Consider the following 144,179-nt stretch of genomic DNA (forward strand, 5'->3'; position numbering starts at 1 on the left):
ATCTTACAAATTGAGATACAATAGTCACAAGTTCACTAAAAGGGCTGATTTTTCTTCTGTTAAGAGAATTACAGACACAAATAAAAAAGAATGCATATCTTAAATCATAACTGGAATGGAAGTCCTGCATGGTACCTCTATGGTTAATTTTCTTACATAATCTAAAGTGCAATAACATTGCGTTGTCTCAATAAAAAACCCTGGTCTGGTTTCTAGGTTTAATCAGCAAGGTAAGACTGGGAAATATGCAGATGATTAAAAAAAAATCCTCATACACTGACTGGATTGCTTTTAGTGCTTTTTAAAAAATATTTACGTTCGTCAGAGCCACAGACCAGTGGAACAGATTAGAGACTCCAGAAATTAACCCAAACATATATGGTCAATTAATATTTGATAAAGGAGCCATGGACATACAATGGCAAAATGACAGTCTCTTCAACACATGGTGCTCGCAAAACTGGACAGCTACATAACTGGAACTTTGTCTAACCCCATATACAAAGGTAAACTCAAAATGGATCAAAGACCTGAATGTAAGTCATGAAACCATTAAACTCTTGGAAAAAAACATAGGCAAAAACCTCTTAGACATAAACATGAGTGACCTCTTCTTGAACATATCTCCCCAGGCAAGGAAAACAACAGCAAAAATGAGCAAGTGGGACTACATTAAGCTGAAAAGCTTCTGTACAGCGAAGGACACCATCAATAGAACAAAAAGGAACCCTACAGTATGGGAGAATATATTTGAAAATGACAGATCTGATAAAGGCTTGACATCCAGAATATATAAAGAGCTCACATGCCTCAACAAACAAAAAACAAATAACCCAATTAAAAAATGGGCAGAGGAACTGAACAGACAGTTCTCTAAAAAAGAAATACAGATGGCCAACAGACACATGAAAAGATGCTCCACATTGCTAATTATCAGAGAAATGCAAATTAAAACTACAATGAGGTATCACCTCACACCAGTAAGGATAGCTGCCATCCAAAAGACAAACAACAACAAATGTTGGCGAGGCTGTGGAGAAAGGGGAACCCTCCTACACTGCTGGTGGGAATGTAAATTAGTTCAACCATTGTGGAAAGCAGTATGGAGGTTCATCAAAATGCTCAAAACAGACCTACCATTTGACCCAGGAATTCCACTCCTAGGAATTTACCCTAAGAACGCAGCAATCAAGTTTGAGAAAGACAGATGCACCCCTATGTTTATCGCAGCGCTATTTACAACAGCCAAGAATTGGAAGCAACCTAAATGTCCATCAGTAGATGAATGGATAAAGAAGATGTGGTACATATATACAATGGAATACTACTCAGCCATAAGAAGAGAAAAAATCCTACCATTTGCAGCAACATGGATGGAGCTAGAAGGTATTATGCTCAGTGAAATAAGCCAAGTGGAGAAAGAGAAATACCAAATGATTTCACTCATCTGAGGAGTATAAGAACAAAGGAAAAACTGAAGGAACAAAACAGCAGTGAAATTACAGAACCCAAAAATGGACTAACAGGTACCAAAGGGAAAGGAACTGGGGAGGATGGGTGGGAAGGGGTGGATAAGGGGGGGAAGAAGAAGGGGGGTATTAAGATTAGCATGCATAGTGGGGGGAGGGAGGGCTGTACAACACAGAGAGGACAAGTAGTGATTCTACATTTTGCTATGCTAACGGACAGTGACTATAATGTGATTTTTAGGGGGGACCTGATATAGGGGAGAGCATAGTAAACATAGTATTCTTCATGTAAGTGTAGATTAAAGATTAAAAAAAAATCAGTTCCTGTGTGCTGACCTCCAATGAGTTCTACACAGTGGTATAGAGGGCATGTCTAAGTGTGGGCAAAGGGTCTGTTTGTTTCTATGCAGAAGATCAAGGCCTAGCTTGGATACCCAGAAAATGAACTAAGATATGATATGAGGAGGAGCTTCCAGCATCAGCACTCTCTGGAGGACTCGCGCCGGGGGATGATCATCAAAAAGCCTCCACAGGGATCCGGGCGATGCTGCGGTTGTGGCTGCGTCCACCTCACCGTTTCCTGGACTTGCCATTGGAATGAGGAGGGAGATGTCTAGGCTGGCATGTGCATACAGTGAGACAACAAATTTGACCGGATCTGTACTGCTGGAACTCAGTCAGGAGTTGGGAGGGGTGAAAGTTGTAGTGCTCCAAAATCTTACGACTATAGACTATCTACGGTTAAAAGAACATATGGGATGTGAACAGATCCCAGAAATGGGTTGCTTTAATTTGTCTGACTTCTCTCAGACTGTTCAAGTACAGTTGGACAATATCCATCATATCATAGACTAATTTTCACAAATGCCTAGGGTGCCTAAATGGTTTTCTTGGCTTCACTGGAGATTGCCGGTAATTATAGACTTGCTTTGTTTATGTCACCGTATTCCTATTATGTTAATATGTGTGCGCAAGTTAGTTAGTAGTTTAAAACCTATACATGCTATGTTACTCTACAAGAAGATATGTCAAAGAAATAATCAATTCTCCCATGTTTTCTTTCATATGTTACCTCTATAGCTTTTCTTCTTCCTTCCTAATTACAACCCTTAAATAGAATTCGTGCCTCATATCGAATTTACCAAGTATCATAATTCCTCCAGGTGGTAAAGATACCTCGAGACAAGTGCTGGGCATAGAAGCCACAGGGCATAAATCTGCAAAGAAGTAAAAAGCTAACCTTTTCAAACAATATGGCTTCTCTCTCATTTACCAACTTTACATTTCCCTGTATGGCCCCGGAAGATGACTGGTTAGCCAGAGACGGGTAAGATTCCTCAAGGGAGGAACAACCTAAGACAGGCACAGTCGCAGGGGGGCCATCAGGTGAGAAATTGGGGAACAACAGTGGTGAGGCTTAGAACCTCTCCCCTCCCCCCTGTGTTGAGAGAAAGCTTCTGCATCCGTGGATGTTTTATTGCCCTTGTCTAGCTTGGATTAGCACATAGTCTACAGGCACATACCTGATCATCTACAATTGCTCTCTTACAACACTAAACTATGTTTTCTACCTTTATCTTGCATCTACCTACCACTTCAGCATTTTATTAAAAATAAAAATAATAATAATAATAAAGGGAGAAATGTGGGATCCACATATAAATCAAGTATAAAAATCAAACGAATATTCATATTTGATCTGATTGTTTATAGTTCATAATGTGTGATCAAAACTGAAAGTTTCTGTGATGACTGCCCTTGTACTGTTCACCATGTAAGAACTTATTCACTATGTAAGAATTCGTTCACCATGTAAGAACTTGTTCGTTATGCTTCAGAAGACTGGAGACTGAAGATAACTAGGCTTGAGATGGATTAATGACTGTGCATTGAGCATTGACCCCCCTATACAGAATTTTATTGTTGTTAACAACCATTTGATCAATAAATATGAGAGATGCCCTCTCAAAAAATAAAAAATTTACGTTCTTCTCTTTTTAGGCACAGGGTAAATGTGCCTCCACAATGCTTCTGTTATGTAGAAACATGTAACTTATTTGGCCAAAAACATGAGGAAAAGTACTGCATGTTACTTCCAAATTTACGTGTCACTGGTCAATTTTCCAGATTCCCTTCTTCTGCCATAAAGATTTTTGAAGCACGTATAGAAACTGAGCCTCTTTCAGTTTGGGTCTCTGAGTGCACCTCCTCCATGATGGACATGTAGTATGAGCAAGAAATAAACTATTATGCAAATCCACTTATTTTAGAGGTTGTTACTGAAACATCATGTGTCCCAAAAGGATATATTTTCTCTTCTCAAATGAGTATTATGGTATGGAAATTATCTTTCAAGTGTTGTCAAAACTATAATAGGAATTTTTATTTAAAAAATTAAGAAAGTAATTGTGACCTGTTCTTTATAAGCAATAGGTAACGTGAAAAAAAAATTTAAATAGCCTAGGAGGTAGACTTTATATTCATCACACATTTTACTTTATGAAAATATGAAGCATTAGCATCAGCAAGAACAGTTAACAAATTCTTATTCTAATAAATCCCAAATGATTTGGCTGGCAAGGATCAGCATAAAAGACTTGTTTCAGCCACAATTTAGAATTGATCGACAGACCAGCTGCGCTCAGAAATGACCCATTTGAAAATAATTTCCTATGCTGATGCGATTTGCTTTTCTTACCAGCAATATTGGCTTATATACTGATTCAATAAATGCATACTGGGTGGCGCCTCAAGCCCTCTTTTAGAACAGAAAAATAAAGTCGAATAAGACAGGTCTGGTCTTCAGGGAGTCCACCAACAAGTTGAAAAACACACACAAACGTTTGCAATTTGCAAAGAAAATGAATTTGGTATTATACATTATATGAAAAAAGTTATTTATGAGTTGATAGAAGAACATCACTATTTAGACAATATAGTGAACTTCATGGAAGAGAAGACATTTAAGGAGAATTATGAGGTACTAAACCCCTTTTTCTTATATACACTGTACTTTGCTTTTATTTATCATATACAAATTGGGCTCTGGAAAATGAATGAAATATTAATGGCCAAAGTCTAGACAAGAGGAAGAAGTTCCCTACAAGGGAAGGCGGCATGGAAAGAAAGGATGACAGAAGCAACAGAGACACAGAAAAGGGAAGCACAAGCCATGTGCGTGTGGATATGGGCCACAGAAGAGTGTGAATGAAGGTTGAAAAGCGTTGAAATATTTATCATTCTGCCTTGTTATTTCTTGCAGGCCTGCATTTTATGGCAGAAAGTATGGTACATGAGCTTAGGGCCTTCATCATTTGTCCTCGTATCCCAGAGCAGGTTGACTCAGAACAGTCAACTAAGTGAGAGAAGGCCCTGGTAGAGATATTTTTATGGGTCCTGATACTTACTAAAGTCTCACCAGAAGCTGGATTCTGGAGAGCCATGATTTCAAAATATTTTATTCTGCTGCACTGAATTAGCAATTAGAATCAAAGCAAGTCTCAAAGGAAAGGAGAATACATCACAGACTAAGTGTATACCCTGAGGACAGTACATAATCCTCCTTATCCATGAAGGATACATTCCAAGACCTCCAGTGGTACCAAGCCCCATATATACTGTTTTCTCCTATACATACCTACCTATGATAAAGTTTAATACATAAATTAGGCACAGTAAGAGATTAACAATGTAAAAATGCATATAGGAAATCTCATTTAATATGGAGTCTGGAAGCCCTGAACGCCGAACTCTCCTGCACATACCGCGCACCACAGTCTGCAAAACCGGCAGGAAGAAGGAACATAATTCTAATCTTGACAAGGGAGAACACTTTTCACATAGGAATTTTATCTCCTGCTTTTAAGAAGAGGGGAAATCTCTCTCTGCTCTGGCAACTGCGCACTAACCACCGATTGTAGCCAATGAGAAGCCTCCACAACCTTAAACTCTTGCTCTCCTCAGTGACCTTTTGTTTAAAACAACCCTCCCCAATTTCCTCCTAAAGCCTAATAAAAGCTGACCTTCCTTTTGTTTCTTCCGACTTGCCTACTGTTTGCCAGAGTTTGCTTGTACCAAACTGCAATTCCTCTGCTACTCCCGAAAAAATCCGTTTGCTGGTAAAATAACTGGCAGTTTTATTTTTAAGGTTGACAACAATAGCTAGTAATAAGATAGAACAATTATAATAACACACTGTAATAAAAGTTAAGTGAATGCGGTCTCTCAAAATATCTTATTGCACTGTACTCACCCTTCTTGTGGTGATGCCAGGTGATAAAATGCCTGTGTACATGATGAGATGATGGAAGGTGATGATGTAAGCATCGTGACGTAGCGTTAGGCTGCCATTGGCATTCCAACGATTCATCAGAAAGAAGACCCTCTGCTTCCGGAATAACTGAACCTGAGGAAAGTGGGGGCACTGTAGTAACCTGCCTTAATCCTCTTGCTCTAGATCAGACTTTGAACGTTTTTTATGCCATCAGACTATTGGTAGTTTGGTGAAACCTATGCCTCTTTGCAGAATAGGGTGCTGGAAACACATTAAATAACATGCAAAAATTACAGAAAAAACAATAATATTCCAATAGATTATCACAGAGGAAAAAAATTTTTTAATGTATTAAAATGTGTACTTCATTAACACAATGCTTAATAAGAGCTAATGGTGGGGCTAATGACCCATACTTTCAAAGTAGTGGTGAATATAAAGAATATTTCAAGATATTTTCAACAACTGAAATGTGGTATAAATATATCTGTGCCCCTTTGGTGACCAAATTATAGGTACAGCTAATAATACTGTGGTTTAGAAATGCTGTGTTAAAGTTAAAAGTCAGTGAAAATAACGGAGTTTCACGTATCTACTTTGTTCTTGGACCTCAGGTTAGGGTTCCTTGGTTAAGATACTCCTAAATTTCCCAGAGGCAAAGCAGTACAAAATGCAGCAAACATTCTATTTTTATTACCTTCTAGACAGCCACTTATCCCTTTTTTCAACTCCTGGACACAGAGAAGATGGGATAAATATAAAACTTGATCTTCGCATGTGACTACCCGTAAAGGTGTTTTCTGTTCCATCTGCAGGGCATAGATGATACTAGTTTTGTAAACAGGAGAGTTCATTACTAACATTCTAGACTCAGGAACATTAATCAGGTAAAAATAGAATTTTCTCAAGACAAATTATTTTATCAGATTTTATTCTGGCACTTATGAAGTAATGCTAATAACAATAATTAGCTTTAAAAACAAGTAAATAGAAATTCTTAGGTTCTCAAAGATTTTCTAACCCATTTGCCATGAATAGTTTCCTGGGTTTGAAAGAGGCTTTTTTGGAGGATGAAGCACGTTTTTGATTTATTAAAAAAACCACTTACATTAGCTGCTCTCCAACTAACTAGGTAAGGAAAGGTAATGGAAATAAAGTTCAAATTAGTCTGCTTTTCTGCTCACTATGATAAGGACTGAAGGACCCAAGATTACAAGTATTGAAAAAAATGAGGCTTAGAGATTTTATTAGGTTACTATGGCTACTTAAGAAATAACATCAAATTTCGTGGCTTAAAACAGCACAAAATATTATCTTCTATTTCCATAGGTAACAGGTCTTATGGAAGTCACACTGTGCTACAATCAAGGTATTACAGCAGGGCCACACTTCTTCTGAAGCCTTAGGGGAGACTGTCTCTTTGCTTTTTCCATCTTCTAGGAGCCTTTGTAATCGTTGGGTCACAGTCCCCTGTCATGAGCCAGCAATGATTCTTCACATCACATCACTTTGCCCACCCTTCTGTTACCAGGTCTCCTTCTGGTGCCTCCCTCTTCTACTTATGAAGACCCTTGTGTTTACATTGAGCCCACTGGATAATGCAGGAGAATCTCTTCATCATAACATCAGCTGATTAGCAACCTTAATTCAATCAGCAACCTTCATTCTTCTGTGCTGTGTAACCTAATATATCCACAGGTTCTGAGGATTAGGAAATGGGCAATTTTGGGCAGCCATTATTCTGTTTACTACAGAGATGATCTGTGGGTTTTGACTAGGCAGTCTAGCCCAGAGCTCCATTGTCAAAGAGAAGGCAATGAAGATGTGTATGAAGAAATCTGTATTCTTTTCTGTTCTGCCCACTTTACGTATGGGTCTCTCTTATAAATGCTAAAATATCTAAATATTATATCTACGGCAGCCTTAAAGTGAGGTGTATATCAAACCCTCAAAACACATATAAATATCAGTGTTATTTTTTTTTCTTTTTATTTGAACTGCTAACCAAATATCTGTGGGTAGAAGTAAAACACATAATAATGATGAGATGGGGTATATAACCTCATTAAGAATGTGGTGTTAAAAGACAGTGTTATGCATAAAAATCAAATGGAAAGAGTAATGATATTGTGGTAAGAAGTACTTTTGGAAATAGTATATTTATACAGCACCAAATTCAGGCAAAAGTACGTGTCTGGGCAGCGCTGACAGGTTTTGAAAACCAGGGAATCATTTAAGGGAGGTAGTTGTTTGAGGCTGTCATCTGCTAATTACTTTTCAGAAATGCAACCAGAGTTTACAGCTGCACAAGTCTCTTTCTAACTTTATGAGAAAAGAACAAATGTGGAAAACACAAGCTGATAGAAGGGAATTTTTTAGGGAAGCAAGTTCTAGAACCAATTTTGGAGAGAGTACCTATTTAGTCCTATACTTTGAGTCTTTGGATTGAAGCTTATTATTATTGCTGCTATTATTATCAAATTGATACTTCTCTTCACTGCTGGAAAGTGAAAATGTACCATTTTACTAAAAAGTGAGTGGTGGAAATATGAATAACTGTTAATATCCTTTTTGGATTTTTCTTATTTCTTTTAAACCTTTAAAACAATATAAAAGATCAAATGATATATGATAGACATCTATGGTCTTCACATATCATATTGTAGGTAGCCATAGTTTTTAAGAATCTGTAAGATTTAACTGAGACAGAGAATTGTTTTTCAGTCTTGTTTGTGTGGTTGATACTGATTTCCTATTTACTTATAGCAGTGATGCTGTGAGTAGCAGTGAACACGATGTTGCCGAGGGCTGTTTCCATGCCCCACCTGCTGTAGAAACCTTTATTTGAGCACCTCAAGCAAAAGCATTTATTTGTTTTCATGTCTGCCTGTTATGTGCGTAGCACAGTAGCATGAAATACTCACCAAAGTATGGTTAAGACAAGAGGCAGAATGGCAAGTCCTGGGGATTGTCGGCTAAAAGGGAGGCCGAAGTGTTGCTCCTCAACCTTTTCTGTTCATGACTCTTTGGAGGGCTCTGCCCACATCTTTTCTTTTGATATGGAGCCTTAGTTTCTTCACCTGTGAGGAATGTGTTTAGATATATGCCCCTTATGTCTCTTTTGTTTATTCTTAACTGTTGAAACCTATTTAGGTGACAGGCATGCTTAGAATGGTAAGGAGAGTACAGATTTGCCTTCCTTAGATGTAGAAAAGATGGATAGAATGATGGCTAGGACAATGGGTAGGGGAATGTTCTGGTTGCTATTGCTGCAGAATAAGCCACCCAAATGTAGCAGTATTAAACGAAGTAAACCAAAGACAGTTATTATCTTTCACACTTCTGGAACGACTGGGCTCATCTAGGTGCCTCTTGCTCAGGGTGTCTCTTGTAGTTGCGGTCAGATGGAGGCTGGGGCTTGAGTCATCCCAAAGCTTTCCTCATTCCCATGCTGATGGTTAATGCTGCCTTTTGGCTGGGACCTCAGCAGGGATTGTTGGCCTGGATACTTACAGGTGGCCTCTCCATGTGACCTAGGCAATTTCACAGAATGACAGTTTGGTCCTAAAAACAAGTGAGACAAAAAGATAGAGAATTTGAGGGAAGTTTCTTAAAATTTCCTGATCTACTGTCAGAAACCACACTGCTTCAATTCTGCTACATTGTAGCATACTATTTGTTAGGATCAAGTGATTAAAGCCAGCCCACTGTATCACCACATTAAAGGCAGTATCAAGGAATTTGTGGATATGCTTTCAAACCACTAGCAAGAGAAGTATGTATATATTTGAGTACATTAAACAGACCTTTATTTCCAGTTCAAATTTTCAATTACATCTTGTACTGTGAACTATTACATAGTGAACACTGAAGATTCATGGGTGACTCCTTTGCTATGCATATGCAGGCTAATTTTTAACAGTAGTGAAGTTCCCTTTGTAATGAAATTCTTTAATATGAGAGGGGAGCAATCATGCATTTTGTTATATCAAGATTGAGCTGGAATCATCCATACTTTCATTAACAAATGTATCATCTTCTAATCTTGTCTGTTAATGCTTTGAAGATTTTTCTGGATCCCAAAAATGTCCGCTAATTGAAACAGCTGCTTTCCTTAAACAGCTTTTATTAAAAAATAGGCAAACAATCTCTGCTCTATGTTTTGGCAGAAGTTAAGTCCAATTTGATCAGAGAGATCACCTACTCCGTTCATACTTTTAACCTGGGAGTGAGACAGACTTCAAACCTGAGGCTCTACTTTCTCTTTTTTAAATTTTGGTATCATTATTGTACAATTACTTGAACAACATTATGGTTATTAGACTCCTCCTATTATCAAGTCCCCACCACATACCCCTTTACAGTCACTGTACATCAGCGTAGTAAGATACTATAGAATCACTACTTGTCTTCTCTGTGTTATACTGCCTTTCCCGTGTCCCCCCCGCCCCACTACATTATGTGGGCTAATCGTAATGCCCCCTTTTCCCCCTTGTCCCTCCCTTCCCACCCATCCTCCCCAGTCCCTTTCCCTTTGGTAACTGTTAGTCCATTCTTGGGTTCTGTGAGTCTGCTGCTGTTTTGATCCTTCAGTTTTTTCTTTTTTCTTACACTCCACAGATTAGTGAAATCATCTGATACTTGTCTTTCTCCACCTGGCTTATTTCACTGAGCATAATACCCTCTAGCTCCATCCATGTTGTTGCAAATGGTAGGATTTGTTTTCTTTTTATGGCTGAATAATATTCCATTGTGTATATGTACCACCTCTTCTTTATCCATTCATCTACTGATGGACACTTAGGTTGATTCCATTTCTTGGCTATCGTAAATAGTGCTGAGATAAACATAGGGGTGCATATGTCTTTTTCAAACAGCGCTCCTGAATTCTTAGGGTAAATTCCTAGGAGTGGAATTCCTGGGTCAAATGGTATTTCTATTTTCAGTTTTTTGAGGAATCTCCATATGGCTTTCCACAATGGTTGAACTAATTTACATTCCCACCAGCAGTATAGGAGGGGTTCCCCTTTCTCCACATCCTTGCCAACATTTGTTGTTGTTTGTCTTTTGAATGGTGGCCATCCTAACTGGTGTGAGGTGATATCTCATTGTGGTTTTAATTTGCATTTCTCTGATGATTAGCGAAGTGGAGCATCTTTTCATGTGCCTTTTGGCCATCTGAATTTATTCTTTGGAGTAGTGTCTGTTCAGATCCTCTGCCCATTTTTTAACTGGCTTATTTGCTTTTTGTTTGTTGAGGTATGTGAGCTCTTTATGCAATTTGAATGTCAACTCCTTATCAGATATGTCATTTATGAATATATTCTCCCATATTGTAGGATGTATTTTTGTTCTACTGATGGTGTCCTTTGCTGTACAGAAGCTTTTCAGCTTGATATAGTCCCATTTGTTCATTTTTGCTTTTGTTTCCCTTGCCTAAGGAGATATGTTCATGAAGAAGTTGCTCATGTTTATGTCCAAGAGATTTTTGCCTATGTTTTCTTCTAAGAGTTTTATGGTTTCATGACTTACATTCAGGTCTTTGATCCATTTTGAGTTTACTTTTGTGTATGGAGTTAGACAATTATCCAGTTTCATTCTCTTACATGTAGCTGTCCAGTTTTGCCAACACCACTGAAGCTCTACTTTCTTCTCTTTGACATCCACACGTGCTCCTACGGTGAGAGCAGCAAAGAGGTGAGACTAGAACTGTGGTCTGTATTTTCAGCATGGGCTGCCACTTTAACAGAGCAATGCAGTACAGGTGACTTACAGGCAGCAGGAGTTCTTGGGAAGTGTGGATTATATACTGGGACCAATAGCTCCTCTCTCAGAAGCTGCTGTAGAAGTTCACAGATGAAAGCCATAATTCAGACAATACATCTACATTTCCATTTCCAGGAGTCACAGAGGCAAAAAGTCAGTAATCTAGCCTTGACTGCACCTACCTGTCTCAGTTATATTTAGGAGAGCTAACAACAGAGATGAGAGTGACACTGGTATACCACTGATTGAAAAACTCAATCTACCCCATGCCTCATCCAGCTTCTATTTCTGACTGATCTCCCTTCCCTTTTTATTTTTTATTTTTTCCAGCTTTATTAAGATATAGTAAGTTTATTAACAACATACATAAGTTTAAGGTGTACAAGGTGATGATGATTAAATATTGTTTTACATTGCAAAATGATTGCCACAACAAGGCTGGCTAACACTTCCATTCCCTTACATAATTACCAGTTTTTTTGTATGTGTAGCGATAACATTTATGATCTACTTTCTTAACAACATTCAAGTAAATAATACAGCACTGTTAACTACAGTCATCATGCTGTCCCTTAGATTCCCCAGGTCATAGTCATCTTACAGCTGAGAGTTTGTATCCTTTGACCAACATTTTCCTATTTCCTCCCTTCTATTTCCCCCACCCCCAGCCCCTAGCACCCACTATTCTATGGTTTCTAAGAATTCAGCTTTTTTCGATTTGACATATAAATGAGAGCTAGACTAATTGTCTTTCTCCATCTGACTTATTTCACTTAGCATAGTGTATTCAAGGTGCATCAACGTTGTCTCAAAAGGCAGGATTTCCTTCTTTCTCAAGGCTGAATAATATTCCTGTGTGTATGTGTGTGTGTGTGTGTAAAGCACATCTGCTTTATCCACTCATCTCTTGATGGACACTTAGGTTGTTTCAACTTGTTGGCTCCTGTGAATAATGCTGCAATAAACATGGGGGTACAGATATCTCTTTCAGATGGTATTTCATTTCCTTCAGATATATATCCAGAAATGGATAGTATGAAAATTTTAACAATATTAACTCTTTCAATCCATGAACACAGGATATCTTTTCATTTACTTTTGTCTTCTTTAATTTACTTAGTATCTTACAGTTTTTGGTGTGCACATCTTTCATTTTCTAGGTAAAATTTATTTTTAAGTATTTTATTGTTTTTGATGTTCTTCCAAATGGGATTGCTTATTTTATTTTTTTAATATTTTGGCAAGATTTTAAATTGGTGAAGCCACTAGGGAAAACATTATGGAGTTTCCTCAAAAAAATAAAAAATAGAACTACCATATGATCCAGCAATCCCACTTCTGGGAATATTCCAAAGGAAATGAAAACACTGTATCAAAGAGATACCTGCACCCCCATGCTTACAGCATCATTATTTACGATAGCCAAGACATGAAAACAACCTGCATCCATTAATGGATAAATGGATAAAGAATATGTAATTGACACACATACACACACACACACACACACACACACACACACAATGGATTATTATTCAGCCACAAAAAGAAGGAAATCCTGCCATTTGTGACACCACGGGTGGACCCAGAGGGTATCATGCTAAGTGAAATAAGTCAGAGAAGACAAATATTCACTTATACAAGATCTCACTTCTACACAGAATCTAAAAATAAACTCATGGAAAAAGACATCAGATTTGTGGTTATCAAAGAGAACAGGGGTTGGGGAGTGAGGGAATTGGATGAAGGTGGTCCCAAAGGTACAAATTTCCAGTTATAAAATAAATAAGTACTGGGGTGGTAATGTACATGATGACTATAGTTAACAGTGCTTGTAGTATATCTGAAAGTTGCTTATAGAGTAAATCTAGAAGTAAAGCGAAAAGTTCCCATGAAATGGAAAAAAACATGTTTTTTCTTTTTGGTATCTGTATGAAATGATGGATGTCAACTAAACATCATGGGAATCATTTCATAATGTATGTAAGTCAAATAATTATGCTGTACACCTTTAAACTCATACAGTGTTGTATGTCAATTATATCTCAATAAAATTGGGAAAGAACAACAGGGTGGTCCTTGGCAAGAGCTGCAGGAGGTCTGCAGTGGCTTCAAGGGCTGTTGGGCTCCTCAGCATTGCCTCCAGTTCCAGCAACTGGGGACCAGACAGACAGAAATGGAGACCTGAGCTGGAGGTGTGTACACACTGGGCTGCAGGGCCGAGCTGCAGGTGCCTATATGGTAGCAGCAGCCTATTGCAGACATATACAGAGTGGCAGGGGCCATGGCAAGCAGTGAGGGCCAGGGCCAACTGCTGGCATCCTGGCAGTTGTGTGGGCCCTGGCTGTTGGCGTGCACCCTCCTGGCTGCAAGGTGTTGCCTTAGGCACATGCATAGCAGTGGAGGCTGGTGAGTGGAGGCAGGCTGGCAAGGAGAAGGTGCACAACTGGAGGAGCTAGCTCCGGGTGAGCCCAGCAGTGCCAGCCAGTGACAGGAGACAGGGCTGCATAGGAGCCCCCAAGCAGCTGTGGGGCCCTGGCTGTCAGCACGTACTCCTGTGGCTGCAGGGGATCCCCACAGGCACACACAGGGCAGTGGAGGCGGTGAGGGGATTGGGCTAAGAGCATGCTGATGCCTAGCTGGAGGGGCCAGCTGCAGGCGAGCCTAGTGGTGCAATCCAGTGATTGGAAATCGGGCCAAATCTGGGTCCAAAGCAGGTTTGGGGGCCTTGGCTGTTGGTATGCACTTTTGTGGCTTCAGGATCTTGTCACACGGATGCGCAGAGGAGTAGAATCTGTCAAGTTAAATAAAAAAGTAAACTAAAGCAAGTTTGAGTTAACAGAAGTTGAGTTTACTCCGGAGGAGCAGCGAAATTGCAATTTGGGACACGCATGCTGTAGCACAGCTTCAGGCGACTCCGGTGAGGGTTTCGGGTGGACTGTAGTTATGGGCAAGGAAGGCAAAGAGGGGGCAGGCCAGCCCGAGTCCCAGCAGTAAGTTCATTGGCTTGAAGGATGGGAAGACAGTCTCTTAGCTCTTAACTTCTGTTCTTTCAAGGGCACACACATGTGATTCTCTATTTCATATTGTCTGGCTCCATTTTAGACTGAAATCCTTTCCCAAGTTCAATGCCTTGTGCAATGGTGGAGTCCAAGTGTACAGCAGGACAGGGTAGCCTCAAATGTGCAAACGGTGACAGGTGTCACCTACGAGGGTCTAGGCTGACCCAGCCGCAGAGCTCTGGGCTGGCTGTAGGCCTGTATTCCAGGCTCCGAGGTAGGGTAGAGGTGGAGTGAGGGAGCAGGGGGAGACTTAAGTGGCTGGCATCAGTGAATGCAAATACCTGGAGGATGAAAACTGGTGAATTCAGCAGGGTGTCCATGGTGGCCGTGTAACCATGAGTGGTCGGGTGCCCTGCTGCCCGATTCAGCCAATATACTGAGAGGCAGAGCATTGAGTAGATAAAGAGCTTTATTCAAGAAGCTGGCAGGTTGGAAGATGGGAGGACTATTGTCCTAAAGACCCATCTTGCCAGCCTGGTACAGTAGAGAGTTATACAGGATAACTGAGTGGAAAACGGGAAGGGGCATTTTTCAACCATTGTGTAGCCAACAGACTTGAGGGCGCTTACACAGTCATCGTTTTTGTGCAACCCAGGACCTGACACATATTCCTGGACTGTTTCATGATCACCAGGTATAGTTATTCCTGCAAATCTAAAAGGGAGCATTGATTAAGGGTCTTATGGCTCTTTTCAGTTCCCCTCCTTAGGTTGTCTTTTAACTTTTCCCATTTCCAAATTCCGGGAACAAAACAGACCCCCAAGGACCACTGCCACCTTTACTCAACCTCATCCTGCTATTGTCGCCTGCAGGAGCTAGAGTTGCTCTTAATGCTTTTAGGCCCAGTTACAGCTGTCCTGGCCATGGGTTCCTTCAAGTGGCAAAAGCTGCTGCGGTCCTCTGCAGAGCAGGTCCCTGGGAAGCGCAGCTCCTCCCTGGGAAGCGCAGCTCCTCCCACTGTGTGGTTGATATTGGTAGCCCCTAATCTTCTTCTTCCTTGTCCCTAACCATCTCTCCATGGCTCAGCTTTGGCGATCTCGGGTAGGTAGAAACAAGGCTGGGGAAACTGGTCACTCACCTTGCTCTCCCTTTGCAGCTGGGAAGTTCCCTCCTGGCACTGGGGGATGGAAGGATGCAGCCAAACTGAAGCTATTCTGTTTTCCCTTTTTGTGTGGGTTATTGTCAGGATTTTGTTGTTGTTGTTGTTCTGCTGTGTTACTGAAGATGTTTGAGTGGAATCTTGAGCTCTTCCAGAGATGTTCTTGCTTGCAGCTAGCTAACTGCTGATCTTTGTCCAGGGGCAGGAGCTGGGGTCTTTCACTTCACCATTTTGGTGACATCACTTTCCTTTTCTAGCTTTAGGAGTGGAATATTTTATCTTATTATTTTCAGCCTTAAGTATATAAAAGTGTATAGATTTTCTGAAAAATACTGCTTTTGTTTTCTTTTGCAAATGTTAAAGCTCATATGGAAGAGCAAATATCAGAGAATAACGAAACATACACAAAAGGGAAAGCATAATGAGGACGCGGATAGATACTGCACCTGATTGGAAAATGTTACAGGGTTAACAGAAATCTTCCTCACATCGTATTGCATAATAAATCCTAATGTGTTTTACTGATCTGAAAATTGAAACAATATATAGTTTTGGCCTTATATTCCCTATGTATAAAATGGAGAAAACAATCATGTTAGCTACAGTACAGGCTGTTGTAAGGAAAGTGATGCATGAAAATTGCTCCACCATAATGATAGTTGCTAACATTCATTGAATGTTTGCAGCACTCAATAAATATAACTTGCCATCGCTATTATTATAATGCATTATTCACATGAAATAATTAAAATTGCTCTTGCAGATGATATATTCGATTGGATTTGAAACAACACGTATAAAGATCCAAAACGACCATAGAAACAAGAGAAGCAAGTGAAAGACAGGTCAGAGATTCAGGAACAGGTGTTTGTTTTGGCAGTCAAAGGGATTACATCATTATCATGAGACAACATGAGAAAATTTCGTGAGGGTTTCATGTGAAGATGCAGGTTGTAACTGGAAACTCTGCATAATACTGGAACTTTAAAATAGGTGTATGCTTGTAAAATAAGTGATTAGATGAAACCCAACAATCAGCTTATAAACGCTACTTTGTGTCTTTATGTGATCATGAGATGGGAAAAAGCATCTCCCAAAGAGTAATGTTGGGTCTGTTCATGGACTGTACTTTTGGTTTGTATTATCCCACCTGGATGGATCAGCAATGCCAAACCAAGAACTTTACGTAAAAATTCGTCTAGGGACTGTGATATCTCCTGGGATTACTGGGCAAAGCAAACATTAAACAATTCAAGAGAGGCACTCACATAATCCAGGATGCATGCAGTGGGGTGAGGAAAGTCTCAAAACATGAACACGAAATAAAAAGTTACAAAGCGCAGAAGGAAGCAGTCCATCAAAAGGAAGAATCATGGATCCAATAGTCAGAAGGAGACCCCAAATCACATGGAAGAATAACACACGATTGTGAGAGAAAATATAATACAAACATTTTTAAAATGAATGAAGGCATAAATAAATGAAATTAAAATATAATGAAAATGGCCCAACTTAAAAAAAAGGCAAAATGAGAAAAGAATATAAAAGAAACTCTAAAGTGAAAAATACAGGCACTGAATTTTTAAAAAATATTCAGTGGACGCAGGAAGATCGTGATAGTTGTATATGATGACAGAAATAGAGAACTGTGACAAAACTTTGAGTAAACTATCCAGAATTCAGTACGGGAAGATATAGGTGAAAAGTATAAAGGAGATGTTCAGAGACATGGGGGATACTATGAAGTCTGAGCTAGATTGCGTGGGACCTAATGTTGAATTATATGGATACCTTAGGGCAGCATGCTCTAACTCAGTTCACGGTTTCCCCCTAACAAGCGCCCCTTGGTTAGCTCTTGCGCCTAGGTGTGTACCATCAGAAAGGTAGGTCATGTGCCCAGAGGAGGGTCATGTGCCAGTGCGGGAGGCAGGGTCAGTTCAGTAGGGAATTCTTGTGTCACGGGCACCTGAAATATGGTTGGGAGTAGACATGTTCTCCTGGATCCTTGGGCTCCTTGCCCTATGGGGAGTGGCAAAGACCAAAGAAGGGTAGAGAGAGGCCCTGGCAGTCATGAGGCCTAGGACGACCACCTCACTTGATCTTTTGGAGGGATGTCTTAAATTGTGTATTCCTGGAAGCAGACACAGAGACTAAGCATTGAGAACTGTGTATTTAAGAGATGATCTCAAGCATAGGTAGGGGAGTGGGAGACAGTGAAGAGAGGAGACCAAGTCGGAGGATGTTAATGAGTAGAGTACTGCTATGGGGAACTGGGGCTTCATCACACTGGGAACCTCTGGAAGAATTCCAACAAAAGGGCAAGGAAGTTGGGTGACTTTTCTGCCAATTTCCATCCATCATTGGTTAAGAACTGTTCCCGCAGGCTTTACTGCCACTTCTGGCCTGATCCATACATGGGCTGAACACCCTCCTGTGGCCAGAGAAAGCCCTCAAGGAGAAACAAGTTTTCCAAAAAGCCACTGATTTACAGGGAAGATTTAAATGCCAAGGGAAATGGCAGGGCCTGGACAGCATCTGCTGCAGTGCAGAGTTGGGAAGGAATGAGAAAACATGTCCCTAAAGAGAATGCTGGTATGGTGGCACAATGTGCCAGTAACAATTCCAAGTGTTCAAAGGGATCAAAACAGTTTCTGTCTCTGCTACTTTACCTGTAGGGGGTGCAGATAAGTGGTGAATGAATCTCTGAACCCAGAAATGGCTTCTTAATTGTAATATATAACATGTAATTATATAAAATATAATACTCCTGTTTATGTGTATTACATGAATCGATCATTGTGGATGTTTAAGAAAAGATACATTATTTTATCAATATGTCTTCAAAAATAGAACAATCGTCTTTATAAATTGCACTGTTACATGGTGGATGCCTTTTTTGGACATATCAGGGAGAGGGGCTGGCGCTGTGCATTCCTTACGGTCTTTGCTCAGGAACATTTCATGAGTTGGAAAATGTACACTTAAGAATGTCCTTGGCTTTCACTTTCACACTCAGTATCATCAGGAAATGAAGATTTTTAGGGAAAAGGGAATGGTGTATAACATAAAGCTTGTGACAGAAGCTTTGTGTGTGAGCTTGCACACTTCTATTTTTGTACACTATGAAATAGCTAGTGATTATCTTTGATAACATTAATAATTACTGTGGAAGTGTTTACATTTCCTATTTTAAACATTTCATTTTATTTAAATTTCCTATTCTAAAGTCTCTCATTTCAATCTGTTCATACGTGAGAAATGTCAGGTATATGTTTTCTGGACTTCTGTTAAAACAACGTATTTTGATGAAACAATTCTTTCTGCTGATTCGCTCTAATGAGATTGCCACAACCCAATGACTTCTCTCAGAATGAAAGTAATCAATGAACAAAGATGATAAAATGTGCCTGGAGTCCTTTTTTGCCAAAAGAAAATTATATTCTAAAATTATATTTGTACTTGAGTAGGATGGAATAAAAATAGCAATATTATGACAGTCTTTGAGAATAACTGCTTATTTCCCCGACAGACCAGCTGAGAATCTTGGGGCTTTAGTTAGACACAGTATGGATTTCAACTGTGTATTGCCGATGGGTGTTAATACATAACAAAATTATCATATGGAATATGCATCTAGCAGTATATAACATATAATGTATGCTATGTAATATATAATTAATATGCAGGATATAATTAGTGATATAAAATACAGTTCATACATATAACATACTATAAATAGATTCAAACCTTTCATTGTTGTACAAAGAATTTAAAGCGATTAATACTCTTGCAGGAGTGACTGATTTTCTTGACACATAATCAGTGCATTTGAAAACAACATCGCCATCTTTAATGTTTGATGTGTTAAATGTTTCTTATAGTAGTGAATTAAATTTATACCTAATCAGTCTCATTGTCATGATACTTGTCTGACTGATAGGTTTGACTTTATTTCTAGGTTTCCGGAGAATTTTCTGACATGGAATTAGGCCTTAGGACACTTTTTACCATTTGCTGTTGATTGATTACTTACATATATTGGCAGTAAATGGGAGGCAAAGTACAATAGCAAAATTTGTATTATGTTTTTATATTGTATCCTACCCTAAGGGGTGAGGAGATTTTTATGACTATACTCTGATTTCATTCAGATTATAAAAATGGTAACTTACAGATGAAATGTGACATTGCATGAAAGGGAAAGAACAGCATAGATAGGTGAAACCAAGGATAGCCTGCCCAGCCAGCTTGAGGCCTTGAAGAAATTGATGCTTTCCATGGGTAAACAGCAGGGTAACAAAAAGTCTTCCACAGAGCAAGGATAATCGTTTAGGGTATGTTGCCCAGCTGTTGCACCTCCCAGCCTTTTTAGCAACGTACTCTGATCCTTGTGTTAACTTCCATGTTTAAAGGAATGCGATTGTTACTCAATAATCTTGGACATGTAGATAATTCACAGTAGAGATTATAGGCTTGAAGAAAACTGGCAAGTGAACAAAGCACTTTTTATAACAAAATGTATATATTCCATTCTTTATTATTCAAGATTTAACATATTTCAACTCAGCAGCCTAGCAGAGTTTAACAAATATGCTTGTTTCGGAGTGCTTCACCATGGTGAATAACAGTTATTTGGATGCAGGAAGCTTATTGGCTCCTTGCCAGAAATTATTTGACAGTTGCCTTGCTTATTGTGGAATTAGATAATACAAAATATTAAAAAATATCGAGGAGGAAACTTTGAGCACTTCTGTATATACATTGGATATAAATGATGCATTAGTCTAGATGTATTTGCAGGAAACACTACATATCCTTATCCTGCAGTGATTGGACATTCTGTGAGTGGTCTAGAAGTACGATTTGAAGATACAGTCCTCCTTTAGAAAATTAATAGCACACTTGAATAAAAAAAGGGTCATTACATTGTTCTTGTCTCCTGCTCTCAGTCAGATTAAGCCAGCATTTTAAAGTATTTATGTGCTGTACTCACAAATATAATTTGTATAAATATAAGAGGGAGAACAAAAGTCTGGAGTGGAGGAAAAATAAAAATCTTCTAAGATATTATGGTGAAGATAAGATACGAGAGCGGAGGGGACCGATCAACGCCAAGGTCACTGGGGAGTTACAGGAAGCTTTACCTTACAGGTGTTGAAGGAGCCCTTGGAGCCATAGTCCAGTCAGAAAATTGTATAATAAAAATCAGACCGAGGGGCAGAAACATCTGAATGTCATGCTAAAATACTGAAAATCAGTGATTTATTCATTCATTCAATTCACGTTGATGAGCTATATGTTCCAGAGTCTGTGTTTGGCACTAAATATAACAAAATGAACAATAAGGACAGATGGTAGAAATCAAAAATTGTGATTGGGGAAAAAAAATTATCAAGATTTTGCTACATAGATGGGAGGTCGAAAAAAAGACATATTGAAATTAGGGCATTTTCAAGAAGTTAAATTATGTGATTTTGACAGTTTAATTTAGGGACAATAAAAGTAGGAAATGATTCTTGATACTATGAGAGGAGATCGTCTCTTCAGGGAAAGGAGGAATTAAGGACTAAACATGGCGAGCTGAGAGACGTGCATCCTGACCTTACGTAGAAGAGTACAAAGAGACTCAATGTGACTATGAAAAGAAAAGATCATATTTGGTGAGAAAGGAAATGCCATTTGGAGTTGTCAAAAACCCCTTCCAGTGTACATACTTAATACTATTTTCTATTTTCCCCCTCTACAGAGACATATTTTCTTTATCTTATCTGACTACATTAATTTTATGCTTATTTTTCAACATAGAGCAATGTCATAGCATGGTGAATTTCATAATACCATACGTTTCTTCTTTAAAGTGAAATGCACTTATTGAAGCAGAATTTGAGTATGACGCTCATGTTCAGTGCTTCCTTTATTTCTCTAGTTGGATGAAACTGAATACAGGCAAATGTACTGAAAACACACTCATGAATTTTGGTTAAAGGTAAATTGTTTAATTAAGATGAGTTATATACAAAAAAATGACATACTTAAAATAACATCCCCTAGACGGTAAAACATTTTGCTCATCAAGAAGCAGAGCAAATAATAATTTTCAAATTAACAGGTCATTCATCTGGACCTTATGAGAGAACAAAGTAAATTATTACAAAGACAATGTGAAATCTAATAGTAAAGTTGAAATATTAGTAATGCAATTGTTCTCATTTTAAATTTGGGTCAAGTTTATAATGAGAGAGCAAACAAGGTGAATATTAACTTAATAAAAACTAACAGCAGGAAGTGTCCTTTTGCTTGGCAGACAGTAAAGTACAGCATAAATAGGCAAAGGTTCAAACCCTTACACCAGCTCTTATTATCCCTGGGACAAGTCACTGAACTGCTCTCTACCTCAATTTTCTCATCTGGTGACATGTTCAATGAAGAACATATGATGATATATTTAATGCACTTAAGCCAGTGTCCAGAACATGAAAATGCTAATCAAAAATATTATTATGGTTTTCTACTGCTATTATTAATTCATCAGAGTAAAAAGAAATGACCAAAACAAACCAGGATACTCTGCTTTATTTGATTTATCACAAAGATTGCCAAGCACTGACTTTGGAGTTGAATACTAGTTATGAAACTTAGAAACAATCTACTTACCCTCTTTCAGCCTGTTTCTCAGGTTTCTTTTTCCTTAGGCATCAATGGTTGAGTTGACTCAGAATACTGCAATAGCAGGCACAAATTTTTATCTTATATTAAATAAGGAAATATAATAAATACTTCTCAGGGATGTTAATGCCCCAGTAAATAGACAGTGCTAAATTTCTAAACAGAAAGTGCCAGTGGAGTGGAGGGAAAAAGATGGTGGTGTAAGAAGGCAAGGCAAAAACCTCCTCCCAAAGTCACATAGAATACCAAAATACAGCAAATACAACGAAACCTGAAAATGACCTGAAGACTGCAGAACTGACTACTTACAACTGGGGAGGAAGAGAAGACCTCACAGAAAAGGGTAAAGTGGCAAACCGGAGATGCGGTGGGACCCAAGCCCTCCCCCATCCCAGCCCATGGGCAGGAGGAAGAGAAATGGAGCAGGGAGAGAGCAGGAGCCCAGGACCATGGACACCTGGCCCTGGAGATCTGCTCCGGGAACATGAACCCACATTACATGCTGCTCCGGTGATTACTGGGGCTGGACAACAGAGACAGTGCAACACTTGGGGAAGATGAGATTCTAGCCACTTGTGGAGAACAAACACACTCTACTGCTCCCCCTGGGAGCAAAGCGGGCAGTTTGAAAGACTTCCCAGCAGTGGAAGGGGTGCTAGAGGGGCAAAGGTCACATAGAACGCTCTACTCAGGAGAAAGGGCAGGCGGATGACACCACCCCAGCCCGCCCTCTGCTCAACAGGTTGGGAACTCTCTGGAGCCTCAGATGCCCCATCCCCCTTGCTGGTAAAGCATCCCTGAGGCCCCTCACTGTGGATAGCCAGCAGTGGGCACAAGACAAAGACACCACAAAGAAGATAATTATAGACCAATATCCCTGATGAACATACATGCAAAATCCCTGGACAAAATATGAGCAAACCTAATTAAAAAGTGTACCAAAAGGATTATCCATTATGAGCAAGTGAGATACATTCCAGGCATGCAAGAGTGGTACAATATTCACAAATCAATCATATGATATACCACATTAACTAAAAGGATAAAAGCCACATGATCATCTCAATAGAGGCTGAAAAAAACATTTGACAATATTCAACATCCTTTCATGATAAAAACTCTCAACAAAATGGGCATACAAGAAACATACCTCAAGGTAGCAAAGGCCATATATGACAAACTCACAGCTAACATCATACTCAAAGGTAAAAAGCTAAAAGTTTTTCCTCTAAGATCGGGAACAAGGACAAGGATGTCCACCCTCACCACTTCTATTTACCATAGTATTGGAGATCCTAGCTACAGCAGTCAGATAACACAAAGAGATAAAATGCATCTAAATTGATAAAGAAGAATTAAAACTCTCACTATTTGCACATGACATATTACACACAGAAAACCCTAAAGACTCTATCAAAAGAGTATTAGAACTAAGAACTGAATTCAGCAAAGTTGCAGAATACAAAATTAATACACAGAAATCTGTTGCATTCCTGTAGACTGACAATGAACTAGCAGAAAGAGAAATCAGGAAAACAAAACTCCTTTTACAATTGCATCAAAAAGAATAAGATACCTAGGAATAAACCTAACCAGGAAGGTGAAAGACCTTTACTCTGAAAGCTACAAGACACTCATGAGAGAAATTAAAGAAGACACCAAAAAACAGAAATCTATTCCATGCTTGTACATAGGAAGAATTAATATTGTGAAAATGGCCAGCCTGCCCAAAGCAACTTACAGATTCAATGCAATCCCTATCAAAATACCAACAGCATTCTTCAACAAACTAGAGAAAATAGTTCTAAAATTCATATGGAACCACAAAAGACCCCGAACAGCCAAAACAATCCTGAGAAAGAAGAACAAAGCTGGAGGGATTATGCTCCCTGACTTCAAGCTCTACTACAAAGCCATAGCAATCAAAACAATTTGATACTGACACAAGAACAAACCCATAGATCAATGGAACAGAATAGAGAGTCCAGATGTAATCCCACACATATATGGTCAATTCATATAAAGGAGCCATGGATATACAATGGGGAAATGACAGCCTCTTCAACAACTGGTGTTGGCAAAACTGGACAGCTACATGTAAGAGAATGAAACTGGATCATTCTCTAACCCCATAGACAAAAGTAAATTTGTAATTGGATCAAAGACCTGAATGTAAGTCATGAAACCATAAAACTCTTAGAAAAAAACATAGGCAAAAATCTCTTGAATATAAAATGAGCAACATTTTCCTGAACACATCTCTTTGGGCAAGGGAAACAAAATAAAAATATGAACAAGTTGGGATTACATCAAATTAAACAGCTTCTATACAGCAAAGGACACCATCAGCAGAACAAAAAGGCATCCTACACTATGGAAGAATATATTCATAAATAATTCATAAATAAATTACATCTAAAATATATAAAGAACTCATACACCTCAACACCCAAAACACAAATAACCCAATTAAAAAAATAGGTAGAGGACCTGAAGAGACACTTCTCCAAAGAAGAAATATGGATGGCCAACAGGCACATGAAAAGATGCTCCACTTCACTAATCATCAGGGAAATGCAAATTAAAACCACAAAGAGATATAACCTCACACCAGCTAGGTTGGCCACTATCCAAAAGACAAAAATCAACAAATGCTAAGAAGGATGAGAAGAAAGGGGAACCTTCCTACACTACTGATGGGAATGTACATTAGTTCAACTATTGTGGAAAGCAATATGGAGGTTCCTCAAAAAACTAAAAATAGAAATACCATTTGTCCCAGTAATTTCACTCCTAGGATTTTACCCAAAGAAAACAAGATCCCCTGATTTGAAAAGACATATGCACCCTTATGTTTACTGCTGCACTATTTATAAAAGCGAAGATGTGGAAGCAACCTAAGTGTCCTAGATGAATGTATAAAGAAGATGTGGTACATAAACACAATGGAATATTACTGAGCCATAAAAATAAAGAAATCCTGCAATTTGCAACTACGTGGATGGATCTAGAGGATATTATGCTCAGTGAAATAAGCCAGGTGGAGCAAGACAAGTACCAAATGATTTCTCTCATTTTTGGAGTATAACAACAGAGCAAAACAGAAGGAACAAAACAGCAGCAGACTCAGAGACTCCAAGAAGGGACTAGCGGTTACCAAAAGGGAGGGGTTGGAGAGGGTAGGTGGGGAGGGAGGGAGAAGGGTATTAAGGGGTATTATAATTAGCACTCACCATATAGGTAGGTCATGGGGAAGGCAGTTCAGAATGGAGAAGACAAGTAATGACTCTATAGCATCTTACTATGCTGATGGACAGTAACTGCAAAGGAGGGAGTGAGGACTTGATAATATGGGTGAATGTTGAACCACTGTGTTGTGTATTTGAAACAATCATCAGATTGTGTATCAATAACACTTTAATTAAAATAAAAATAAAGTGCAAGTGTTAGACTTGCACTGAGTTTATTCCTGCCAGCCCACATCATTAGAGCTGGCCTTAGATAGGTATCTGCCTATGTGGTGTAACATCAGTGTTCCCAAAAAGTGTTTGTACAAATCTATTTCTCCACTAGGTTTCAACAGATCTCAAAATGTCCATCTTTCCTTTGGATTAAAGCATTGATGGCTTCAGAAGAAAGACAGTTTGTTAGCTGATTTGATTAATGCAATAAACAAACATAATCTAGAAAGAGCCTTAGGGGTTGAGATCAAAGGCTGGCAAAAGTTGTAGTGAAACTTGTTCTATGAGAATACAACTAGTGTCAATCCTGGAATCCTGCTGGGTGCTCTCTCTTCATTCCAAGTGGCCTAAATATTTGTTAAAGTGCAAATACTGTTTTCATGCACCAAAATAAGTGGCCAAGAGTCCTTTGGAGCATTGTTCAGTCCAAGCTCAGGAATCTGCTCCCTAGAAGGAGACAAGTGCCCGAAGATTGAAAAACGTTAAAAATCCGTAAGATGACAGATACTTTTTAGCTAGGGTATTAAGGAAAGGCTATCTAAAGGATTGTAACTGAGGCTTAGAGAATAATCAGCACATTTTTATGTAAACTTGGAGGTAGTTATAAATCCAGGGAAAATGGATGACAAGAGCAAATTCTCAAAATATGGAATTTTCCAAATTGACTGGGAAACTGAGACTTTGGGAAATTTGGGGGTTGAAGCGGTAAAGGTAGACTCATGCCAGTGATTTTTTGCATCGTTCACTGAGTAGTGGTAGTCGTGGGAAATTGTTATGTGGAAGCATAACCTAAAAACAGTTCTTTGGAGAATTAATATGGTGGTCTAAGATTAGAGAGAAAATATTTTGGGCTTATGGAATCAATTTTGTAGACGCTTGCAGTAGTCTAGCCACGAAGTCACAAAGTCATGAACTAGAGTAGTGAGGATGGATATGGACAACAGGCACAGGCAAAAGAAAAACTGAAGTATATTTGGCAGGACTTGTATGCTGGGCCAACCCACAAACACTACTCCAATTATGAGGACTGAAAATGATTACCCAAACCCAATTCATTTTGCTGTTAAGTAGTTCAAGTTAAATAACTCAAATGACATAAACTAGATGGAGGATACATATCTGAGTGTAAATAGTTCCTCTGTTCTCCAGTTTCTCAGAGGTGCACCAGCTTGGAATTCAATGCAACCCATACTGAGTGAGACCAGGGCAACTCTGTGGAAGTGTGTGAGGGAGACTTTCTGTTCTTTAAACCAATTGTCCAGGACCACGTAGAACTTTATATAAAAAATCTTGCATATCTGTAATGATCAGAGAATAGGAAGTGAGAGGATCTGCTCAGCATGATGGGAAGAGATGAGGCTTGAGACTAAAGCATCTGTAGAACCCTTTGGAAACTACCATATTAGGGCACCATGAGGTTGATAAAAATATGGCTAAGCAGGGTTGAAGAAGGCAGTTAGACCACACATTTTAGGGCTAACCCGTATTTGTGACTTGCCTCCCATTTTATAGGAATTATGAAAAATGGATGGGGGGTGAAGTTAACCTAGGATAGATAACTTAGATGTCATCATTGAGGAAGATGAAAGAAGTAGGAGATTCAAGGGCAGTTTTGGAATACCTGGCCATGAGCTCCATGCTCATTACCAAGGTGACTGTCAGAGATTTTTGTTATTATAGCATCTTAGATTTCCAAGGATGATGGTGAGAGTCAAGTAAAGGAAAATTTTGGTTCTGGGATTGAATTTTGTGTTTTTCAAAAAAAAAAAATAGGGTAGTAGAGAAGTAAATAGATGATACAAGAGAGATAAGCTTGGGTTAGGAACTTCAAGAGTCTGTGATGAATGATGGTAAAAGAATAATGGTCTGAAATTATCTACGAAGTTCCCTCCATGTCCTGTTTGCCTTCCTTTGAGTCTGGACGAATAGACAATAGCTCGTGTTTTGGAGATGACTGAAGAAATGCTTGAGGAAATAAATACCAGTTCAAGCTTAAGTATGAAGATATGGATGAGTTTTAGCACTGTTGGCATGGCATAGTGTGTAGGATGAGCAGGAAGATACCAGAAAATTAAGGAACCGAACTAAGGAAGAACAGGAGAACCAAAGCTGGTTTGATAGCAGTGTCCATACCTAGCACAGAAGTTGTAGCGAACCAAAGCAAAGAAGGAAGTGCAAAGATGGTGGACAGAGTCCAAATACTATTAGCAAACAGAAGGGAAACTTTAAAAAGGCATAAAGTTGGAACTGTGCTTGATTCCATCATTCATTGCCACTGGAACAGAACATACTGTAATGAAAGTGTCCACTGGCTCACTCCACAGCTTCTAGAGTGCCTGGCATCAAATATCACCACAACAGTAGTCATTTGTAGCCTCTGAAATCTTCCCATAGGTTTAAAGAATTCTGCTTTACAATAAGAATTCATACACACACACACACACACACACACACACACACACACACACACACCTTCCCCAATATACTATGCCATAATAGAAAGAATATTTACCTTGGAAAACCTGAGCCAAGGTTTTATTTCCATTCTGGAACAAAATGTTTAAAATTTCACATTCCCAGTCTCTGTATTCTAAAAGAGAATAGAAATATTCATCTCAAAAATTCCTATATGGCTTCTATGACATGAAGTAAACAACAGTGCCTGGCAGGAGTGTTTTATGAACATTACCTGAGCTTCACTTCAATGTGTCCCCATCTGGAATTCTGGCTTACTTGTTCTACTTCCAATCTATTGCTTTTCTTTTCTCCTACTTTATCATCAAGAAAACAAAAGAGAATTCATGATGGGTTATAGTTAACCCATTCCAAAAATTTCAATGAACTAGTATCTTTCACCACTTTTGCATGTATTCTGGGATATGTAAATTTATTAAATGAATTTCTATTTCAATTTTAGTTGTAATCATCAAATGGCATCTGTGCAGTTTAACTATTCTCTTATAGAGCAACAAGTCCCTCAGAATTGGCATGATTATTTTTAGACAAAACATAATGAACCTCAGTAAACTGTTGTATATGAGGCAGTGAGGTCAGCTACTTAGGAGAAGGAACACAAAGGGCACTATGAACTGTGGAGCGTTGTTGAACTAGGAATGTCTATGACATTCTTGAAAGAAGCTTCTGGGCCAGGAGTTATTGAAATGAATAGAAGAATTAAATAATTAGATTTGATATGTTTTCCCTTCGTGTAGCCTTTTTAGTATAGAGATAATCTCCATTTGTTAAATCAGCAATGTTAAAGCATTTGTGACAATTCAATAAGCAGATATACGCTCTTTTAACATATTTGTATGGAAGATTTTAGAAGGAATTCAGGGAAGTAAAGGTAAATGCAAAGTGAGGGTGGATTAGGATAACTGCTGCTCGTTATATAAGAGGTTTTACAGGCTTCATTATTTTGAAAAATATTTTCAAAACATGATTATGATAGCTCTGCACAGTTTTCCCTTAGAGTTGAATTAATGTCACATTATGCGCTGGAAAAATTGAACTAGTCAAGGAAAGGCTAATTCCATTTTTATTGATATTACTATTGGAAGACTTGTCCATGCTTTTAAACACTGTAAGTGTACTTGCTTTTGAACAGCTGTTAGGTAATTTGAAATAATATTAGTAAAACTAGACTATAAATTTTTCACGCATATATGAAATTTTCCCTATTTGTGCTAGTCAGATGTACATCAGCGTGTGTGTGAGTGTGTGTGTGTGTAGCAGTGGTCTTCAGAAAAGCGTGATCATTTTCAGTTCTGTTTTTAAGTATATGACAGTTGTTTACTGGCAGCCTATAATTAGGAAAACCTCCATAAAGAGAGTAGTTATGAACAAGGCTGGCATTTAACCAATTACACTCTGCTTGTTAAAGTATTGTAATAGTTGCTTTTACTATAGTGTAACCCTTGCCCCTGTAAGCACCACAGTCCCTCTCCCAGTCCTCCTGGATCTCCCAGTAATCGAGTAACAATTAATAGCACAAAGGGTAAGGGTGTCTCAGGACCTTGACCAGGCATCCTTTCAGATTGGTGAGAACTCTAATCCATGCTTCAAAACTATGTTTAATACTACTACTGGATGTAAAGATGGATATGACATGTCTCCTGCCTCCCAGGAATTCATATCTGGTGGTGGAAATAGATACCCATAAATCATCTCAATACAAGCTACACTCTGATATACTGAAATTTGAAACACAATGCTGGGGAGCATGGTGGAAAGAGATTAACCACAACAGTATGGATCTGAGAGGGCTTCTTAGGACACGTTGGGTTTTACCTGGACCTTGAAGGAGGAGCAGGAATATATCAACCAACATAGGTGGAGGAGGGCATTCCAGCAGAGGAAACAACCTTATAATAAATACAGAGAAGACAGTTTCTGGAAATAATGAAGAGAGGGATGTGTCTGAAGTGTGTGTGTGTGGTAGGAATGCAGAGTGACACACAGAAATACAAGCAGAATTTGTTTTATTTTATTCTTAATGCAGTGGGAGTCATTGAGAATTTTGGAGGAGGCAAAAGGCATGAGCTGATAGTTTTAGAGAGAGAAATCTGGAGGTAATGTATAAAACAAATGGCAGGGAGAGATAGGGCAGCTAGATCTGGAAGATCATTTGGGGCCTTTTGGCAATAATTTAGATCACATAACAATATTTTTGTCTGCAACGGTCCAGACAGTAAATATTTTATGCTTGCAGGTCATCTGGTCTCTGATACAACTAAGGAACTCTGCTGATACAGTGTGAAAGTAACTTTAGACAATACCTAAATGAATGGGATCAGCTGTATTCCAACAAAACTTTATTTACAAAAGCAGGCCAGATTTGGCACACAGGCCTGTTGACCCCTGCTCCAGATCATCATTTATCAGCCTAAGTACCTTGTTTTGGGTTCCCTGTAAACAAACTCTGAAACCAAGATTTGAATACAAATCGTTTATTTGGAAAGTAACCTTGGGAAACACTCTGAAGTGAGGAAGCAAGACCCTGAAGAGTGAAAGCCAATAAAACATAGAATTAATAACATATTATTATTGAAACCTGGGGTACCTCACTGGGGACTTTATTAGAGAGTATGTAAATACCCCTAAGAATTGTCACACTGTGGGGTGAAGAAGCTGGGTATGTATTCACTATATCCCATACCTAATTATTTGAGGGACACTCTTGAGATGTTATCTCTTCATTATTTCTGACATAAACAAGCTAAGTATGCTCACATGACAAGGAATACCTTCAGGCAGAGATGCAGGAAGCCATTACTTTGCATGGAACCATTATAAAGGCCATGTGGGCTGGGAACAGTACACGCTTCAGTGGGTATTATGGCTTATGGGTGAGCAAGGAAAATTTTTAAGAAAAGAGTGAAATTGAAATGTGTCCCTGCAGTGACCACCAATCAAAATCCATGTGTCTGTGGGAGGGACATTTATTTCAAAGCGCACGTGGTGTGAAATAAAAGTAGAGTGGCCATTTGAAATGAAAAGTTAATGGTAGACTGAACTAGGTCAGTGAGGAACAGGAAGACAGTTTTAAGAGAAGAGGTAAAACGATCTGTCACAGGTTGGGTTCCATGGGGAACAGTCTTGGAGACGGAGTTCAGCATGCAAGATGTTTATTAGGAACTGCTTTTGGTATCGATCAGTGTATGTGTGTTGGGGACGAGGGGGTGAAATAGAATTTGGGAAAGATAGATGTTTAGTTGTGATGCAGTCTCAACAAAGGCCTCAGTCAACCTCATGGGGAATACTACAGCCTACCTGACCCTTCAGAATTATCCAGAGGTGGGGCAAGTGGGTCAGGTCTTTATATCTTTGTGTTGGTCAGCCCCTGGAGGTTGGCTAGCTATGGGAAGAGGCATGGTCTTGGGTGAAACTGTTTTCTTCAACTGAAGAAACCCTGAGAGAAGGTTAACAGCCGAAAGCTGTCTTTCCACCAGAACCCAACAGCTGGGGGAATAATTCCTGGTTGGTTCCTGACAATATCCCCCACAGGTACATTTGATATTGACTGGATATAAAGAGATGATGGGGGAAAAAAGAGGCAAATATAGCAATGGTACTGAGAAACCCTAAGGAAAGTGATACCATTGACTTAAAGAGGGAACAAATCACAGGGAGAAAAAACAGTTAAATTTTGAGATCAAAATTACCTTTTCCTTGCCAATGCCTTTCAGAAAACGAAATATATATTAAATAAGTTGACCAAGACATGAAAAACCGGAATCTAATTTCACAAACATGGCATTATTTCTATGAGAAAAAGGAGCATAACAAAACAAGCAAGCAAACACTATGTATGAAGCCCATTTTTCTTAAGGCCATGGCAGAAATAATGTTAATGACATCATACTTTAAGACATGATGAAAGTTAAGATTCTTTCCTGAATAACCATAAAATGACTTCTCTGGTTTACATAAAAATTATAATTTGAAAAGCAACCATTACTGTCCATTATTACAGGATTGATATGTAATAAGCTGTAGAAATGTAGTACTGTGGCCTGTTATTTACTTGATGTAGTAAAATATGCAAGTAGATTTCCATTTTTGTCAGGAGGAAGTTTGTTTTGAGCAAGAATGAAATTTAAGTGAAGATGATTAGACTTAACTGGTTAACCTGTATTTTAGCAGCAGCCATTCTTAAATTTATTTTGATTGCAATAACATAATATGATTCATAAACGTGATTTATAGATGTCCATAAAACATGCAGGTTCATAAGACAGAGACAACTCACTCCTAATGCACTGTTATGAAAAGTAACCAATACTTGTATCAATTAAAGGTTGTAGAATGGGTGTAACCTGCACATATTTTTCTAATAATTTTCTCCAAATGTTCTTTAATAATCCATAAAGAACCCATATGTCTGAGCTGTACATCTCTGGCATGAAAGTTTTTAATTTTTTATAATGGTGTCATACTAATCAGCTTCATGCTCTCTAGCTTATGAATATCAGGCCCATGATATTATTTTCTTTAAAAAGAAAATTTAAATAACAAGAAGCAACTAAGCATCTAAATTGTAGGGCTACCTCCAAAACTACTTTTCTGTATTATCAGTTACCTGCTTGCAGAATCTGTTGTGTACAGTGTAACAGTTTTGAACCTATTTTCAGATGCAGACCCTTTGACAGTCCAACAAAAATTTACTCAGAATTCTGTTTGTACACAAATAAAAATATGTAAGATGGCAAAGGAGACAAATAATTTTGAAATAGTGCTGTCAAAATAAAGATGAAATGCATTTGTGATGTAGTATATGTGCTCCTTAACACAGTGAACACCAAGATATAGTGAGAGGTCTCATAATTTCCATAATCTCAAGATGTGTGATAACTGTTACATGCTTTCAAATTACCTGGGCTGTTAACTGGTGAGCTAGTCCCAGGTACCGCTTACTCATTAGGTTGGTTGCCCACATTCACACTTGAAGGAAATGACACATTTCAATGAGATGTGAGCGAAAGTATAAATGCCATTTTTTTATCCAATTCTTCAGCCATTCCCAGTTCTCTGAATTCTATGCATGGGCATCTCTTGCAGAGTGCAGATGCTAGGTTAGAACCCAATGGCAGACCCTACTCTATTGTCCTCTGCCAGGGCCATGACTGCGGTGAGTTTAGTGTTGGCAAGTCAGTTGAGTGGTCCCTCTGCCCAGTCCACTTCAATGAAATCCTTCCTCTGAGGGCATTGCTTTGATTTAAGCAAGGCCAGATGGTGAAGGAATGTAAATTCCAGAACAAGAAGCTTAGCGAAGCTTAGCCTTTAATCCGGAGACATTTTTCAGGTTTTATATTTCTGATAGTATGCGAGTGTGATACTTGCGAGTATGAAAGTTGTTGCAATACAAACAGAAGCAGAGAAATGAGAAGGTATGTATGTCTAGGGAGCACATATTATGCCTTTGATTGTAAATGTTCCCTATTTGATATAATGTCTGAGGAAATGTCTAACCAGTACTTGTTGATCTTGAACTGAAGTTCTGGGTAGGAGACTGAGCTGGTTGATCTAGACTGATCAACCCAGGAAATTAAACACTAAGAACTCACAAGTAAGGTGGTTTCCAGTCACATTGCTAAGTTTAATCTTTGCCTTGAACATTCGTAATATAGTAGTCTGAAATTCGATCCTATTATTCGTGACATTTGATAGTTACAAATAGTCAAGCTTGTAGCTCCAGAAAATAAGAAACAATGATCAATTTTAACACAATCAGCACATATCATATATTTTTGTTCAATAGCAGCTGTGCTTTTATATTTGCTGAGAAGTGATTGTATCCATTTAGTTCTCACGAGTGTGAATTATAGCTAAGACATATTTCTAAAAATTTGCAATTCAGAAGTTAGCACACTGGAAAGAGATCCATTATGACATTGGCACAAGAAAGCCTCATCCAAACAATTGCAAACAAGCTTTTATTCAGCTTTGGTAAAGGCTCAGCATCAGAACACTTCTGTTTAATGTCTAAAAAAAATGTTTAATGTGAGAACAATAAAGTTGTTCTTATGTTAGGCCTACATTAAAGGCAGATAGAAATAGTTTTTATAGTCAACATTCTGCCGTTCTCTGAAATGATACACTTTCCAGAAAGATATTTATTATCAGTTGCCATCCTTAAAATGACAAATTTGATTCAAAATTTGATTTTTAATATTATGTGTGATGAGAAGCACTACTTGCCCTGTACATTTTTAAAAAGTGATGCCAAACAAAAGTATTATCATTTAATTTTGCATTTTCATTTAACTTTGGGAAGGATATTTATGCCATCTACCACACTGTAATGGCAAAATTGCATGTCTCGTACTTTGCAATTTCCTATTTAACTGTTATTGCAAAAAGAACATATTCAGAAGTCAAACAATTCGGTTTTCAATGCTTTCTCAAAATATCCCTTTGAAAGCATGTCAAGGTAAAGCCAAGGTTATATATTTCAAATGATTTTAGCATTATCCTTTTTCTTAAGACAATATCCCATAACCATAACAGTTGGCCTGAGAGTTTTTTAAAACATAAAGCATATATGATAGGCTTTTTCCATTTTTACTTTTAGAAAGTACATTTTAAATATTATTTTCTAAAATGTCAATAAATCCAGAGATTCTTTTTTTGTTAATGAGAGATCTCTGAGATTCCTCTTTCTCCCTGAATATAAGCCAACTATTTCTTACAACCTAAGCAAGCCTTCCTTCTTGTATTTTTGTCATTTAAATGATATGCAGCTGCTTCAGGACTTCCAACAATACTATAACACCTAAGTATCACTTTACACAAAACCTAGCTTTAGTTTGTTTTATGTATCATAAGAATACACAATATTTTCTCAAAAATGTAGTTTTTTTAAAAAATCAAAGGCCATCCTCAGAATATGACTGCTTTTATAAATCTTACGTTACATGAAAAACAAACTCTGAATCTCTAACCTACCATTTCCTGTGTCTGGGACCTGGGCTAGGTTTTATCTGGTCCTCACATCATCAGCTGTTATGCTATCAATGGGTGATAGGGCTCTGAAGCTCCTAACACAGAAACATGCAGAAGGCACTAAATAAATGTTAGGTCTCATTATTTTATGCAAGTGGATAAACATGACTTCAACTCTCAATTATGTCATTGTCTGACTGTGTGACCTTGGGTACTACTTAGCCTTTTGGGGCCAGTATGGGCAGTACATGAGAATAAATGAAATGTACTTATTTAGTAGGGGCTCAATTAATATGTATCATTCTTATTTAATATGCTAACTCCCATCTCCTCCCCATCTCTGACCCTCACGTTTAGAAAAACAGTCTTTTCCAATATTGAAAAAAATCATGTAGCCTTTGCCATGTTAACACTATGTTAATTGAAATTTACCTTTTAATCTTTTAATAAAACAGGCCCTAGAGAAAATCTATGTGGAAGCTGGCCTAGAAGATGCATGGTACAAATGTAAAATCTACCATTTACTTGTATCTCTGAAAAGAACTCTGTATAGTATTTGGAGCTCATGAGAATTCTGCTTACGGTGAGTAACTTCATTTTTTTTAATGCCTTCTAATAATTAATTACTGAACAACACATGGTTTCTTCATTAAGAATAGGTACTAACACTGTATATATATTCTTTTCTAATCCTCAAAAACATTTGATATAGGTATTGTTATTTCCAATGCTTTACAGAGAAGGAAACTGACACTCAAAAGAGCTTAGGTGAGGGGTTGGCATTCATGTTACATGTCAGTGGCAGAGCTGACGCTTGAAGCCGTCAGCTTGCCTCCGGAGCCTTCGCTCTGCAGCCTGTGCCCTACCGTCTCTCTTTAATGCTGAAAGAAACCGAGTGACAGCAGCACCACAGAAAATGATGAGCTATCGTCCACTGCAAACTGTTGCTTCTTCTGTCTTCTCCTTCTCCATAGTTAGGCAGGCAAATGCCTAAAAGCGATGGCCAAATGCTTATACATCTCTTTTGGAAATGCTCCAAAATGATATGGGTATAGGGTGGATTCTGGACTCCATTTGTCTTCCACCCTGTCCTGTCTTGTTTCAATGAGAAAGTCAGAAAGTGTGATGTCAAAAGTTTGGCCAGAATCAAATTTGTATCTTGCTGTCTTGTTTCCATCACCACTGTGGTCTGTCTCCTAGATGTAGAAGCATAAAAACCAATCAGGTGCCACTGGTCTTCCAAATGTTGGTTATTACAAACCGTTTCATACTCCTTTAGAGAACAGGAATGGCCTGCAAAAGTAAGGCTTTGAGGCATCTCAGAGAGAATAGAACGGATTTGCTTGGATACTGCCAGGGTCCTTTGGATCCTCTTTGCTTTTTATCATTTCTGCTTTCCCTGGTGTCTCTGATGTTTTGTGACAGCTCTAGCCACGTTCACAGTGTTTCCCTCCAGGGCTTGTGAGTGCTAGATATTTTCTTCCTGCCTCCTGTCCCGCAAATCATGATATGTTCTAATTGTAGCCCCAAGTCTAACTCAGATGATTGGCTAGAGATAAATTCATTCATGTTAATAAATCAGTGAGTGATAATGTATACTGCATTTTCTGTTTTTACATAAGATGATGTGTCCTTTATCTACCAGGCCAGCATTGGTCTCCAGACCAACACCTGGCACACGGCAGCAGGTATCCAGTCAATATACACTGCAGGAAGAAATACGTTTCAAAAATAAAATTGTTTCTAAATATTAAAATTGTTTCTAAATATTAAAAGAGGTAGTTAGTAGTACAATAATAAGAGTACAATAAAATAAAGAACATTAAGATGTACAAACTTGAAGAAAAGCATAAATTTGACAACCACGTTGTCAGGCTAAAGGAAAAGACATTCCTGCAACTCTAGTGTTTACCATGAAGCTCACACTTAATTGACACGACATTAATTTGTAATTCTTGCTTATGTGTTAGAGAGAGAGTTCTTCCGGGGATTGCAAGGCAGGCTGTAGATGCTGTATTGAATATAAATTCAGGTTACGATAGGAAGAAGGCTCTAGTGGCTGATGAGTCCATCTTTGACATTTTATTCAAAGTCTTTATATCTGAATTTTGAACTGCCAGGATATATTTTGCATTTATATTGAGAATATAAAACTCTGTGTGTGTGTCCGTGTATGTGTGCATGTCCTGCTTGGCCAATCAAAAATAATTTGTGTATTTTGTGAGTGTTTATTTACCGCCAAATGAAAATGTGATTTGACAAGCTTTTCTCATGTAAGGCATTCACCTAAGAATCTTGGATGTCGCAGTTTATCATAAACTATTTTATTCATCTATCATGCATTTTTTAGAAACTTTTTCAAATTCCAAGCACCCTTAAAGAACGCTTTCCTAATATGTGAGGAGTTAAGCACAGCCTATTGGAACTACTAGGGTTAGAAGACCCTCCAGTACCTCTGAAACTTTAAAACTGAAGGCTTTACAGAGAAGCTTAGGAAACCACCACCACAGTGCAGGGGATCGAGACAGATGAGCACAACTACATTTGATACTTGTGAAGCATACTTGGCTAAAATGTATTTGATAAATTAGCCATGCTAGCAGAATGATTGGTTTACTAGTCAGGGTTCTCTGGAGAAACACAACCAATTGGTTACAGAAAGATCTATAGAAAGAAATCTATTATGAGGGATTGGCTAATGCAGTTATGGAAGCTGAGAAGTCCTATGGTCTCCTGTCTACAAGGTGGGGACTCCCGGAAAGCTGGTGATGAACTTCTAGGCCAAACCCAAAGGCCTAAGAACCCAAGGAGCCAGTGATGCAAGCCCTACTTTGAGGAAGCCTGAGAGCCATGAACACTGATGTCTGAGGGCAGGAAAAACATATCAGTTCAGGCAGGAGAGCAAATTCATCCTTCTGCTTTTCAGTTCTGTTCAGGCACTCACTGGATTGGACGACACCAGCCCACATTGGGGAAAGCAATCTCTTTTAGTCAGTCTAGATTCAAATGCTAATCTCTTCTGGAAATACCCTTACAGACACACCCAGAGATACTGTTTTACCAGCTATGTTGGCATCCCTTAATCCAGTCAAGTTAACACATAAAATTACCCATCACAAGAGGATTAGGTATAGAAAATGACACTATAAAACCACTGTCACATGTAGAGAGAATCAAAAAGTACACAGACAAGAAATATCAGGGGTAAACACAATTCACAGCTGTCTCAAGCAGTTAACTAAGCTGTAGTATTTCTTTCTGGCTTTTGTGGTGCTGTAGTGTTTATTAGCTTTCAAAATTTATAATTGGTTGAAATTTCTTTTCAATTTATAGTCCTTTTGGGACCTAATTTTTTTTTCAGTTTTACTTTTCTATACTCTTCTCTTAAAGAGGCTGCAAATCATACAAGCTTCAAGCCCCACAAAACCTGGATTTCCCCCCGAGTGCACCCGATCACAAGCGTGAGAGCAAGTCTTACCTTTGTTATAACATCCACTGCATAGTTAAGCCTCCTTAACAGAAGAGCCGATTTTCCACATACCTACTGTGCTTTTTCATCTGGTAGCCATTTCATTGCCACTGCTGGGATGACGATGGAACTAAGCTGAAAACGATGAGAGATGGTGTAGTTATGTTTCTAATTCAAATAAGTGACTTGTGAATAATGTAAATACACTGTTGCAAAGCTTGAAAAAACACTGATCTTGGCTTTATTTTTTCTTTTAATCTATTTTGTAATATTTTTATAGTAGCATTGAATGACAATTTGCACATGTTAAGCTGTATGTAAGTTATTCTTTGTAACCACAAGGAGAATCTATTATATTCTCATCACTACAGTGCCAAACATGGCATAGTTTAGTATAGAGGAAGGGTTATTAGCTGGGTTATTAGCTTTGGATCAAGGAGATCTGGTTCAAACCCAGGTTCTACCTCGTACTTACTTGACTCTGAGCAAGTTGTTTTACTCCTGAGCCTTTGATTTCTTCTCTGTAAAAAGAGGATTTTAAAACTAGCTCTTTGGAAGAATGGCTGGGAATTTTATAAGAAATTTTGTAAATGATTCCAGTATTTGGCTGTGACCCATTATAGGCACTGATGTGATACATTCTGGGTATATTAGGATGAAAGATGCTTTCTGTCAAGGAGGAGAATAATTGAGTCATTTTATGATTATTCTATATCTGCAGAGCTGGGATGTCCTGCTTTATAGGCAAAAGCAAAGATTTGTCTTCTACAAACTATCAAATCATTCTTCGAACTCTGTCCTGGAAAATAGCTTTATGACAAGCTACCCCTGAGGAAGACATTTTGACAGGATCATCTAATTAGAATAGCTTGTACTGTGATAAAGATTGTTTTGATGTTTAGTTTCCATGGTAAAAGATTTGGGGTACTACTTTCTTATTTTTGGCAGGCCGGTGCTTGGTGCTCTTCACAACAGCTCAGCATCAATTCACATAATTAAGATTCAGTGAATTTGCTGTAGCTGATTAACACAGAATACACCTGCACATATGAAAGCATGATAGGTGTGTAAACATGTTTATAAAATATCTGTGTGTCAGATTTCTGACACTGGCTCAACTTTGATCCTTTTTTTATTAGAGATTCTGCCTCAGGACGAGGTGGCCATATGTGGGACAGAAGATTCCGTCTTTGTGCCTATAGCTGATTGGACCAAGAGTGGACACTTGGCAACCGGTATACCTCTCTCAGGGATGTGGATACATTAGAGGCTGTATCTGCAGATGGCAGACCTGCAGTGATGTAGGATGGGCACTCTAGATGTTTAAAGCTTTATAGAAACCAAGTTATGGGGCAGCAAAATCTAAGTATTTTCAGAGGAAGTCAGTGTTCAGAAAGGAGACTGGGGTGGGCTTGCATAATGAAAACAAAGGTAAGAAAAACCCTGTGGATGAGAGAAAGGGAAAGTAGGAAGGGAGTGAGAGCAACACCCAGAGCCAGAGAGTGAAAGAGAGGGAGTGAGAAACTATATGCCTGATGGTTTTCTAGTTTTTCTAAGATCCATCTACACTTCCAAATATTGGGCTCCTCCAATCAGAAAGTAAAATAATTCCCTACTTATTTGAACTAGTTTGAATGAGTTTGTTTCTGATCCATGTGATTGCTAATTAGAATTATTATATATGTCATATCTGAACAGGGAGGGAATTACACGAAACAGGACATCTTTAGAAATATAAAAAAGTGCTACCATAATAAAGGAGGTTTGATTTATCTGACTATCAATTTCCTATTGCTGCTGGAACAAATTATCACAAATTTTCTTCCTTAAAACAACAGAAATGTATTCTCTTACAATTTGGGACGTCAGAAGTGAAAATGGGTGTCATGGGGCTAAGACTAAGGTGTCAGCAGGACTGCATTCCTTCTGAAGGCTCTGGAGGAGAATCCGTTCCTTGCATCTCGCAGCTTCAAGAGGCTGCCTGCATTCTGTGGCCTTGGCGACATCGTGGCAGCCTTGCTTCCATCATCTCATCTCCTCCTCTAACTCTGACTCTTCTGCTCCCCTCTTATAAAGATCTTTGCAGTCACACGGGCTCCAGTCAGACAATCCACGATGATCTTCCCAGCTCAGGCTCCTTTACTTAGACATACCTGGGAAGTCTCTGCCACGTAAAGGAACATACTCACAGGTTTGGGGAATTAGGCCATAGACATTGCTGGGGGGAAAACACTCTACGTGCCACACCAACTGTGATGATAGTTTTAATGGTTTTATAATCCACGATTTCACTCGTGTTTATATGCTTGAAATTATTAAAATTATCAGAGTTTATGGTAAGAGTAATAAATGGAAACTTCATAGTGTTTATAAACAAACTTTGCATAACTGTTGGAGAGTAATATAGCTTACAAAATGATGCTGTACCTTGAGCTATAGTTTAATGATGAATCTTTTATGAAATATTTGATAAGTTTTCAAAGAAAAAATCATTGGCCAGATGCAGCTAGCATTGTGATTTTAATCAGTATCATATGTCCTAAAGGTACTTGTAAAATATGACATTTGTTGTTTAAAAACAAATTTGGTTTCCAGGGAAGCAGTTACAATTTTGCTCCCAAAATGTTTCATTTCTCTGTAATATTTTGAAATATTTAATATGAATATTGAAATTAAACAAAGACAATATTGGCCATCTATAATTTGCCTTCAATTCACTTTAGTCACCATGATAGGCATCTCTCGTTTTTGTGAATACATGAAATAGTTCCCCTACATTTACTTAGATTTCTATTAATAATTTCAACTAATGACTATTTTATTTAATAATAGAGTGTTGTGTTTTGAAAATATTACAAAAAGGAAAGCATTCTCCATCTTCCTGCCAAAGATCTCGCAGGCATTTATTTGTTTAAAGAAATGCAGTTGTTAGCTGGAAGTTTCAGTCAATGTATAAAAGCAATTCTAACACTCCATTTATTTTGAATGGGCTATTTTGAGGGGAAAAAAGAACACAAAACCAAGGAATATTTAAGATATACACACATCTTTTTTTTTCTTTTGGTAGAAGCAGAGTGACTTCGGAGTCCCTAGGTACTTTCTGCCAAATGAAACCAGAACCTTAGAGGATTGCAGGTGAGGGAAGAATTTATTAAATCTCACTGGAAATTAAAATAGACTGTATTTGTCAGGGTTCGCCAGAGAAACAGAGCCAACAGTATGTGTGTGTTTATATGTATATATATATTTCTTAAGGAATTAGCTAAGTTGATTATGGAGACTGAGAAGTCCAGACCCAGGAGAGCTGATGGTGTAAGTTCCAATCTGAGTCCGAGTCTTAGTCCCAAGGCAGGAGAAGATTGACTTTCTAGCTCAAAAACAGTCAGGCAAAGAGAGAGAATTCTTTCTTACTCAGCCTTTTAGTCTATGCAGGCCTTGAATGGATTGGATGGAGCCCAGCTACACTGGGGATGGCCTCCTGCTTTGCTCAGTCTACTGATTTAATGTTAATCCCCTCCAGAAACCCCCTCACAGACAGTTACAGAAATAATGCTCAAGCCAATATGTGGGCACCCTGTGGCCCAGTTAAGCTGGCAGTTAAAGTTAACCACCACATAGACTTTTAAAATCTTCTTAAGTTTGTAGAAAAATTAATCATGTGCATTTCACATTAATTGATATTCCTCTAGTAGTTCACAGTCTAATATGGATCAAGGTAGGGAGAGAGAGAAAATGCAAAAATTCAAATATCTTTCCACAGCAGAATAGGATAAACATCATAAAACAGGGGAAAGCTAGATATATACATAAAGCAGAATGCCAGTTTTAATAACAGTGGCCAGGGCAAGGCAAATGCCTGCAGACATGGACTTGTTAAATTCTGCTTCCCACATGTGAAGGTGGAAGAATCTGTCTTGGGAAAATAGGGAACTAGAGAATCACAGAGAGCTGATGAGAGAGGCCTGGCCTTGCTCTGAAGAATACAGTGAGTAAGCACTTTGTTGCACTATAACTCAGCAAACAATAAGGCATTGATGACCAGAGTGAATCATGACTCTCTATGCAATACCTCAAATTTAAATCTATTCACAAGGACACAGTCAAACACACCATAGCAGAAACCATTACTCTCTGTGCCACATCTCCTCAGGCTGCCTTGGACCTCACCTACAGCTATAGTGGACAGTACCTTGCACACTCCCAGGGTACCAATTTAAGGACACTATAGCCTCTGTGCTGTTCTGCCTCAAGACTTCCTCCTGCCTGCTGATAGGGCCCATCAGGGCTTTAATGCCCCCCTCAAGGAGAAACATCAACCAGTGGAGGGTGGCAGCTTAGTGAAACGCTCCATTTTCCTCACCTTTGGAGGAAGCAAATTCCACAGGGAATTCGACATGATTCCTCATAGGGCTAACAGGGGGGCGGGAAAATAAGCTCCCTATTGGTTTTCCAGTCTGACACTACTTCTCCCTCCTTTCTCCTTCTGTGCAGAACCTGTCAAAATAAAGGTCTGATCCCGAAACACTTGCCATGCTGCTGTGGTGTCAGGGAAACCAAATGAAGATACCCGCCCAGTTTTATCCACAGAGCTCTACTGTATCCAAACTGTTTGATATGACCATTTGCCCCCTGAGGGAAGTGGGACGCAGTGGGGGTGGAGGACAGGTTGTGGAGTCCTTAACTCCATTTTATTGATGAGGAAGATTTCAGACAATCTGAGTGATTCTCCCAAATCACACAGCTAATAAGTGGCAAAGTCTTCTTAATGTGCTAAGCAGAACCTTGGTAATGCAAAACAAGAATGAATCATTTCCCAATGAGTTCTGCGCGCTTTAATTCCCTGTGTAATTTCAATTTAATGTGTCAGATCTTGCTAGTTTAAAACATCTCAGCTGAACCTCATTAATTTTGGCTCCATTTATGCTTTCTTTGTGATAACTTGTAATTGTAGGAATGAAATTTATTTTCTCTGTAAAAATTGTATCTCATCTAAGATACAAATTGTTAATAAGAGAGAATCATTTCCCCAATCCCCCCCTTGGGCTTCATACAGCCAACATCCTTTAAGGTTCTATGATACCCAATAAAAGACAGAACATTGGGCACACTGAATGTTAGGTTGCTTAATTGCTCTCAATACACTCCAGCATCATGAAATCAAGCTCTGCCCCATTTCCAGATATATTCACAGAAAGAAATGTTTCTATATTTTTCCAAATTTTATATTTATGTAGTATGCACTTATATAGTACTAACTATATGCCAAACACTATTCTAAATGTTTTAAAATAGTAGCTCAAATAATTCTTACACTAACTCTTTGAGGTAATACTGTTCTCATTTTACAGATGAGAAAACTGAGGGGCAAGGAGATTAAATGATTTGATCAGTGTCACACAGCTGGTAAATGGCTGAATCTGGAATCAAACTCGGGAAACTTGGCTCTAAAGTCAGATGCCAGCACTCGTATCTGCCAATAGTGCCTTAAGTGGAGGGTTTTTAAATAATGCTTCTCAGGGGTGCCTTTCATTCCCAGGTGCCCACAAATATTTATTAAGTCCAGTTGCCACTAGATGCCTTTCAAGTCTTTTTAAGTCCACATCACAGCCCTTTAGTGAGGATACTTTGTGTTGGAGAAAGGCTTTTGTTAACAACAAAGAGAATAGGATAGGGGGTCTGATGTTTGGAGTCAGTGTTCTTCATCTGAGATGAATCGCAGAGAAGGGGAAAGCCACAGACTCAATAATCCTTTGCCCATCTAAATCATGTGTAATCTTAGGCCAATTCATAGGTCATCAAATTCTCGACCAGTATTTAGGACTTAGTACAGCCAGCCAGTCAGAGAGTATTCTGTATATTGTTTCTAGTGCTAAGGCAGCATAACTGTCAAACTGTGAAAAGGAGTTATTTTCCAAACTAACTTCCCATGCCCCAAAATGTTTTTGTGTAGATTCTATAATGTGTGTCGGAGAGGAAAATTTTTCCTTTCTACCTTTCTAGGTTCTTTGGCTGGCCTTTGACATGAGACCGATTAACAGGAGGAAAACAAATTTAATTACGTGTGTAAAAGAGCCCCCGCAAGACAGGAGCCTCCCTGCCAGGCAATTGAGGCTTAAATAACCTCCTGAGGTAAGGAAAAGCAGGTGGTGGTTTGGGCTTCAAAGGGGAGGAAGACAATTCACAGGAAGATGGGAAGAGCAAATGTTTGGTAAACAAATGTTTGCCTTGCCATGCAGATAAGTCTTTCTGATAGAAAGTTATCTCTGGTAATTGCTCTTTCCCTGGCAGAGGCCCCCTATCTAAATTCTTTTAGGCAGTTAAGGGATCGGTAAAAATGCTTTTCCTGAGTGGCTGGGTCATAACTGCTTTTAGCTCAAAACAATCCACATGCCAAATTGACCCTTTTAGGGGGTGGTATAGTCTGCTCCCCCTCACATGCCAGTATTCTTCTTTGTTCAAAGTTCTTATCAAAGCATTTATATTCTCTAAAATCAATTATTCACATATCTTACTGTTCCAAGAACAGTTTTTGCATATATCCTTTAAAGAAAAAATAAATCACTTTCCTCCTTATATATTCTGGCTCTCTGATTGTTTTCCTAATCCTCAGTGACACTCCTCCACATTTAGGCTACATTAAAGAAATTTGATTGTACAAATTAAGGCCACTAGAATACCATTCATCCTCCTAGATCATTACTTTCCTTAATAAATGATTCCCTAGAGTTCTGAAAAAAGATTAAATCACTGAGCAGAACACCTAGCTAGCAAGGGAGTCATGTTACCTACTCATTGGGATTTGATTGAAAAATACTACAAAAACTAAAATCCCCCAGATGGAACAGAATTATTTAATGGCACAGTATTACTCATTACATTCATTTGATTTCCTAACCGTATGTTTTGTGATTGCCTCATTTTCTTATTAGGGTTATAACATCACAATGTTAGAAGCTGTGACAAAAATAATAAAACCCAACTTCCTCCTTTTACATCTAATAAAACAGAAGCCCAGAGAGTTTAAGTAATTGTTTTTCCTTGCTTTCAATCCAGTGCTCTGTCAATAAACATCTTCTCCCATTGATCATGAAATGTTGTTTCTCTTCAAACATAAGCTCCTTGGTTAAAGGAAATGTGTTTTTAACATATATGCATAAATAAAATATTCACAAATGTTAGTCATGATGGTGATAGAGTAAATATCAGTAACACAGTTTTATATTTGATTTATTAAGAAAACACTGGCAATTGATTTTTGTTTAAATACTGGGTCTCAAGGAAAATTTTCAGAAGTGTCTTTTATAATTTGATATTGATTTCTGTAAATACAGCTCTCTTTTGGGCCGAATTCAGACTTTCATTTTACTTCCCACTGTAGAATTTATTTGGACATATGTATACGCAGAGCACATGTAGAGGAGTTTTGTAAGTGACCATACATTTGTTTGTTCTGAGAGGTAGCATAAAGTCAACATACTAAAGCAAAGTAGAGATAGAAAAAGTTCTGCAAAAGAAAGAAAATGTGTTTCTGGTGAAAACCAAAGTAACAAAAAGTGCTCATATGTATAGAGAAAGATGAGGCTATTCAAAAGGCAGAGAACTCTGACGAGAGTCAGATGGTCATAGTGTAAGTGTCCATCAAAGCACAGGGAAATGGTGCCCTCACCAATAAGTGGATACAGAATCCCAACTGGTCTGGCTGTATATTAATCTATCAGAGTCTGATGTCAGGAAATTTCTGTATCAAAGCACTAGCTTCCCCTGCACTTGATCCTATTTTGATCAAGCAACCTTGAGACAATTTGCCTTCTATCCAAAGAAAGGGGATATACTGATTTGATCATTCAGGGCAAATCTCTGTTTCACTGGACAATTTTTTTCTTATAATATGGTATCAGTCTCCTGTGAGTTGACTTAACAAACACAGTCTTATTACAAGACAAAACCCAACTAAGTAAATTTAAAGATCTAATTGGCTTTATTCAATGATTCATGAATCAGGCAGCATCCCACCCATCCAGCAAAAAGAAGACAGCTATGAGCAACTGTACAAAATGGAAGGTTTTTAAAGGCAGAGTCAGGGGGTAGGACAGGAAGTCATAAACACAACAAAAGTTTATTCATATAAGGTCACCTTGCTTTGAGAAGGGAGTGGGGATTTATCAGGCAGATTACCTTGCAAGTGCTAATCAGGTGATTCCAAAACTGGTTAAAGGTCACATTCCTCAGAGTGGCTGGAACTGCATTTAAGTCTTGACTTGCTGTCCTTGGGGCAAGTGACTCTTTTGGGCCTGTTGTTCCTTTTCTTAACAGTCTTCATGATTTTCAAGTATTTCTATAGTGCCTCTAAACATTTATATGCTACAAAACCAAGGGGCATAGATTGCACTGTGGTTGATTCACCAAGATAAAGATATTTCATGAGACATTTTGGAAACGGGCTGTCTAACTTTCTGCATGGGCAATGAAACATTCCCATTTTACTTTTAGGTTTCTAGAATGTATAGTTATTTTATTTTATATTTTTGTATTTTTTTATTTGTCAGATACACGTAACTAATTCATTAAGACAAAGACACTACCAGCATATTTATTATTACAGTTTTATGCTTTCAGTTCTGTGAAGTCATCCAAATTAATGTATGAAATTAGGCTATTTTTGGCTGAGACCTTTGGACTCCTGCACTTTGGTAAAGCTTTTGCAAACTTCCAAGTTTGAGATTTACTAGTATCTTGAAGGTTCAGGTTGCCTAAGATATTGTCTTTGATATGTAGAAAAGGTCCTAAAAACGGATATGAACTCCGGGAGGAAATCCCAGGGCAAAATACCTTTGAAACTGAAATCAGTCAAAGGAAGAAATAAAGTTTAAGAAACCCTTTATTTCTTACAAGCAGTTGTCCCTTCTCTCTCTTGACCAGACTGCAGCAAAAGAGAGAGAGCTCCACCCAACCTCTCTGGTCCAGATAAGCCCTTACACGCCTGCCTTTGTAATTACCTACTGATATGTAGATGAACCACTTCTCTCCACCCCTTGAAAATACCTATTTATATGAAGATGGACTACTGCTCCTGACCCCTTGGAAATACCTATTGATATGTCGGTGCACTAAAGCCAGGTGAGAGATTCTGGAAATACTACAATTTTACCCACAGGATTGTAAGTCTGGGGGAGGAAATCCTGGGGCAAAATACCTCTAAAAACCAAAATCAGTCAAAGGGAGGAATAAAGTCTAAAATCTGTTTATTGCTTACAAACTGCAGTCTGGGGCCTTTATCTTTCCTGCTCCAGCAGAAGCAAAACCGGCCCTCCCCTCAGCTCTCAGGTACAGATAAGCCCTCCTTGCCTGGGTAATTACCCACTGATATGGAGATGAACTTCTCTCCACCCCTGAGGAATGATGCAAATGCACTAAAGCCATATTTCTTTCCACCTCTGAATGCCTATTGATATGCAGATGTACTAAAGCCAGGTGAGGTATTCTGGAAATATTACAACTTTACCCACAAGGATATGCTTAACTTTTTTGATAGACCACAAATAGTTTCCTCACCCTCCCATGGAGGTAAAACAGAATCAATGTATTGATAAGAATTAATTTATTTCCCCAAGACTCCCATACTATTTATTATAACACTTGATGAATAATAAAGGGCTTATGTAAGTCTTTATTGGTAAAATTATACTTCCCAAGTAATGGAAATTCCTGTAGTCTATACTTCGCAATTGTGATTTTGTGACTTATGAGAAATATATACTGGGTCATTCAGAGGATCAAAATATATTTCTCATATATATTTGGTCTTTGTCCATACCTTGGTTCCTGGCTCATAGCTCCCAACACCTTTGGAATTTCCTGAGTGATAACAGCAAAGGGAGCATCTTTTATCATAATATTTGGTCTTTTGCCCTCAGTTTCCAAAATCACTTAGGAGCCATAAAAGTTAAACGGGTCTTGTTATTCATAACAAGCCTCTTTATACCACTGTTGGGTTTATGATAATAAGGTGATTTTTTGGATGTACCTAAGGATAGGAGCTGGTTGCCAGGGGAACCAGTCATGAATAGAGGATTAGACCTCCAGTAGGGGAGAGGAACTGGGGGTTGAATCAATTGTCAATGGCCAGTGATTTAATAAAAAACAACTATGTAATGAAGCCACCATAAAAATCCGCAAGGATAGGGTTTGGAGAGCTTCCTGGTTTGTGAACCCATGGAAATTTGGGGAGAGTGTTGCACTTGGAGAGGGCATGGAAACATCTTGCTCTTTCCCCATACACTCACCCTATGCATCTCTTCCATCTGGCTCTTCTTGAGTTATATTTGTTTATGATAAATGAGTGATTTAGTAAGTAAAATGTTTCTTTGAGTTCTGTGAACTGCTTTAGCAAATTAATAAAACCCAAGGAGGGGTTTGTAGGAACCTCTGATTTATAGCCAGTCTGTTGAAAGTACAGGTAACAATCTGGCCTTGTGACTGGCATCTGAAGTGGGGCTGTTAGGGAGGGAGTCTTACAGGACTGAAGGCTTAATCTGTGGAATCTGATGCTATCTCCTGGTATATAGTGTCAGAATTGACTTGCTTGGTGGTATGAGGGGAATGTCCTTCCCCCAACTCCACAATGGAATTTGGTGCAAAACCAAAACAAGCAATGCATCAGAGAAATCTTATCTTGTTATTAATACCTATAAACATGGATTCAAACATATTGTCCATATGCTTAAGTTATTACTAAATCAACTTTATAACATTGCTTTTTAATAGAAGTTTCTGTCATGATGGAAATGTTTGAATAGAATACAGCATCACCAACATGGTTGCCTTATCCACATATGATTATTGAGCACCTGAAATATGACTAGTGCAGAAGAACTGAATTTTAGGTCTCATTATTTTAATTCATTTAAGTATAAATAGTCATAGTGGGTAGGAGCTACTGTAATTAGACAGCAGAGTTCTATATAAAGTGCATATAAAGAGTGATAGAGCCTGGACAGGAGTACTTCCTTTTTGAATAAGCCCACCCACCACCGCAGAGAGACCTAGGTTTCATCTTGGGCTACAAGCATTTTCCGGAGGACACATCAGCAAGCCACAAGCCCATCTTTTCCCTGACCCGTCCCCTCAAAAGCCCGCCAAAAACCTGGCCATAAAAAGCCTCTTAGCCTGTAAGAGATGCCTTCTTTGTTCTGCTCACCAGAACAGAGAAGTCCCTCTCAGGTTTAGCAATAAACCTGCTTGACCCTTAAGTTCGCATCCCTTCTTTCCCTTTTACTCTCTAGATCTGTCCGGTTGCCTGGAGGGGAGAGAACTCAAGGGAGGGGCTGGCTTCCCTAGAGGGCAGTCCATCTGCCAGTGACCCCATTGTCCGCAGTTTGGACATGGCTTTGTAGGAGGCCTGGGATTAGGGCAAGCTTTTGCCCAGTGGCCCTGACTGCCACAGCGGAAACAGTTGCTAGGCGGATGTGGAGTGGAGTCTTTTGCAGGCTTCTCAGAGAGACTAGAATTTTATCTATAAATTCACTGATTAAATTAGTTTTAAGAAAAAAAAATCACATTAGAACATGCATTGTAAATAATCGAGTGAAATCCTTATATATGTCAAACTGTCTCATTAATATAATTAAAACTATCTTAGGGTTGAATACTATAAATGCCTTAGTTGTTGTACTCTTTGATTTTGAAAAGACAGTATTTATTAATTCATGTATCAAATACTTTTCAACTATTTCTTACATTAATCATTATGGGGATCTCTGTCCACTAAAATTATGTTTTAAGACTTAAATTATATTTTCTAATCTCCTCATGGTATATAGAATTTTTGTTAGGAATTTAGAAAACAATGTTTTTGTTGATGATTGCCAACTATATTATGTGAGAGGGATTCCAATTATTCAACATAACATTATAAGGAATAATACCTCCCCTCTCCTCAATATCTCTCTATCTCTTTTTCTATATGTGTGTGTGTGTGTATACATATATGTGTACATATGTATATAAAAAATAAAACTTTGATGGCTTTAAAAACTATCTTCTATATGCTAAATGCCAATGTGTGTATTTATATATAAACCTAGGCATTTTCTGCAATTGTTTTGTTTCCATAGGCTTCTAAATAAAAATGTTATGAAAATAAATAGGAAATGTGAGTAGACAGGGGAGGAGAGTAGAAAATTTATGTATTTATTTCCTCTGCTTGTTTTTTCCTCCCAAGAAGATGAAGCAGATATTAGAGAAGGGAAGAAATAAAACAACAGGCTGAACTTGAAAGGTTGGACTGGACCAGCATTTACTGGAGTGAGAGAACTGAGTTGTGTGACACTGAAGCTTCCAGGATATCACTGATTACTTAACTCTAGAATCAACATGTCAACTGGTATGTGTGGGCCACTGACAAAAGGGCAAACCGCTAGATGCAGTGCCTAGATAGGACTGCAGTGGCTTCACGCAACCTTAGTATTTATTTTTCCTATTTTTGCATGGGTACCCAGGATGAGAGTAGAAGATTGTCAGTAGGAATCCCGCATGATCTGGCAAAGTTTTTATGATAAACTCCAAATCCTAAAGGTTCATTATGAATAATCCATAGTTAAAAGTGTCATCCAATAAACCAGTTTACGATGGGCTTGAAAAGAATGAGAAGAGCAAGTCTAACAGGCTGCACATCTCATTAGTACCACTCACTGGAGAGTATTTTAGGGACCAAATAACTCTGAGAAACAGAGTTCAAGTTATACATTTGTATCTATCGAAATGATTGAGTTCTGGTAATATCAGATAACATGATGAGGCATTGTCACTTTTTTATTCTTTTGTTCATGCAACAAATATTTCTGGATCCCATACTAACAGCTGGATGCTGTACCAGATGCTAGGTAAGGATGTCAAAAAAAAGAGACAGATCTTACTTTCATGGAAGTTAAGGTTTAGTGGGGGGTCGTTAAGGAAATAAACACAAAATAAACCTCCAATTAAAAATAGTGGTAAGTCCTCTGAAAGAATATACAAAGATGCAATGGGCGATGATGTCAGGGAGAAAATAGTCATATTAGGGGGCTATGAAAACTGCCATTTCGAGAAAGTGACAATTAGACACAGATCTTAAAGATGAGAAGAGGTTAATCTGGGGAAGAGTAAGAGGTAGGAAACATTCCAAAGAGAAACAACAGCAAGTTAAAAATAAAAGCAAGTCAGATGTATTATCCAGACATTTTACATCATAGAGCATTAGAATTGTTTCAAATAATGGAAGTCAGTAGTTTCTCCAAGAATTGTCAACGTTTACTTTGATTATTAAATCACCATACTAATTTCCTAAAGTAGTCTTCATGAAATCTTTAAAGATGCAGACTTTTTCATTGTAATGTATTGATGGTATCGCTTGTTCAATTTTGAGTTATGAGCATTTAATATTGAAGTCTTTTAATTATATCCTTCTCATTAGATTAGTAGAATGTTTTCCTAGCTACCAGTTCAACAAATTTTACAGATTTTTTATAGTGTTTCATGACCATTTATATAAACTGATTTATAGTAGAAAATCTATCTCATAGAACATTCCTAATTCTCTCTGATTAGCTAGGAAAAAAGAAAATAGGTATTCCAGGCTGGAACTGAGCTGTTCTTTGTAGAGAATCCTTTTGTTTTTTCAAAGAGTTTTTCCTTAGCTGAAATTTCCTTAAAATATATTTTTCTAGTTTCAGGAGATTAAAGCAAAGTCCTCTCTTTGATGCAGGGTAGAGGAGGTGGCACTTTGGCTTTGCACAGCACTTTGTTAACCAGTTTTCTTCAAGTGGCATTTTCTTTTGTTCCTAGGTGGCAGATTTGTAGCAGAGTGGCATCCAGAAATCATTGTAATTGCAGCAGTATTTCATGCAGTTGTTGAAAAGAATTCTCTGTTCAAGGATTTCAAAACACTTCTCTAATGGTAAATTACCTTCACAATATTCCTTTCCGTAAACTGCAAAAATCCTGAAGCCCAGAGAGCCATAGTTTACTGAGTTCTAGTGCTGATTCTCTTAGTCAACATCTTTGTCAGATATCTGCTAAATGCTGACACCCCTTTCCTGAATGCAGTGAAGAGTTTCAAGGGAAATCAAAAAACAAGTTACCTAAAGTTAGTTGTTTGATTTAATGAGAGAGAGAAAAAAACACACAAAGAAATTATGCCTATGTAGAAAACATTTACAGAGCCAATTGTAGATGTTCCCATAGATGCACGTAAGTGTTTAGACTGGCAAAAAGGCAAGGTGAAGAGGTTTCATTGTCTAATTAGGATCATTGGCCTTGGAAGGTTTTTAATAAGTGAGCAGATGATTTGACACTACGAGGTAGGGGTGGCGTTCTGGGCAGATTGAATGGCCTATTTAGCCACATAGAGGCCAAACAGAGCACAGTTTATGAGGGGGTTGGCCTGCAAGATTGCCACATACAGTCAAGAGCTGGATAGTCCAAAATCATGCAGGATAAGAGGCCCTTTGGTTAAGGGAAGTGTTTCTGGCAACAGGAACACTTGGAGTAATTTTAAGGGAAAAGATCAAAATGACACAAAGGTGAAGTCACTAATACACTATGTGTCAGCAATTGGATGATAGAAACGGAAGGAGAAATACAGAGGAAGAAACATCAGTAAGAATTCTTTGGTGACACTGCACATTGGGCAGCAGTGGGAATAGAGAATCAAGTCTTTAGAGGAGAATCTTAGAATCACAGTCATTAAAGAAACTTTGGAGATTATTTGATTCACTCTCACTGTCTATCAAATTCTAACCATGGAAATGAAGTACAGGTTCGTGGACTACTGTATTCATTAGGAGATATTTCCAAGAAACAGAGATAGAAACAGAAACATACAATGGTAATATACAGATTCAGCTGATTATATTTTAATAGAACCAGGCAGAGAGTTGCCAGAAATTCTACCGTGACATAGTTCCCTTTGCCTCTGTCATTTCACTGAGTCCCTCTCTACGGTCTCATCTTATACTCATGGATCACTTGACTGACATTGAGAGCACTGGTCGGAAGCAAAAATCCTTAGAATTCCAACAAAAATGGGAATTTCCATGACAAACTATTTTTAACTCCCCACTACTACAGTATGATTGTATTAACAAATTATTTGCACACTTACTAGCTCAAGCTTTTCTCATAACATACCTTGTATTATTTCATTTGTATAAACCTTAATTTATCATGTATTATTATATGACTTCTAAATGAAAGTCAAGAGTACCTTTGAATAAAAATACATATAAGAAAGTAATAAAAGGGAAAACTACTGTAAGCGAAAGAAAAATCTCATTATATTGTGGTAGATACTCTCTAAAGATGCTCCACAAAAAAATCACACCTCCTAGTATTCGTGTGTTTTCGTTGTCCCCTTTCCTAGAATCAAAGGTGATTTAGTGAATTGCTTTGGCCAATCAAATGCAGTGGAAGTGATGCTGCCTAAGCTGTGAAGCTCTCAGAAAAAAACTTGTGGCCACCCCCAGTTTCCTTGGGATATTTGCTCTGGGTGAAGCCAGCAGTCCTGTCAGAAATTCCACCATCCTATGACCACCGTATCATGAGGAAGCCTATATTAAGAAGTGTGTCTGTTTTTGTTTTTCAGATGATGGTGTTCACAGTTCAAAAGCTGGGTAGTTTTGTGAAATCCATAGCTGTGCTGGACCGCCCCCATGTGTATTACTGAAATGGAATTTGTTAATCTGGTAAGAGCCCATGAAATGTTCATAGAACCTGTCCTATTTTCAAACAGAACTTTTGTCATACACTTAACTTAGATACCTTAAAAAATCCATATGAAATGAGCATATTAGGAGAAATTATTTAAGTCATATTTTTTAAATGTTTTCAATTTATTTCAACTAAAAAAAAAGAAGCACAAAAAGGAAAACAGGGGGCGGAGCCAAGATGGCGGCATGAGTAGAGCAGTGGAAATCTCCTCCCAAAAACACATAGAGCTATGAAAATATAACAAAGAAAAATCTTCCTAAAATAGAGACCACAGGACACAGGACAACATCCAGACCACATCCACACCTGCAAGAACCCAGCGCCTTGTGAAGGGGGTAAGATACAAGCCCCAGCCCGGCGGGACCCGAGCGCCCCTCCCCCCGGCTCCCGGCGGGTGGAGAGAAACCGGAGCGGTTTTTTTTTTTTTTTTTTTTTTGGCGAGCGCTTTTTGGAAGCCTTAGAGGGACGGGCCCCCGTTGCTGGGGAGGCAGGGTGGCGGGACCGGTGAGGAGGTGCCTGGGAACGGCGCCGGAGGACAAAGAATATCCCGTGTTTCTCCCTGCGAGACCTGGGGGCGGGTGCCTGAGACCGGTGCCTGAGGACGGAGCTGGTCGCGCGTTTTTCCCCTTTTTTCTTTTTTTTTCTCTTTTTGGCGAGCGCTTTTTGGAAGCCTTGAAGGGACGGGGACCCCAGTGCTAGGGAGGCACGGTGGCGGGACTGGTGAGCGGGTGGCTGGGACCGGCGCCTGAGGACAAAGAATATCCCCCGTTTTTCCCTGCGGGACCGGTGGGCGGGTGCCTGAGACCGGCACTTGAGGGCAGAGGAAATCGCGTGTTTTTCCCCTTTTTTTTTTCTCTTTTCTGCGAGTGCTTTTTGGAAGCCTAAAAGGGACAGGGACCCCGGTGCTAGGGAGGCAGGGCGGCGGGACTGGTGAGCGGGTGCCTGGGACCGGCACCTGAGGACAAAGAATATCCCGCATTTTTCCCTGTGGGACCGGTGGGTGGGTGCCTGAGACCAGCACCTGAGGACGGAAGAAATCGCGCGTTTTTCCCCTTTTTTTTCTCTCTTTTTGCCGAGTGCTTTTTGGAAGCCTTGAAGGGACAGGGACCCCGGTGCTAGGGAGGCAGGGCGGCGGGACTGGTGAGCGGGTGCGTGGGACCAGTGCCTGAGGACAAAGAATATTGAGCGTTCCTTCCCTGTGGGACCGGTGGGTGGGTGCTTTTTGGAAGCCTTGAAAGGACAGGGACCCTGGTGCTAGGGAGACAGGGCAGCAGGACCAGTGAGCGGGTGCCTGGGACCGGCACCTGAGGACAAAAAAAAAAAAAAAAAAAAATCGCTTGTTTTTTCCTTTTTTTTTCCTTTTTTTTTTTCTCTTTGTTTCTGTTCCCTCTCTCATTGTTGCTGCTGTTGTTTTGGTTTGGAGAGTGCTTTTTGGAAATCTTAAAGGGGCAGGACAGGTCAATTAGACCAGAAGCAGGGAATCTGGGGATCTCTGGGCACTCTAACCCCCTGGGCAGCAGGGAGCACAGAGGCCCCTTACGGAGATAAATAGTCTCCTGGCTGCTCCCCCTCCAACGGGGCTCCACCATTTTGGAGGAACAGCCCCAGCCAGGCCAAGCCCACAGCAACAGCGGAGATAAACCCCAAAGCAACTGGGCAGGAAGCAGAAGCCCTGTCTGCGCACAGCTGCCCAGCACAAGCCACTAGAGGTCGCTATTCTCCCAGGAAAAGGCTACAAACCAACAAGAAGGGAAGCTCTTCCAGTGGTCACGTGTACCAGCTCTGCAAACTATCTTTCTCACCATGAAAAGGCAAAACTACAGGCAGACAAAGATCACAGAGACAACACCTGAGAAGGAGACAGACCTAACTAGTCTTCCTGAAAAAGAATTCAAAATAAAAATCATGAACATGCTGACAGAGATGCAGAGAAAAATGCAAGAGCAATGGGATGAGATGCAGAGAAAAATGCAAGAGCAGTGGGATGAAGTCCGGAAGGAGATCACAGATGTCAGGAAAGAGATCACAGAAGTGAAACAATCCCTGGAAGGATTTATAAGCAGAATGGATAAGATGCAAGAGGCCATTGAAGGAATAGAAGCCAGAGAACAGGAACGTATAGAAGCTGACATAGAGAGAGATAAAAGGATCTCCAGGAATGAAACAACACTAAGAGAAATATGTGACCAATACAAAAGGAAAAACATTCGTATTATAGGGATACCAGAAGAGGAAGAAAGAGGAAAAGGGATAGAAAGGGTCTTTGAAGAAATAATTGCTGAAAACTTCCCCAAACTGGGGGAGGAAATAATCGAACAGACCATGGAATTATACAGAACCCCCAACAGAAAGGATCCAAGGAGGACAACACCAAGACACATAATAATTAAAATGGCAAGGATCAAGGACAAGGAAAGAGTTTTAAAGGCAGCTAGAGAGAAAAAGGTCACCTATAAAGGAAAACCAATCAGGCTAACATCAGACTTCTCAACAGAAACCCTACAGGCCAGAAGAGAATGGCATGATATACTTAATGCAATGAAACAGAAGGGCCTTGAACCAAGGATACTGTATCCAGCACGACTATCATTTAAATATGATGGTGGGATCAAACAATTCCCAGACAAGCAAAAGCTGAGGGAATTTGCTTCCCACAAACCACCTCTACAGGGCATCCTACAGGGACTGCTCTAGATGGGAGCACCCCTAAAAAGAGCACAGAACAAAACACACAACATATGAAGAATGGAGGAGGAGGAATAAGAAGGGAGAGAAGAAAAGACTCTCCAGACAGTGTATATAACAGCTCAATAAGCGAGCTAAGTTAGGCAGTAAGATACTAAAGAAGCTAACCTTGAACCTTTGGTAACCACGAATCTAAAGCCTGCAATGGCAATAAGTACATATCTTTCAATAGTCACCCTAAATGTAAATGGACTTAATGCACCAATCAAAAGACATAGAGTAATAGAATGGATAAAAAAGCAAGACCCATCTATATGCTGCTTACAAGAAACTCACCTTAAACCCAAAGATAAGCATAGACTAAAAGTCAAGGGATGGAAAAACATATTTCAGGCAAACAACAGTGAGAAGAAAGCAGGGGTTGCAGTACTAATATCAGACAAAATAGACTTCAAAACAAAGAAAGTAACAAGAGATAAAGAAGGCCACTACATAATGATAAAGGGCTTAGTCCAACAAGAGGATATAACCATTCTAAATATATATGCACCCAATACAGGAGCACCAGCATATGTGAAGCAAATACTAACAGAACTAAAGAGGGAAATAGACTGCAATGCATTCATTGTAGGAGACTTCAACACACCACTCACCCCAAAGGATAGATCCACCGGGCAGAAAATAAGTAAAGACACACAGGCACTGAACAACACACTAGAACAGATGGACCTAATAGACATCTATAGAACTTTACATCCAAAAGCAACAGGATATACATTCTTCTCAAGTGCACATGGAACATTCTCCAGAATAGACCACATACTAGCTCACAAAAAGAGCCTCAGTAAATTCCACAATATTGAAATTCTACCAACCAATTTTTCAGACCACAAAGGTATGAAAGTAGAAATAAATTCTACAAAGAAAACAAAAAGGCTCACAAACACATGGAGGCTTAACAACATGCTACTAAATAATCAATGGATCAATGAACAAATCAAAATAGAGATCAAGGAATATATAGAAACAAATGACAACAACAACACTAAGCCCCAACTTCTGTGGGATGCAGCGAAAGCAGTCTTAAGAGGAAAGTATATAGCAATCCAGGCACACTTGAAGAAGGAAGAACAATCCCAAATGAATAGTCTAACATCACAACTATTAAAACTGGAAAAAGAAGAACAAATGAGGCCTAAGGTCAGCAGAAGGAGGGACATAATAAAGATCAGAGAAGAAATAAACAAAATTGAGAAGAATAAAACAATAGCAAAAATCAACGAAACCAAGAGCTGGTTCTTTGAGAAAATAAACAAAATAGATAAGCCTCTAGCCCAACTTATTAAGAGAAAAAGAGAGTCAACACAAATCAACATAATCAGAAATGAGAATGGAAAAATCACGACAGACTCCACAGAAATACAAAGAATTATTAAAGACTACTATGAAAACCTATATGCCAACAAGCTGGAAAACCTAGAAGAAATGGACAACTTCCTAGAAAAATACAACCTCCCAAGACTGACCAAGGAAGAAACACAAAAGTTAAACAAACCAATTACAAGCAAAGAAATTGAAACAGTAATCAAAAAACTACCCAAGAACAAAACCCCGGGGCCGGACGGATTTACCTCGGAATTTTATCAGACACACAGAGAAGACATAATACCCATTCTCCTTAAAGTGTTCCACAAAATAGAAGAAGAGGGAATACTCCCAAACTCATTCTATGAAGCCAACATCACCCTAATACCAAAACCAGGAAAAGACCCAACCAAAAAAGAAAATTACAGACCAATATCCCTGATGAATGTAGATGCAAAAATACTCAATAAAATATTAGCAAACAGAATTCAACAGTATATCAAAAGGATCATACACCATGACCAAGTGGGGTTCATCCCAGGGATGCAAGGATGGTACAACATTCGAAAATCCATCAACATCATCCACCACATCAACAAAAAGAAAGACAAAAACCACATGATCATCTCCATAGATGCTGAAAAAGCATTTGACAAAATTCAACATCCATTCATGATAAAAACTCTCAGCAAAATGGGAATAGAGGGCAAGTACCTCAACATAATAAAGGCCATATATGATAAACCCACAGCCAGCATTATACTGAACAGCGAGAAGCTGAAAGCATTTCCACTGAGATCGGGAACCAGACAGGGATGCCCACTCTCCCCACTGTTATTTAACATAGTACTGGAGGTCCTAGCCACGGCAATCAGACAAAACAAAGAAATACAAGGAATCCAGATTGGTAAAGAAGAAGTTAAACTGTCACTATTTGCAGATGATATGATACTGTACATAAAAAACCCTAAAGACTCCACTCCAAAACTACTAGAACTGATATCGGAATACAGCAAAGTTGCAGGATACAAAATCAACACACAGAAATCTGTAGCTTTCCTATACACTAACAACGAATCAATAGAAAGAGAAATCAGGAAAACAATTCCATTCACCATTGCATCAAAAAGAATAAAATACCTAGGAATAAACCTAACCAAGGAAGTGAAAGACTTATACTCTGAAAACTACAAGTCACTCTTAAGAGAAATTAAAGGGGACACTAATAAATGGAAACTCATCCCATGCTCATGGCTAGGAAGAATTAATATCGTCAAAATGGCCATCCTGCCCAAAGCAATATACAGATTTGATGCAATCCCTCTCAAATTACCAGCAACATTCTTCAATGAATTGGAACAAATAATTCAAAAATTCATATGGAAACACCAAAGACCCCGAATAGCCAAAGCAATCCTGAAAAAGAAGAATAAAGTAGGGGGGATCTCACTCCCCAACTTCAAGCTCTACTACAAAGCCATAGTAATCAAGACAATTTGGTACTGGCACAAGAACAGAGCCACAGACCAGTGGAACAGATTAGAGACCCCAGAAATTAACCCAAACATATATGGTCAATTAATATTTGATAAAGGAGCCATGGACATACAATGGCCAAATGACAGTCTCTTCAACAGATGGTGCTGGCAAAACTGGACAGCTACATGTAGGAGAATGAAACTGGACCATTGTCTAACCCCATATACAAAGGTACACTCAAAATGGATCAAAGACCTGAATGTAAGTCACGAAACCATTAAACTCTTGGAAAAAAACATAGGCAAAAACCTCTTAGATATAAACATGAGTGATCTCTTCTTGAACATATCTCCCCGGGCAAGGAAAACAACAGCAAAAATGAGCAAGTGGGACTACATTAAGCTGAAAAGCTTCTGTACAGCGAAAGACACCATCAATAGAACAAAAAGGAACCCTACAGTATGGGAGAATATATTTGAAAATGACAGATCTGATAAAGGCTTGACGTCCAGAATATATAAAGAGCTCACACGCCTCAACAAACAAAAAACAAATAACCCAATTAAAAAATGGGCAGAGGAACTGAACAGACAGTTCTCCAAAAAAGAAATACAGATGGCCAAGAGACACATGAAAAGATGCTCCACATCGCTAATTATCAGAGAAATGCAAATTAAAACTACAATGAGGTATCACCTCACACCAGTAAGGATAGCTGCCATCCAAAAGACAAACAACAACAAATGTTGGCGAGGCTGTGGAGAAAGGGGAACCCTCCTACACTGCTGGTGGGAATGTAAATTAGTTCAACCATTGTGGAAAGCAGTATGGAGGTGCATCAAAATGCTCAAAACAGACCTACCATTTGAACCAGGAATTCCACTCCTAGGAATTTACCCTAAGAACGCAGCAATCAAGTTTGAGAAAGACAGATGCACTCCTATGTTTATCGCAGCACTATTTACAATAGCCAAGAATTGGAAGCAACCTAAATGTCCATCTGTAGATGAATGGATAAAGAAGATGTGGTACATATACACAATGGAATACTACTCAGCCATAAGAAGTGGAAAAATCCAACCATTTGCAGCAACATGGATGGAGCTGGAGAGTATTATGCTCAGTGAAATAAGCCAAGCGGAGAAAGAGAAATACCAAATGATTTCACTCATCTGAGGAGTATAGGAACAAAGGAAAAACTGAAGGAACAAAACAGCAGCAGAATTACAGAACCCAAAAATGGACTAACAGGTACCAAAGGGAAAGGAACTGGGGAGGATGGGTGGGCAGGGAGGGATAAGGGGGGGGAAGAAGAAGGGGGGTATTAAGATTAGCATGCATGGGGGGGAGGGAGAAAGGGGAGGGTGGGCTGCACAACACAGAGTGGACAAGTAGTGACTCTACCACATTTTGCTAAGCTGATGGACAGTAACCGTAATGTGGTTGTTAGGGGGGACCTGATATAGGGGAGAGCATAGTAAACATAGTATTCTTCAGGTAAGTGTAGATTAAAAATTTAAAAAAAAAAAAGAAAGAAAGAAAGAAAAGGGGGATTACTCCTTAACAGGATAAAACTATTGGTAAATCAAAGATCAACGCATGCTTTAAATATCCTTAATGTTGATCACTTAAAGGGTGTCAGATGATCAGCTATGGAGGTACTCTTTTCTGATGATATTCCTTTCTCTTAATTAAAAAAAAAAAAAAAGCAGTTACTGTGTGCTGACCTCCAATGAGTTCTTCACAGTGGTATAGAGGGCATGTCAAAGTGTGGGCAAAGGGTCTGTTTGTTTCTACGCAGAAGATCAAGGCCTAGCTTGGATACCCAGAAAATGAACTAAGATACGATATGAGGAGGAGCTTCCGGCATCAGCACTCTCTGGAGGACTCGTGCCGGGGGATGATCATCAAAAAGCTTCCACAGGGATCCGGACGATGCTGCGGTTGTGGCTGCATCCAGCCCACCGTCTCCTGGACTTGCCATAAGAAGGAGGAGGGAGATGTCTAGGCTGGCATGTGCATACAGTGAGACAACGAATTTGACTGGATCTGTACTGTTGGAACTCAACCAGGAGTTGGGAGGGGTGCAAGTTGTAGCACCCCAAAATCTCATGACTATAGACTATCTATGGTTAAAAGAACATATGGGATGTGAACAGATCCCAGAAATGGGCTGCTTTAATTTGTCTGATGGTTCAAGTACAGTTGGACAATATCCATCATATCATAGATAAATTTTCACAAATGCCTAGGGTGCCTAAATGGTTTTCTTGGCTTCACTGGAGATGGCTGGTAATTATAGATTTGCTTTGTTTATGTCACCGTATTCCTATTATGTTAATATGTGTGTGCAAATTAGTTAGTAGTTTAAAACCTATACATACTTAAGGTACTATACAAGAAGATATGTCAAAGAAATAATCAATCCTCCCAAGTTTCCTTCATATGCTACATCTATAGCTTTTCTTCTTCCTTCCTAATTACAAACCTTAAATAGAATTCGTGCCTCATATCGAATTTACCGAGTATCATAATTCCTCCAGGTGGTAAAGATACCTCGAGACAAGTGCTGGGCATAGAAGCCACAGGGCATAAATCTGCAAAGAAGTAAAAAGCTAACCTTTGCAAACAATATGGCTTCTCTCTCACTTACCAACTTTACATTTCCCTGTATGGCCCCGGAAGATGACTGGTTAGCCAGAGACGGGTAAGATTCCTCAAGGGAGGAACAACCTAAGACAGGCACAGTCGCAGGGGGGCCATCAGGTGAGAATTTGGGGATCAACAGAGGTGAGGCTCAGAACCTCACCCCCCCTGCTTTGAGAGAAATCTTCTGCATCCGTGGATGTCTTGCTGCCCTTGTCTAGCCTGGATTAATACTTAGTCCATAGGCACACACTTGATCATCTGATCATCTATATTTGCCTTCTTACAGCACTAAACTATGTTTTCTACCTTTATCTTGCATCTACCTACCACTTCAGCATTTTATTAAAAATAAAAATAATAATAATAATAGGAGAAATGTGGGATCAACATATAAATCAAGTACAAAAATCAAATGAATATTCATATTTGACCTGATGGTTTATAGGTCATATTGCATGATCAAAACCGAAAGTTTCTGTGATGAATGCCCTTGTACTGTTCACCATGTAAGAATTTATTCACTCTGTAAGAATTCGTTCACCATGTAAGAACTTGTTCGTTATGCTTCAGAAGATTGGAGACTGACGAGAATTAGGCTTGAGATGGATTAATGATTGTACATTGAGCATTGACCCCCCTATACTGAATTTTATTGTTGTTAACAACCATTTGATCAATAAATATGAGAGATGCCCTCTCAAAAAAAAAAAAAAAACAAAAAAAAAAAAAAAAAGGAAAACAGTTCACCCATTTCTCACCCTCGCCAGCCCCTGCCTCTTGCAGCCACCAGTCTGTTCTCTGTATCTATGAGCTTGAGCGCACCTCTGCATTCCCTGTGTCTCAGGTGGGATGGCAGAAGACTGGGGATAGTGGGGGCAGGGTGTGAAACATGACTTCTGTAGGTACAGTGACACGCAGATGGCAGTAGTACAGGAAGGAGGTACAGTGACACGCAGATGGCAGTAGTAGAGGAAGGAGAATGGCGTTTCTAATTTATAATCACAAACCTGGTTCCTCTGAGTTCGGAACCGCTGGCACTGACAATATTGAAACAGATTATAGTTATCACATCTTCCAAATAACATGATACTTTTCAAAAGACCCTTTGGTACAATTTGCTTATTGAGTTGGTAGTGTTTTCAAATTGGATACAATTAAAATTGAAGATTTCCACAATTAGATATCTTACCTAAATTAATATTATTGTGTGTTTTAGGCCTCAGAACTAATCCTCAGAGAGGGAACTCATGGTTATCTTCTGAGAGATGATATGGTGAAAAATATTTCCTGCTACTGCAGATTGAATTGCCATTGACTACATTAAACTCTTTACAGAAAAAAAACACAATCTTTATTGACTCTGACCCAGTAAGAGCAGGAACTGATGAAGGTTCCAGCTCAAAAATGTAATGAATTGAATTGTTCCTCCTTGGAAAAGGTGTGAACTGGCCATGAAGTGATAAAGTTAACCTGTTATTTTTCTTCCATCTGAGGCAGCCGTCCTTATCCAGTAACTTTCAAGCAGGAGACACCCTGAGTTAACTTTAGATTTTTAAACCCTTCCTGAGTCAGATTCCTACATGGCTGCTTTATTATCCAGTTAAAAGTTATAATTATCCAGAATATCAGTCATATCAATATACAAATGCTAAAGCCTCTTACAAAATTGCAAATTTAACAAATATTTATTGAGTATCTCTGATGTCCCTGGAGCATTCTAGATACTGAGCAACAGTGATAAATAATACAAATTAGACCCCTATTTGTGTGGAGCTAACATTCTAGGGAAAGCAAACAAAATGATTGAAATGAGATATTTCATGGGAAATTCGTTCTGTTGTCCTGGATTTTCAAATGGTCACAAACCTGAGAACTATAGATAATTCTACCTATGTGTTATGAAAGGCATTGTTATGTCATTTATTTAGGACTGGTCAAATATATTATTTAGGGTATGTGTAGCTGCTAAACAAATTCCAGATTTTCAATGGCTTAACACAATGAAAATCTGCAATAATTTTAGCAGTCTGGTTCATTTGTTCCTGGTTAGTGGACAGAGCCAACATGCTGTGATCCAGGGAGCCAGGCTCTTTACATCTTGTGGTTCTATCACCCTTCAGGGAGTCATACATTTCTGCATATAGCTGGGGAGAGGGAAGAGGATTTCCACTAGTTTTTTAAGTACCTTAGCATAGAGGCAACAGACATTTCCACTCATGTACCATTGGAGAGAACTACGCATAAGGTTATGCCTGCCTGGATGCAACGGGTCTGGGAAATGTATGGTTGCACAGTCACTGTCCAGTGACATCTTCATTGTATGAAGAGGTTGCACAGATTTTTGGTGGACAGTTTGATGTTTCTGCCCCATTAACGGAGGTAAGAAACCTTTAGCCTATCACCTATTTGCAGCCAATGTATGGGATGGCTAGAGACTGATCATCATATTATTTCACAATACTCCATCTGATGATGAGGGTCATTAAAATAGTATAATGACTTTGCACCCCTCTTGGAATAAATACCAAACTCTTAATATATCCTAGAAGGTCCTCCCGATTTCACCCACATAAAATCTTGTTATCATTCTCCTTACTCTCCAAACTCTAGTCACAAGGACCGTTTCTGAGTTCCTCCTAGGAAGGAGTGTTCTTCCTGACTCTGCCCCACTTTCCCCTGCTCCCTACTACTTTTTTTCTATTATTCATTCTTTAGAGGTCAGTTCCTCAAATAAGCCTTTCCTAACTCTCCAGCTTATGTCAGTGTATCCTGCTGTATGCTCTCATGCCAGCTGGCACTTTTTGCAATTTATCACTGCTATAATTAAATGATTACAATTATAATTAAGTTAATCATTATGTTTAATATGTTTCCCTTGGTAGTATGCAAACTCCCCTAATGTAGGGTCATGTCTATTCAGCTGGTTTGCTTGATTTTTACACTTCTGTGGTTTATGGTATTTGTCAAATAAAAAAGAGATGTGGATGGAATCTAGAAAATAAAATAATAAACTATATAAAAGAGATAGACTGTATAAAAACCCAGAATTTTCCAGTTGTGGAAAACAAAGCAATTATGGTCCAAAAATCAAATGGTATTGCAAGAAAATGGCTGTAAAGTTAAATGAGCTTAAAGCCTCACCAGAGGTAAAAGACAAACAGAGAAAGCGAAGAGACATTATCAAGTTTAGACAGCCCAGGTAGAGAAACAAGCAGGCAGACCCATTTCAGACCGTATTGTACTGTTAAGAGAAAATAAAAACAAATCCAAAAATATTGTTTCTAAAATTTTAAGGAAAGCTAGCTCATTGCCATGATATGAAAGCATCCTGGAAATATCATATACAGTATTGACAAACCTCTCAGTTTCTGATGTAATGGCCCAGATAAAGATCTGTCAGGATGCCTGGGTTTCTTCTCACTAAGCACAGGTAAGATAGTTATTTCTTTGGTAAGATTCACTAAGCTCAAATTGAGTTTTTCATCACTTTTGATCCTAATTGGGGAGGTTTTAGTTCAGTTTGGGGAAGGTTATAGGAAATGTGACTTGGAGGGGATCAAATGATGATGAAGACGATGACGAAGATGATGATGACAATGATGACATCATGGACAAGGATGATTAGCTTTTTTGCACAATTTTAAAGTCTTCTTTATAAGTCTTAAATTCAAACTCTCAGCCATAATAAACATGACTACTCTGAAGACTTGATACATTTCCAAAAGTGATTATTTTTAGTATTATTCTATACTTGTCAATAGCAAATTTTAAGAATCATCTGGTAAACTATTCACTTCCTGGCAAGTACAGCAGAGGTGATCAGTGGTTAGATAAAGCAAATACAGTACCACCCAACAACTATCTCCTCCAATGCAAAAAGAAAAAGAAAGAAAAGAAAAAGCTTATTACTATTATTATCATTATTATTACAATCATTAGTTTGTTACAATGGGAACTGGTAAGTCATCTGCATATCATTGTGGCCATTTTGTCTTTTTAATATAGCATGATACCTGAAATGTCTATTCTGCTCTCCAGACCTGATACTTGCAGTTCGGTCATTGGGAAAGGCTATCAGCGCATCCTTCGACTCTTCACTTGAGCGATGATCGTGAATGCGTGTAAGGGTTGACTGCAGCATTGCGACAGGTGCACAGTCCTTGTATGTTGTCAAGTCTTTGGCCACAAACTGTCCAGCAGGATTACTGACCAAAGGGGATATACCTTTCATAAAATTGGATATTAAGTTTAAATGTCATTTTTTAGTTTTAGCTTTCCAAATAATATCTATCAATTAATTAATACACTAATCATAGGTTCTAACTTAAAGCTGTCTCTAAACAAAAACATATTCAGAAAATATGAATAATTCAGTTTATAAGTAGACCTATATAAACCAATTTAACAAAATAATGCATGCATAAAAAATAAAACATAGAACTGAAAGGATTGGGTTGGCCCATAGGAAACACATTTTTATAGGTTAAAGAGAAATGAGTATCAGCAATTTCATATGGATCAATATATAAAAGATAATTGAGGATTAGATGAAATAGCAGCAAGAAAATCCATGGAATTGTCAAAACCAATTTATATTACAGACAAACAAAAATGTAGAATAAAATATAAAAACCTTTAAAATATTTAATAAATGTTATAGATTACTAAACCAGTACTATTTAAAATGTAATCCTCAAAAAGGCAGCATCACCACCTACAGGGAACATGCAAATCTTTGGGCTTCAACAGAGACCTACTTAGTAATCAATGCTGGGATGCAGGCCAGCAATACCTATCTAAACAGGCCTTCTGGTGATTTTGATTCATGCAAAAGCTAGAAACCACAAGATTAGACCACATTTGATATATATAGCTAAACAATTAGTATATTAAGATAATTCTACACTAATTTTTTTTAAAAAGGTTAGTGTACACATTAGCTTACCAGGATTAATTTTCATCACAATTTCCTTGGTGAAAGGTTTACAGATACTGTTGAAATCTAAATATACTCGGTGAAAAGGTTTCAGTGATAAAGACTGCAAATTTTCATCTAATACTGGGCCAATAATTTCTATAAACTGCTTCACTTTAAAGACTCCAACTTGATGTGGAACGAATGAACATATCACATTCTGAAAAAAAAAAAGAAAAGTAATCTACTGCCATAGCCTGAATGTTTGTGGGACCCTAAATCTCTTATGTTTAAACCTAGTGCCCAAAGTTTTGTAATTAGGAGATAGGTCCTTTGGGAGGTGATTAGGTTATGGGATTAGTGCTCTCATAAAAGAGGCCCCACAGAGCTCCGTTGGTCCTTTCACCATGTGTGAAGACAAGGAGAAGTGTGCAACCAAGAAGGCCCTCATCTGACCATGCTGGCACCCTGATCTGGGATGTCCAGCCTCCCGAGCTATGAAAGCTAAATTTCTGTTCTTTATAAACTATGCAGTCTACAGTATTTTGTTATAGCAGCCCAAACGGATCAAGACCGTATTGTACTGTTAAGAAAAAATAAAAACAAATCCAAAAATATTGTTTCTAAAATTTTAAGGAAAGCTAGCTCATTGCCATGATATGAAAGCATCCTGGAAATATCATATATAGTATTGACAAACCTTTAAGATACATATTATTGCAAAATTATTTAAGAAAAATCTAAGAACAATGGTGCTGAAGCACTTGCAGAGTGGCAGATTGAGGACCTCTACAAAGCTACTCCTCCACAAACAGAAAGAGACCACTGGAATAACTGATGAAATCAACTTTGCAGATATTTTAAAACTACCCAAAACCTTGCAAAAATCCAAGGAGTACTTAAGAAAAAATGGCTGAATCTCTGAAAGGATGACAGGCTTTGTGACACTTTTACTTGCTGTAATCCCATCCTCCTATTCCCAGGTTTGCACTCTCTTTAAAAAACGACAGCCTTGCAACCATGGTAGCTGTGAAAACTATTATCCTAGCAGCCATGGAGGGAGAAGAATGGCTTTGGAGCTCTCCAAAATCCCCATCCCCAGAGAACTGTCCCTATATGTCCTATCTGGGAGCTAGCTAAAAAGCCGATTACATGAGCATGTCTTTAACTGACCTGATTCAGAACTCATTCTGTATGAACAGCTGTCTCCCCAGGGTTCTGCCACCCACTAAAAAAGTATCTGGCAATTGTAAAACATCACAACCTGAAGTAGGATTACCATTTAAGGCTAGTAAGAGGAGGGAGGGAGAGACGAACGAATGAACAAACCAGAAAATATTCAGAGGGGTATTTAAAAGCTGTCACATATTCCTGGGAATCTAGATTACCACACACATGTGCAGGACAGTTTATATACCCACGGAAGATTTGACAAAGCAATAATTTCTTTTCTCTGGCTGACTTTGAGACTCTGTACAAAAAGGAACTGAAGACCAGACAGAGTTGTAAACTACCTGACAGAACACTAAAGACATGCTTCACCCAATACACTTAAACAGAGGCTCTCAGCAAAGGCTGTGAGACTTACTGACTCAACAAATTTAAGAGAATCTCTGCCCAGTCATTAGCTGTTCACTAAATTAACTGAGCAGACACTTGATTGGCTGCACACAACAAAGAAAAACAACCTTTACAGAATTAGCCTGAACAATCACTAAATTAAAAAAAAAAAAACAAGAAACACCAATGACAATAAATCCTGGCAGCTACCTGATTTCCAGAGCTGCCAAATTATATCACTTAAAATGCCCAGTTTTCAACAAAAAATTAGGGGACACTCAAAGAAATATAAAAGTATGGCAAATATACAGGAAAGATGCAGTAAAAAGAAACTGTGCCTGAGGAAACACAAATGTTGGACTTAACAAAGATGATAAGTTGATTATTATAAATATGTTCAAAGGCTAAAGGAAAACATGTCTAAGAATTAAAGGAAGACACCAAAAACAAAGGCAACAAAACTAAACATAAATAACTGGGGCCACATCAAATTAAAATGCTTCTACAGAGAAAGGAAACCTCAACAAAATGAAAAGGCAACCTACAGAATGGGAAAAAATATTTGCAAATAATATATATGATAAGGAGCTAATACCCAAAATATATAAAGGACTCATACAACTCAAAGCAAAAAAAAATAAAAATAAAAATCCAATTAAAAACTGGGCAGAGGACCTGAATGGACATTTCTCCAAATAAGACATACAGATGGCCAACAGACATACGAAAAATGCTCAACACAAGCAACCATCAAGGAAAATACGAATCAAAACCAAAACGACATAACACCTCACACTTGTTAGAATGGCTATTATCAAAATGAAAAGAACAAGTGTTGGTGAGGATGTGGAGAAGAGGGAATCCTTGTGCACGACTGGTAAAAATGTTAATTGGTGCAGCCACTATGTAAAACAGTATGAAAGTTCCTCAAAAAATTAAAAACAGAACTACCATATAATGCAGCAATTCCACTTCTCGGTATTTATTTGAAGAAAATGAAAACACTAATTTGAAAAGATATCTGCACTCCAATGTTACTGCAGCACTATTTATAACAGCCAAGACATGGGAACAACCTAAGTACCCACCAATGGGTGAATGGATGAAGAAAATGTGATATATCACTCACACACACACAGACACACACACACACACACACACTAGAATATTATTCAGCCATTTAAAAAAAAGGAAACCTTGCCTTCTGTGACAACGAATGTACCTTGAAGGCACTATGCTAAGTGAATAAGTCAGTCAGAGAGAAAAAGAGAGAAAGGCAAATACTGTATGATTTCACTTATATGTAGAAACTGAAAAAACAAAAACAAGCTCATAGATACAGAGAACAGATTTGTGGTTGCAAAAGGTGAAGGGTTGGGAGTGAGGTGAAATGTGAGAAAATGGTCAAAAGGTACATATTACCAGTTATAAATAAGTTCTAGGAATATACTGTACATCATGGTGACTATAGTTAATAATACTCTATCAATCACACATCAGAAAGCTGCTAAGAGAATAAATCTTAATACTTCTCAACACGTGAAAAGCCAACATGGCGGCGTGAGTAAGACAGTGGGAATCATCTCCCAAAAATATATATATTTTTGAAAATACAACAAATACAACTAATCCTAAAAGAGAGACCAGAAGACACAGGACAACAGCCAGACTACATCCACACATGCGAGAGCCCAGCGCCTGGTGAAAGGGGTAAGATACAAGCCCCGGCCTGGCAGGACCCGAGAGCCCCTCACCCCAGCTACCGGCGGGAGGAGAGGAGTCGAAGCAGGGAGGCAGAAGGAGCCCGGGACTGCTAAACACCCAGCCCTAGCCATCTGCACCAGAGCACAGACACAGTGCATGCGTGGAGGGCTGGAAACTAGGGAAACAGGGCAGCAAGACCGCTGAGTGGGTTCTGAAGCTGATGCCACAGTGACAAAGAAAAGCAAGTGCTTTTTGAAAGTCTTAAAGGGACAGGGACACAACAGCTGGAAAGAAACAACACAGGTCACAGTCCAGCAGCTGGAAATCCCAGGGAAAACTGGGCGCACTAACCCCCTGGGCAACAGCTCTGAGACCCCTCATGGAGGTAAACAGCCAAACAGCCCCCCATCCATTACCCCTCCACGGCGAGGCGAAAGCAGAGAAGCAGCCTAAGGGTGGCCATGCCCTCAGCAAGGGAGCTTCCACCATACCGGCCGGGCAAGACACAAAGACCCAGTCTACACGCAATTACCCAACAAAAGCCACTAGGGGCCACAGTTGTCCCAGTAAAGAAAGGCCAGTAGCAAGTGGAAAGTTTGGCCCTCCCAGCTTACAGTCAATAGCACGTATCAACATGAAAAGGCAAAAAAATATGATCCAGACAAGAATAACCCAGACAGCTTCGGCATCTGCTACATCTTCCCCTGAGAAGGAACCTGGGGAGATAGATTTAACATGTCTTCCTGAAAAAGAATTCAAAACAAAAGTCATAACCATCCTCATGGACTTGCAGAGAAGTATGCAAGAACTAAGGAAGGAGAATACAGAAATAAAACAAGCTCTGCAAGGACTTCAAAACAGAATGGATGAGATGCAAGAGACCATTAATGGACTAGAAAACAGAGAACAGGAATGCAGAGAAGCTGATGCAGAGAGATAAAAGGATCTCCAGGAATGAAAGACTTCTAAGAGAACTGAGTGACCAACTGAAACGGAACAATATCTGCATTATAGGGGTACCAGAAGAAGAAGAGAGAGAAAAATGGATAGAAAGAGTCCTTGAAGAAATAATTGCTGAAAACTTCCCCAAACTGGGGGAGGAAATGGCCTCTCAGACCACAGAGGTACACAGAACTCCCATGACAAGGGATCCAAGGAGGGCAACACAAAGACACATAATAATTAAAATGGCAAAGATCAAAGATAAGGACAAAAGTATTAAAGGCAGCCAGAGAGGAAAAAAAAGGTTACCTCCAAAGGAAAACCCATCAGGCTATCATCAGACTTCTCAACAGAAACCCTACAGGCCAGAAGAGAATGGCATGATATACTTAATGCAATGAAACAGAAGGGCTTCAAAACAAGACAACTGTATCCAGCACGATTATCATTTAAATGTGAAGGAGGGATTAAACAATTCCCAGACAAGCAAAAGTTGAGGGAATTTGCCTGCGACAAACCATCTCTACAGGGCATCTTACAGGGACTGCTCTAGATGGGAGCACTCCTAAAAAGACCACAGAACAAAACACCCAACATATGAAGAAGGGAGGAGGAGGAATAAGAAGGGAGAGAAATAAAGAATCATCAGACTGTGTTTATAATAGCTCAACAAGTGAGTTAAGTTAGACAGTAAGATAGTAAAGAAGCTAACCCTGAACCTTTGGTAACCACAAACTTAAAGCCTGCAATGGCAATAAGTACATACCTTTCAATAATCAACCTAAATGTAAATGGACTGAATGCACCAATCAAAAGACACAGAGTAACAGAATGGATAAAAAAGCAAGATCCATCCATATGCTGCCTACAAGAGACTCACCTCAAACCCAAAGACATGCACAGACTTAAACTCAAGAGATGGAAAAAGATATTTCATGAAAACAACAGAGAGAAAAAAGCAGGTGTTGCAATAGTAGTATCAGACAAAACAGACTTCAAAATAAAGAAAGTAACAAAAGGTAAAGAGGGACATTACATAATGATAAAGGGCTCAGTCCTACAAGAGGATATAACCATTATAAATATATATGCACCCAATACAGGAGCACCAACATATCTGAAACAAATACTAACAGAAAAAAAGGAGGAAATAGAATGCAATGCATTCATTCTGGGAGACTTCAACACACCACTCACTCCAAAGGACAGATCCACCAGACAGAAAATAAGTAAGGACACAGAGGCACTGAACAACACACTAGAACAGATGGGCCAAACAGACATCTACAGAGCTCTGTACCCCAAAGCAGCAGGATACATATTCTTCTCAAGTGCACATGGAACATTCTCCAGAATAGACCACATACTAGGCCACAAAAAGAGCCTCAGTAAATTCCAAAAGATTGAAATCCTACCAACCACCTTTTCAGACCACAAAGGCATAAAACTAGAAATAAACTGTACAAAGAAAGCAAAAAGGTTCACAAACACATGGAGGCTTAACAACATGCTCCTAAATAATCAATGGATCAATGACCAAATCAAAATGGAGATCCAGCAATATATGGAAACAAACGACAACAACAACACACAGCCCCAACTACTGTGGGATACAGCAAAAGCAGTCTTTAGAGGAAAGTATATAGCAATCCAGGCATATTTAAAGAAGGAAGAACAATCCCAAATAAATGGTATAATGTCACAATTATCGAAATTGGAAAAAGAAGAACAAATGAGGCCTAAGGTCAGCAGAAGGAGGGACATAATAAAGATCAGAGAAGAAATAAATAAAATTGAGAAGAATAAAACAATAGCAAAAATCAATGAAAACAAGAGCTGGTTCTTCGAGAAAATAAACAAAATAGAAAAGCCTCTAGCCAGACTTATTCAGCGGAAAAGACAGTCAACACAAATCAACAGAAACAGAAATGAGAAACGAAATATCACGACGGACCTCACAGAAATACAAAGAATTATTAGAGAGTACTATGAAAACCTATATGCTAACAAGCTGGGAAACCTAGGAGAAATGGACAACTTCCTAGAAAAATACAACCTTCCAAGACTGACCCAGAAAGAAACAGAAAATCTAAACAGACCAATTACCAGCAACGAAATTGAAGCGGTAATCAAAAAACTACCAAAGAACAAAATCCCTGGGCCAGATGGATTTACCTTGGAATTTTATCAGACATAGAGGGAAGACATAATACCCATTCTCCTTAAAGTTTTCCAAAAAATAGAAGAGGAGGGAATACTCCCAAACTCTTTCTATGAAGCCAACATCACCCTAATACCAAAACCAGGCAAAGACCCCACTAAAAAAGAAAACTACAGACCAATATCCCTGATCAATGTAGATGCAAAAATACTTAACAAAATATTAGCAAACTGAATTAGAAAATACATCAAAAAGATCATCCATCATGATTAAGTAGGATTTATTCCAGGGAAGCGAGGATGGTACAACACTCAAAAATCCATCAACATCATCCACCACATCAACAAAAATAAGGGCAAAAACCACATAATCATCTCCACAGATGTTGAAAAAGCATTGGACAAAATTCAACATCCATTCATGATAAAAACTCTCAGCAAAATTGGAATAGAGGGCAAGTACCTCAACATAATAAAGGCCATTTATGATAAACCCACAGCCAACATTATACTGAACAGTGAGAAGCTGAAAGCTTTTCCTCTGAGATCGGGAACTAGACAGGGATGCCCACTCTCACCACTGCTATTTAACATAGTACTGGAGGTCCTCGCCATGGCAATCAGACAAAACAAAGAAATACAAGGAAACCAGATTGGTAAAGAGGAAGTTAAACTGTCAATATTTGCAGATGACATGATATTGTACATAAAAAACCCTAAAGACTCCACCGCAAAACTACCAGAACTGATATCGGAATACAGCAAAGTTGCAGGATATAAAATTAACACACAGAAATCTGTGGCTTTCCTATATACTAAGAATGAACCAACAGAAAGAGAAATATGGAAAACAACTCCATTCACAATTGCATCAAAAAGAATAAAATACCTAGGAATAAACCTAACCAAAGAAGTGAAAGACTTATACTCTGAAAACTACAAGTCACTCTTAAGAGAAATTAAAAGGGACACTAACAAATGGAAATTCATCCCATGCTCGTGGCTAGAAAGAATTAATATCGTCAAAATGGCCATCCTGCCCATAGCAATATACAGATTTGATGAAATCCCTATTAAACTACCAGCAACATTCTTCAATGAACTGGAACAAATAATTCAAAAATTCATATGGAAACACCAAAGACCCCGAATAACCAAAGCAATCCTGAGAAAGAAGAATAAAGTAGGGGGATCTCACTCCCCAACTTCAAGCTCTAGTATAAAGCCATAGTAATCAAGACAATTTGGTACTGGCACAAGAACAGAGCCACAGACCAGTGGAACAGACTAGAGACCCCAGACATTAACCCAAACATAAATGCTCAATTAATATTTGATAAAGGAGCCATGGACATACAATGGCAAAATGACAGTCTCTTCAACAGATGGTGCTGGCAAAACTGGACAGCTACATGTAGGAGAATGAAACTGGACCATTGTCTAACCCCATATACAAAAGTAAACTCAAAATGGATCAAAGACCTGAATGTAAGTCATGAAACCATTAAACTCTTGGAAAAAAACATAGGCAAAAACCTCTTAGACATAAACATGAGTGACCTCTTCTTGAACATATCTCCCTGGGCAAGGAAAACAACAGCAAAAATGAACAAGTGGGACTATATTAAGCTGAAAAGCTTCTGTACAGCAAAAGACACCATCAATAGAACAAAAAGGAACCCTACAGTATGGGAGAATATATTTGAAAATGACAGATCCAATAAAGGCTTGACGTCCAGAATATATAAAGAGCTCACACGCCTCAACAAACAAAAAACAAATAACCCAATTAAAAAATGGGCAGAGGAACTGAACAGACAGTTCTCCAAAAAAGAAATACAGATGGCCAAGAGACACATGAAAAGATGCTCCACATCGCTAATTATCACAGAAATGCAAATTAAAACTACAATGAGGTATCACCTCACACCAGTAAGGATAGCTGCCATCCAAAAGACAAACAACAACAAATGTTGGCGAGGCTGTGGAGAAAGGGGAACCCTCCTACACTGCTGGTGGGAATGTAAATTAGTTCAACCATTGTGGAAAGCAGTATGGAGGTTCATCAAAATGCTCAAAACAGACTTACCATTTGACCCAGGAATTCCACTCCTAGGAATTTACGCTAAGAACGCAGCAATCAAGTTTGAGAAAGACAGATGCACCCCTATGTTTATCGCAGCACTATTTACAATAGCCAAGAATTGGAAGCGACCTAAATGTCCATCGGTAGATGAATGGATAAAGAAGATGTGGTACATATACACAATGGAAAAGTACTCAGCCATAAGAAGAGGGCATATCCTACCATTTGTAGCAACATGGATGGAGCTGGAGGGTATTATGCTCAGTGAAATAAGCCAAGCAGAGAAAGAGAAATACCAAATGATTTCAGTCATCTGTGGAGCATAAGAACAAAGGAAATATTGAAGGAACAAAACAGCAGCAGAATCACAGAACCCAAGAATGGACTAACAGGTACCAAACGGAAAGGGACTGGGGAGGATGGGTGGTTAGGGAGGGATAAGGGGGAGGAAGAAGTAGGGGGATATTAAGATTATCATGCATAATGGGGGGTTGGGAGAAAGGGGAGGGCTGTACAACACAGAGAAGACAAGTAGTGACTCTACAACATTTTGCTATGCTGATGGACAGTGACTGTAAAGGGGTTTATAGGGGGGACCTGGTATAGGGGAGAGCCTAGTAAACATAATATTCTTCATGTAAGTGTAGATTAATGATAACAAAAAAAAAGAAAGAAAGGGGGATTACTCCCTGATTGGATAAAACTAACTGTAAATCAACGATTAATGCATGCTTTAAATATCCTTAATTTTGATCACTTAAAGGGTGTCAGATGATCGGCTATGGAGGTACATTTTTCTGATAATATTCCTTTCCTTAAAAAAAAAAAAAAAAGCAGTTCCTGTGTGGTGACCTCCACTGAGTTCTACACAATGGTATAAAGGGCATATCAAAGTCTGGGCAAAGGGTCTGTTTGTGTTTATACAGAGGATCAAAGCCTAAATTGACTACCCAGAAAATGAACTAAGATACGATATGAAGAAGAACTTCCAACAGCAGCACTCTCAGGAAGACTCATACCAGAAGATGATCATCAAAAAACCTCAACAAAGATCCAGGCGCTGCTACAGCTGTAGCTGCATTCATCCCATCGGTTCCTGGACTTGCCATAGAAATGAAGAAGGAGATATCTAAGCTGGCCTGTGCATACAGTAAAACAACAAATTTGACTGGATCTATACTGTTGGAACTCAACCAAGAATTAGGAGAAGTGCAAGTTGTAGCGCTCCAAAATCTTACAACTACAGACTATGTACTGTTAAAAGAACATATGGGATGTGAACAGTTCCCAGGAATGGGTTGTTTTAATTTGTCTGATTTCTCTCGGTCTGTTCAAGTACAGTTGGACAATATCCATCATATCATAGATAAATTTTCACAAATGCCTAGAATGCCTAACTGGTTTTCTTGTTTTCACTGGAGATGGCTAGTAATTATAGGTCTGCTTTGGTTATATAACTGTATTCCTATTATGTTAATGTGTGTGTGCAATTTAATTAGTAGTTTAAAACCTATACATGCTTAAGTTACTCTACAAGAAGATACGTCAAAGAAATAATCTTCCCATGTTTTCTTCCGCCTGCTACTTCTATAGCTTTTCTTCTTCCTTCCTAATTACAACCCTTAAGTAGAATTCGTGCCTCATATGGAATTTACCGTGTATCATAATTCCTCCAAGTGGTCAAGATACCTCAAGACAAATGCTGGGCATAGAAGCCACAGGGCATAAATCTGCAAAGAAGTAAAAAGCTAACCTTTTCAAACAATATGGCTTCTCTCTCACTTACCAACTTTACATTTCCCTGTATGGCCCCGGAAGATGAGTGGTTAGCCAGAGACGGGTAAGATTCCTCAAGGGAGGAACAACCTAAGACAGGCACAGTCACAGGGGGACATCAGGTGAGAAATTGCGGATCAACAGAGGTGAGGCTTAGAACCTCACCCCCCCTGTTTTGAGAGAAATATTCTGCATCCGTGGATGTTTTATTGCCCTTGTCTAGCTTAGATTAACACATGGTCTACAGGCACACACCTGATCATCTACATTTGCTCTCTTACAACACTAAACTATGTTTTCTACCGTTATCTTGCATCTACCTACCACTTCAGCATTTTATTAAAAATAATAACAATAATAATAATAAAGGGAGAAATTTTGGATCCACATATAAATCAAGTATAAAAATCAAACAAATATTCATATTTGACCTGATTGTTTATAGTTAATAATGCGTGATCAAAACCGAAAGTTTCTGTGATGACTGCCCTTGTACTGTTCAACATGTAAGAACTTATTCACTATGTAAGAATTTGTTCACCATGTAAGAACTTGTTCGTTATGCTTCAGAAGATTGGAGACTGACGAGAATTAGGCTTGGGGTGGATTAATGATTGTGCATTGAGCATTGACTCCCCTATACAGAATTTTATTTTTGCTAACAACCATTTGATCAATAAATATGAGAGATGCCCTCTCAAAAAAAAAAAAAACCTTCTCGTCATAAGAATAAAAATTTGTATGTATGGTGATAGATGTTAACTAGACTTATTGCTATTATTTTGCAATATGCACAAATATTGAACCATTACATTGTACACCTGAAACAACTATGTTGCAGGCAATTACACCTCAATAAAAATAAAGTATGAAAAAATATCTTACAAAATCGAGAATAGCCATAAAATATAGAAACTGTTAAAAAGAACAAATAATGAGAAGGAAATGTGAGAAACTCACAAATATGTAGAAATTAAACAATATACTCACAGGTAACAAATAGGTCAAAGAAATCTCAGGGAAAATTAGAGACCACTTTGAGATAAAGAAAAACTAAACCACAACATATCACAATTTATAAAATGTGACAAAAGCAGTGTTTCGACGTAACTTTACAGCTATAAGCACCTATATTAAAAAAAAAGAAAAATCAAAACCTTAACTTCCACCATACAAAATAGAAAAAAGAAGAGCAAAATAAACCCAAAGTGAACATAAGGAAAGGACATTTCAAAGACATAATTTCAGATTTGTTGATTTTTCTCTATCATTTTTGATGTTTTTGATTCTCTATTCCATGTATTACTGCTTTTGTCTTTATTATTCCTTTGGAAAACAGTACGCTCAGTTCCCGAAAAGTAGAACACAGAGTTATTATATAACTCAATAATTCCACTCCTAATTATACATTAAACAGTACTGAAGTCTGGTCCATATGAATTTTTGGATTGTTTTTCTATTTCTGTAAAGAATACCATTGGGATTTCTATAGGGATTACAATAAACCTGTAGATTACTTTTCGTAGTAGGGACATTTAAAAATATTAATTCTCCTAAATCTATGAACACAGTATTTCTTTGCATTTATCTGTCTTCTTTAATTTCCTTCATCAGTGTTTTATAATTTTCACTGCATATCTTTCACCTCTTTAAATTTATTCTTAAATATTTTATTCTTTCTGTTCCTATTTTGTAAAAGATCCTGAATAGCCAATGCATTCTGAGCAAGAGTAAAGCTAGAGGCATCATACTTCCTGACTTTAAACTATATTATAAACCTACAGTTATCAAAACAGTATGGTACCAATGTTCAAAAAGACATATAAACAAATAGAACAGAATAGAGAGCCTGGAAATCAATCCATATGTTTATAGTCAACTGGTGGAGAAAAATAGCATACAAAAGGAAATAATGATCTCTCTAACAAATGGTGTTAGAAAAATTGGATATCCACATCAGGAGAATAATGTAATACTATTTAGCCTTAAAAAAGAAAGGAATGTTGCCATTTGGAACAAATGGATGAACCTAGAAGATGTTATGCTTAGAAAAATAAACCAGACACAGAAAGATAAATACAGCATGATCTCACTAACATGGAATTAATTATATTATGCAGAATCTAAAATAGTAAAACTCATAGAAGGAGAAAGAATGGTGGCTGCTGGGGGAGTGAAAGAGGGGAAAAGGGAGAGTTTGGTTAAAGAGAACAAAGTGTCAGTTATGCAAGATGAGTAAGTTCTGGAGATGCACAACATGATGACTGCAGTTAACAATACTACATTGAAATTTGCCAAGAGGGTAGACCTTAAAAGTGTTCTCACCATTAAAAAAATCATAATGATGTGAGGTGATGAATATGTTAATTAGCTTGATTGTGGTGATTATTTTACAATGTGTATATATATAAATCAAACATCAAGCTGTATACCTTAAATATATATAATTCCTATTTATCAATTATACTTCAATAAAGCTGAGAAAAAGAAATATCAAGGATAAAATTGGGGAAGTATAAAATTGGGCAAATATAAACTGTATATTGACTATCACACCCCTTCAGGGCACTTTGTGCTAGAAGCTCTAATGTTTCCTTTTGTTTAATTACATACTTTGCTTGTATAGTAAAAAAATAATACATACATACATAAGAAAACCTGTCCACACAAAAAAACTTGTCGTGTATGTGAATGTTCATAGCAGCATTATTCATAATAGCCAAAAGGTGGGAAGAACTTCAATGCCCATCAACTGATGAATGGATAATGGTAGTATATCCACACAATGGAATACAATTTGCCATAAAAAGGAATGAGCTATGGATACATATTCCAACACTGATGCACCCGAAAAATACACTAAATCAAAGAAACCAGACACAAAGTCCCTATGTGTATATGTGATGTCAAGAACAGGGAAACTTATAGACATAGAAAACACATCAGTGGTTGCCAGGGGCTGGGGCTTGAGGAATGAAAAGAGCAAGGGACCGCTAATGGACATGGGGTTTCTTTTGGGGGTAATGAGAATGTTTTACAATCAGATAGTGTTGCCAGTTGCACAAGTCCGTGAATTTACTCAGTACCACTGAATTATACACTTTACATTTGTGAGTTTTAAGATTTCAATAAAGCTAGTATTAAAAAAAGAATAATCTTACCACACTTCTAAATAGTCAGAAGCTACTGACCCGCTTGTAGAAGTCACAGTTCTCCAATGTCCCCTACATTTCCTATGTTCACTTTTTATTAATTTGAAAGTTATTAGCACTAGAAAAATCCAGAATTGTAGAGGGTTAAAAATGACAATAGGATATTAGAGAACAGAGATGTTTTGAAAGATGTGCAAGTTACTGGAGAAAATGAATTGTGTTGGTAAGTTTAAGAAACTTGGACTAAAGTAATGTCCAAGTCTCAGAAGCAGTTAAAAAGAAAATGTTTTTCATAATGGTGGATAACACTTGTTGGTATTCTATGAAGACTGATTAAATCTGTCCAACTTGGGGAGTGGGGAAGTGAGTCATTCTAAGGAAGCAGGAAGAGTTATCAACATAGGCTGTATGTATTTAAACATGTAAACAATAGTTCTTGATTGCAATTGGGAGAATGCTTCCATCAGTAACTTTATGAACCGTATCACTGTGCAGTGGAGAAAAGATAACTTTAGAAACCTGAGGTAAAACCATAAGCATTTATGTTTCCAACTGTTTAGAGCAAAGCTCAACAAACTTTTCAGTAAATTGCCAGACAGTAAATATTTTAGGTTTTATGGGCCATATAACTGTGACAATCAATAAAGGGAAACCTCATGAAAATGAAGTCAGAAGGCGAGAAACGGGAGCTCTCCTGCCTTACCCTGGACATGTAGTACAGAGCCCAACAGAACAATCTTCTACAGGAAAGAACCGTCAATTCCAGGCTCAACAGGGAAAGATGGGCATTGGCATCTCCTATAAGAAATCTCCTACCTCAGCAACTCAGCCAGTGAGTAACTGTCACCAACATCACCTGACTCTTGCTTTTCTCCAAGGGACTTCTGTTCAAAACAACTTCTCCCAACTTCCTCCTCCATAAAATAAAATTCCTCTCCTTTGTTACTTGGACTAGCCTATGGTTTTGCAATTCTCTGATATTCCCAAATAAACCCATTTTCGCTGGTAAAATAACTGTTTTATTTCTAAGGTTAACACAAATGTCTCACAAATATTCAACTCTGCTTCTGTATGAAAGCAGCCCTAGACACTAGGTGAACAAATAGGAGCAGCTATGTTCCAGTAACACTGTACTTAAAAGAACAGGGGGCAGGCCAGATGTGGTCTGTGAACTGTAGTTAGCCAGCATCTCCTTTCCAGGGTCTGGGAAAGGGTTAACCGAGTAGAGAAAGAGAAGCTGGCCTGGTGCTCACAGGTATGCCTCGGAGTTGAACTTCTCTGCTCTGCACCAGCAGCACAAGGCGTAAGCCGGCTAATTGACATCAGTTTCAAATTTGAAATTTCTACTCAACTTTAAAGGTCGTGTTCCTATGTTCCTGTAGTAGAAGACCTCTATACCTGGCTGGAAGTAAACACCCTATCCTCTGAGTTCCTGTATCACCTTGTTATAGGTCCCTTTTAACAGATTTTGTATTCATCTTAAACCATACCTGTTTGTATGTACCTTACATTTCCTTAGTAGGTGAAAAAATTCTTACCGGGCAGAGCCTCTTCCGCCAGCGCGCAGCCTGGCCACTCTGCTCCCCGGGCAAGTGGGGATCCCGCTCCTGTCCGAGCTGGAGTACGTTTACGGTCAGCACAGCTGCAGCCTCAAGGAGCTGAGCCACGCTGCCCTGCGGAGGCGCGCCCAGCCCGCTACCGCCTGGCGGTGCCCACACAGAGCCCAAACCTTGCAAGGAGGTGGTGGGGCTGCTGCAGCCTGATGCGTCCCTGCTCTGCCAGCTGTGGGGCTTGTACGAGCCAATCCAGGAGTATAAGCACCTGTGCCATGCTGAGACTTTAGCTTGTGCCAAGACCTGACATACTCCCAGCACTCAGATGGCTCCTATCCACCTGAACCTGGCCTATCTAATAACAAGCATCCAATGCTGGCCTACCAGCCCTCACTGTGCCCCAGATGCACAAGGCCTGTCTGTGATCAGAGGCTGCAGGACACCTTCCACATCAGCCTCTCAAGAGCTCGGTACACAGTGTGTGTGTTGGGGGTTAGGAGTAGGGTTGCACCCACGCATAATAAGGCTCAGAAATTCACCCCTCAGCAAGTACTCCGACTATAGTGGCTGCTTTCCCCCTGCCTATCTCACCTCACAGGAGGGCAAGGCCTAGGTGCTTCCGAAGCAAAACTGCCAACCCCTCTCTCCATTCTCCGGTTAGCTGGCACTGGGCCAGCACCTAGGCTACTTCTGGCCATGGCACTAGACCTCCAACTTCACCCACTTTATGTGCACCCCAGCTTGGCCAACCTTCACTGTGGCAGTGGGGCCCACAGCATCTTGCACTCCCCTTGCATCTCTGAGATTGGGGTGAGTGGCTGGCTCCCACCTTCTTTTCACCTTTTGCTGCTATTGGCAGCTGCTGGCTCAGGAGTATTCCACCGCTGGCTCCTGGGTTCCACTGCTCTAGAAGGCTCCAGGACCCAGCCATTCCTGCAAGCAGTCACAGCAAGGAGGGCCAGGGCTTCATGCTGAATATTTAAATTTAGGGGCCTGGCCTCCTTGACATGCAAATAAATATTCTCTCAGCCAAAAAAAAATTCCTTAGAAGCAGTAAGTGTATCACACTTCTTTACATTCCATACAGTGTCAGATGCTTTTCCCAGCACATGAAAGGCCCTTAACAAATAATTATGGATACTGCAGGAATGCCAATACAAAGACATTCATAACTAGGCCACAGAAGAGATACAATTTATAAACACTGGTAGAACAAATGTAGTTTTTAGTCCTCTGCATGGCATTTTAGTAAACTTTAAAATACTTGCAGCATGTGAAAACATGGATTAATCATCTTACCTGGATACATCCTTTATCAATCTTGCCCCTTTGAGGATCAATTTTAAAATGTGCAGTTTTTTTAAACTGGTACATCACAGGGTGTGATTTGGACAAATTTTGCATAAAACACAGACACTCTGAATATCCACCCATGAAACATGGTGCAAAATTAAGGACCTTTCCTGGACCAAAATGTAGTAAGACACGAAGTCCCGAGCCTGTCATTGCTACTTCCACATTCTGAAATCGATCACCTGTAAAAGCAATAATAGCTTTTTAACATAAAAAGTGTTTTGGGAATTCAGAATATATTTGCTTGATCCAAAGATTGTCATCTAAAAAGATCTGAAGGAACATGGGTAGCACATTCAGTCTTTCAGTCAACAAAATTATTGAGCGCCTTCTCTGGGCAAGCTACTCTACTAGGCCTTGGAGATACAGCAGTGAATAAAATGGACAATGTTCCTGCTCTCATGGACTTTACATTCTAGTGAGGTAACCATAACAAAGAAATAAACACGGAAATATATAGCATTTCAGAGACAACATGGGGAATGTTAACACAGGGTAAAGGGAAGCAGAATTTGCCACCTAAGAACACATCTCTTTGGCATAAGGTTTATTTTAGGTTGGTTATTTTTTAAGAAACAGCAGATGCAGATTATGTCTGAAAACCTAATAGAAATAACCCTTTTGCAACAGACCTTTACATTTATAAGGGAAATCTCAATTTGTAAGGTGTCTCTCTCTGTACCAGCAGAAACTCTTTTTCAAAGGAGAAGGCATGGACTCAAATCTGCATAACAATCATTCTGTGATTACTGTGCTTTTAATGGTCACCTCCTGTAACTGGCTTCCCAACCCCAACATCATCTTTTGTCTTTATCGGGACATGGTACTTAAGGTGGTGGCTATAGCCATTTCAGGGAGTTACTCAGTTTTTCTGGGTCTCTCCCATGGATACAGGTGTGGGTAAAATTGTAATATTTCCAGAATACCTTGCCTGGCTTTAGTGCACCTGCATATCAACAGGCATTCCTAAGGGGTGGAGAGCAACAGTTCATCTCCATATCAATGGGTAATTCCCTGGGCATCCAAGGGTTTATCTGCACCTGAAAGGTTTGGGGGAGGTTTTGCTTGCTTCTGCTGGAGCAGGAAAGAGACGGCCTTTCAACCACAGTTTGAAAGCAATAAACAGGTTTTAAACTTTATTTCTCTCTTTGACTGATTTCAGTTTTAGATGTATTTTCCCCTGGGATTTCCTTTACCAAGAGTTACAACAGGAAGTATTTATGTTACTCAAGTTCTGTTTGCTTTTACCCTGTTGATCTTTTGTTACAGGGGGGGTTCCTGGAGTAGAAGAATCTAGAAGGGTTGAGGGAAAACGATTTTTCCTTCCCTACAAGAGTAAGAGCACAACATCTTGGGGCTGCTGTTTTACATGGGTAAGTCCAAAAAGGCTTTTCTGATGGGGAAACACTTATGCAAACAATATAAATGGACTTAGAAAGAAAATCATGTGAAACTCCAGGAAAAATGCACACCAGACAAGCAGAACAGCAAGTATAAAGACTTTAAGGCAGGAATTTTCTTGGCTTTGTTAGGTAGAAAAGACATGAGCAGCAGGGTAAGGGAAAGATAAAATTGAAGGATAAAACTGCCCAAACTCCACCCAGGTAGGGGTCCCATGTGAAGACAGTAAAGGCTTTACACAGAGATAACTTCCTACCTATGGGGACCAGGACAAACAGGTCCCAACCAGGTCCCAACACAGGCACAATCGAACAAAACTAAGAACTGCCCAAACCACACCTCATCATAACCTCATTAAAATAAAATTGTGGTTTGGCTCCCACCAACCCCCATGGGCTTTTCTGTGTGCATTCTGGGAAAAGACATGTGCACCAAGAGGAATGCGTGTACAAGTAGAGCTGTCAATCAAATGACCTCACCCTGTTCATGAGAGGAAGTGCCTGCCAGCTAGGTGGTGGTAAATAGACCCTCCCCTAAACGTTCAGTGGCCTTGTCTGCCTAGACTCTGGCCTGCTACTCCCTTGGTTGGAGGGTATTAAAATAAAACTTTTACTCTGCTTCACTACTGTGTCTCTCTGCCTTTCAATTCTTTGTTGTGGTGGGGACAAGAACTGACGAGAACAAAATCAACCTGTAGCAGTTTGTTCCAAAAACCCTCAGGAAACAAATACAGCTGGGCAACAGTGCTAGAAGTGAAGCAGAGGAGGGGCATGAGGCAAGCATCGTGATTATTTTTTCCTGCCTATGACGAAAAATGCCAAGGTATAGTTAGTATAGTAACAACAGGAGGCACTCCATCTTTAACATTCCATTTTTAAACCAGGGAGTTAGGAGGAAAGATTCCTAACATATTTTATGGTGATTGGCCAACAACTGACCCTGTCTGAAGGCAGGGCTAGCAGTTCTAAGTGACATGTTTTCACGGCTTGAAGATGACTATTATCTTGGAGAAGAACTGGATCAGTCAATTCCTTTGTTAAGTTTATCTTACAGGACATCTAGACCACTGACCATAGACAATGACAAAATGTCTCTCCCAGTAGATGGACATCATAAGAACACATACCAGCCTACATTTTCCTCACTCCTTATTCTTGAAATTCATAAAAAACCTAAATCCTACATCTTTAAGGGCACCTCTCCTCTGAGGCTGCCCACACCTCTCTTTCTCCTATGTGTACTTTGCTTTAAATAAAACCTTGCTGCTCAGTTTATTGTGTTTTGTGTCTGAGTTCTTTCAAGCCTGTCAGGAGGTTAATAAGAGACACCTTTCCCAGTGGAAAGTGTGTTTGTTACTTTGCTATTTCATTCAATTTTCTAGTCTTGAGCACAAGTCTTCTCTCCCTCTCTCTCCCTGTTTTACTTTAGACAGGTAGGGAAGAGATACTGAGATTTCTGATTTGGGCTTGCAAGGTTCCCTTCACTTGGGTGACCCAGATGGGACTTCAGCTGTAGAATCATGCTCTTTAGCAGCCTACCCCAAAAATCTCCTTTCTTCATTTTGGGAAGTTCTCAGAACATGATCTCACTCCATCCAGTGCTCCATGGCTTCCCCAAATTCTGGGGTGGTAGAGACTTACTTATCATGCCATGCATATTCAAGTAGACACTGGACACCAGGTGACCCTGGCTTTAAGAGTTGGCAAGGGATTTGCCCTCTGCCAAGCGAGAATTTAATGAAGTTCCTTTTCCTCCTCTGTTCTCCCTTGCTCTCTACTACCCGCATGGCTGCACAAATAAAGGAGCTACTTTTCCTGGCACTGTGCAACTCTGACATTCACTACTACTTTCACCTTAATGAATTCATTCCTTACCTACACTCAGCTGACCTGTTCACAAATTCTTTCCTGAACAGAGTCAAGAACCCTCCCTCATCCTGTGTGAGGTTTCACCTAGCAGGCAGGAGACACCTCCACAGGTGGGGCTGCCTGGCAACAGAAGAATGGTGAGAAAAGGTCAGATTTAAGATATCTTTTTGAGGATAGAGTTAACAAAAGTTGCTGATGGATTGGATATAGAATAGGAAACTCAAGACATGATAAATGATGATGCTAAGGATTTTGGCCTGAGAAACTAAAGTGATAGAATTGCTATTTTGTGAGAAAGGAAAGACACAGGAAGGACAGGTTGTGGGGAACCCAGGAGAGTGTTTTTGGACATGTTAGGTTTGTGATGCCTAGTATACATCCATGTAGAAATATCTACTAGGTCACTTAATGTATTTACAAGCTTAGAGTAAAGATACAAGAAATATTGGAGTTTGAGGTGAGAAGAGCAGGTGTGTGATATTAATCCCATATTGTGAGACTATGAATGAACAGAGGAGGCAGCAGGAATGTCAAACCCCTTAGAGGACCCACTTGAGGTTAGTGATTACAAATTAAGAAATGAAACCTCACAGCATGGTTTGTGTGCTTTTCTCCAGCACAATTAGCTTCCCCAGTACAGACCCAGAGTAGGCTGAGGTGAATTTAATCAGATTAGATATTTTCTACTGTGGGAGATGTTTTCTAAGTACACATGGAAAAAGGTGATTAAATAATGGACAATGGAACATAAACTGGGCAATACCATCAATAGTTTGGAGTTTTGGAGATAATACAAGATAATATAAGAAAGTAGGAACTATGAATTGTAGGCTAACTTTGGGTGAAAGAACAGTTTTACAGAGAAAGAAAGCAATGTAACCAGGATCCAAATGAAGGTTTACATTTCTTTATTAATGCTCTTACTAGCCAATCCTAGATTCTCAATTACTTTTAAGGCAAACCTAGAGCCTCCATCTCAAGACACCCAAAACTAGATTACTTGCAAACCTCAAACAAATGTTCTGTCTATGATCCGCAGGCAGAGCTCAAATCATACCATGACATATCAGTGACAGAGCAATCGATTTCTGTCCTAGAAACACAGTTCAACCCTGCTCAGTGATATCATTCATACTGACATGCAGATCTGGATTCTAACTTGCCATGGCGCATCTTTCTGGATTTGATCACTAACCTGACTGTATCTTCATTTTCTCTTTGATCTGTCTTACTGAGCTAAACTCCAAGTCTTGTTCCGTCTGTCCTCGCAGCAGCCCATCCAATATTACCTGAGACTGTAAAAAGTGCAATGCAACTTGACATGTGATCTGTAAAGCATATGCACTTCTCAATATCCTAGAACAGGACATTGCACCCTATTTATTCTATGTCTTGGTCTTTGGCTCTTGCTGTACATTGATTCTGAGAGCTGAAGGTCCTGCAGAGATGGAATGGTCATTTGTTCCCATATCAATCTCTAAGAGAAAACCTAGGCTTACATAGGAAAATAAGCAAGGTTGTTTTTCAGTTTTTACCTTTGGTTCATTCCTTAAACTCTACATCATCATGTTTACTTAATGTCATTTTAAAATAATTAAGTCATCTAAATTCTAACTTGGAAGATTATTATATAATAGGTTCTGAAGTTAACTTCTTTCTTAACATGCCACAAAAGAAATTTTAAGGTCTCTTGAAGGTTGCATTTTCATTCTATTTAATAATTATATATTTTTATTAAATTGCCTTTACAAATATTGATGACCAAACTTTTCAATAATTTAATCTTCTATACATTTGATGATTATGTTCACTTTGCACTTACTTTTGATGTTTTTATTATCATCTCTCAAAAATCCATCTTTACTTCCTACAGACTCAAATCTCAAAAAGACAGCATAGTCCTGCCTGTGTGAAGGATCATTATCCTTTTTACAATCAGCAATTAGCCTGCAAAAAATTACAACCAGTTATCAGTGACTTTTAAAGCAAAGATGATACACGTTAGTACCTCTCAAAAGGGATTACCAACCCTATCCTTAATCTACGCAAACAGATGAAAGTTCAGGAATAAAAATATAACTATGATCCATTTCCAAAATTACTACACACATACATAGACTTGCCAAAAGAAGGCCACAGAATGTACAGATCCAAAAGACGAATTCATGACAACATTTGCAAGACAAGAGTAATGTAAATATACTAAGTCATCAAGGTCCCGCTCCAAAGGCACTTTCTAAGTAAAGGATTTTCCTTCTAGGCAGAGTTCATTGCTAGTTAAGGACTCTGTTCAATTCTTTACAAGGGCCCTTCTTACCCCGCGTATAGCTGCAAATCTCTGTTACCTATCTGTCTCCCTCCCATGGACTAATAAGCACGTATAGCACGAGCCACATTCTTGTTGGAGGAGAACAAGTAATTTGGAGAAAAATATTTGATAATAGCCAAATCTTGTCAAGAGGCAAAATAGAAAGATGGAAAGAAAGAGAAGTAAGAAAAAACACAGAGATGGGTTACATCACAGGCCTGTGCATTGGCTCTTTACTTGCCTTACCTAGAGGTCAGTTTTTTTAGCAGCAGATACTCAGATATATACACAAAAGGCTGATGTGCAGTGTTAGAAAGGAATGCAAATAGCATGTTGAGCACACATTTAACCAAGACTTCAAATCATACTCACACCTATGAGTTTTTGCTAGACTCTCAAAATTAGCAGGCTGCCATGAAAAAGAATATTTAAAATGTTTATGATTGTGTAGTAAACAGAATCTTGTACACTGACCAGAGAAATTTCCTGCATGGAGGTATGATTGATAAGGCAAATAAAGATGGTACAAATAGAACAATTACTTGATTCATTACCCTCCTTAAGTTAAAACACAACCCAGTCTTCAACAGACAACCGGTATCACCAAGGGACCTAGCTGCCATGGAGAAAAGTGCATTAAACACTGCCTTCTCACACACAAGGGTAAACATACGTACAACTGGACTGGCTATTGCCACACACTGCAACCACTCAAATGTAGCTGAAATTGCTACTATATATTTAAAATGGCATTTCTGAATATACTTTCAAATTAAATAACCAAACCAAGTACACAGAACTGTGAAAACATACATTGGCAAAAATCCTAAAAGTCTGAATTTCAGCAAGCAAGTGTGGTTGATCCCAGGGGCTGCTATTGGTTTAATATTCATGCTACTCAGTCAGCAAGCATTTTGCCAGGACAGGAGCATGGCATTCTCTTTGAAGGCCCCTAAAACATACTGCATGCCACAGGCCATCACCTGACTGTTTCTGAAGGAACAACAAGGTCTTGGTTGCACACATGGGTTTGGAGCCACAATCCAAAACAACCCAAACCTTCCACCTCCCCATTTCCACAAGGTCTGGAGATTTTTAAAATTTATCATTAAGTATTTAGAACCATATTTTTAAATATTGGAAATAATATTAACCATGTTAGAAATATCTAGAGCCATTATAAGAAAAATATGATTTTTCTGACAAGTTTTGACAAGTTTTGACAAGTTTTGACAAGTTTGCCTTCTGACAAGTTTTACTATTAAAATAAGTCAGATAAATGTATGATTCATATACTTTCCATTAATAAGTAACATCATAACGGAATTAATTTTTGCTTACTTTGGGCTGAAACAAAATGTAATTACAATCTTTTGATAAGGTAGTAACCTCCCTTCATTAGGAACACAGGACATAAAAGTGGTAATATCTGTGTTCTTTATTTTGTTTAAGTATGTGAGATTATGTAAAGCAATATCTGTTCTTTGTTGAATATTTGTACCCTGCAAGACAAATCAGAAATAAAAGAAAAACAGAAAAACAAAATAAAAACATTTTAAGAGGAGGTCATAAGACAATTACTGAAACTTCAGAGTCTAGAAAATAGAGAACATGTTATGTTTTTAAAATAACACATACATTGATCAAAGCACATCAAAAAATTTAAAGAAATGTTGAAAAATTGATGGGGACAGAAATCCCCACAACTAGCTGCTGATCTAGAAGAAGCACTTATCTGGTTTACTTTAGGTATATATTATTATCAATGTTAGCTTAATTTACTGAATTTTTTTTGAGGTTACCCTTGAAAATACGTGAAATGAAATCATATCTACCCAAGCATTAAAATATACTTACAATATAAGTATCTATACTTAAACAGCTTATGGGTTATTAGTAAATTCAGAACAATATGTTTCAAAATACTATGTCTGATCTTCCCCTGTTGCACTGTTTACTTACCAATTCTTCTCCAACTGCATCATCCTGCATTATGGCCACCCAATGTATCGGTTCTGGACTTTTATTGTATAGAAGTCCATGTTCAATTTTTGATGTTCCAAAGAAAATAGAACCAAAGCGTATGCATTCCAACTTTTTGTCACAACTCATGTTCAGCAATTCAATAATCTGTTCAACTGCACAAGCTTTGATATTCAGTAGTATTTCTGGACGACCTTGCAAACTTACTCTACAAGATAATGAATTAAATATGTATACTTTAATTAGAACTCTATATATTTTTCTCCCAAATATTTGGATAAAAATAAATTTTTAAAAATCACATCCTAGTAACAATTCAAAGGCCTAAGCCATTTCTTTCACATACATGCAGGAGACTGTCATGTCCCTCTGTCTGTCTGAATCTGCAGAGTAGAAAGGCACTTATGCAACCTAATTCACTGTCCTTGGGAAACAACAAAGTTGAAAAATAATTGCATTAATTGACCCCAAAAAGAATGCATTGACATGTCCATATCATCAATTATTTCATAAATACTAGTTACATGGGATGATTTACATGGTCACCTCTAGTTCTAGAATTCCATGTTAATTTCAACACTTCATGCTTCATCTGCAACTTATCCACTGAAGACTCTCAAGAAAATATATCTAGACCAAAATTTTTTCTTGGATTCAAAATAAGTAAATATAATAGACTTCATAGGGTTCTGCAAAGCAAATCAATTCCAACATTTTAAAACTGAACTCAAGATCTTCTCCCACAGAGCCATCCCTCCTCTTACCTTACCTTTCTATAACCAGTCACTACATCTAGTCAAGTCTGTCTTCATAATGTATCTTTAACACACTTTCTCCGTACTCTGAATTTGTACGTTAGCTGAGGCCTTTATCATTTTTCTTCTGCTTTACTATTATAGTTTCTAGTCAGGCTACTCACTCCACATCTATACTCCCTGATTTGTTTTGCCCACTGCTATCAGCATGACCTTTGTAAAATGCTAACTAATCAAGACACTCTCATTTTAAAGCCTTCCTGATATTCTACAGCCTTCACAATAAAACCCAAGCTACTACCGGGACTCAGAACTGTTTCCCAAATATTTTTGTGGCTGTAACCTTCAGTAACAAATATATTTTATGTTGCAATGTAGGAAACACACACACACGCAAAACAAGTTTTATAAAACAACATTTACCCTTACTATGTGAGAAGCATTCTGAAATGCTCTATTTCATTGTTCTAATAACTGGTGGTGCCCATTATAATGACTGCACATCCCATGAATGAACTGAGATATAGAGCATTAAAATACACTGTCCTATGAGGTCCTTTACTGGACCTGCCCCATTCTGTTCTTCTGGTCTCATCTTGCATCCCTCCTCCCCTCCATCTCTGCCTTTAAACTGCCTCAGATTTCTGTGTGTAACACTGTCTATTCACCTCTAGGATTTCAAGTCTTCTACTTGGTCTGCCTGAACTCACTCCTCTAAACCCTCCCATCACCAACATCCACCTTCCCTACACACACACACACACACACACACACACACACACACACACACACACACACACACACTCAGCCGAAATCACATCACTGCTCTTTGGCTAATTTCTAGTCACCAATAAGTATTTGGGTTAACTCTCACCTCTTTAGTGGAGCCTTTTCCTGGCCCACTCTGTCACCCCTACATCCAGACTAGGAGCTCCTTCTTATATGTACCCTCCCATGTGCCATTCTCTGATTCTTCCCATTTTTGAAACCCTAAGTGCTTGGCAAATAGTAGCAACTCAGAGAATGAATGTTGACTGAAAGAACAAAGAAGCTTACATTCAAAGACAGCAGGTGTATCTGAAGAGTGAAATATGAAAGTATTAAGAACGATATCAGAATTCAGAACCACTTTGTATATACTCACTTTGCTACTTCATTTACGATTCTGGGCTGGTCTGCACAGAAATCCACTTTAATAATCACTGATGACTTCGGCTCCACAATACCCGTAGTTGGATAAATGGCAATAGGTAATTGGCCCTCATATTCTGCTTTAAATATACCTAAGGGGAACAAGAGCAGATAGTTTATATCTGCATCCCTACAATGTGACATTCAAACTGTTAGTAAGGAATAGACACACATTACAGAGTAGGTGGTCTAGTGGACCAAAAATCACAGCTTTGATTTAATCCAGTCTTTGGGATCACCTAACAAATGTGAGCCTGGTGTTGCACTCAATCCTCATCAACAGATAAAATATATTAACTGCTTACCATGTTCAGAATTATGCTGAGAATTTTGCATATGTTATCGTGTTTAATCCTCGTGATGATCCTATGATATAGGTTTAATCATTATCTCCAATTTATAAATAGAATAATACTTATAATATTATAATAGAAACTTAGAGAGGTTGAGTTATTTGTCCAAAGACATATAACTACTGTGGTAGATTAGACTGTTGACCCCAATTTTTCTCCCTTCTCTGCATCCTTGCCATTACACTATCATAGACGAAGTATGTTTTCCAACCCCCAGACTTTGGCTTGATCATGTGATTTGCTTTGACCAATAGCATGTGGGTAGAGGTGACAATATACCAGCTCCAACACCAGTTACCTTCTTGCACTTCTACCACAGAAAGGCTTCTCTTAAGTAGCTGCTGTCACTTTGGTGTGCACCCCAGAATAAGGAAATGTGGAGCAGAGCTAGCTGGCTGACTCAGAGACCCGCAATGAGTAACACAATAGCCCCAGCTGCCTCAGTTTGAAGCAGAGCTACCCAGCTGAACTCGGCTTAGATCAGTCAAGTTCCAGCTATTCTTCATACATATGCACAATTAAAAATAATTGCCTTTGTAAGATACAGAATTGTGGGGCTGGTTTGTTACACAGCAATAGTCAACTACTACTGCTAATAACTAACTAATAGACCTGGATTTTTCACTTGGGTGTTTCTGACCACAGGCCACACACTTACAGCCACTGCCACTTCTCTGTAAATGAATTAATGCACTTCACACAGTGAAACCGCTAAAGGAATGGGCTTCTACAATCAAACAGCACACAACAAGGAGGGTACAGAAATTCCTTATTCTGAAGGCAGAAATGGTACATAATTTATGGTAATGTTTGGTGCCTGTATTAGAACATGCAAACCTTGAGATCAAATACTACCCCTTTTTCATCTCTGTGGTTCTGGCACCCCATACAGGGCCTAGCACCAAGCAACGCTCAAAATATGTCCAATAAATGGAAGAAGCCAGTCACAGGTTTAAGCTGCCAACATAAACAGCTTTACAAAATCCCAATTCAACAGTTTTAAATCACATTTGGTGATATTTTCCAAAATACTCAAGTAACTCAGGAGAATAAAATATTAGCATAATAAAAGTACTGAAAATATAAAAAGACAATAACACATTTTTTAAAGTACAGAGAGGACCAGATGGAAAAAGCAAATTCACACTAACAAAATCTGTTAATCCAACCATTTTTAGAGACATGCTAATGATGTATTGTTAAGGTTTTTCCTGTCATAAAAAAAAAACAAAAATCTGTAAAATTATATCCATTCAAATAAATTTTACTGAGTCAATTCTGCAGAAAAAAGAAAACTATATGAGTTCATTTAAGGCTGACTCAGTGAAATGGTTGTTGCATTGTAACCACTCTGACATAATTTGACAAAAGAATTTAAGTGAATGTTTCAGAAGCCTTTTAGGAACAACGCCAAAGCCAAAAGAACATTGTTCAGCCTTCTACATATATTAAAACGGTGGGCACACAAACATTACTGTGTCTTATGAAACTCTAATACCATGAGTGATAATGAAATATTTGATTATTTTTTAATTGCGAACAACAGCAACAAGGACATTACCCAAGGGAAGGGTGTCATTGAAGGAAGAATGTCAAAGAAGGAATTTTTGTCATCAAATTTTCGTTTCTTTTTAGCTCTGACACTGGCCAACCTTTGAAGAATGAACTGGAAAGAGGTAAAGGGAGGCTATGGAGATAATTTCGGTCAGTGATAGAAAGTGGCAATGGGACAGAGAAAAGTAGTATTATTACTGCCTAATGAGGAAGTGAACCAACAGGAGAGCGAGGAGGTAGGAGGTGAAAAAGATGGTGGCGTCAGGATTTTGCCAAGTTTCTGGCTTGCTCAAATACATGGTGGTGACATTTAATGAAAAAGAAAAAAGGAGAAGTTTGGGGGAAATGCTGAGGAAGTTTGAGAAACCTGAAGGAAATGCAAATACTGTCTAGGCTTCAGGAAGGTAACAGGAATGGAAGGAATTGGCTAGGAGAGTGTGTGGAATGAGGAAACATGAGGGACCACTCGTATTTAAGGCACCTCAAGAAAAAGGACAGCAGTCCACAAAAAAGAACTGAAGATGAGGGGGGCAGTAGAAAAAGAACAGGTCTAACATCAACAGTTAATATTTACTGAACACATATGTCAGAGAGTGTGCTAAGCATTTTATTAATCATCACCACAACTACAGGAGTCAGGCACTGTGTTTATCTCTAATGTGTAAGTGAGGTGATGGATGTTCCAGGGGTGTAAATTCTTTGCCGGGAGCCTCCCAGCCCATCAATGTTGTAACCAAGACTTGGGTCCTAGAAGACCTCACTCCAGGACCCCAAGCTATCATTTACCACTATTTTATACAGGAGAGTGAGGGGTCACATAAACCAAAGCTTATTGTATTTTATTTTTTCAAGCAAATGGCAGTGGCTAACTATGGCAAGTATTGTTCATAAGCCATGTAAAATAAACAGACTTGTCCAGTGATGAGCCTAAGGAGAGCACGTGGGAGCCTTGCCACCCCAGATGCTGATCATCCAAACAGGAGAGTGAAAGGATAAGTGATTTGTATGCCAACTGTACATCAACAATAAAGAGAGGGCATGAGCACATATGCATATACACGTGCCTTCATGGAAACTCTTAGGTCACAGAAAGAATCTTAGAAATAATCCAGTGTGGACAAGAGAGAAGCTTTTATTCTTTCAACAGAAGGTTAGTAAAAGCACTCTCAGGGCCACCATGTGAATTCAAAGTTGAACATGATAGAGAAAAAGTACAAATATTTACTGAATCCCTATGATGAGTCAAGTACCATACTGCAACCTAAATGCATGCATAATGAACTATAGTACCTGTAATTAGCTATAGTTTATCAATGAGGAACATCAAGTTCAATGTCTTTGAAGATCCTTGATCCAGATCACACACCTAGTCAGGCACTGGGCCATGATTCTATCTCTGGAAGGCTCTAAGGACTATGTTATTCCCATGATCCTTCTTGCCTTCTGTCCTCAGGGAGATCACAAATTATCTGACAGCCAGGCTGTGTTAATCACAGAAAACAGATTCATCTTCCCTGAATCACTGCCTATCAGTCTTTTACAGTCAACCTATTTAAGGGCCTCCAGGTTTGAGCTACTTCAAATGATGGGTATCTTTTTTTAAAATAAATTGGAGAGTTTATTAATTAGATAAAGTATATATTTCAAATAGTACCAGCGTTCTTCCAAAAGTGTAAGTTAATTTATATGACAGAAAGTATTTACCTGGAACTCTGCCATGGTTAGTGATATGAACCTCTTTACAATATACTTTACTATTGGTAACCAGTGTGCCAAAATTCACTTCTGACTCGATTTCTAATTGACAAGATGGAATCAACCTAGGGGAGGAGAAAAAGGACCACATAATTAATTTTAACGATTATAATTTCAGAGTTAAATCTACTTTATGCATCTAAGGATATGGTATATCCTCTCAAGTACTCACCTTGAGTGGTTACCCACATATCTCAATATTTTGTTGCTCAAAACATATTTGGAACACTGTTTTGGAATCTCCACCTAAGCCTATAATACATTCTTTTGTCCCTTCTCAAAAAGGGTGGAACCAATCTTAACAAGTAAAGAAGTTTGGATGATGCCAAATCTGATGAAATAAAAGAAGGTGTGATGCTAAAAAATATCACTTGGGGACTAAAACAAGGTGTAAGCACAAAAAGATACAATTTATTTTCCAAGTGTGTCTCTAAGTCAAAGAGCTCATATCTGTAGCATATGATTTTGTACAGGTTTTAAAAACCCAGTATAATACATATATTTTATTTTTGGATAATAATTTATAATTTATAAAGCACCATTAAGTATACTATCTTATTTGATACTAAAAAAATCTTGAAAGGTATGTATTATGGCTCCCAAGTTACAAACAAAGAGCTAAAGACTTAAAAAAGCCTCTGTGATTTATCTAAGTAATTATGTGGAAATAACATTGGTGAACTTAGCCTTGACTCTATTTTGTTAGACTTCAAGGACACTACCCTTAGAAACCTTACAACAGTAACAATTCCAATAATAAATATAGTAATAACTGATCTTTATTGAGTCCTTAGGTAATGTACCAGACCCATGAATTAATTTATTTACTCCACATAGGATACAACCTCCAAAATATAAATACATATATATATAAGCACACTAAAACATAAATAAGAATTCCTGAACAAAACATTCACAAATACTGCTTTATGTACTGGTGCTCTGGGACTTCTTTCTGGGATCTGTGTTGAAATGTGAGCATTTGTGTATTATTGGATAAGTGTAGACATTCCAGAGATCAGCCAGGAATGTCCTATATATGTTGCTTCTTGTAAGGAATATCCATGCTCTTCTCATAAAGACACTTTAGTCTTGTGACAGGAAAGGAAAGATCAATGACCTTAGTGTACAGAATTGTATTAATAGTTTACAGGATCTAAAAGAGGAACTTGTTTCACAAAGAACGTAAGAGGCGAAGCCAACATGGATGGAGCTAGAGGGTATTATGCTCAGTGAAATAAGCCAGGTGGAGAAAGACAAGTACCAAATGATTTCACTCATCTGTGGAGCATAAGAACAAAGCAAAAACTGAAGGAACAAAACAGCAGCAGACTCACAGAACCCAAGAATGGACTAACAGTTGCCAAAGGGAAAGGGACTGGGTGGGAAGGGAAGGGAGGGATAAGGGGAATAAGGGGCATTACGATTAGCACACATAACATAGGTGGGGGGCATGGAGAAGGAATTATAGCACAGAGAAGACAAGTAGTGACTCTATAACATCTTACTATGCTGATGGACAGTGACTGTAATGGGGTATGTGGTGGGGACTTGATAACCACAATGCTGCTCATGTGATTGCATATTAATGATAAGAGAATAAAAAATATATATATACACAAAGGAAAAAAAGAGGTGAGGCCAAACATATTTTCAAATTATTTCTCTAGCTGGATGCAGAAAAGTATCTTAAGAATAATTTCTGAAAAATATTCTCACATATATACACACACACACACACACACATATACATGCATGCCCATAGATATACATGGTTTACTTTAGTAGTAGTAAGGGCTTGGTAATACAGTAATATATAACAGCTTTTCTGGCTTTCCTATTGGTTTCTCTTTCATCTGATTAAGAAAAATATTTCCAATAATATTTTACTTTCTATGTTAACAGAGAAGAGAATGGCTGTTATCAGGAGCTGGGAGATGCAGCAATTGTGGAGATATTGGTCAAAGGGTACAAACTTGCAGTTAGAAGATAAGTAAGTTCTGGGGATCTAATCCACAGCTTTGTGCTTATAGTTGACGATACTGTATTATATATTTGAAAGTTACTAAGAGACTACATCTCAAATGTTCTCACCAAAAATGAAATGGTAAGTATGTGATGTGATAGGAGGTATTACCTAACACCACGGTAGTAACTACTTGCAATATGTAAATGTACCAAATCAACATGGTGGACACCTTGAATTTACACCATGTTACATGTCAATTATATCTCAATTTTTGAATAGGAAAAAATATGAAAATTTAAAAGTATCAAATTTACTAATTTATGTATGGAGTTAAAATTAATTTGCATTAATATAATTCATAAGAAGCTTTAAAAACATGGATTTACAATTATAGTAAATCTAGGTACATACTGCTTATATATGTTCATATGTACATATACATTTACATACATGCATAAATTATAAACAAATTTCTATAGTCTTTTGTTGATTAGTAAAAAAACTTCTAAGTATAAAAATGTAATGCATTCAGATATGATACTATGGTGATAAATGAAATGGAAATACAAATTTGATGGGAAAAAAGAGATGAGGTAAACTTTTCAACTGTTTACAAATTACTATGATATTTCCCTTTTTACTGGATACATTTGAAAGAGGCATATAACTCTTATATATAAGCCATTAGATCTTTCATTGATTCAAACTCATAATGGAAAACGTTAGAAATTTTTAAATGAGCAAATGAGACATAGGTTTTAAGAATAAATGAAAAAAAGGGCTCAAAATCACTGATTATATCATTTCTCTGTGAGTATACTTTTGGAAGACCAGATAACACAAACTTCTAGTTTCCAGACAAAACTGCATAAATCCATTTCCTATGTTCCTCTCCAATGAACGTAACTGTAAGCCCTAGAAATGGTGCAAGAGGCAAGCAAAGAAGGTAAAAGGTAATGAGAAAGAGAGCTGGTTGTTTGCAACACCAGGACTGCTGGAACAGGGAAATGCAAATTAAACTATAAGGAGATTCCACAATCAAAATGGCTAAAGTTAAAAAATAGTGACAGCAGCAAATGCTGGTGAAGATGTCAAAAAAGTGTATTACTCATACTTTGCTCACTGGAATGTAAAATAGTAGAGCCACTCTGAAAAGAAATTTGGGATTTTCTTTTAAACTAAATATGCAATGACCATTATGACCGAGCAACTGCATGCCTGGGCATTTATCCCAGAGAAATGAAAACATATGTTCACACAAAACTTGTACATGAATGTTCACAGCAGCTTTATTGTAAAAGCCAAAAAGCGGAATCAGCCCTGATATCCTTCAACAGGTCAATGGCTAAACAAACTGTGGTATATACACACCATGCTATACCACTCAACAATAAAAAGGAACAAACTATTGATATATTCAACAACTTGGTTGACTCTCCAGGGAATTTTGCAGAGTGAAAAAGTCAATCCTAAAAGGTTATATCACATATTTGAGAAGACAAATTAAATTTAGAAAGAGAAGACAGAGCAGTGGTTTCCATTTTAGGAATGGAGGGAGTGAGGCACAAGGGAGGTGGGTGTAGTTATTAACCAACAGGAGAGATCCTTGTGGTATTGGCACTGCTCAGTATCTTGATGGTGGTGGTAGATACAACCCTACACACAAGACCCTATACAATAAAACTGTATAGAATTTAAAAGCTTAACATGACACACACATACACACAGCAGTTTAAGTAAAGCTGTGACAATCTGAATAAGACAGGTGGATTGTATCAATGTCAGTTTCCTAGTCGTGGTATTATCCTATAGTTTTACAAAATGATACTATTGGAGAAAACTGGGAAAAACGCACAAGGAATTACTTCTTAAAATTGCATGTGACTCCTCAATCATCTGAATTTTTTTAAAAAATAGACATATAAGCAGCAAACTCTTCCCCCTGCCCCACCCTCACACACCTACACACCTACACACACACACACACACACACACACACACACACACACACACACACACACACACACACCCTTTCTTGCAGCCCTGTTCATAACACTGTAAGGGGGAAGTGTTGTCCTTAGGTTGCATCTGACTCTGATGAGAAAGGGCACACAATAGGGGGACAAGACAAAATCCCTGTTTCAAAGGCAGAGAGGCATCTTCAACATTTCTCTCCACATATAGTACAAACAAACAAATCTGAGTGTTAGTCATAGTTATGTCAATATGCAGAATGGACCAAAACTGGCCCTATTTAAAATAAATTATAAAATGTAAAGTAAATATTTGTAGTAGGTTAATAGCTTATTCCTTTCCTAACATGTGTCAAGTGAATCCTATGCAGAATGGGCTGTTGTGCTAAATCCGAACTTCTCAATAACATGGAGACCCAAAATAATTGCGGATCTAAATTTAGTTTACAAAAATGAGAAAACACAAGGGGAGTTATACACAGGCATATGTCTAATGCCAATATTAATATTAATATTCCAAAATTAATTCTGTTGGTGTTGGACAAATAGCAACAAAAGAATCACATCTATGGAATGGCATTTTGTTGGGGAAAAGGAGGATCACACACACGCATATGAATAAAAAAACTTTTAAATTGTGACTCTAACTTTAACAGGTAATTTCACAATGAACAGAACCATACATTTTTCAGTATAAAATGAAAATGATAATATCCTGGTCAAATAATTTGTATCAAAGTTAATCTCCAAATCAGTTACTTAGCTCTGTGTTATATTCATTATATCAGTCCACATTTTTCAACCAATCTCCAAAGAGCACTATTTTTATTTTTTTGAAGGCAAACATCTGAATTACTTAAAATTCAGTGAAGTATATACAATAATTTACTATTAAATAACAAGTATATTAAAATGTGAATACAGAGCCACCGTAATCCATTTAAGAATACATTCACCATAAAAACAGACAGTAGACTGGTAGTTGCCGGAAGCTGAGCATGATGGAATTGGGGACATGCTCTTTAATGGTACAAACTAGGAACTAGTAGATAAATAAGTCCTGGAGAGCTAATGTACAGCATAGTGATTATAGTCAACAATACTGCATTATCAACTTCAAACTTGCTAAGAAACTAGATCTTAATTGTTTCCACCACAAAAAAGAAACAATTATGTAATGTGATAGTGTTGTTAGCTAATGTTATGGTGGGTGATAAACATACTGCAATTCATAAATGTATTGCATCAACATGTTGTACAACTTAAACTTACACAATGTTATATGTAAATCATATTCCAATTAAGAAAAAAGAAAGTGTGATGAGAAAGAGCAGCCGATGAAGAACTATAGTAGCAGGAAAGTCAGAGAATGGAGAATGAAGTGGCCCAAAAAGGCAATCATGGTTAACTATTTCTAATGCTGCTGAGATGTGGAGTAACATAGAGACAGAGGAGTTATCAATAGATTGGCAATATGTGAGAGCTGTTTCATTGGAAAGCTTAGGAAGGCATCCTATCAGAGTTTGTTGAAGTGAGAATAGAAAGTGGGACTGTGAAGATAGGAAAAAGAGTTTTCTTTCATGATTACTGTCAAAAGATACAAAAAAAAATATGATGGGAAGAAAATAGGATGTGAGGTCGAGAAAAAAAATGCGTGCAACTATTGAATGTTTTTAAGTTATTCTAATTAAATAAAAATACCAGAAAACTAGTCTTCCATTTGTTTTGAACAACACAATTTGTTAAAACTTTGTCCTTTAAGTTCAGCTTAAAGGAAACTATAGCTACAACAAGCCCTATTAGAGAAAATATAGAACAGTACTTTGATTCTTATTTTTATTTGAAGAGTGCTCAAAAATGTTAGCATGAAATATAAAGAATACCTACCCAATTAGAGGGATCTCTATTGTTTTATTTCCTATTGAAATAAGTAGTTGGTCAAAAGTGTCTTCATCTTTTTCAGGATGATATTCTACCATAGCTGTCATATGAAGCCCAGAAGCAAGTTCTTTATACAGATTGTTCAAAATCAGTTTGAACTTCAGTGGGAGAAAAAAAATCAAATTAGACATCTTAACACCTAATGAGGAAATAATGTGAGCAACTATAGTTGGGAGTGCACATTATTTTAAGCGCTATATCAAGACATGGGTGCTATTCCTGCCCTAAAGGCAAAGACTTAATAACTCTATACCTATCAGATTCTAGATCCTTCAGACATGTTACATGGATTGAAACTGACAATGCAGTCAGTTAAGAAATGTGTAACTGTTCATGGACTCCTTTAGAAGTAAAACTTAAATACAGAAAAAAAAGGAAGAGCAATCTAATAAAAATGTTGCTCAGTCATATATACCTATGAAATACACACACTCCTGCATATACACATACATAGATCATTTTTTATACTTTCAGCATGGGGACTTAGACTTCATACCTTGGAGGAAATATAAAAAAGGAATGGACCAAAGAGGAAAAAAAAATACTTTTGCTTTTGTAAGCCATCTGCTAGAGCCCAGGAAAAAATAGGAAGGAAGAGAAGTGCTACCTATTAAGCACTTATAATAAGTTAAGTATTCCACATCTGTTCTGTCACTGCATGCATTTTGACAGTCCTATAATGCGGATATTAAGGCTCCCAACATACAGATGAGGAAACTGGGACCTGTAGAGTGTAGAATGTAATTAATATCCAAGGTCAGTGACAATGAGGATTCAAAACACATATCCATTTTACTCTAAAACTTAACCCACAACTGGAAAGATTCCCTCTCCTGAATACACAATCTCCTTAAGCAGCCATCTATATACCCCTTAAAAGTTAATACCAGGGACTAACTGTTATATGAGTAATGCAGACACAAGTATCCAGAAAATAAATAAGAGAACACAGTTACTGGGGGCTACAAGGAGTGTACTTGGTCCAGGCATAGAGGACAGATAGAAGAGGTGTTGAAGAAGCAAGTAAGGGGCTCCCTGTGGAGGCAGGAATAGCTCACACACAAGCAGAGAACAAAATAAGCAAAATGGTGTCTCTGTAGGCAGCTAAAAAGCTAGCCTTGCTCAGCAAAGAGCTTCAATCAGTAGTAATGGAGGTCATGTTGAAATTAACTATCATTCAGGGCTTTTAATGCGAGGCTGAGTCTAAGCAGTGCTTTCCAGCAATGAAAGATAGAGGAGTGACTTGTTGATACCACTGGTCTGAAAGCTTCACACTTCCAGCAAATAATAATTCTCACACCTCACAATTACCACAGTCTAACTCTCAGGCCCCCTGCAATTACAGAATCATAAGAAAACAAGGGATAGATTGTTCCCCACATGGGCCTTTGAGTGCTGACCATTAACGTATTAGGTTTGACTATCATCCTTTAAAGAGCTCTGTCTTTAAAACAGGATACCAGGGCTTTAGCAGCATATGCTTTGGGTCAAACTTCAAGTTGCTGAGCAATCAGTGGTATGCAAAGGTGTGTAATGTGCCACCCCCACTTGGGAGTCATCAGGACACAAGTCCCAACTATAATAAATGTCTGTAAATGCAATTGGTATCAAGTAGGGAAGAAATAATTTGGAGATAATATAAGAGAGAAGACTTATAGAGACCATTAGAATTCACTTTGACCCTTAAAGATGGGTGGGATTTGGAAAGGGGTGATTCTGGAAGAAAAGGGAGGACTGAAAACATGGGTTAAAAGAAAGGGAAGTGTGATCCATGGGGGTAAGGAGCCAATCACAAGTAAGCCTGGCCTGGCTGAACCAGAGGCCACACGAGTCAGCAAAACACTGAGGAGCTATGTCTTCTTTATTTTCTACCAGCGATTACAGTAGATGGAATGTATCACTGCATATGGCACACAGTAGGTACTCAGTACAAAGACAATGTTGGGTCTTGAGCCAGGGTGAAAAACAAGTACTACTGCATGTTAGGAGAATCATTTTGTAAGTAATTTTAACAGTGATGATGACAATGCTTTTTACATAGCACTTTGGTTTTTTTTTTTTAATATATTTTTATTTCCAAGGTAGTTAATGCATTTTTTGCTAATCCATCTCTTTCCTAATTCTCTTCACGCCTGTGAAGGATCAGGAGTGTACATCATTGTCTTCCAACAAAGACAGGTTCACGCTGATACTGGGCTCACGGCTTTGGCCTCTAACTAGTAAGGCTGTCTAGACTTGTGGTCTAAATAGTTACCTTTACAACTCTAGACACAAGCCAAAACAAAACAAATTATATCATTTTTCCTCTGACTGAATAAAACCACCCATGCAAGCGTTTGCTGCACATCCATAAAATAGTGTTTGCCCACATTTGGGATGTACTGCTATCTTGAGTTTTAAAAGACAGTATTTTCAAATATACATTCAGCTGTTCAGTAAATATGTGGTAAGGTAATGAGATAATGTACTTTTTCCCTAATTTTATAGTATTGGTCAGGTACTTTTTGATTTAATGAGTAATTAATAGTCTTTTGTGATATACTATTTTATTACAAAATAAACATTACTATTGTTAAAACATGCAAATATAAAAATGAATAAGAACAATTCCATTTATATAAAACTCAAGAACAGGCAAAACTAGTCTATGGTGTTAGAAACCAGTATAGTGGCTACCTTCACGCAGTGATTACTCCCAGTACTGTAGGGAGCATTCTTCGAGTGCTGGAAAATTCTATTCTGACCCAAGTGGTGGTTACATGGGTGTGTACATATATAAAAATTCATCAAGCTTTACATTCAAGATTTGTACACTTTAGGGTAAATAAATAGTACATCAGTTTTACAAAAGTGTAAAAAGTAGAATACGAAAGCCCTTTTTCTCATTGCCTTTCTAATCACTACTGTACTTTTTTATGCATATATGAATATACGGAATTTAACAAAAAAAATCATACATACCTTTCCACTTCAATACATATAGCTCCAGCTGTATTCAATACTATTTATTATTAGGAATATCATTAGGAAAAATTAAGTTATTTATCACTTGTAAATCAAAAATTCTTTTCACCTTACCTATACCAAAAGTCCTCTGGTAACAGGTGATCATAGATCACGTGATCTAGAATAACAGTGCGCTAGAGATGAAATTCTGCCAAGTTTTAAATCAGAAGATGGCGCCACCCTCTCAGAGTTTCAAGTCCTCTGAGGGCAGGGCTGGGTCCATCTTATATTCCTAAACCTACTGCCTATTATATAGTAGGTGCTCCATAAATGTCTGCTAAAATATGACATAGAAAACTTTCCATTATACTACAGTATCTGGAGTAATCAGGCACTTTATGATTCAAAGGGTAGTTAATGAGAATTTTGTTGATGTAATTCTATTCTGGGCTATTAAGAGAAGACAAACGTGGAACACTCTGCCGCTCTTTCCAAACCCAAAATGAAGAAATTGGGAGGTTCCAGATTGCCTTTTCCCCACCCTGTCTCCCAACACCAAGGAAAAATGAAACAAACACAAAAAGGCGAGCACACACATATAGTGTCACCTAAATCGCCGCTCCCCTGGAAGCTCAATCCTGCCCCCATTCCCGAAGGAGCCAGGTGTCTACTCCCCCTGACAAGGCAGGTGCCCAGATGGGGAGGAGTTCTCAGAGCCCTGGCGCTCCTGAGGCTTTGCTCCAGCACCCCTGAGTGTGTTACCTGTGGTTTGGCCGGCTCCTGAAACCGAATCTTTTGGTTGCAATGGCCGAGATTGTGTACAGTAATTGGAAGGCGGTACACCTTGCCGGCCAGCGCGTCGAGAAACTTCAGCTCCAATGGGGTCACCCGCAGCTGAATCTCCTTTTCCGGGGTCCCCCCGTCCCGGGGTAGGAGGGAGCCCCTCTGGGAGTCCATGGTCGGTCGGTAGCCAGCAAGTCGTAGCGGACTTGACGCACACCCACCTAGCGCGAGCATCGTCGCTAGGCAACCGACGGACGTCGCGCGCGAGCTCCGAACCCGGAAGCAATTGTCGCCGCCCAAGCCGCGCGAGCTGGCGACCAGAATAGAAAACACAGGCATCTGGGGAAAGAACCCAGGGGTCGAAGCTGTCACCAAAGCAGCTGGAAAACGTGTTCTGGCAGTCCAAATCCCAGGGGTATCTTATTTTGCCAGGGCCTGGCAGGGTTTTAAGATGGCATTGACGGAGTAGGTATTTTCCTGGACCTCTCTTAAGACTCATCTTAAAGAGCAGTGGAAGTAATGTGCCCACGGGGTCTATTAAAGCAGCAGTGTGTAAAAGAAACAGAGGCATTCAATGGGAGCAGACTCAGGTCCCCATAGGTGCCCTGCTCAGTGGCCTTTGAGGTAGCGTTTCTTAAAATGTGATAGTAACCCTCTGGGTCTTTTGTTAAAATGCAGATTCCGTTTCAGCAGACTTGGAGCAGGGCCTAAGAATCTGTATTTGTAACAAGGTCCCAGGTTATTCCAATGCTGCAGGTCCAGGAACCACACACACAGTAGAGCAGTTTAGGAACTTTGTTAACTCCCAGGTATTAGGTTTCTTCATTTGTGAAACCAAGGTGCTGTTCAGAAGACTGAGATCAAACATAATCACAACTGGATAAGCACCCTTCCAACAAGCCAGGATTCACACTGCCCAATCCCTACTATCCTCATCCTTCATCTGCTGTGATGGTCTTAGGGTTTCAAAACATATCAGGTGGGTAGTATTTCTCTGCCTTAAATCTGCCTCTTACCACAACTTTACAACACGCTTCTGCTACAGACCTTTATTAATTTGGAGACAAGCATTGCAGTATATATTCATGTAATTATAGGGCATTTTATATACAGATACCTACATTTACATAAACATGTAAGTGTATATTTATTTTTAATATAAATATATATGCAAATTAAAAATATATAAATATATAAACTTAGATAACATATATACTCACATAAAATATATATAAATATGTAAACTTAAATAAAATATATAGTTTTTGCTTTCATTTCCTTCTTGCTTCCACACATGATTTTCACTCTGAGGGGACTCGCCGTGCCATCAACTGGTCAAACAGTTACTCATCCTTCAAAACCTAAACATCTTTGTAAAACTGTTCCTACAACTGTTGGACAAGATTCCCACACTACCAAGATGATAAATAAGTTGTTGCTTCATTTTAAAGTTGCCATAAATATAAAGACAAGTTCTAATATTTCTTGGAATTGTCGCTGATAGTTGAAAATAGAAGTAGTGGTGCTGGTGGTTATTATTTGCAAATTCTTATGAATTGATAGATTAAAAGCATCTGCATCGTTTTTTAAACTTCTATATCTTTTGGCCTAATGCAGCAGAGCTTAACAGCTGGATTTTTATAGTAATCACTACTATGATCTCACAGTACAAACCCAGTCCATATCCTTGAGCCCCTATGCAAGGCAATTATACAGAGATGAAATGACCACATGGCCAAGGAACTTGACTGAACCAAGACCACTGTCCATGCAAAGCCCTCCTGCAAAAATTGGAAACTCTATAAAGAGGTCTCAAATTGTCTACTGTCTACTCTCAAGAGGACTCACCCAACTCTGGACTTCTATGTAGACCCTAAAGATACAGTGATGCAAATCAAGTGGAAAACAATTTTGTTTCCCTTTTCAGTTGGTACTCTTATCCACAAAGGAAGGGTGTCACATAGGGCTCTCCAAGTTCACCAAACCTAAAGCTCAGTCCATTGCCTTTGGTGACTATAGGTAAGCTTCCTTGATTTTTTTTATCCACATTGTTATCTACTCTAAATTTAAATTTTAGATGAAGTATTATAACATCTGCATCACGTGTCTATCCCCAAATTCTCTTAACCCATTTCTATTATCAAATAATGGCCATATAAAGGCATATTTTGGTGAGTTGTAAGCTGTTTTTAGCCACAATTTTCAGTTATGCACGATTATGTAGTTACTTTAAGGTTGAACAAATAACACATAATGACAAGAGATTTTACATAACAGTAATTCAAAAGACGAATAGTTCCTTATATACTACCTTTCTTCTGGAAGCCTCATGGAGAATAATGTTGATTATATATCATGGATGAAATGTGTTGTGTTCATCTCTGTTCAGATTTCCAAGGACACACAGTGGGCAGAATTTGTGTGTAAAAATCAAAGTAGGCATTCTGACTGGAAAATGTTGTATATTACAAATAAGGTTAAATTTTATTCCTTATGAAAATTAATAATGAACTATACTGTAATGGAGACAGGGAGCTTAAGGGAAGACATGCTCAATGTTTACCGCAGACTTGACATTCTTCTACTCTGAATGAATTTAAGAGAAAAATTTAACTCCTATCTATTGACTATATATTTTGCCATGTGAACTAGAAATCAGAAGTCCTTCTTCATACTTAGCTAGCGAAAGTTCTGCGGTGGGTAGAGTGTCTGAACACCAAGGATAAGATAACAATGAGGAAGTAAGCAAAATGATCTTTAATTAAGTTTTTGGATGTTTACTTCTATATCTGTTTTAAAGGACTGAAAAAATTGGTGACGAAGGGAAAACGGGATATTAGTGTGACTACTTTAAATCTTCAAAAGTTCAAATAACTTCTCGAAAAAGGAGTCTGAATGCAATCCAGGACAATCTATTATAGTGGTCATAGTACTGATGTAGGAACAGGAGTTATTGAAAGAGAATAGACAGAACTTCTCTATGCTCCAGAGTATTAAAAGAGTGGTAATCGATGTGTTTATAAACTCATTTGAAAGTGAGCAGTATACAGTGAAATTCACTAAGACTACATATGATTAAAAGTTCTCCCAGATAATGAAAAGCCCTGCCAATAAGAATAAATTGATGAGACTAATGCCTGGATAGAGTAGAAGAGCATGAATTGGATGGCAATAACACAAGATAACAGAAAAATGATCCATTATTTCCCAAGGCATACAGTGAATGACAGACAGCCACCAACTGACCCAAGCCAAAGGATACAAGTTTCTCTATTGTTAGCGTGTCTGACTACATACAGACATCATCCCAGAGATTGCTAACGCTGCCCCAGAACCCAGTTTCTCCTTTTTTCAGATATGCTTATGGCCACATAGATTAAGACTACATTTTCTACATTTTACAGACTCCTTTGCTGCTGGATGTGGCCATGAATGCAAGTTCTGAGCATGAGTGGAACTGATGTGTACCATTTCTGACTTGTATCTTTGGTGTGGTGCCTTAAAACGGTGGTAGATGCCTTCTCCTTCCTCTTAATCCTGCTCTGCTAGTTCACTATAAACATGGTAGTGGGCCAAATGATCACTTTAAAGAGAGTAAGATGATAGAAGGAGCTGGAAGCCTGTCAAAAGTACACAGCAAAGCCACCAACCCACCTGGGATTTTTATTTAAGAGAAAAGTAAAACTAAATCTTGTTTAATCCACTATTAGTTTGAACCCCTTTAGAACAGCTGAACCTAATCAGTACAGACAGCAACACAGGACGGGGACTCAGAAGGGCATATCCCCCAAAAGGGATCAGTTGCAGTAACACCACTCTATCAGACTGAGCATTGTAACTTGGACAAAACCTTGCCTTAGCCAACTGAAACTCCTGCCAACCCTTCCCACCTTCAAACTGCTGGGGTGACTCTGGCTCTGCCCCTCATGCTCACTGGGCACAAATACCTGGTGGCAGGTAATACCTTTGGTTTCTAAGTAATTACAGGTTCCTGAGTGAAACAATGAATAAAAGTTAATTACCTAGAATATCTCTTGGCAGGACAGGCCTTACTTGAAAGTAATAGGAAATTCACTTCTGCATTACCTCATCTCCTACAGGACCATCTCCCGACCCATCTTAAAAGGTGTTGGCACTTAGCGTCAATCAATCTCAAGAAAGATTTAACAGAGTTGGAGGGCATCTAAAGGAATCAAGAGGACAAGTGATCTAAAATGTCAGGACTTCCAGTATGGAAATATGAAGGATTAGGGCTGAATATTATAATACTTAAATAAACGACCAGAATGAACATAAACTTTTTCATGAAACCCTAAAACCAAGGAGAATCTGGGGGTTTCAAAAAGGTAGTTTTACAGCAGTTTCTCAACCTCACCACTATTTAAATTTTTAGCAGGATAATTACATTGCATAGGATGCTGTCCTACATTATTGTAAGTTGTTTAGCAGCCTCCCTGAGTTTTACCTATTAAATGTCAGTAACACACTGACCCCACCCCTGCACTGTGACAACCAAAAATATTTCCAGACATCACTATGTTATTTTTTCCCTCCTTTTTACACCACTGATAGCATATTATCACATCATTCACCTTCTGCTTATTTCACTCAACAATACATCTTGTAAGTCATCAATACATGAAGCCTTTTATAGCAGCATAGTATTCCATTGTGCAAGTACAAAATTTACTGAACTGAGTCATGTCTGATGTACTCTGGATGTTTCTAATTTTTTACTATTGCAAACAAGACTGTGATGAATATCATTTTGCATATCTTTTCTCATATGGCTGAGCATGTTTATAAATAATATAGAATTACTGTAAGAACTACTGAGTAAAAATCTATGCACTGGTCATTTCAACAAATGCTATCAAATAGCTCTTCAGAGAGCTTGTATTTATCATAGTCTGATTAGCAATAAGTGACAGTACATTTTCCCCTATGTTTAAACTATTGCAGTATGTGTAATAGGCAGGATTTCTAAAATGCCCCCCTTAAAGACACCCTGCACTAATATCTAGAACCTGTGGATATGATGATTTATCACTCCCATGATCATGTAAAGTTCTATAGCATAGCTGATCTTAAGATAGGGAGAGGACCCAGGTAGGCTGATCTAAGATCATGGCAGAGCAAGAAGTTAAGAGACACGTGAAGCATGAGAAGGATTTCATACATGATAGCTGTTTTGAAGATGGAGGGATCCGCCTGAGGAAGAATGGATGGCCTTAAGGTGCCCAGACAGAGGTCTCTGACCAACAATCAGTTAGAAATGGTGTTAGCTGGCAACCTGAAATTTGAAATTGGCTCTGTATGCAGAGGGTAAGTTGAGACCAAAGAAAGCAGACCACTCCAGATTAGTAGGTGGCAAGGGAACTTACTTACAAGGCCTGTTTTGGGTACCAAAGGACAGGTATATCTTTACACCCACCCGCCAGATAAAGGGGCCTAAACAGGGTTCAGACATGTGCATCATTCACATGGTCTAAACAACACCTTACTCTCCAAAGGCTGCATCCTTCAAGTGGCTCCTCGTACAGAAACAGTGGGCAGACCATACATTCCAAGGACAGGTGAGGGTGTAACGGTCCTCTGATTATCTGGGTCCAACTCATGGGTCAGCCGGTAGTCACATTCTCTCAAAAAACTCCTCCAACAAATGGGCACCTCAGTTCTACAACTGTAAGGAACTGAATTCTGTCAATATCCTAAATGAGTTTAGAAGCAGATTCTTCCCCCAGGTCCTTTTCTCCAGAAAGAAAGGTAGTTCTGCCAGCACCTCGATTTTGATCTTTTGAATTCCTTAGCAAAGAACCCAACCATGCAGTGCCCAGACTTCTGACACAAAGACACTGAGATAACACATTTGTGTTATTTTAAGTTGCTGTTTGTGGTGATGTGGAGTGCAGCAATATAAAATTAATAGTGCTAATAGAATTTTGACTTTTCTTACTTTCTTAGGTAAGAAATGGTATTACCATGTAGTTGACTTTTCATTTTTCTTATGATGGAAATGAACATCTATTCATTTATTTAAAAGTCATTTTTATTTCTGTTTTCTATATTGTGTGTATTCATAGAAGTTTTCTTGGACTGTTGATCTATTTCTTATCAATTATGGAAGTGCTTTATATATTAAGAGAATTTGCTTTGCCTGTGATAAGATTTGCAAATATTATGTGTGTGGATATCTATCTCCTTATTTTTTTTTTTACTCTTCTAGTGAATTTGGTAGTCATATCATTACTTTGCTTTATGGCTTCAGCGTTTTAAAAAATATTCTTACTTATTCTTAGAAAGGCCTTCCTTATGTCAAGATTAAATAAAAAGTTGCTTCTGGTGATTTTACTGTTTTGCTTGCAACATTTACACCTTATATCCACATAAAATTTATCCTGGTATAAAAGATATTGATACAAACTACCCCAACATCATTATTGAATTTCAAAATGTGATCCCTCAAAAGTTTTATTTAGTGTTGGGTAAGCGACTTATAACAATGGGACATTAATCCTCTTGATAACACTTTCCCTTATTTTTTCTTTGGGAGTTTCTTGTTGAGATTTAATACTTCTTTTAAATACATAATCACTTTTATATACTGACATACCTGTGTTTTTCTTCCATTTGTATTCATAATAATATTTCTCTGTTATGATTTAATATATCTAGGAAATTGCTCCAACACTTTTATTATTAATATTTTATTATTGTTTTAATTATTTTTCACTGATTTTTGTCAGTTTCTACATGCCCTGCATTTTTGGCCTTTCCCTTTGTCCTACATTTTCAATTCCACTTTTCTCATTTCTCCTTCAAGTTTATGCTTTTGCTGAGGCAAAAATTGCCATTTCTTTCCATCCTTTATTTAAGAGTTCTGTATTTGATAGGCGAATGAACCACAGAACACCAGTGTTTTAGATAGTGCTAGTTTCATAATATAGGCTTTGTATCAAATTTCATTGGGCTACAAGATATTGATGTCTATTGAGTTATAAAATGCGACCACCATCAAATCAGGGCCTGATAAATATAACCAGCTGACTGAAACCAATGTGAAAAAAGTCCCAAAGTGGTGGTTATGGAAGCTATTGTCCATCAAACGATTCCTCAATTCATATCTCTACAGGTACTCTTTTCCTGTTTGACCCCAGTGAATCCCAGAACTCCTTTGGTATTACTTATCTGAAATAGAATAAAACATCTGTTTCCAAAGCACCTGTGAGAGTGGCAAAATAAATGAGACAATTAAAATACCCATTCTCTGACCAAAGGGGAGGAAAAACCTGTAAAATAGGTATTGAAAAAGTCTTTCCAATTACAGATTTGAAAAGAAATATGTATCTATGTATATCTAATTTGATATATTCATTTTCAGTATGCTTTCCTTATCTACCAATTTGTAAGTAGCTGGTTTCTCACAATAAGGAGCAAGTCTTTAAAAGGACACTAACATTTTGAAACTAAGGTGGGCCAGGAATTCCAGCAATTTCAGCTTTCCAGGTGGTCATGGGGAGGTGGAGGGTGGGAAAAGGAAAGTTTTGTTCCTGATTAATAGTTGAAGAAAACCTAATTTGTAATATATACAATCCCATTATATGAATCAATGTTGGATAAACTGTCTTTCAACCCTGTAAGCATACAGCAGAGACTCTCTCCTCTGCCACCCCCTCCTTGAAGGAGCTTTTTCAAAAGCTTTCAAGTTTTCTTATTTTTGCTCTTCCCAATCCTCTCCTCAACCTTCCCACCCACACTAATACACCTTATTCCACATTTTTTCCCATTTTAACCCTCAATAGACTGTCTCACAACCATATTTACATGCAGTTTCTACAAATGACAGGTATTTCCTTTATATAAATTAAATTTAAAAAAATTCTGATACAAAGGTTTTCTCAATGTAATGTGATGGGATGCTATGAGACATGTTAAGTAGAACAATTTTTAAATTTCTGATAAGAAAGAGAAAAGCACTGGGTTCAAAATTTAGTTCTCACTCATTTTTCTATATATCCAACAGAAATAATGTATGTGTGTGTGTGTGTGTGTGTGTGTGTTGCACATACATATGTATATACACAGAGAGAGAATGGGGAAAGGAGAGAATGAGTTGAATTATCAACTGACAATAGTTTTACTCAGAATATCACACGTCAAAGTGACTTACAGATATTATTTTCTCTGTGTGCCATGATGTGATAACAGATCGAAGAGCACTATTCCTAGAGAATCTCTGAACCAGTGAAGTGCTCCTTATTCAACTGAGATGTTAACTCACTTATTTTGTAATGGGAGTTAGGTGAGTCTGCTACTCCTAAACTGGAATTTTTCTCATATAATCTGCCCTTTACCTGAAAAATGCTGTTCATTCCTTGGGAAATGTGTGAATGTATGTGTATCTGTGTGTGTTCTTTTCCATGAATACAATTAGAAGAGATACAGATATTGGAGTGGTACATCTTAAAATGTTGTCTGTGAAAGGGTGTTAGTCCATGAACACTTTGTTCCTGGTCCATGATAAGTAAAGAAATCGAAAGGAAGAGTTCAGACACACTGATAACAATCTGATATTGTCAGGCCTATGTTCTCTCTCTGCATGATGAAGGAAAGCTTCTGACAAGATATTTGGCTGGATTTGCCATAGGACATCATGTTTGAAGCTGTTGATATTCCACACATGGTTTCATTTAAAGCTGAATTTGGAAATGCATTGTTGATTGTTGTGACTGACCTGGTCAATCCATGAATGGGTTAAGCCACATCCCTTGGAAGACTGAGGTGTCCTTGAAAATTTATAATTCTAGTATAATGAAGGTTAGTTCTGACAGCAGAAAAGGAAGAATTTACACTTCTCTCTAGGGCCAAATTGCAGATAGACCTGGACTTCCAAGAGCATGGGACTGACTGAAGAATCCTGTGGGTAAAAACTGAGCAAACACCCTAAGTGGAGGCCTGATGGAATGAGGCTGAAGTTTAAGAACATGTCAGGGTCTTTGGGCCCTGAAAGTGGCTTCTTTAAGAAAACTGGAAAGCAATCTCCCATAACAATAGCCTTCAGTAGTGTCTAGTTAAAAATCAGAGCCTGGATCTCCTTTGTGCTGCTAGGAATTAATTCATCTGGAGCTGAGCTTCAGCCTTCATGTACCCATAGAGGGTTCATTCTAACTGGCATCTATTCTGATTGGTCAGTTCCTTTGCTGTAGCAGAAGTTAAATATTCCAAATATCACCTATGGCAGTGTTTCTCCTTAACATCTTCAGAGCACGTACAGCACAGACCAGCTCTTCTCTCATGAGGAGTATCCTCAACCTTGACATAATGGAAGCAAGACCTTAGGAGAAAAAACGGAGAGACTGTCTTGAGCACAGGAGGTAGTATACTTGACAGTTCTGCAAAACAGCTGAAGAGGTATTTGTATAAGAGGTTGTCTTAGGTTCTCTCTCCAGGTCCAACAAGTGGCTGTGTTCCAGGAAGTGGGTTCTTTTTGATGTGCATGTTTGTGCACACATGCATGCACATGCACTATAATAATTTTGATATAAATTTTCATTGGCTCCGTTATTCTTTAAGAAGAGCATATGTCATTTTATGCCACGTCATATGTCCTTGGCAAATGATTCTGCTGAGATTCCCATATCTTCTCTCTTCCTTCACCTACTCTGTTCCCTTGTGGAATTTTTCAGCCATGAAGATAAACTTAAAGGAGTCGTCTCAGATCCAAAGCTCACATCTTAGTAATGAGTAAGGTGATTATCCACAAGAGTTTACTAAGTGTGATTGCAATGGACTGAAAGAGTTATTATTCCATTTATATGTCTGTTGTATTAGGAGGACATGGAAGAGAGTTCACTGCATTCTTTTAATTCTTATTTAATGAGATGTTGCAGATGGAAGCAATCTGTTGATGAAATTAGTGCTCTTGGCAATTCAATTATAAATATATTTCAAAAACAATGTACATATATGGGAAATACAGAATATCTTACTAAGGCTAGAACCCGTGAAAGCCAGCTTTTTCAATTGGAATTTGACCCCAGTTTGCAGGTAAGTAATGGGAAAAGCACTCAGCTGTAATACCCCAATAATTGACTGTATACCTTAATAATAGCTACCACTTAATGATCTTTTAAATTTTATTTTTTCATATAACAAATACTTACACAGTGCTCACTATGTGTTAGACATTTAATTGATTTATGAAAAGAATTATTTAAATTTTCCATAAAACCCTACAGAGGTAGTTATTACCCCTATATTACAGAAGAGGAAACTGAGGCACAAAAAGTTTAAATATATTGCTCCAGGTCACACTGCTAGTAAAGTAGCAAAACCAGGATTTACAGCGGGGTGGTATGCCGCCAGAGTTTGTTTCATAATCACAACATTATGCTGCCTACCATAGGATAAACACCAGGCCAGAGCAGAGAAAGAGCATCCTATTAGAATTTCATAAACCATGCTATGTAGGTGACCAACTATTTAGCCTATGAATAAAACCAGTTGGAAAGGTCAGTATATTCTTATACATTATCAATACATATGTACTATAATATGTACTCATATATATGTTCCTAAGTATATTCTCATTGCATTTATCAATGTATATTCTTATGTATGTATTAAAATATATATTATACTACTCTCAATCACTTAATGTGACTATAACAGCCTTTGTTCCTACTTAGATATTTTAAGGCTTTAATATATTAAAGCTCAAACCCACAAAAGTATGGTCAGAAGTAGTATTCACATTTTACAGACCTTTTTCTACATTTCCCAGTCTTGCATTACATGTTATGTATGTCATGTTTTATTGCATTGGACAAGGTGATAAGATAAAATGCATGTAATTTTTGACAACTATTTATGATATACAACAGGCTTACTTGATGCTTAAGAAACATACTGTAACAAAGATAGACACATGCTATATACTTATAAAATGACCTATTAACAAGAGTAACCTAAGCCATTTTTTTACTTTATACACACAAATATAGGCTAACAATTTATATTCCCTTATCTAACCACTCTTGAATGCAATATTTGTCTGCCATACCATGACCCAAAGAGGTGAAAAAAATGAAAGCCCTTGGAGTTTAGCCCTACCCAGTGCCTGAGCAAAAGTCACCAATGTTGTTACCTGTTTACCCAATAGTCATTGATAACAAATTTTTTCATTGCTAAATTGTTATTTCCTTTAAAAAATGAATTAGATGAAGAGCTGCTTGGGGATAAAGTTCCTAGCCCCATGATATGACCGACGATTGGTCATACGTTATGAAACTACAACAAACTTATTCTTTAGATCATCAGTCTGCCAGTCTACCGTGCATCTAGGCTTTACCTGTGAGACCATTTTGAGTCAATAACTTCCAAGAGTAAGTCTGAAAGAAGTATAGAGGTCTCTGGGAAAGTTTTGCCTATTAAAAGGCCAAATTTGACGGTCACCACTCTTTCTCATCCTTCCTGACTTGAGAAAGGATGCAATGGCTGAAGATACAATAGCCATCTTTCAGCCATGAGTCAACAAGCATGAAGAAAAATGATGCATACACTAAGTATGGAAGAGCAGAAAGATAGAAATTGCATGAATCTTTGATGGAATCACTTAGCAGATAAATCAATGCCAGCATGGTCTACCTTCAAAGTTCATGCTATGTGAGAAAATCAACACTTATTTGATTTGCTGTTAATATGGATTTCTGTTACTCATACCAGAAAACATATCCAATCAATACCATCAAAAAGATCTCAGGCACTCAATAAATTAGTTTTAATTATCCAACTAGTAGAATGTTAACCAACCAGCTATGTTCCTAGCTTAATACCTTCTTCCCATTCTACCCACATCCCAAAATCACCACTGTGAATAATAGTAGGCTGTACCATTCCATCAGCAACTTGTCATTCATTAATTCAAATATATTTATTTATTATTACTGAGCACTTTTTAAATGCCTGATAATCCACTAAATAGTTGTAGGGAAAAAATGTTTAGAAGCAGGCTAGGAACATTCTCAACCTAACAGAATTTATAATCCAGTGTAGGAGAAAGACACGAATTACATAACCATAAAATAAATAAATGCGATATATGTCTAATGAAGAAGAGTTGTGTATGTTTCTATAAGAGCAAAAATTAAGGAGATTTAACTAGTCAAGGAGGTCAGAAAAGGCTCCCTTGAAGAAGTGATTTATGTTTTCTCAAAGCTAAAGAATGAATAAGTTCATAAGTGATGCTATCCTGCAGTTTTGCTTTGTTTTATAATGCCTTTGTCTGTTTTTTGGTATCAGATTACTGCTGACCTCATAGAATGAGTTGAGACATATTCCCTCCTCTTCAATTTGCTGAAAGAGATCTTCCATAATGGGTATTATTCATATTGGCTTTATTTCTTCTTTTAAAGCTTGATAGAATTCACCAGGGAAGGAACATTAGCCTGGGGTTTTCATTGAGGGAAGTTTTTAAACTACAAATTCCATTTCTTTAATAGATATAGTTATTCAGGTTATATTTTTCTTTCATGAGCTTTGGTGGTTTCTTTCAGGAATTTATACAATCATATGTTATTAAATTTATTAGCATTAAATTGATTATAATAACCCCCTATCATTTTAATATCTGTAGAGTTGGTAGCAATGCCACCTGTCTCTTTGGAAATTGGGCCTTGACATTTGAAATTTCTGTCTTTTCTGTTTTTCTGATTAGCTTGGATAAAATGTATCTATTTTACTGAGCATCTCAAATAACCAGCTTTAGTTTCACTGATTTCCTCTAATATTTTGTTTTAAATTTCATTTACAGAACAAATGTCTGTTCTGACATTTTTATTTCATTTCTTCGGCTTACTCTGTGATTCACTGGCTTTTATTTTACTACTTTCTTAAAAGTGGAAGCTGAAGACATTCATTTGAGACATTTTACCTTTTCTAATATGAGAATTTAATACTGTAAATTTCCTACTAAATGTTGCTTAGCTGCATTGCATAAGTATAACACATTCTTTTTTTCATTTTCATAAAGGTCAAAATATTTTCTAATTTATCATTTGATTTCTTCTTTGACATGTGGATTATGCAGAAGTATATTACTTAGTTTTCAAATATTTGGAGATTTTTCCAGACATTTTTGTTATTGATTTCAAATTTAATTACACTGTGGTCAGAGGATAAACTTTCTATGATTGGAATCCTTTAAATTGAATAAGACTTGTTTTATGATCCATAATATGGCCTATATTGGCAAATACTCTATGTGCACATGAAAAAAAGGGTAATCTGCTATTGTTGGGTAGAATGCTCTATAAATGTCAATTAGTACAAGTTGGTTGATAGCATTCTCTAGATCTTCTATGTCCTTACTAATCTTCTGCCTACTTGTTCTATGAATAATTGAAAAAGAAGTATTAAGATGTCTACTTATAATTATTGATTTGGAGAAAGATGAGAAATGAAATAAGTATCATCATTACTCCCACATATATATACATTTCCCTCCACCACGCCATGCCACTCTGTATAGATCATGTGATTTGGAAGGGATTAACACCATCCCAAGCTCTTCTTGGAGCAGACAGTGATTGGTCTAAATCAATCAGGATTAGCCTGCTTCCTTGTAAAAATAACTGATTCAGGTATCCCAGGGAAAGCTAATCAATTAGTGTAATACTCTCCTAGATAAGAAGATTGGTTTAAGACTCTTAGCATTTCTCCAAGAAAATACTCCTACTAGATCACCATTCTGGGAAGCCCATGATTTACAAAATTCACAAATGTAAACAGAACTTTCAGCATTTCAGTATCTCATTGTAAAATATGAGTAGGTGGTCAAGGTTCTCCTACCATCTTATTAAAAATGCTAACATTACAGAAGCCAAAGAAATAAGGCAACAATAATTTAAAAGAAGGAGTCATCATATTGGATGATAAAATCTTAAAAAGAGAGAAAAGATTATTTATATCTTCAGAAAGATAATAGAAAATATTATAGCCATTAGTTAAGATGCTATAAATAGAACTAATGAAAGTTGAAAATATGAACATAGATAGGAGAAATTCAGTAGAAAATTGGGAAGACAAAATTGAAAAAATCTCTTAGAAAAGATGTCAACGAGCATTTTATTAAATGACCAAGTATTAAATGTTCTTGGCCTGCAGGGTCTATGGTCTCTGTCACAGCTGCTTAACTCTGCATCTGTAACAGAATGGTTGTGACTGGGTTACCACACAACTTGATTTAGAAAAATGGGTGGCTATCCCATGGGCCATAATTTTCTAATCCCCAACCTAGAAGATATCTTAAAAAGCCTAAGAGATGGGGAAAAAAAGGTGGAAAAACATAAAAAGATTATAAGATATCCAGGTGTCCAATAGACAAATAATAAGTGTTCTAGACAGAGAAAAGCAAAATAAAAAAGGAAATGAAGTATTCAGGACAATTACATGGAATTTAAGGATATGATTTTCCTGATTGAAAGGTCCCATTAGTTCTTAATACCACAGATCCAAACACATCTATGACAAGATAAAACTGTGGAAATTTCAAAGAAAAGGGGTAAAGAGAAAAATCCCAACAATTTCCAAAGAGGCAAAAGAAAAAGTATGCCTACAGAGAACAAGAAATCAAGAAGGCTTCGGTCTTCTCCAACAGAATACTGGATGGTAGAAAACACTGTGGCAATGGCTTCAAGATTTAAGAGAAAGTTACTTAACCTATGTGAAGTCAAACTAATGATTAAATGTGTGGGTAAGTTAATGGAATTTTCTGATAATCAAGGCCTCAAAACTTTAACTCACAGGCCCTTTCCCCAGGAAACTACCTGAGAGAATGTGTTCCACTTAAACGAGGCCAAGAAAATGGAAATAGTATTCAGGAAACAGGGCATCCAACTCAAGAGGGTGGTGATGAAAAACCCCAGGATGATGTTGAAGATATAATAGCTAATGCGACAGCCTCAACAAGCAACCAGTGAAGATGGGAGCAGGTCAGAGGGCCATAGGAGAAATGTCTCCAAGAAGATTGAGTGGATGGAGTGTTTGATCAGTTTGAATATACTGAGAAATAATTTAGACAATTGGTTGGGGGTTGGAGAGAATAAATACATTAGTGATAAACACACTGAAGCAAATTAAAGTATTAAAAATATTAACTGCTTAGGAAAATGAAAATAAAAATAACAACTATTACTAGGCTTAAAAGTCACTATCATTGAGATATAATAATATAAAAGCAGAATACTGATCCAAAAAAATTATGATATAACTGTTATTAGGAAGACAGTGTGTGTGTATGTGGTAGTGAGCTGTTGGTGGGAGATCACTAAATCATCACCTTCTAAAATAAAAAGTAACGACAACATGAAATGCTGGTGAGGATGTGGAGCAACTGGATCATTCACAAATTTCTGATGGGACTGTAAAATAATACAGTCACTGGAAGACAGTTTGGCATTTTCTTATTAAACTAAACATGTAACTACCATATGACCCACCAATTGCACTCATGGGCATTCGGGCATTCATCCTAGAGAAATGCAAATTTATGTTCACATAAAAACTGAATATTTATAGCAGCTTTATTTATAATAGCCAAAACCTGGAAACAGTCCAGATGCTCTTCAACGTGTAGTTAAACAAACTGTGATACATCCATACCATGGAATACTACTCAGCAATGAAAGGCAAGAACTACTGATACACGGAACAACTTGGGAAAATATGCAGAGGATTATGGTGAATGAAATAAGCCCATCCCAAAAGGTTACATACTGTATGATTCTTTTATAGAACATGTTTAAAATGATAACATTTTAGAAATGGAGGACATATCAATGGTTAGGTATGGAGTGAGGCAGAAAGTGTTAGGTATGGTCCTAAGTGGACAAGAGAGAGGACCCTTGTGGTGTTGGAACTGTTCAAGACCTTAACTGTAGTGATGGATACGTGAACCTATGCAGGTGACAGAATTTTATAGAACTGAATACATGCACATACATGCACACACAAACAAGTACTGATAAAACTGGCAATCTGAATAATGTCAGTGCATTGTATACTATAGTTTTGCAAAATGTTACCATTGAGGAAAACTGGAAAAATATTACATGAGATAGCTTTACATTATTTCTTACAACTTCAAGTGAATTTACAATCATCTTAATACAAAATTTTAAATTATTTAAATAAAATGACATTTAAAAAATTCAAATAAATAAAATTCTTATGGAATTCACTACTCCCCAAAATGTTACCTTTTGGGTTATCTGGAAAAAGTGTATATGAGATCTAAAAATTAAATTTAAAAAAATCTAATTGTGTTTGTTCACAATACTCTCTATGGTGGGTATCAAACTTTTACTCAAAATTCTAAATCATTCCGTTTTTGTTGTGCATTTAAAGGGAGATTTACTTCCTGTAGAGTAGTGTAATTCAGCCAAACAGTGAGAAAAACATAAAATCCTGCAGAGATAGCACACCCTGTCCGAATTTGCTCACTGACTTTTCGCCAGCAAGGCTGATTATCGGTTTCTAGTCATTTCAAATGTCCTCCACTATATTTACATCTAGCTGTAAGTTGTCTGTTGTTTTCTTGTGGAAATGTGAATAGCCAGTATGTACTCTCTTGGTTGACCTGTGTAGCAGGAAAACGTGAAATCAGCAATGAAGGACTTGATTTATTTCTGCGTGTAACCCTTCCTTTCCTACACTGCACCAGGTTTGGGTACAATCAAACCTGCGAGTGGGCAATTGCAATTATTTGGTATCATGGCTGGACTGATTTGTTCACTCTGAGTCACTCAAGCCCCTCCTTTCCTTCTTGGCCAGAGTAGAGAGTTGTGCTTCTCTACATGGTAGCCACTAGCCACATGTGACTATTTTAATTAAAATTTAAGTTAATTACAATTAAGTGAAATAAAAAATGTAGTTCCTCCATTACAATAGCCACATTTTAAGGGATATATAACCAGTAATAAAAGTTCTGGTATGTTTCTATAATTTTGTTATGAGAAGAAACTATTTTCAAACGATTCTCTGACAACAGAAGGAATTGACAGTGGTATGACCAGCTCATGTTAAATAAAAACAAAATGAAAACTCAAGTGTTTTACCTAGTACAGCCGAAAAGTATTCTCTTCTCTTTATATTAGGTAGCTCTTCATTTTATTTACACAATTTTCAGGCTGTTAGCATGGAATTTATGAGTATGGCACAACACTAGATACATGTATCTCTGAAACCATCAGTGCTTAGGTGTGTCAAGTGGTGCTATTATTTTTCTCTTTTGTTATGAGAAGAAACTATTTTCAAACGATTCTCTGACAACTCTTCTACTCTTGAATTATTTGTCATTCTTTCTTATTTTCCTCCTACAACTTTTAGACTGACCAAAGACCCATGGAGGAAGAGATACAGAGATGACTTGTTAAAACTTATTTTTAAAATAATCTCACACTGTTAGGTTTAAATAAAATTAGCAAGTGCATAAGAAAATTAAGTCAGTCATTAGAACAGTGGGTCTAGTATATGATATTTACTTTTTCCAAAGTTGAGATTTGGGACTAGAACCCCTCTCTGGTCCTGTGGCTTTGTCACATAGGAGTCAGAGAAAGGGAAAGAATATTCACCTTCATTTTTCTCCCCAAGGTCAAGGCAGAGTAATAGGCTCTTTTTACTTCGACTATCTAATTCTTCAATTATTAATTCTTTTCTAAGGCGCTTGAAGTGACGAAGGAATTTCCAATTAGAATCTGTGGAATGAGACCACCTTGTACTTGGAATAAGCTATTTGTCTGTTAGAGGTGAATCCTTAAGTTGCATAGAAACATATTCAATACTGGGTTTTTCTCATCTGCGTCATTGTGTGCTCTTTAATGTTTGCAAATTTTTTTGTAAAGTACATGTCATTGATTTTTAGGATTTTGTGTCTTTCAAATATTTTTACACTTTTCTGAATAATCCATTATTTCAATTATAAAGTAACAAAATATCAAGTGACCTAAGTCTAGTGTAATGCTTATTAGTTCTGTTTTAAATACACATCTTGCCAAAAAAAAGTACTGCAACATTAAAGGAAATTAAAAAAGGAAAGTTCTTGTCTACCCATAATCCTACCCTCTAAAGTAATCATTTGAATTTCTTCATTTTACCTCAACCTTTATCCACTGATCACTTTAAATAGTAGTTAATGGCCTTTGTACATATTTATATAAACCTTTGTTTGACAAACATTAGTTTAGAAGTGTCTTCTCTATAATTATCACTTTAATCATGTCAGCTGATACATAAGGCCCATTAGTTTGATATGCTGAGACAACATAATTTACATCTTATGATTTTTATAAATTTATTCTTTTCTTTTTTTTTTCTTTTCTTGATAGCTTCCAAAAGAGCCCCTAATGATCCTTACCCCCTAGAATTTTCATGCCTTTACATAGTGCCTCCAATTGACTAGGGCAAACCTGTGCTCCATGCATACTGTGTATACGACTGTGTGACTTCCATGGCTAGACTGTGTGAACTTCCATACGCACACACAAAAGGCATAGCAGTGTCTTCCTTATGCTCTTGGATTGCTCACCGTAGGAGAGGCCAATAGGCATATATGAGGAAACGCAAGCAGCCCTGGGGAGAAGCCCATGAGAAGAATGACGGCCTTTTCCCTTAATACTATGTAGTGGTCATCTTTGGGCTATACATGAGTATGCAATCACCATTTTTGATAGTTGTGTACATTCCGTTGTATAGATACACCCTAATGTATTTTACCAATTCTCTCTTTGGACATTTAGGCTCTCTCCATCTATCTAGTGCTATACCAGTATGATGATCAGTAGCTTTTAATTGTTACTTATTTTCATATTTGTTTATGTGATTTTCTTATGATTAATTTATTAGAGCTTAGAAGAAAATCATGTACATACACATTTATATTGAAATCTATTCTTCTAGAGGCTTTTGGGTGAGGATCTAACAATATTTGTTCCTTAGATTTCCCCAGATACTCCAGCACTATTTATTGAGTAACATTCAGTGTCTGCAGTGATTTAAAATGACTCTTTTATGATGCACTAAATTTTCTTATATACTTAGGTCTGTTTACAGAATCTGAATTAACCATGTGCTTTTGATCTATCAGTCCATTTAAATTCTGGTATTTCAATTTTTTGTTTTAAATTATATCAACTTTATATTACTCTTTGCTATTTTGCACAGAAGGTCTTGTCTCCAACATCCATTACACAAATTTCTCCACTCTTCCCACCCATTTACTTATCCAAGTGAAATAGATAAACTGAAGGAAAATTTTTCCACTTTCAAAAAAAAGTCTATGGTTTTTGAATTGAATGACTTTATATATATAATTTTGGGAAAACTGATATATGTAAGATATTGAGTTTTTCCTTTCAAGAAATATGTTTTTCCATTTACTTAAGTTTACCTTTACATGCATAAGTATTGTGAGAATATTCTTCCATTATTCTTTTAAATCAGTTATGGCTAGTATGAAACACAGCTTAATTTTATTGATTTCCATTTCATCTTGCATCTGTTTCCTTTTCTGAACTTCTCTGATTAGTTCTAGCATGCTCTCAATTATTCTTCAAGGTTTCTAAGTAAACAGTTTATCAATATCATATAATGGTAAATAATAAATGTTTATCTTCATGTCAAGTATTTAAGCATCTTCATCATCATCATTATCATCATCCTCATCAGCAGTAACAGCTCCTTTTTTATGGTTGGAACAACCACAATTATGTTGTTGATTCTTTGTGTTGATTGTAGGCATCCTGACCTTGTTCTTGCCTGGAAGGAAATGCTTATGTGTTTCAGAATTACTGTGCCAGTTGAGGAAACATATGGGAAATGCAAAGGGAGTAATTTGTAATAGCTGAGCTAATTTACTACAGTCTGTGTCCCTACCTCCTCATCTCCCATTCTGCTCTCTACTCCACTCTACTCAGACCATTCTCACAAAGGTCACCAAGGACAAATGCAGTGGACACTCTTCAGATTCTTCTGCTAATAGAATGTACTGCAGTATTTGACACCACTGACCCTTTCTATGATTTATAAGTACCCTCTTACATGGACTTCCCCAACATCCCCTCTCCCATTTCTCCATCTTCCTGGAGGGTCTTCCTCTATTCATTCTACAGAGGACAGGCTTCTTTTCTTTTCACAAGATATGTTCTCTCTCAGAGTTTTCTTGTCCATTGACAGGTTTCTGGACCTGATCCTGTAAGGTGGTGGTTTCCACCTCTGACTATGTTCGAGAGCACCACAGGTGAAAAAGTCTGCAGCCTTGGTCCTGTTTATCACATGCACCTCCCAGCCTGGCTTGTTGGCTCTTGCCCACAGCTTTTTGATAAAGGCTTTAGAAAGCCCAAGAATGGGGATTGAAACGGTCTGTTTCATATGGATCTAACCATTGTTTTCATTCCAAGATTTAGGATCCCATTCTTTTCGAATCAGTGCTCAGACTTTCAAATGAAAGACCTGGCAAAACTCAGTACCCCACACATTCCAATTTTGCATTTGATTTTCAGCAGTGCCAGCCCTTAACTACAAGAAGCTCTTAGGAGTGACAAGGAAACTCTTTGACTCGTGGACTATAACTTGAGCTGAGGTTTAACAATCTTGAGCTTATCATTTTCCCTTTGTGAGCACTCAAGTGAACTCAAAAGACTCTATCCCATATTACAGTCTTCTCAATTGTCATTACTGCCATAATAATCAAGTGCAGCAGCCACTTGGGCTCCCAAACCACAGGTTTAATCTGGTGCTTCATCACAAAATGATAGCTTGATTAAATTGTAAGGTCACTGTTTGAGTGGCATCCCATGTCCCACTGACAAGGAGCTCAGCACTGTCCCCAAGCCCAAAGGTGTGACCAAATCAAAATTCTACCTTTGAGAGTCTATCTCCTGGACCGCTACTGGTACCAACTGTGTATCAGTCTAGATCCAACTGAAAGAGAAACAACACAGTAATTTGAAGAGCAAAAGATTAATATAAAGAATCATTAACTATAATAGAATTGGCATGATAATGGGTTGGCTAGCAAGAAGGATTAACTAAAGAAAATAGAAATAGTGGATACAAAAAGCAGCCAATATGCTAAGGCTAAGATACAGCACACCAGGAAGCTAACTCTGCCCCCAGGGCTAAGATCCAGACCATGGTTCACTGAATGACAACTTCCTGTGGTACCTACCACACTGGCACAGTTTGCTGGTTATCTTCTCTCTAGGATGAAAATAAAAGTAGTCCACGGGGAAGCGTCTCATTAGCGACACTGCTACAAAACTACTAGAGGGAGGGTGCCACGTGAAGCTACTTACTGCTGCCTGCTGCTGGCCACCACGTACTCCAAGAGCTGGGCGCTGGAGAAACCGCCAGTGCTGCAGGAGCCTGACGTTGGAGAAAGCCCGCCAAGCTGCAGGAGCCCGCCCACCCAGCAAAGCGGAACCAGGAAGCGAAGTACTACCTCCTGCAAGCTATTTCTAGCGCCCTCTAGTGACAAATATTTTGTGTGTTCGCTGGTAAAGGAAAAATATTCTAAGAGCCCAAATTCACTTTCAGAGAGCCGCCTAAAATGGTGCTTTTGGAGCTGAGGCAATAAATTGGTAACTGGCACCAGAGCGTATAACATAGAAAGGATTAACAGTGCAAAGATTTTCTTCCAGTGTGCTTCTTGTCTTAAAACATTGTTCAGAGTGTCTTTCACCTTGAAACATTAAAGTTGTAGACCGTCAGAGTTATGTCCTTTTTCTTTACGATTTAGGAAAAGGTTAAATGTTTAAAAAGGACTTCTCTTGGTTGAAGATGACAATTATTCTCCAAACTCTTTACTGTGCATTTTCAGCCTAATTATAGTGATAACTGTTATAGTACATGTTAGCTTTAATCCTAGCAAGTTATTTTAAACTCTTGGAGTTTCAGTTCCCTCATCTGCAATAGAGGGGTGGTAACACTTAAACCTAATAGAGTTATTAGGAGTATTAGATGTATTTTTGCCAAAAGCAGTCATTAGAGTACTTGGTACATATTAGGGGCCAAATATAGTACTTATTATTGTTTGATAGAAATAGTTAACAATATTATTTTTATTAACACTGAGTTTATAACACATGTATATAATTTTGCATCTTGTATTTTTCATTCAAAATCACATGCTATTATAAAAAAAGTTTCCTAAATGTAATTATGTTCATTTACTTGTTTTAAATTAATTTCTAAAATATACAGAATTTCATAGATCCCATTATGTATCTAAATTAACTAATTTTGATAAAAAGATAGCTAAGACAATGTTATCATAAAGAAAATTTTGTTATTTTTCACATCGTTTTCCTGTCTTTAAAAAATATCTCAAAACTATAGGATGTTACCCCAGAATTCCATTCAATTCTTACCCTTACCTTGTATATGCGCAATGATTAACTAACATTATTTTCTACCAACAATTTGAACATGAGCTATTCTCTGGTATAATTTTTATATTTTGTTTTTAAATATTTTATTAGCCACTGCAGGAAATTTTGTATTAGATTATTCAGTGTGTTGTCTTGGGGATATGTCAGCTTGGCAAATGATTTAAAAAAAGAAGCTTAATTTTGTCTTCATAGAAGTACTACAAATGCCATAGTAGAATACTGGTAAAAGAGAAATACTCTTGCCATTCTAACACAACCACTGTTAGCTCTCTCTGTGTGCATCTATGTGTGTGTGTGTGCACGCATGCGTGCGCATGTGCACACGTGCATTCGTGCAAGCTGTCATCAAAGGGCAAATATAATTTTGTTTTTTAAAAGCATGTGTGAACTTCCAATTCTGGAAAAGTAAAATGGATGTATTTCGCTCTGTTCTTCTTACTAAATAACAGCTAAAACTCCTAAACATAATACATAAAACAAACATAGGAAGACCTTCTAAAATATTGGGGAAAATGAGGCAAATTTGCTAGGGTTCTTGAAACTTGAAGAACAGCATGGCAGTGTGGTCCTTGGGTTTTAGTTTTCTTTTGCCTCTTATGTATCGCAGATAAGATGTTAGAGAAATTTACAGCTCAGAAAAGCCAACAAGTACAGACAAAATGTTAAATACTGTGTAATTGTAGCTATAGAACATTCTTGATAAGTGACAAAGATAAAGAGATGAAGTACTGATTAATGGTTGCCAGGGGTAGAGATATATGCAATAATACGATTATGATGAAGTAGCAGAAAGGAATTTCTTCGTGGTGATGGAGCTGCTTTGTATCTTGATTGCTATGGTGATTACATACATCTATACATTTGAAAAATGTGTAGATCTGTGTATATACATACACACATGTGCACATAAACACATGCCACACAAATCAATGAATGTAAAAACTGGTGAAATCTGAATAATCTGTAGTGTTGTTAACTGTATTGCACCAATATCAACTTCCTGATTTTGATAGTATAATTATTTAAGATATCATTGTGGTAAGCTGGAGAGAGAAAGGGTACCAAACCTCTGTATTATTTTTGCAACTTCCTGTGCGTCTATAATTATTTCAAAATAAAAATTAAAAAAAATATATTGCGTATTCATATATTCACGTCATAGCAATTCCCACTTCATTATTATATGCTCAAAACTAACCACTACCCATTTTGATTCCATCTATTTTTTTAATTTTTAAAATTTTTATTTTGCTCTCATTAATGTATAATTATATAAACAACATTATGGTTACTAGACTCCCCCCATTATCAAGTCCCCACCACATACCCCGTTACAGTAACTATCCATCAGCGTAGTAAGATGCTATAGTGATTCCATCTATTTTAAGATACTCTAGCAAATGCCCAAATCACAGAGATACTAGAAATAACCTAATGACATATGTGGAGATGCAATGAAGATGTTTTAAGTCCGGAAAAGTGAAATATAATACCTGCTCATAACTTTAAGAAGTAAGGCTTCATGGTAGCTTGATACCTGAATCATTTTGGAACCTAATAGCAAGTCAATTTGTTAGATTCAAATACAGAATTTTTTCACATGTATAGAGTAAAATTAATTAGTGATTTTTATGAGTGATAAATCATCCAAGATATTAGTCATTGACATCACAGTGTCCCAACGATTTGTTTAGTTTGTATGTGCATGTGCATGAGCGTCTAAGTGGGGTGTGTGTGCGTGTGTGTGTCTGCAGAGAAAGAGAAAGAGGAGGAGAGAATTTTATCTTGGTTTTACTAATGTTCACAATTCAATTCTGTTGCAGGGCAAAGAAAATGAAATTCAACCTAAGTGTCTGTCTATAGATGAATGAAGAAAGTATGGTACACATATGTATACACACACAACACATACACACACACTGTAATATTACTTAACCATAAAAATAAGGAAATCCTGCCATTTGTGACAACATGGGTGAACCTGGAGGACCTTATGCAAAGTGAAATTAGACAGTCACAGAAAGACAAATAATGTTTTAGTTCACTTTTATATGGACTCTAAAAAAAGTCGTACTCATAGGAGAGAGTAGAATGGTGGTTATCAGGGGTTCTAGGGTTGAAGAAATGGGGGGAGATGTTGGCCCAAGGGTACAAACTTTCAGTGATAAGATGAATAAGTTCTGGAGAGCTCATGTAAAATATGATGACTATAGTCATCAAGTTAATTAACTTGACTGTGGTAGTCACTTCACAATACACATGTATTTTAAATAATGTCATACACCTTAAATATATACAACTTTTAATTGTCAGTTCTTCTTCAGTAAAGCTAGAAAAAAAAAAGCGATTTTAACCTCAAATTTCAGGTGCTGGAAACCCAGACAGGCTACAGGATTGTAGGTGGATAAGAGAATCAAGATTCAAATCTTGACAGACTGGAATAATGGACTGAAACTAACAAAGCAAAATTTAATTTAAAAAAAAAACTACAGTAAACCACACAAAATCCTGGCAAAACCCTGGCAATCTTTGCCTTCTGTGCCACAGTTCAGGCTTGGTGATCGGCCTGCCAGAGGTTGAATCCTGATGCTCCCACGAACTGACCATGAGTCCCTGGCAATGATGCTCACGTCTCTGTGCATCAGTTTCCTCGTGTGTTAAGTGTGAATAATGATAATGGTGGTCATGTCTGATGATCTCTACCTCAGAGTGTGACTGAAGATTAAACAAAATAATACAGAAAAAGTACCTATAGTTATTTCTGGCACACAGCAACTCTCAGTAAATGCTTGTTTTGTTTTTGTGCTTGAAAACTTGCATAAAATGAAACCCTTTAAAGTTACGTACAGATAAAGACGAGAGAAATGAAGAAATAATGTGGGGTGGGGCACTATTCATTTCCATTTGAGCCAGTCATCTGTTGCAAGTTCAACACATGGACTTTGGGGTACAACTGACCCAGAATCAAGTCCTGCCTCTGCTGTTTACCAGCTATGTGACCTTAGGAAAATTACAAAATCCTGAACCTTGTTTCATCATTTGTATTGGGGAATCATAGTAGTGATTGCAATCTGGACTGTTGCAAGCATTCAGAGACATTGCACAAAACCTGCTTTTACTACCATTATATGACTGGTGTAAATGCTGTCCTTTATTTCTAGAATACAGTCCAAAGCTTAAATGGCACAATATTCTGGGGAACTTTCTGAATTTTCTAATCAAAAGAAGAAACATTTCTATTAGTTTTTAGTGCTAATCTCATAGCTATGCTAAGCAGTAATTTTGGAATAGCAAAGACTGTCCTTTCTCCCTTGGTTGACTTCCTTGGTTCCATTCCTTATGTCTATTTCTAATGTTACCTCCTCTTTTCAGTTCCAGTTCTTGACAGCTTTGGCCTGGACATGGTAAATGCCTTCAAATATTTTCCAGTTGCCAAAGTGAGTGAATCTCCAGATGGTGGAGGGCAGTCTGGGGTTGGTTGTGAGAATCAGAATTTTTCGATGGAAAGGGACAACTGACAGCTGATTATATCCACATAACCACCTCTATTCTTCTCACACTCATCAGATTCTGTCCCCATAGCATTTTTGAGCAACACAGAATGTATGTATTGCATATTCTTGATGGAAATGTGGTAAAAATCTCGTTTCACCTGCTACTGAACTAGGCTTTCAAAAACAATCCTTTCAATCATGTCTTTACAGACCAATAATAGCACCTTTATTGACCACTCATGACTTGTTAGGCATACTGTGTAACATTATACTCTCAGATGAGAATAGCTCTTATACCAATTTTAATTATGAGGAAACTATAACTTGGAGTTTTAGCAACACTAAAAAGGAATAAACTAAGATTGAATTCCATGTATGTTGGCACCAAAAGCCCAGAAAAATAATTATTTCCTGTGTGTATCTTGTAGGGGAGGAAAAGTCATTTTCCTTCTACCCTTCTAGGTTCTTTGTTGAGAACCCCCCCACCCCCATCATAATAAAACACAGATTAACAGTAAAAAAAAGAAACATGCAAGTCTAATAACTTGTGTACCTCCTGCACACATGGGAGAGAGCCAGGAAAAGTGAGAAACTCCCTAAATAGCCCAAATCACCTTAAACACCACCTCCAGCTAAAGACAAAAGATGTTGGGGTGGGGAGCCAGTTATGGGAGGGGACCAGGAAAAGCACAATAAACAAAGGTATGGTTGTTATGTGAAATTAAGTCCCTCTCTTCTGCACTTACAGTTTCTAGAGAATTAGTCACCCGCCTCTTCCTGGTACAGAGAGGGAGACCCACTCACAAATGGAGATTCCCCTTATACATGTAAATACCTCTCACAGAAGGGTAACTTCTGCTCGGTCTTCAGAGCTTCTCCTGCGTCTACTATTTCTTAAAAATAATCAGCTCAAGAGAATCCTTATGCTGCAGAGTCATGTTTCGGGGTGACTTAGTCTATTCCCCTTCAATCTAATGGAGCTTGCAGTGTATTGGGTTTCATATAGATTGCAGCAAATGTATAAGATACAGTTCTTGTCCTCCAATGGTTTTTAAAGAAATTGGTGCATAACTAAGTCAACTTGAAATATTCAGCATACTTAGTTGCTACTGTGTGTGATATTTTCTCATAACCACAGGGGGAGTACAGAGAAGACCCCAGTTTATCAGAGATGACCTACTGAAAAGGGGGGAATTTGGGCAGGATATAGAAGGTGGAGGAAACAGATTGGGCAAGTTTTTAAGCAGTCTTAAAAGTGGACTAGATAGAAGCAACTTGGCAATAGGTTTGGTGGTAATAAATATTAAGAACTGGGAAATGGGAATTAAATGTAACTAAGAATTATTGAGTCATTTAATTGCCGCAATTGATCAGTAAGCACTAGGGAGCCATTTCAAGTTCTGGAGCAAGAGATTGAAAGATTTATGGTAGGTTTTCAAAAATAAGTCTGGTGGTGAAGTGTTAGAGAAATAGGGCAGGAAGAACAAGATGGCAGGGGCACTGGAGAAGGCTGTTCTAATAAGGTATGTTGGTTACCATAGTGACCGCAAGGCAAGCAGACATCCTAGAGTCGGGATGGAATGACCTGTGTGCCTCCCTTTCTCACCATTCTCATTACTATTGCCATAGATTAACACCCTGGACATTAATTTTTTTATATTTAACATATTTTTTAAACTAACTTTAGGATTTTTGAATGATGGATTCATTATCTTTCGTGTTACAAACTGCAGCAATCTGTAGGGGAGCAAAATTTGCTGCCCTGTGTCTCTGGCATGTGGTTGATCCTAGGCTGATTATTTGTAAGAACCAGAAGACTCAACCAGTTTTTCTTTTTTGCCTCCCCACTAACTGCCTGTAAGAATTTAGATAGAGGGCCTGCTGCAGGAAGGGAGCTACCACCACCGGTAACTATAGCATTGTTAAGGGCTCTGACAAAGCCTAACTCCCTCCATTTGAAACAAGCTAAGAAGTAAAACCTTTCCCTACAGAAATGAAACCTCTGCCCTCTAAACAGTTCTTTCCGTGTTTCAGGAACTTAACCCAGAGCCATTCCATTCCCAAGGAATTCCATTCCCCATTCCCAGTTTCAAAGCCCACAGCCACGGGGATGCCAGCAAGTGTGCCAGAGAGCCATTCATTAACCATCGATTCTGCATGTAGCCCCCTCCTGTCTCCATGAAGTTCCCCTTTCAAACAATCTGAGTGACCACAAGTCTCACTGTACATGCAAGTGGGAGAGCTGTTGTGATGGGAAAGCACTCAAAAGACTGAAGGAAAGACCTGGAGATGCCATGTGAGACATGGGGGTTTATTGGGACTTACATGCAGGGAGTCCAGGAGCAGCTGGCTGGAGAGGGGTGAGCACTGCTATCGTGGACAGAGAGGGAACGGCTTATATGCAGTGAGGGACAGAAACGACACGTGTGCCAGGGGTGAGTAGACAGAGACTATGTGCATGCCAAAAAGGGTATATGATTTATGATTACACTACTAGTTATGCTAGAAGGAATAATCTTGAGCTACCAGTGCCCCAAGGAACAAAAGGGCTGGAGGGGTCTGCCTCCCAATAAGATCTGTACATCGATAAGGTGGTGGGCCTAGACTTGGCCAGCCCCAGGCCGTCAGCATACCGTATACTCAGCATACCGCCTGAAGGAGGGGGCCATGTGGGCATGTGGTTATTCTGGGACAAAAGATTACCAGCGGGCAGTGCTTGTCCCCACACACCCTTACTGTGAGTGGCACTTTGAGATAGTCTTGGTCTGCCATCTTCCCTAGTTGCCAGCTTCCTGGATAAAGCAACCTTTCCTTGTATCAACTTGTCTCTTGAGTTTTGGCCTTTCTAGGGACAAGCAGCAGAACTTGGGTTTGGAACCTGGCTATGGCCCTGTAACAGTATAATGTGAGCTGGGTGGTAGACAGGGAGAATCTAGCAAGGGTTTTTTGATCAAAATCCCCTCTATGACCCTTTGTTTCTGTGTGATCCAGCAAACATTTGTTTACCAAACATTTGCTCTTCCATTCTTCCTATGAACTGTCTTCCATTTGAAGCCCCAGACCCCTACCCTCTGCTCCTTAGTCCAGAATGACATATAGACCTCATTTTGCCTGACTGTCTTCGGAATCTGTCATGTTTATGTGGATTCCCTCTATGTACTTAATTAAATTTGATTTTCTCCTGTTAATCTGTCTCATGCCAATTTAATTCTTAGGCCAGCTAGAACCTTGAAGGATAGAGGAAAAGTTTCCCTCACCAACAAATCATTTCCTTCTAAGACACTTTTTAAAAAGCTTGGAAACCAGAGGTATTTCTGTGCCTCTATGCCCTTCAGACCAATCAAAATTGTTCCAGATCTTTGTTTTGGGAAACAGAACCAAAGCTCTTAGATGAAATCAGTTCTCTACTTAACAACCTTCAGAGTACTTGTCGGAGTACTTGTCAGAGTAGATAGATAGCCAGGCATGAGCAGGGAAGCAGGGTGGTGACTTCGGTCAGATGCCTGCATTCTGCACAGACCTTGCAAGCTGTTCTCTTGGGTTGTGGAGAGTGACACTGTAGATAACAAACCAGCTGAAACCAGCTGGTTCCAAGATGAAGGAGAAGTTGACCCAAACTTCACCCCAAAATCTATTTTACACTCATTTACATAGTAAAAATTATATCCTCCCCTCATTAACATAGTCAAAATCATGTCCCCTCACCCTTAACATAGTACACATCATGCCTCCCCAAGCCATGACAGTTCCAATTAGAACCAAATATAGTCAAACATTCCCCTACCCAACACAAGGCCAGACTCCAAAGACCCCACCTGTTCCCTTTGAAACCTACGCCATTTAATGAATGTTCATCCCCCTTCACATACAAAGGGATCCCTGTTGTTTCTTCCACGTGACTTCCTCTGGGTCTGCGTGCACCCAACTCTCAGACATGTACTTCCGCTTTTCTCTAAACTCTTACTTTCAAATACATTTCCGAAAGTCAACCCCTTTTGGATCCATTCTCGAATTCTTTCTCATGATGAGACCAGGAACCCATCTCTGGTAACAGTACCATTTTACTTTGTAAAATTTAAATCTGGTTTTCTAGTTCCCCTAAATTCTTTTCTTCCCTAGTCCCTTCATGTGATGCCTCACTTATGGTTAAACCATGATTCCACTGATATATATATAACTTTGCCTTTGCACTTGCAGTTCACAAGAAGAGTGGGGGGGGGGGTCAGTTATAGCATCATAAATAGCACAGAAAAGAGCTTGATTATTTTCTTCCTTCCTTTTTAAACTGAGGACTGTGGGTCTTGTAGGGGAGGAAGGATTTCCTCTACCTTCAAAGGTTCTTCTAACTGACCTAAGAAGTAAATCAACATGAGACAGATTAACAGGAGAAAAAAAACCCAAAGTTTAACTATGTGCATACTGGGGAAATTAGGTATATGCATCACCCTAAACTAAGGAGAAGGGAGTAAGGGTTCAGGAATTCAAAAAAAGGAGGAAGCAATTGGCAGGAATATGAAAGAGTAAATGTTTGGTTAACACATGTTTGCTGGGCCACACAGAAGCAATGGGGCATAGGGAGAAATTTTTAAAGACTTCCACATCCCTCCCTGTCTACCAAACCTATTTCCCATTGTAATAGAGTTATCTATGGTGATAGCTCTTACAAGGGAGTAGTTCCTCCATTTAATTCTTTTTATGTAGATAACGAGGGGAAGGTCAAAGTTTCTGTGTTTTTTTGGCCTTGATTGTTTTGCTCCATGTAACCTGCATGTCACAATGGCACATCGTGGGGCAGCCTGCCTTTGGCTCCTTCAATGCCCCCTTTTGTCAGGCAGAAAGACGGATAGGAAAGGGATGAAAAGAGGGTGGGGTCCGCCAAGAACTCAGGGAGTTAATCAGATAAAGCCAGAGAGCCAGAAAGGACTCAAGAGTTAAGGCCCTTTGCAATGTGAGTTCATTCCACATGCTCTTAATATGGACTGACCTTGAGACTTGCTCTAGCTAATGCAGCTGAGATTGAGCTGAGACATGGGGCAAACATCGTGATTAACATTTCCTGCCTATGATGAAAAATGCCGAGATATAAATAGTATAGTAAGAACAGGAGGGACTCCATCTTAAGGCTAAGATTCCATTTTAAAAACCAGTGAGTTCGGAGGTAAGATTGCTTGCATGTTTTTGATAATCAACCGGAGGTTTATCTTAGGGCAAGGCAAGCAGTCTTAACTGACATATTGACTCTCACTGGAGATAGACATCATGAGGCTACATGACAAGCCTATGCCTCCTAACCCTTTACCTTTGCCCCATTCTTGAAAGCCTTAAAAGACAGAATCCTAAGCCCTTCAGCACACCTCGTCTCTGACGTTGCCAGCACTCCTGTTTCTTGGAGTATGTAAAGACTTCTTACTGCTCAACTTACCACGTTTTGTGTCTGTGCTCTTCCAAGGGTGTCTCTCTCACTTTGCTGTTTCATTCTGTTTTCCAGACTTTACGCACAAGTCTTCGCTCTCCTCCGTCCTACTTCAAATAAGTAGGGAGGGGCTGCTGAGAGCTCTGATCTGAGCTTGAGAAGACTGCAGCTGTATGACCATGCTCCTTACTAGCCAGCTGGAAAATCTCTTTTCTTCGCCTCTGGGGAGTTCTCAGAACCTAATCTCACTCCACCCAGTACTCTGCAGCTCCCCCAAATGCGCAGTGGTAAGGTCTCAGTTCCCACACCATGAAGATTCAGGTGGACACTGGACAGCGGGTGACACAGGCTCTAGGAGTTGGCAGGGGATTATGCTCCATGCCGAGTGGGAGTTCAGTGAGCTTTCCTTTCCGCCCTCTGTTTTTCCTTCCTCTCCACTTTATTCAGGTAAACGGGCCTTTGTCTCCCTTGACTCTGGCCCGCTCCTCCCTCAGAGTGTATTCGAATAAAACTTTCGCTCTGCTTCACTACTGTGTCTCTGCCCTTCAATTCTTTGTTGCGGTGGGGGCAAGAACCGAGGAGAACAAACTCACCCCCCTGACATTTCCATTTCCTTTGCCTTTCGAGTCAACGCTTGCCATTCATATTACCCTAAATGGGGGCAGGTGTACTTTCTGGCCACTTTGGCTCCACTGTTATACTGGCTACAGAGCAGGCCTGCCTTATACTCTGGGCACTTTCAGGAGTTCAAGTGAGGTGGTTTTTCTTTTCACTCTGCCTTTCCTGTCCCTTCATTGGATTCCCACAGGGACCCAACTGCTGGGACTGGGATAGTATATGTGACTGACATTGAGCTTTATCCTTTGGGGGCAAAGGGCAGGCTGCCCCAAGATGTGCCATTGTAACATGTGGATTATAAACTGAAAACAAAAGATCCCAAGAAATTTGACCTTCCTCCCGGACTGCATAATAGAATTTGGATTCTCCTCCTGCAGGGTGAGAGCTGTTACCAAAGAGAACTACATTATAATGTGAACCATGGGTGGTAGACAGGGAGAGATGTGACAAAGTCTATTAAAATTGCTCCCTGTGTCCCACTGCTTCTGTGTGGTCGAGCAAACATTTGTTTACCAAATACTTACTCTTCTATCTTCCTATGAATTACCTTCCTTTCCTATCCCCTCTCCTTAGTGCAGGATGACACATACAATTTACTGTCCCTGATTTTCCTTAGACTCTCATGTCTATAGATTCCCTGTGCATATGCAATTAAACTTTGGTTTTTTTCTTCTGTAACCTGTCTCATGTCAGTTTGATTCTTACACCAGCTAGAAGAACCTTGAAGGATAAAAGAGAATTCTTCCTCCCTAATAATCCAAATCTCCAGCTGCTTCTGACTCTGAGCTATTCTTGAGTTTATTTGTATGACTAGACTCTCACTCCCCTTGGAAAGCTTATTATCAAACAGTCTTAGTTCTTATGTAAATAACCCTAATATTTGGCAAGCCAAACACCTAGGGTGCTAAGGAAGATTTCAAGCTGAGAACCCCTGCTGTGTAAAGATACAGCGCTTTCCTTGGAATGAACTTCAGATAGTGAGAGCTTGGACAGCGAGCTTCTTTAAGCAAATTGGAGCAAAGGAGCAGCAGGAAGGAGCATCTAGGAGGGTTTTTCTTGAGAAAGTCTGTACTGGTGTCTTTGATTTAAAGAATCTACCTTAGTGCTTTAATGGCTTAGAGCCCATACCAGCATAAGCATATTAAATGCCATTTCAGACTATTTTTTCCTATTTAAAGGAGTGCTCTAATAATTTATTTGTTATTCTGCATAAGTAGGCTCACTTATGAAGCGATATTATGATCCCCACTTCATGTATATGCCCTTTGAGCCCATCAGATTTCCATTATTGGTCTTTTAAACCTTGAGAGTAGTAGAATATGCCACCCCCAAACATGCCTCTTTGGAATAAGGATTATTTTGAGCTTAATAGTCTGTGAAACAGCAGACACAAGAGAAGCTCTGAAAAACAAGTGGGAGTTCCTCTTTCTTAAGGGACATTTATATTTACAAAGGGAATTCTCATCTGTAAAGGTCTCTCCTTTTTGGTACTAGGAAGAGAAGATTCTAAATTACAACAGAATCTTATGAGTGGAGGAGGCACCAACTCAAATTTGCATAATAAACTTAGCCTTGTTTACTGTGTTTTTCCTGGTCACCTCCGATAACTGCCCCCCACCCCAATATCTTCTTTGGTCATTAGCTGGAGATGGTATTTAAGGTGGTGCACTGGGCCATTTTGGGGAGTTACTTCATTTTCCTGGGTGTCTCCCATGTATATAAGAGGCATGAATGTTATTAAACTTCTGTTTGTTCTTCTCCTGTTAACCTGTCTTTCATACAGGGGTTGAGGGGTGGGGGTAGGTGCAGCCAAGAACCTAGAAGGGTAAAGGGAAAATTATTTTTCCTCCCCTACAGTTTTGTGCTCGTTAAGGGTGTTGCAGTGAATCAAAATTGATTTAATTCCCTCGGGCTACAAATAAAGGTAGAATATGATAAAGCTAAAGGAAATATTTTGTTCTACTTGTAAATTTGTATCCAGTATAAAATTAAATGTACTTCTTCCATTTTTCATTTAATTTCTTTGATGAAATATATTGAACTATCTTATTTTAATACCTTTAGTTTTATTTAAGAACAGCATTTAATGTTCTTTGACCTTTATCTATGACCTGCACATTTTCAGTATTCCAACCAATAGAAACCACTATAAAAAATACTTCAATAAAAGTGCCTCAGAATTTCAGCAGGCTACTTAACATTCATTATTTAAATGCTTGAATTTTATTTAAAGATGAATGTCATTTTAAAGAATCTCAGAGGACTTATTCTTGCCCTTACATTCAAAATAAAGGTGTCATCTATTTGCATAGTTTTCTCTTTCCCACTTAATAAAATCATAATTTTAAATATCATACTACATCACCTCAGTCATTAGGTATCCAATAATACTTACTGTAATAACTGAGTGATATTGAAATACACAGTGAGGCTAACTTACAAATAAGAGCTAAATGAGTATTTGACTTTATACTCAATAGAATTCTGATGAGTCCACCAACTGCTCTCTAAAGGGCTTCACAGACTCAAGAAGGGTGTGAAATGCATACGTGGCCTCAGTCTCTCCTCACTTACTTAGGGCTGTCTAAATGTACTTTATCACCATGTGTGTCCACTGTGTCCCAAAACACACCAAAAGTTCTGGGTCAAAAATTGTGCATCTTGCTATAGTAGATGACCACCTCACATGTTCAATTTTTTTGTTTTGGAAATCAAGATAAAAATAGGTTTATCAGTGTGGAGAACAAGGGCTGCACCTCGTAATGTTCATTCAAGGTAGTGTTACCAGAGATAGGTCAGTGAGAAAGAATTCAAGAATGGACACAGAAGAGCCATTGAGCGTTAAGAATTTACTTGGAGTTTTTAGAGCTGAAAGAAAGGAGAGAGTATGTGCCCAGAGAGTCGGGATGCAGGCAGACCCAGAGCAGGGTGAGTGGAGGGAACAACAGGGAGTCTTTCTAATATGAAGAGAGATGAATATTCACTGAGATTAGGTTGCAAAATCTTTCTGAAGTTTGTGCTTCCTCCACCCTAAAGTTGGGTGGAGGGATTTTTTATTCTATTTGGTCCTCAGGAATTATCATCACATAAGGAGGTGTGACTTTTACTGTGGTAATGGATTTGGGGTGAAGTTTGGGTCAGTTTCTCCTTCATGTTGGAACTAGCCCATTTTGGCCTGTCTGTTGTCTATGCTCTCACTCCACAGCCTGTAAGAGCAGCTTACACAGAATGTATAGAATGTAAGGAAGCATTTAACCAAATGTAAACAGGGGCTGAAGTTTCCCACCCCCTTCCCACTCATGTCTGGTTATCTATCTACTATAACAGTGGGACATACTACTCAACCGTATGGATGGAGTCAAGTGACTGCCTCCGTTTGCCAACTCCTGTATCATCTGTCTGAGCCACCTGGTCTTAGGTTACATCCCACCAGGCAAGCCTGCAGATTCTGACTGACTGAATCAGGTTTTAGAGGCCCAAACATTCCAGACTGATGCCAAAATTTTGAAGAGCAATCCAGAGTTCCCTGTCATGTTGACCAAGGCTTCATGGGCTCTATTCTATTTCCTACTCCGTCCAATTCTGCTTCTGCTTCATTCCTTACACCAAAATTGTTCCCTAATAAACTTTTTATATCCCAGACTGTCTGTTTATACCAGTAAATGTTAGCTCCATGGTCTTGAAAACATATCCCTTGTAAGTGTGAGAATCAGTCTGCGAACGCATTTTGTGGCCAGCACATAGATGTTTGTAGATATTGGAATCTGACCTTTTTCAGTGCCTTGCTATACATACTGCTTCCCTATTCATACTAGATATGTTTACACAAAGAAGTATCATGGCAGGAAGTTGAATTCATTTCTTCCCTGCTAAAATGCAAAAGGTAGCTCAGAATTTGACTTTAGTGCTTGGAGTGTCACCTGTCTTTATTCTATTCTAAATGATCTTTATCTCAATCTTCCATAACCTAATGGGATCCTACTGTGCTGTTTTAGACAATATTCAAGCCCATGAGCAGTAATTCCATGATTTTCAAGCTCTGCAAGTGTTTTTAACCTCAAACCATTTACTAGACCCTCTACATTAGAATGTGCTCATTTTACTCTCTGTTGTTTAAGACAACATACAACCAAAAGTTTTTCTAAATTAATGAACACTTGAAAATAAATTTTTATTTCATTAACTATCAGAGCAGGCTCTGATATTTGTAAGATCATGTTTAAAAAGATGTATTTAGCAAATTACTTTTCTGTATGTTGTACGTAAAGACATACAGGGCTTCAACTGCTCCTTGTGTTTCTGCTGCCCCTCATGTCTCCACAGCCTGGAGTTAAGAATCTTTTTAAATAGTTGATAAAAAGCTTTCTCTAATTTCACTATTACAAATCTGTTATTGATATTGAGCAGAAATGTTTTGGATGACTTTCACTGACATCTTCTTAGAAATGTATAAAACGTGCAGTACTAAAAGAGTTTGTCTATTTTCTACGCAAGTTGACAATGAAAACAATTTCAGTTTATTTATCCTGTGTATGGATAAATGGGAGTATTCTGAGAGAGATAATGAAACTTAGAAATACTAAATAAGCTAAGAATGTCTTATGCTGTACTTGGCACATCGCAGTTCCTGATTAATTTACTTTGTCCCTTCCCTTCCGAGGCACTCTATCACCAGGGATCCCCAGGTAATACCCTACCCTCTGTAACTATATTCCCTATAAAAGTGATGCCAGTCCATCTTGTGGTTTCCCAGGCCCTGTGGTGATTTCACCATGGCCTAGTTGTTTCCTTGCTGAGGTGTCAATATTTAGCATTCAAGCTAGCAATTTACAGTCAACCAAAAATTCTTTAGTATTGCTCTACCTAATGTAACCATACATTTCATAGTGAGATTACAGGAATTTGACCAGGTAACTAAGGAAATACATTTTAACAAGGGATACATTTAATATTTAAAATGTTAAAATACATTTTAACAATTACTGTGTTAAGGTAATTCCATCTTAACACAGTGTTGATGGCCTCCTTTAAAAACTTGTGTGGCCAGCTTTGACTTTAATCTTTGTTGAAGATTTTTTATAAAAATCCCTTCATTAAAATAAGTTGATTCCATGTATTTCATAACATAACTATCTCCTCTTACTTTACACTTATTAAAAACATTCTGCAAAATGGTGATGTGAGTAGGGCAGAGGAAGTCTCCTCCCAAAACCATATATATTTTTGAAAATACAACAACTACAACTATTCCTAAAAGAGAGACCAGTGGATACAGTACAACAGCCAGGCTACATCTACATCTGCAAGAACTCAGCATTTAATGAAGGGGGTAAGATACAAGCCACGGCCTGGCAGGACCCGAGTGCTACCTCCACCCCAGCTTCCCAGCGGGAGGAAAGGAGTTGGAGTGGGGAGGGAGTGGAAGGGCAGTACTGCTAAATAACAAGCTCTAGTTATCAGCACCGGAGTGCAGACACACATTGCATGGTGTGCTGGATATTAGAGAAATGGAAAAGTAAAATCTGCGAGGGGGTGCCTGCAGCTGGCTCCCCTGGGACAAAAGAAAAGAAGGTGCTTTTTGAAAGTCTTAAAGGGAC

At 38.2% G+C, this 144,179-nt stretch overlaps 1 protein-coding gene and 1 long non-coding RNA gene across 2 annotated transcripts; both read right to left on the reverse strand.

Annotated features, from left to right (window-relative positions):
• Positions 1-14,172: 14,172 nt before the first annotated feature.
• LOC140847516 (cilia and flagella-associated protein 47-like) lies at positions 14,173-106,845 on the reverse strand. The gene is made up of 13 exons (XM_073228039.1): positions 106,592-106,845; positions 102,830-102,981; positions 96,950-97,065; positions 93,292-93,430; positions 91,372-91,600; positions 90,751-90,911; positions 88,924-89,048; positions 83,779-84,014; positions 67,577-67,766; positions 66,645-66,855; positions 15,067-15,224; positions 14,715-14,946; positions 14,173-14,302 (listed from the first exon to the last, which is right to left on the reverse strand). The coding sequence occupies exons 1-13, from the start codon at positions 106,784-106,786 to the stop codon at positions 14,173-14,175; spliced, it is 2,274 nt and encodes a 757-aa protein (XP_073084140.1). The 5' UTR covers positions 106,787-106,845.
• A 19,302-nt stretch (positions 106,846-126,147) lies between these two features.
• LOC140847382 (uncharacterized) lies at positions 126,148-128,035 on the reverse strand. The gene is made up of 3 exons (XR_012127359.1): positions 127,963-128,035; positions 127,529-127,588; positions 126,148-126,424 (listed from the first exon to the last, which is right to left on the reverse strand). It is a non-coding gene; the product is annotated as an uncharacterized lncRNA (long non-coding RNA).
• Positions 128,036-144,179: the final 16,144 nt, after the last annotated feature.

This window comes from Manis javanica, chromosome X, assembly GCF_040802235.1.
Source record: "Manis javanica isolate MJ-LG chromosome X, MJ_LKY, whole genome shotgun sequence".
NCBI classification, from domain to species: Eukaryota; Metazoa; Chordata; class Mammalia; order Pholidota; family Manidae; genus Manis; species Manis javanica.

Excerpts from the sequence above, each read along its gene's own strand:
- LOC140847516 (XM_073228039.1), bottom strand. The coding sequence starts at position 106,786 with ATGGACTCCCAGAGGGGCTCCCTCCTACCCCGGGACGGGGGGACCCCG. Across the intron at positions 97,066-102,829 it reads ATAGAGATCCCTCTAATTGG|GTTGATTCCATCTTGTCAAT; the intron begins GTAGGTATTCTT and ends CTCCTCCCCTAG. Across the intron at positions 14,303-14,714 it reads GTCAGCCTAGACCCTCGTAG|ATTCTACTCCTCTGCGCATC; the intron begins GTGACACCTGTC and ends TTAACTTGACAG.